This window comes from Silurus aristotelis, assembly GCF_946808225.1.
Source record: "Silurus aristotelis genome assembly, chromosome: 25".
NCBI classification, from domain to species: Eukaryota; Metazoa; Chordata; class Actinopteri; order Siluriformes; family Siluridae; genus Silurus; species Silurus aristotelis.
The window spans coordinates 10920479-11064657 of NC_139598.1; the positions used below are offsets into that span (position 1 = coordinate 10920479).

Here is a 144179-nt window from a genome sequence, read left to right on the forward strand (position 1 = left end):
GAAATTGTCTGGGAATGCAATGCTTAGTGATTAAATTGTCTTTTTCAGTTTAATTTTTTTTTTATATCTGAGTAAAGAAAGGACGTCATAAATAAATGTGTGTTGCGTTGAAGGTTTTAATTTTGCCTCTTTTATATTTATTTATATTTGTAATAAAAGCATTAACCTATATATATATATATATATATATATATATATATATATATATATATATATATATATATATATATATATATATATATGAGAGAGAGAAAATCTAAATTAATAAGTGTATTTGATTATTTCATATTTAAAATTTTCAGGTTTTAATATATTATATTACTATTTCAAGGTTTTGACAAAAAAAAAAAAAGCCTTGTTGTCACCTTTCCTGTGTATGCTTTAAATAATAATAATAATAATAATAATAATAATAATAATAATAATAATAATAATAATAATAATAATAATAATAATAATGCTGTTGGCTGTTTGTGAATTGTTAAATGTAAAACTTGCAACTGGCAAGCAACTTTGCCTCCTTACGACTACACTTAAGCACAATGCTAATATTAAACAGAGATTCAAACGGTGTCTCGAAGAGTATTTAAAAAAATCTGAAAAAGGAAGCAAATCACAAATGATAGGCACAAGCTCAGACTATACAATATATAGATCACACAATAGACTTTTAGCTAATATCAATTAAAAAAAACATTATTTAATGTTGGATTACTTTGTGTAAGATAGTCAGGCTAAGGTCAGTGTCAAAACCAACAGTAAGGATTTAATTTGCAAGCTCACTCTGGATCTGTAAGCTAATTTCTCTCCATGTAGTTTGCCCAGCTACTGCTACACCGCATAATGTCTGGTGCTCAATGAGCACGACACTCTAATTGTGCCCCCAAATTGTGTTTTATTTTGCTTCTGAGTTTTGAAATATAATCAGTTTGCCTAATTTTATTGCATTTCATAATGATGCTTGCCCTGAGCAATTGTACTGTGTAAGCCTTAGCAAACGGCGCGTGTCAGCTCGCAAGATTAATCTTGATTACTTTAGCCTTTGATGAAGTAATGTACGATAATACTCTAATTGGGGAATATTGCGGCATAAAAAGGTGATAGATAGACACTGCAATAGGTGTTTAGATTCCACTGATAATTGTTATAGTATTCAACTGATTAGCGTAAATATAGTTCAACAGCCTAAGAGTTTGAAACATAAAAGCACACAAGTAAACACTGATTAATTACCTCATCCTCTGATTACCTAGTTATGTTCATACATGGGCACGATTGGCATGGAGCCTGGAAATGGCTGGTTAGATTTATAAAGATGATACATATAAGTAGCTACCAGTCCCAAAGGGCACATGCTAAGATGCGATCCACAATTTACATTCTACAGCAGAGGCAATACAATGTGACTAATTTCAACCAGCCTTGTTTACATGTGTTCCCAGTTCCAAGTATGAGGCTCAAATATCTTCTACATTTTCTGCATGATACAAGTCTTTACACATTCTCATACAAATGTTTACCATTACTACAATAGATCACAGATCAATAACTAGGTTATTAGTTATGGAGGCATAATACAAAAGGTTTGAAGAGTTAAGTCGGAACACAGCTAAAAGTGGCATAATGCTTTTAGCTGTAACAGTAAAGATTTAACTAGACATTTGTCTTAATAGATATATGCTAAAGCTTAAATTTCATTAATGTTCACTTATTTCCGTGCCTCCAACTTGTTGCTGAATTAGTTTTCTGTACATGTGGGGAATCCTTTGTGTCTTAAAGGGCATGATATTCGCTCCAAAGATTATCTGCCACCTCAAATACAGGCCACATCCTCATGACTATAACAGTAAGGCTAAATATCCATATTTCCCTTGTCTTTGAGCTATGTGATTACATAAAAAAAGGTATCTTCCTATTATCCCACAAAGACACAAGGATAGCATGTAAAGTCATTCCTAAGGCCTGTGTATGCTGTGTGCTCATAACAATGATCTTTCAACATTAGCAAGGCTGTGATTAATGTGCCGTTAGCAGGGTAGATTTCCACTATAGGCTCAAGGCCAATTCTTGTTAAAAGACTTATGTTACTATTTACTACTACACCTATTTGGTGATTGTGACAGTCAAAGAACACCAGTATGTTTAATTGTTTTTCACATCCTTTACTGATGTTTACAAAAATCCCAGGAGATCAACAGTTATTAATTAAAGTGTCACTTTGGTCTGGTCATGTTCACAATCCATGCCATATCATTTATCTTATCTTTGTATCTGTTATTACAATTATTTATTTGTGTGATTTTATGCGTGGATGTACATTAACATATAGTATGAAAAGCATTCAATCAAAAATGTTAATAATCTTCATATTAAGTAAATAGCCTTTATATTGATGAAAATTCAGACACGTGTAAACAAACAGAACAGCATCAAACAGGCCAGAAAACCTTTTCATTGTTTCATCACAACTTGAAGTTTAGCACTTCATTCAAGGGTGAAATGATAGAGTGCAATCAATGGTGCATAGTGGAAGGGCAGGGATACCAGAACATGCACGACCCTAATAGATTATAATGGAGGTGATGCCATTTTTCATTGCGCCACTGATTAAAGGTTTGACCGTATACCAAATTTCCTGGAATTACTCACATTATTGCTATATCGCCATGATTCTTACCACTACAAGGAATGCAAGCAGAATCCTAAGAAAGACCTCAAAAAGTTAGTCATTTTCTTATATTCATAGTTCCACAATCCCAGCATAGTTTCTGAATACTACAACCCATTTGCTCTTGTGTTAATCTAGCTGTAGCCACTCTGAAATTGTGGCAGCATGTCATCTCAATGTTGTTGAGTTCGTGTCCATGGTATTGTGAGACTATTTCCCCATATTTAGAGCTCCAAAGTTGCTGTCAAGATGAATTTTATATCCTGGGTTTTTTGTGTCTTTCTGCAAAGCTATCAAATCATCTTAGTGCCACCAAACACACCAATACAACCTCTGGCATGAATTAGAATATTATTACAGAGCACATAGAAGAAAAAATCCAAAGATGGTGGTTAGTGAATGAATTGTAGCACTGCTCTGATGATAGCAAGCATTTTAATTAGTGATTTTTACAGCCTCGTCCTGTCACTAAATTAATAATTAATTAAGCAAAAATATAGGCATGTTTAATGCCTCAATTATCCAAATAGTGCTATGCATGTGAATTCTACAAAAGGAAGTATGGTGGGACTGACCCCTTTTTATCCCCTTTCTCCCTCTCTCTCTCTCTCTCTCTCTCTCTCTCTCTCTCTCTCTCTCTCTCTCTCTGTATATATATATATATATATATATATATATATATATATATATATATATATATATATATATATATATATATATATATATATATATATATATTTCATATATATATATATATATATATTTTTTCCCTTTCTTTCTATATTTCTCTTTTTATTCCAGCTGCTAGCAGAATACATTATAAACTCCATGCATGCATACTTCCAGGGTGACATTTACCTGAATTAAAGTGTTTTGGATCAACTGGACTGAAAGGTATTGCATATATAATGGTGAAGGTTACACTTATAGAGTAACATTTCTTTTAGCAAGTGAGCGGTATGCTGTGGCAGTAATCTAACATATTTGTGGACATGGCCTTTAAAATGAGGTTATTGTGCAACTGTCTGCCTGTACACTGCCTGGACTTGTAGACACTATTGGGTGTAGTGTTTTCCCAGTAGTGCTGTTATATAATTATATAACTGATATATCATAAAATAGTTATATAATAATGATCTTTTTTAACTACCAATAAAGTCATGTATATCAATATTCCGTTTGTCATTACCCGTCCTTTTTTGCTCAGCATAACACACTTCAAAGTACTGAAAAACCACAGAGCATGTAAAATCATTCACATGATGTCCTGAGCACTAAAGAAAGCGTGTTTAAGTTCAGGGCTTGTGCTGCAACTGTCTAACTTTAATTTTAACACATGGCACATTAACACACTGATTTTGCTATAAACATAATCTAGGTGAATGATGCCAGTGTGAACTGGAACGAGGAGACAAAGAGTTGATTATCTGTGAAAGCACATGGGAGTGAGACCATCTAATTATTTTCCTTTAATGAAGCCTGTGTTTTTATAGAGTTTTGGATTAGCTGTTTAATGCACTGTTTACAAAGAAGGATTTTCTATGCCTCAGTGTACTGGATGATACATAAATAATAAAAAAAGAAATAAGTAAAAACTCAGCTGACATGTTCCTCAAATACAAAGGATTCATTGATAAATATTCTCCACTATCACCTCATACATGAATGTGATGTATTTTATGCTTGCAAAATTTTGCCTGTAATTTCTTAGAATATTACCCCAAAATACTACAATATGTTGTAATCATCAATTTACATTAATAAGAATACCATGCAGCAGCAACATTTACACACAGTTAAAATTCTTATTTTTCCAGAGAATAGGGAGAGCACATACAGCACCTTGTCTAAACTTTACCCAGACATTCTCATTCACTCTTCTTCTTACTGGCACTTGTCCACACAGTGTGAGGTGGCAGAAATGCAAAACTATTTTCAATAATTGATTCTGTACTTTAATTGAGCAGCATGAGTGAATGACATAGCTCATTAGCTCACTCATTAGTTAATTATCGGAGAAGTAGGACAAGTCAATAAAAGTGAAGGCAGTAAATTTCAGTGCTAATTAGCAGCGTTCCCTTGGAGACATATTTAAAGGCAGATTAGTTACCTGAATGTCCCACGACGAAGAGGGTGTAAGGAACAGACAAGAGCACGCTAAGGTTAGCCTCTCATCATCATTAAAACTAGAATGACAATACTTACAGCCCTATTAAATAAGCCAGCCCAAGGACAATGCCTCTGAGAGCTTGTAAACAGTGCCAAGTAGATGGATGATAGACAAGCAAGGTGAATGAGTGCTCTCAATAGTAACAGTAGTGGCAAAGACCCAAAAATGAATACAATTAACATAGTTAATTAATTTGCCTTATATTATTATATGTTGGGTGAAGTTATTATTAAAGTTAGGTTTTGCCAGAACAAACTATAAAAAGTGTCATGAATTGCCTCCTTTATGCTGTTTCTGTTATTGTTCCAAAGATAAGTACGGCTGGACCAATAAGATGCAAACATGCAATTCATTACATTCATTTGTCTCACAAACTGTAATTTGTTTTCTGCTGGACTGTACGTGTTAATAACATATTTTTTATTAATGATGTTATACTAAAAACTAGTGAATGCAAATATAAAGTGAATATACCCTCCTCTCAGCCTTTCTCACACACACACACACACACACACACACACACACACACACACACACACACACACACACAGATGAAGTGATTGTCACAATCTTTTCTTTGACATGCAAATTGGCCAATGAGATACTTAACACCTGACATAGACCATGACTGTGTTATTCATCCTTTTTTAATCAACCCCCCTCTCTCTCTCTCTCTCTCTCTCTCTCTCTCTCTCTCTCTCTCTCTCTCTCTCTCTCTCTCTCTCTCTCTCTCTCTCTCTCTCTCTCTCTCTGTGTGTTTTTCTCTCTATGTCTTTCTCTCTGTCTTGCTCAGCTGTTGTGATCCACCAGAGCGAGAGCAGTCTGGCAGCTCTAGTCGAGGCCTCTTCCATGTGTCACAGTGCAGGAAGTAGCAGAAGGCTGCCTTTATTTACCTTGCATGGCCCCACCGTGTCATCTGCTTAATCATGTGGCTAATAGACAACACAGCCTCGCCTCTCGCACCGGGCCGCCCAATAGACTGCCATTCACAAGTAACACAATGGAACGTTTAAGTCATTGCATGCGTCTGAAGGCCTGATATTATGTCCCTTTTGTTAGAGCACTCCTCAGAGACTTAGCCCCTTCCTCTTGGAAAAAAAAAAAACAAGCATATGCTTCCTAGACAGTGGGTTAAGGAGACTTGTGCAGCTGGATGTGGTGCAAGACAGCCTGAATCAAAGTGACTGATTCCCATGATTAATTCAAACATTTTCACGGTTTCAGATATAAAATTACCAAGACAAATATGTACTCCACTGAATAATTAATCACCCTGTGAGCTGAATTATGCAAGGGGACTTACAACAGGAGGCTCCTCAATCTAACTAATCCTCTTTCCACTACCACTTACTGAGACGCTGTTGACCTCCACTCAACCGTTTATCCACTCTTTTCTCCCTATTAGTGAGAAAAAGGATTTAGTTAATAGAGTCTTTACCAGTCTGTATTCACAATCTTAGAAAAAGCTCAAATAGTTCCAGCTGCTGTTAAATCAGTTCACTCTGTGCTTTTTTTTATTCCATACTTTTTATTATTACATACATGTGAACCACCATCACATTTCCTTTTTTTAGGTCCTGCTTCTTTAAAAGATTAGATTAAGCAGGGTCTTTAAGGACATGCAGACATTTATTTCGCCATTACAAGGACTGAATTAATCAACAGGGATGCCATTTAATGACATACTTTGCGTGGCTGATTACTTGGGTTCTTGTTAATTACAACAGTTAACTACAGAGCACCTACAAGTTCTAAGTACTTGGCCGGAAATTTCAGTGCAGTAAAGGATGCAGACACTTTATTTTCTGCTGCAAGCAAATTTAAGGACTTGAAGGAAACAGCTGTGGACAATACAATGATGAGGACCATTAGAAACAGGCAAAGAAACTTGAAATGTCTCCTTGGGTTATGACAATTACAAATGGTGATCTCCAGAATTTATTCTGGATTATCGTATTTGCTATATATCCCATAAAATGTGTGATGGAATAAAATTGCTAATGCCTTTCAAAACAAACATCATTAAGTCACTTCCATTTCCTCAAAATAGGAGAAAGATAAGAGAACGAGGCCGAGGTCATAAGAGGAGGGAGGGGGATGTGTGGTCCTAACACATTCTGTATTAGGAGCAATATTGGGGCAGGGGAAGGTCAAGCAAGGTTTCTCCTTCTATTGTGGGGTGTCATTCGTCAGTCTAAGAGAGCCTGGGTGAGTGTTCGGCCAATAGCCTGAGGGAACAGATCCAGGGTGTGAAGACCTAGGCCTGATAATGGGGTTAGAGTCTGATGGTTATCAGCACAATGACTGAGAAGTTTAATTCCTCTCCCCCGTTTCTTAAATAGTAATTAAAATTAAGGTTCAAGCAGCAGCAAGAAGCTTCACAGATATACACAGAGCTGTGAATGTTTCTTACAAAATTCAGTAGAAATATAAATCATGAAATAGTTAAAAATAAATACAGATTTATCATCACTGTACTGATGATTAAAGTAAATTTTTAGGCTCAGCACGTGCAGATATCTCCAAATGAGACCACGTTCCTTATAGTTTTACATCTCAAAGATGAAAAGTGTCCTTTTGTTAAAAGAATAAAAAACACACTGTCTTTATTTTACACCACTTTGTAGCTATTAAAAATAGTTATATAGCTGTAATAGAATTATATTTTGCCTTTATAATTACATTTTCTTTATGTTGCATTTTAATCATATTAAAATTTTAGTTGGTGACACTTTAAAAACATTGCTTTTTAGACAATGAGTAATAAATTGCTATACATTGCTATAGATAGACAATGTTATATAGGACCTTAACATATTCACGTCCTTTTAAACCTTCTTGTGTCTGTGAAAATATATGAACATCAATATATTTAATATACCAAATTTACATTTTGTTTTATGGTCCTTGTATTTTTCTGTAGTTGAGTACCACTCAATATTTTTTTCTGTTTCTCTGTTTCTCTGTAGTTCAGAAACAGTAGTTATTTAGAAAAAATACAATGCAAAGTAATACAGAGAATTAAAACTTACTAAATAATAATTGGGTAAAGTTTATTATCATTCTGTAATATTTTTTATTACTATCATTTTATTATTAAAATAACACAAATAATTGTTATTATTATTATTATTATTATTATTATTATTATTATTATTATTATTATTATTATTATTATTATTATCATCAATATTATTAAAGCATTTAACAACATGTTTAATTAAAATATCTGCAGAACTGTTTCAAGTCAATTTAATTTATTTATACAGGCTTTCAGTGCAATCTGATAGACTGTTGCATAGGTTTACCACAGACATTGGCTTTATAAGTTTAAGATGACTACCAAAATTATATAATTATATTTATCCTTAGTGGTTTTAAATTAATTGTCAAGATTTGTCTTTACTTAGCTATTTTAATTGTGTATGGACATTGCTAAAACGACTACCAATTTTGCAGATTTTAGACTGAGATTTCAGTAGTAAATTAACAGCATTTCCTAGATTGCCAGCTATGTTTGGTACTTCTTTAGGAATTTAGATTTTTTTTTAAGTTCTTTTTGTGTGAAAAACTCTTACTTCATATCTTCTGTCCCCCTGACTCTTTTGGAGTGATGACAGTCCTTTGATTTTATTTTTTTTCACTCTCATACAGACTGGCTTAGAGCTGGTGGTGAAAGGCCTTTTTTTGGAAAAAAAAAAAGGAGCGGGCAGAGTACGGTTATTTGTGGCACTCCCATCCCCCAATACATTTGCCCCTGTTGTACCAATCTCATTAAAACAGCCCTTTGTTTTGCCACTTTCTAAGCTGTGATCACTGGATTAGTACGAGTCAAGAGGCCAAGACAGTTTGAAAAAGCCTGCATGCCACAAAGAGGGGACTTGTTCCCTCACCACTTTAACCCCAACCTCTTTTTTTCTAGGCGGTTTAGTAAGAGAGAACGAAAAAAGAACAAGGATCAGGAAAGGTCATATGCTGGAAAGATATCGTGAGAACTTAATGAAAGTTTTATAACTCTTGAAATGTTTATGACCTCTGCACTCGACAGTTTGTCCTCCAGACAAGAGGCACATGGCAGGAACCCACATGGCTCACAGCTGGAGGAGAGCCAGGTAAAGAGTACTACAACAGTGGCCCTGTAATCAACACCTGCAGAAAGCATCTCCCTTACAACTGCTATTTACCCCAGTGTTTCAGCAGAGAAACATTTGTCACGGTGTAGCATCCTGAGCTCATAGGGAATTTATAACAAATACAAACAGCAGGAATGAATAAATCTGTTTGCTATACATGTTCTTATTCAAACCGTAACCGTACTCTGCTTAAAGTTTTCCATATAATCCATCTTATAAATTGTTTACATTTTATTAGAATTTTTATTATTGGACTTTGTTGGATATTGTAATTGGAAATTAAGTACACATACAGAACATCCTGTTTGTTTAGCAGTACAAAAGGATTATACTTAGTGCATTAGGCTATTGACAGACAGTATGATTTTATTTTGAAAATATTCTAGATTCTTGAATTTACAATTTAGTTATTTAACCAGATAAAGTAGATAGTGTTTCCGTGTGTTTTCCTTCACAACTACTGTAAATCAGTGTAGGTATTAGGATAGCATGTGATAGGCTTTATTGAATTACCTTTACCAAGGAGACCACTGAGAATCCATCTTAGAAGAATGGACAGCCCACCATCAAGGCGTTAGCAGAAATCACAGCCTGTCTAAAACAAATGACACAATCTAACGCTTCAGGCCTATTCTCTCCGTCGCCTGCGCTCTCTTACCTTTTGCCTCTGTAAACGGCTACAAGGGGAAGCCATCACTGTCCACAAAATATGATCAAACCTATGGCATAATAGAATTCATAAACATGCCTAAATACAATTTGGTAAAATGTATTTCAGGATGAGACAATCATTTACAACTTCTGAGAGGGATTTAGAATAAGTATGTTTGTATGCAAATCCGCATCACATTTTTTATGTACTCTGCTCTTGCAGTTCATGAAGGAGCATTAGATTTATGGCATTGTGTGTGCATAATTAGGTGTGCGAGTGTATGAACATGTCCATGTGTGTGTGTCTGTGTGTGTGTGTGTGTGTGTGTGTGTGTGTGTGTGTGTGAAGGGGGGTCAGGCAGGAGAGTGAGGATTTATACTGAGACCTTTCAAAGCTTTAGCTGGAGAAGGAGCTGTGTTTTCACGCCTGTGACTCTCAAAAGCAATCCTATTGGGTTTAAGGACAGGGGCCAATGCCATTCGAGAGCAGCCACAGTAAGCCTTCGCCAGCTCCCGTGATCAAACATATTTTCTTGGCATTGAATTTTCCCTTAAAGGGCCAAAGAAACAAAAGAGCAAAGAAGACACCAAACCTCTCAAAAAAAAAAACCCAAGAGCCATATTTATTTAAAAGAAACTATATTTGTTTTATATTTAAACTTACAGATGAGGAAACAAAACATCTTAGATACCGCTATCAGATACTGACTGACACTGTTTTTTTTTTCTTTTTTTGTTATTTAGTTTTTTATTCTGCTACCCCAAATTCTTTAGACTCATTCATCATAAATATCAAATGATGTATTGTTCTTTTAATCTTATAAAAAGTGATATTAAATCATTTTCATAAGCTATTTATTCAGAATAGCACTAAGCAAACATATAGTCTATGCACAATTTTGGTTTAACATGCAGTTTTACAGACAAACAATGTTTTAGGGCCCAGTAAAGTGACAATGAAATCTGAACTGTGCTCCATAAAATATATAGTTCTTCTAAAAAACCAATGGGAAAAATGTAAAAGAACCGTATCAAAACATATTGTAGTGTAATAAAAAAACATTTACAAACTCACTTTTTATCAATAAAGGAAAGTACATATGCTTCATGCTCCTAGGCTTACTTTCTTTTCTCTGTGGAGCGATTTCCCTTCAATGTGGAGTGATTTTTAATGTCTGCGACAGTCTTTTTCCTGTGACCCTGCACTGGCAGCTTTGGAAGCAGAGTTCAAAGGCACTTCCAACAGTTCACATAAACCACACTCAATTGGCTCAGAGAGGAAACACAATTTGCAGGAGGCAGCGCCATAGACCTTTTATAAGGGGACGTTTAATCATTAGGGCAAGAGCACAGGCTAAGCTCAAAGAGTGGGGCAATGTCTGCAGGACATTGCCTAAAGTACTTTTGCCTAAACTCTCCTAATGAAAGAAAGAGAGAAGAGAAGTAGAGCTTTTGCATGCTTAAGACTGTCTTACACTCACCATGGCAAGTGGGCCACATTTTAACCCTTCATCCATGAAAACGTACTTAGGCACTGTAATCCTATCATGTTTTGCATATAGCCATCTTCAGGCGTGGCTGCGGTGGAAAAACAGCCAAACGATGCTGAATCAAATTAAACACAGTGTTCATCAAGTACTTAAAAACAGTAGAGCGCAGCAAGAGAGGAATGCATGCCTCCTCTATACATTTAGGAAATCTACTTTAAGCCTGTCAGAGATGGTTTATTTCAAATGGATTACTGGCATAAAGAGGAATCAATGGCACAAAAATTTTACACAAAGCCTCCTTCAAACATTTTAGGGAACCCGGGTGCTAAAAATCCATGGAACACAGCAAAGGACTGCATGCCTACTCATTTTAAATGTCATAGCGACCCCCTTTTTATACATAATTTTTTTTTTTATTTCTAATATTGTTTATTTTATTATTGAAATAAGGAAATCCAATACTAAGAAATTAAGCCATTATGGTCAATAAGATTCTAATTCCTTGAATACCCTTTAACATCAATGATGAACTTTGACCCACCCAGTGCCTTGCCTCTTCCCAAATACTCTATTGCTTTTCTTCCATCACTCTTTCATCCTGTTTTCCCTCATGCTTTCCCCTCTTCTCCCACCATACCTATTGCAGATTAATGACAGCTAATAATGTCTGATGTTTTTGGACATTGGCCGATAATGAGATGAATTCCCAATGGGTTGCCAGGTGTCACCACTAACAAATTCTTCTCTGCAATGCGCAATTAGCCTGGGAAAGAGAAAGGAGCTGTTCACTGCATCAGCACGGGGCCTGACAAATCTAAGGAAACAGAAGAAAAATAATCCTGCGTACAGAGTGAATGTGGCAGGAGAGGACGAAGGGAAAGAGGGGGATATGGATAGGTTACCTTTATGGTAATATTATTCCATAACGGGCTGCTGGCAGGATTTCATTATGTCTCCGCCAACATTGAAATATTTTCCGGAAAATGTCAGCATATGCAAATGAGATAGGGTTCTCATTCGCTTGTCATGTTTTGCTGAGAAGTTTTCCCAATTTCTCTCCTGCTTTCCATCCCCCTCTGTTCTTCTCTGAGTACGATTATTCACTCGAAGAAATAAAAGACCTATTATATTCAATCATTCCAAAGGCAATTAATCAATAAATCAATAAAGCCAGCTTAATTTAACGTAACTCTGTCCTCAGCAGAGATGACCGAGGCTGCATGACAATCACACACACACACGCACGCACGCACGCACGCACGCACACACACACACACACACACACACACACACACACACACACACACACACACACACACACACACACACACAAAATACTAAATCCCACTTTTTCAGAGGGATACAGTGATTTTCTGTGCATGCTGTTTGTAGCTCTGCAGTGTTGTGAGTGGAGACTCAGTGTCTCAGCTTTAAAGAGCGTACCAGTCAGCCAAACACTGGCAACATGACAGTTCAGACAACTGTGAACATCTGCCTATCATCATGATGCCACTAACTGCCCACTCATCTATTCCCCATTCTTCTCTCGCTCAGCTCGCACCAATACGTAGACAAAAAAAAATTCACTTCACATTCAGCCTGCATCTGTTTCTAATGCTAAAGAATGCTCTCTGTTTTGGGCCTGCACCACCTCTGTTCTTTGATGGTTTGAAAAATTCACAGCTGAATACCATGGGGGTTGAAACTGGCAGCAACACAACAGCACCTAGGCTATGATGCCCCAGAATGTCTCTCTCTCTCTCTCTCTCTCTCTCTCTCTCTCTCTCTCTCTCTCTCTCTCTCTCTCTCTCTCATTTATATTGCTGTTCAGTGCTGATGTCTATATTCTTTGCAATATGCAACACATGTGCATTGGGATATATATATATATATATATATATATCAGAAGGTTCCCCTGCTTAAACCAGCACATGTCCAGGCATGTCTTAAGTTTGCCAGTGACCATTTGGATGATCCAGAGGAGTCATGGGAGAAAGTCATGTGGTCAGATGAGACCAAAATAGAACTTTTGGGTCATAATTCCACTAAGCGTGTTTGGAGGAAGAAGAATGATGAGTACCATCCCAAGAACACCATCCCTACTGTGAAGCAAGGGGGTGGTAGCATCATGCTTTGGGGGTGTTTTTCTGCACATGGGACAGGGCGACTGCACTGTATTAAGGAGAGGATGACCGGGGCCATGTATTGCGAGATTTTGGGGAACAACCTCCTTTCCTCAGTTAGAGCATTGAAGATGGGTTGAGGCTGGGTCTTCCAACATGACAATGACCCGAAGCACACAGCCAGGATAACCAAGGAGTGGCTCTGTAAGAAGCATATCAAGGTTCTGGCATGGCCTAGCCAGTCTCCAGACCTAAACCCAGTAGAGAATCTTTGGAGGGAGCCCAAACTCCGTGTTTCTCAGCGACAGGCCAGAAACCTGACTGATCTAGAGAAGATCTGTGTGGAGGAGTGGGCCAAAATCCCTCCTGCAGTGTGTGCAAACCTGGTGAAAAACTACAGGAAACGTTTGACCTCTGTAATTGCAAACAAAGGCTACTGTACCAAATATTAACATTGACTTTCTCAGGTGTTCAAATACTTATTTGCAGCGGTATCATACAAATAAATAGTTTAAAAATCATACATTGTGATTTCTGGATTTTTTTTTTAGATTATGTCTCTCACAGTGGACATGCACCTACGATGACAATTTCAGACCCCTCCATGATTTCTAAGTGGGAGAACTTGCAAAATAGCGATCAAATACTTATTTTCCTCACTGTATATATATATATATATATATATATATATATATATATATATATATATATATTGCACATGCTCACCCCGATGATGCACGTGTTGCATTATGCAAATAATATAGACATCAGACATATAGATATATACATATACAGAGAGAAGTAACATTTTTTATATGCATCTTTCCATTCCCTCTCACTTTCCATCATTTTACATCATACCTTCAAGGCACATAGGGCACAGGCTGGATGTGCTCATGTGAAAAAACATTCCTGAATCTTCCTAAAAAAAAAACCAATCAGTTATAATAATTTACTTCATTCTCATAAGCATCAAACTCTGAGTCATTTATTATAGGGGAAATGTGTGCAATAATAGACAAAATCAAGTTAAGTGAGCTGGGATGTGTGATTACAATACATTTGCATGAAGATTTGGTGCCTTGCTGAAAATAAACTTCCATCTAGGATATTGCAGTGATACAGAAAAGAGAAAAAAAATTCAAACATGAATTCAATTACCATGAGGGTAAGAATAATCATAATGTTATTGGAAACTCAATTATGGAGGCAACCCATGTCTGAAAATTAGCTGAACTTAGCTAAGGCGAGTTAGCCTTGAATTCATCAGCAATGGATTATCACAATACTGCTTGTTCACTCTGATAGTGGCCAAAGACCAACCAACATCAGCAATAAGAACTCTGACTCCCAGAATGTGTATTATTCATGAACAGCTTTCTGATCTATTATAAATACAAAACTGAATTTGCTCTTACTGCCCAAGGCAAAAAGCCACAGACACAGAATTTATTTTATTACACACACATGCATGATACATCTAGTATCCAGTCAAAAGGTAAGGTATTTGTTGGCAATCTTCATGCATTCAATGTAATTAATATGATAAAAAACACATCATAATAATAATAAGTAATAATTATTAATTATTATTATAAATTGTTTTACTAATTAGTCATAATTATTTTATAGCAACAAAAACATTTACAATAATTGTAGGATTTTACTTGTACTGCATTCTTTTTTTTAAAGAATAAAAATCTAAAAAAAAAAATTAAAGTTTTGTGAGCAGGTTTGCCATGCTCCCTGTATTGCAAATATAGTGCAATCTATCTATCTATCTATCTATCTATCTATCTATCTATCTATCTATCTATCTATCTATCTATCTATCTATCTATCTATCTATCTATCTATCTATCTATCTATCTATCTATCTATCTATCTATCTATCTATCTATCTATCTATCTATCTATCTATCTATCTGACCACTAGCCTGTTGATGGAAGCTACTACAATTACCTAGCTTGCTGCAATGCACTTTTTTTTTACCAGAGAATATCTTCTACAGAGTCATGTCTAACGCAGCTAATGCCAAGCTAGGCAGCTCCCATCTTAACCACATGCATGCACAAATGCACTTGTAAACATGCATGTGTTTCACTGTGTTCTGGATATAGCTAACTTTTCAAGTAGCTTATTCCTTGTGTGCCTTGATTTCTTCTGCCCTCAGTGCAGCTGACGACTCTGAACACCCGGGAGAAGCTTCAATCCAGCATTATCAGGGCAGCACACATTGCCTCTCATAAGGCTTTAATTTATTTGTGCCTGTTTCAGCCCCAGATTAAAGTTTAATTGGCACAGACTGGCAGCTCCCAAGTTTTGACTAATTCTCCTTATCAAGAGTCCTTACTGAGTTGCTGAGGGCAATGTGGGGCCTGTGTGTGGTACTGTTGCCCACACACACACACACACACACACACACACACACACACACACACACACACACACACACACACACACACACACACACACACACACACACGCATGCAGCAAGTCAATGCTGTAATCCCCATTTTTTGCCCAATGTGTTGAATATCTGAGATTACTAAGTGTGTATGTGCATGGGTCTGTGTTTTTTTTTCTCCTCTGGCTTGCATAACCTAATTATATATGCAGCAAATTATTTACAGGTAGATTTAATTGATTTATACATAAGGAGCCTTCCTATGCCTGAACAACACATGGTTTTATATAGTAGTTTCAAATAATATTTGAGCCTTAATGTAGACTGTACACTGAATATCCACAGTGTATTATAAATGTCTTTCATGACAAGGACAAGCTTCACAGTGAACTTGTGCATTATGAAAAATAATGAGATCTGCAACTTGGTCTTTATGATCTACCTCACTGATTTGTTTTTGTGATGCATGTGTTTCTCATCTCATGCCTGCCATAAGTCATTCAGAAGTGCATTAATGCAGAAATCATGGTCTTTATTGATGCAAAATTGGGTGTAACTATAAATAATGAAAATAATAACATATATGTTGCTTCTGTTTCAACAAATGAGGACAAAAATATAAATCCAGATGCTATATAACAATATAGGTTTCATTATTGAATTTTTTATATTTTATGTGTGTGTGTGTGTGTGTGTGTGTATGTGTGTGTGTGTGTGTGTGTGTGTGTGTGTGTGTGTGTGTGTGTGTGTGTGTGTGTGTGTGTGTGTATCAGCTGATCTGAGAGAACACAGGGCTGAAATGGGATGTGTTGGATTAAACTGATTCTCTGGAGAATGACCGTAATTCCCGGACTATAAAGCGCACCCATATATAAGCTGCACCCACTGAATTTTACAAATATTTTTATTTTAAACATAAATAAGCTGCACCTGTCTACACTGAAACTAATGAACTTTACACAGGCTTTAACGAAAGACAGTGTCTGTTACACGGTGTAACGGGTGAAATATGTTGCGCTTCCTTTAAGAGCAGAGCGGTATTTTGGGAATAGCCTGGCACTGCATTTTTCCACTATTACTGCATGTGTGGAGACCGAGGAATATGTCCTTATTATTTTCTGATGTTCATTTCTAAGTTTCTTTGACTAAACCGTAACGCTGTTGCCAAGAAAAATAAAAAAGCATGAGTTTTGGAAACCTATCTGTGCTTATATGATTTCTGTTGCAACTGGAGTTAGCGAGCTCTCCCTTCACCCAGACTCCCTTATAGTCCAAAAAATACGGTAATAGCTTTGAGAAAATGTCTGGTATGAAATGAATATAGAATAAGAAATTTATTTCTATAGAAATAAACTTGACTTGACTTCAAAATACCCCAAAAACTATCATACTCTATTTTTTTTTACATCATATCATAATTTCTTCAAATTCCATACACACATATTTCCTATGTATTACAAAATGCTGTTGTATTTATGGCTTTAGTTGTGGCTTTAAATGTCAGGGTTTCATTAAATGATTAGCTCCCTGATTATAGCATACACCATCACAGTTGTGGAGCTGCACAATGTATATTACAATATTTGCATGTATACATGTATCTTATATTTAATATAAAAATAATGCATCTCTGCTTTCACTTGAATTCTGCAACAACTCTATTTGGTAAACAACTTGTTTCGTAAAATGTGTTATTACAAGTGTTTGTGTGTTTGTTGTTTCCATAAACAGCTTGGAAAAACTACCGGCAAGAAGAAAATTGTTTTGTAATACCTAGTGGTAGGTTCAGTTACACGATAGTATTTACACACACATACATTCACACGTGCCGTATCCTGTGCTTACAGTACCTGTGGGAGCTAAGTTTATGTGTAAGGATTTGTGAACCTTTACATACAGAGCAAATGCAATCACAAACATCTAAGCCTACAATCCACTTTATTTCACACCACTGCTGCTCCTGTGAGCATGTATGCTAATTCTCTCAGGAAATGGGATCATTTCCAACCCACTTTGATCAGCTCAGAATAACAGCAAAAAAAAATGCTAGGTATTTTATGCTCTTCCTCAACATTTATCCAACAAATGTTTATGAGCACTGAAGTGTTAACCTCCAGGACTGCAGGAATTGTGAATGTAAGGCCTAAAGTTTGAAGCTGCTGTCAATTTTGTTATGCTCTCTTAGTGTTAATGAAGAACACGCTCTCTGGAAGCTCATAGGAGGTTCTGCTAATCCTCTCTGACATGAGCGTGATGCAGCGCAAAACCTTCAGCCTGCATTAGAGTCAGTCACAACAACCGATTAAGGCAGACTGCCAGTGCCACCATGACTACCATCACAACTTCCAACCAAAACACACTTTATGACTGGCAAGAACAAGCTTATTTGTGCTGCAGCCTTCCATAAATGCCTCTGAAGCTCCAGGTGAGAAACAGGGCATTAGATTCCAGATCACCTCTGTCATTACTGAGGGCGAGCCGGTGACCTGCACCTGCCTCAGCTCAATAGCCCTCTCTTCTCTCTCTCTCTCTCTCACACACACACACACACACACACACACACACACACACACACACACACACACACACACACACACACACACACACACACACACTGACCTTAATTGTGATCTTTTGCACGCACAAGAACAGGCAGAGGGAAGTGGAGTCAGGTGACTGAACCACTGACTTTGCATGCTTCACATACACTTCCTTCTCTCACAGTAGCATGGCTGCCTGGGGACTTACTCCCTTGTTGTAATACACCTCACACAAACACACATGCATGCACACTTCTGTGGCCAAGGCTCGAGCAACAGATGGCACATTAGTCCGCTGACGGGCCCAAAATGCAGCCAACACTCTGAGTGTGCCAGTTATGGTTACGAATTGCTCCGCACACACGCACGCACGCACGCACGCACGCACGCACGCACACACACACACACACACACACACACACACACACACACACGTCACAATACATGTCCACTTTCATGACAAATACTGGCAGGAAACTAAGCTGGATGCTTTGCAAGACATAATTCCTTTTTAGAATGATGTTTGTAAATTCAGTTCACCAGTTTATTTTTTTGCATGTTGGTTTTGTTATACATGATGCATGATTCTTACCAGATGATTTACACAAGATACACTGCTTTGCCAGCTGCTATACTAAGAGAAATAACACAACACAATTAAATATAAATTGCTATGAAACAAATACATAAAGGCAGCATTTGGTCCCATTCACACTTAGCCATATCATGAATTCTGTGTATGAGACATATACTTTTTTAATATCTCGTGTTCAATATGTGCATCTACACTACTGATCAAATGCATCTGGTTTATTTAAAATAAAATAAAGAAAAAATATACAAAATAGAATAAAAAATATAAAATAACATTAAATTAAGCTAAATTAAATTGTATTAAATTCAATTAAATTCAATAATAACATAATTAAAATAAATGTCTACTTTTGCTTGACAAAGATTTGAAATAGTCATGAGCCAGTATGAATTGTATTAAATTTTAGAGAACATTAAACTGCAATTACAACCATGTACATATTTGGACTTGCATCAAATCAATAATCTGATGAATAAATTGTATTAAAGTAAAAGTTCTAAAACTAAAATCTTCTAAATGTTCTCATATTAAAATCTTAATGGAAAAATCAAGCCAAACATGAAAAACTAAATAAATAGAACTAAAATACTTTCAAATGAATTACAATATTAAAAAGTATAAATACAGGAAATAAATACTTATTATATATTATTAAAAATACAATTGCTTGTTCTACACATGGTGAATAGAGGTCAGTTTTACACATACAATGGCTTGAACATCAATTGTGGTCACGTGACATCATTTGGTGTAATTATATTTTCAATAATCTATTGGCATAACAGTAGTTCAAATGTGATCATAATATTTTACCCACACAACTATTTAACCTCAGTCACAACACACACTTCTAGTTAAAATCACTAATGACCGGTTTTTAGCTTCAAACCAAGGCTACATCTCTGTTAGTTTTGCTAGAATTTATGTGCTGCATTTGACACGATAGATTATAATCTTTTCCTAAATCGCTTACAAAATTAAATCGGCATTCAGGGAAAAGCATTAAGCTGGTTTAAATCCTACCTGTCTGATCGTTACAATTTTGTAGATTTAAATGGAGAGCTATCCAGGTTAATGCAAGTAAATTATGGGGTGCCACAAGGTTCAGTTCTAGTACCCCTGCTTTTCACAATATACATGTTTCCCTTGGTAAGTATTTTTAGAAGGCATGGGATTAGCTTCTTCTGTTATGCTGATGATACCCAACTATATATCTCATCAAAACCAGTACAGTACAGACAGTACAGCTCAATTGGCTCGGATAACTGAGTGAGTCAAAGAATTAAAAGATTGGATGACTCATAACTTTCTATTATTCATTTCTGATAAGACAGAGATTTTGCTCTTCGAACCAGTACACAGAAGCTCCAGCATTTCAGCCTGCATTAAGAAGGATGTTCTGTAACTACTAGTTCAACAGTAAAAGACCTGGGTTATTTTAGCAACCTGTCTTTAAAAAAATCATATCAACCATATTACAAAAACAGCTTTCTTCCACCTTAGAAATTTTGCTAAGCTAAGAAACCTGTTGTCTATATCTGATGCAGAGAAGCTCCATGACCTCCAGACTGGACTATTGTAATGCATTACTAGGTGGTTGTCCCACATCATTAATAAACAAGCTACAGTTAGTCCAGAATGGAGCAGCCAAAGTTCTCACAAGGTCGAGAAAATATGACCATATAACACCAATCTTATCATCCCTACACTGGCTTCCTGTTAAGTTTCGAATTAACTACAAACTACTGCTACTTTCTTACAAAGCCCTAAATGGTTTAGCTCCCATGTATCTTTCCAGTCTTCTAACATGCTACAATCCGTCACGCTCATTGAGATCTCAAAACTCCAAACTTCTAGTAGTTCCTAGAATAGCAAAGTCCACTAAAAGTGGTAGAGCATTCTTACATTTAGCTCTTGTACTTTGGAATAGTCTTCCTGACAGTGTTCGGGGCTCAGACACACTCTCCCAGTTTAAGTGCAGATTTAAGACGTATCTTTTTAGCGAGTCCTACACATAACACACAGCACATATCATAACCTTGTGCTCCAGTACATCTGATCACATGCACATTATCAACATGTGCTTGTTAATATTATAAACAGCAGCTATGTTTAATTCCCCTCTACTGCTTCTCTCTCTTCACCCATCCCAAGGCATCCTGAGGTTGGGCCAGCTCCAGTCACGTACCACTTCATGAAGATTATGGACCTTTAAAGAAGTAGATGACGACCCAGCAAACATCTAGAGATGTACCAGCGCCATTTGGAACCCACTTAATGTAGAGTTTGGACATTGGACCTCTTTGAATGTTTAAAGGTTCTGGCATGGAGAAGCTGGTGTTGGATCTGTGATGATCGCAAATGTTAATCTATTTTATGAGTTGCTCAGTAGCTCCTGGTTCCATAATCTCAATAGACTGTAGAAAGTACATTACTCATAATCTTACATTCCGGTGCTCATGTTATTTCTTACTCTCCAGTGTTCTGTATTGTTTAGACTATAATCACACTCTTGATATCACCCAAGTGAGGATGGGTTCCGCTTTTGAGTCTGGTTCCTCTCAAGGTTTCTTCCTCATAACATCTTAGGGAGTTTTTTCTTGCCACAGTCGCCATGACCATGGCATCAGGGATAAATATGTTCACCTTAACTGTTAAATTCTGTAAAGCTGCTTTGAGACAATGTCTGTTGTGAAAAGCACAATAGAAATCACCTTGACTTGACTTGACACTTATCAATGTTTTCTAGGAAGCTGCTGTATCTGCAGGATGACAGGTCACTTTACGACTATGCTATCTCAAAATTAACATAGATGTGGAGACTGCAAAACCATGTGTGTAGAGACACATTCATGTACACAAACCATAAAGCTGATCTGATCTGCACATCTTCATGACATGACCTATTATATTGTCTACACATATGCATAACAGGCACACCTACACAAAAATCTAGGCCCCTGCATGGACAGGCTATGACCAAGCAGCCTGGTGCATGTCAGTAGTTGTCATGTTACCATAAGCATGTGTAGGAGTAAAGGCTTGCGTTGGAGATAGTACAGTTGGCTATAGTGCATAGACAAAAGAGTGTAAGCGTATAAAAACAGAATAACAAAATGGGATCAGAGGTATGACCTGTAAAGAAGCAGACTCTTTTAAATTTCTTTTAAAATAAAGACATTCTAACCCAGATATCCAGTTAAAGAAACAAAAATACCAGCAAAGGCCTTGTGTCATATCAGGCTTAAATGATGGCATTACAGAAGAACTGTTTTTTCACTAAAAGAGAAGCACTGAGGCTCTTAAGAGGTCAGCAAATGCATTAAAGATGCCCCCTCCATTTTCATTCTCTCTCTATCTCTCGAAAGCTCTGCGATATGAAAGCGAAGGTCATGTTGAGGGTACAAAGACAAACGGCCTCCGTTGTTCAGCACCATCTCTTATATTCTCTGCATCGCTCTTTAGGAGCAGCAACACAAAGTGAAGCTGACATTGTGCACATGTATGCACAAAGAAATGTGGCTGGCACAACAAGAGCTCCATGGTCCTATTCTCTCTGCCATTAACACACAAGCTTTCACACAATGAGATAGGGATTGGCCTATTTTCTACAAATGCCTTCAGAAGCTTAAAAATGGAAAACTCTATGAAAACTAGCTTTTGAATATATGTCCTGCATGGCTATTGTGCTCTAATATGCGTCAGCTTAATCATGAGTAAGCGCCGGATGTCCCTGTATTGCCTCCATTTCTTCTCCTCTATTCTCTCTCTATAAGGGATTTCTCTACTTAGGAGTGCATTGTTTTAATGCAAATGATAACCATAAAACCCAATACCCCATTCTGTTAAATTAATAGAATTACGAAAAAATGTAATGATAGCAATTAAGTCTTGAAAATGCAAATTTTATAGTCAAGGACAATTACCTCATTTATAGGGTGAGCTGGAGAAATGCCAGAGGAGGGGGATTAGGATGCTAGTTGCTCACGGTTACATGATGACGGATATGTGCCGTGCAGGAGGATATGCACACTCTTAACACACTCGACTACAGATGCTTGAGACAGCAGACTACAGTCAATAAAGATTAAAAAAACTGAACAATATACATCTAAAGATTAAATGTACCACAGACCACAGACTCTGCAGACACTAAAAATATAAAATAAGAAGTGCATGAACATTAAACAATATATACTACTGGCTACAGAATCAGTAGGCAGCAGATATATACACTATGCAGATATAAGCCATATAGACTAGAAACAGCACTGACTATACTGCAATTACAGACAGAATTTGTTTATAGAAATATTTTATTAATGTACCAATTAAACTCTTTAAAAAACATTACAGTAAAAATTTTTATTTACAAATGTTATAAACAATGATGAAATGCTGAAATGGTTAATAGGTATATTTTTAATGCACATTGTACATCACCTACAGTATCTGTACAACAGTAATGTAAAAGTTGTGTGTTAAATGTATCTAATTGTTGTTTTATTTTATTATATTACTTTGCATTACTTCTTTGTGTAGCGTATAAAGTATAGCATAGTATAAAGTTTTTGTGTTTTATTTTATTTTATTTATTTATTTATTTTTACATAAATGATGGCTTGACATTTAAACAATGGGATGTCAGTGGGTGCACACAAGATAAAATACGCCTAGCATTTAATTATTGGAACAAGTGGGTAAAAGTAATGAAATGAATCTTTGATGACTCTGTCAGGGTTTTACATTTCCCTTCACGTCGCTGCTTAGCTAGAGCCACTAAAATACACAGCATGTTTCTCTGTGCAGCCAAGAGAGTCTGGGGGAAAAAATAGATTTTGGTTTTGGCATGTTCATTTATGTTTAGTTCAGACCCAGTCATAATCCAGGTTAGGGTTAGGTTTAAAGATGGAGGTCAGGTTCAAGGTTACAGAGATCTATTTAAAGTTGTTTAAGGATAGTGTTACTGCAGTTACAACTTGCATATCCTCAGGAATGGTTTCAGACTTTTTTTTTACAACAGCAGAAAATCTTTAAATGATCTTAGACCTGTGAAAAATAGTCCTTTTGTGTAGCCTAGTTCTTCACTTGTGCCCTCTGCCTTATGAGCCAGTGGAATAGTGGAAGTGTTTTCTTCAGTTAATGGCTAAGAATTGGATCTATAGGCCTTGTCCCAGAACAACAGCACAGTCCAGACTGCCACTAGATGATACAGAAACACTATTATAGTGGAGTTGTAAACCTCCACACGCTTAACACACTATCATAATAGAATATTGATCATATCACAGCTATGACCCTGCTGCCATGCACTTCAGAGCATAAAAGGTCATTTGGTGGGAGAAAGGAATAAGGGGTAAGTGAGGGGAATGGAAAATACTGTAGCTTCAATGTATGGTCTTTACACATTCATGATTTACAGGCAATGCCAGGAGAGTGCCGGTATGCTGTTTGTCGGTGTGTCACAGCTCAAATATACCTAATTAATTTTAGTCACTGCACTGTGCTATGCAACATATGTTTGCTTCTGTCCTGTTTTTTAGTAATGAATTTAGCCTTTCAAACACACAATAATGTAGCTTGCACAAATCCACATCTGCCTCATATAGCGTAAGAAACATAGGGGTAATTTGGAGTATTAAGCGCTGATCAGAGCATTTGGGAAATGTGCTACAGGAAAAAAACAATGACAAATAACTATACACCATGCATACAGAGCTACAAATTACACCACAAGCAAGAGACGGTTATGCTTGATTGAAGCAATTTAATGTTTCCTCAGAAAAAAATGAGGAAAAACAGGTCCTGGGAGGACAGTTAAGAAAATGACTTTTTAATTGTTCAAATGGTTTGACTCTCTTGGCACGGTGTAAATGCTTGCATCCAGTTAGTGGAGACGTCTTTAAGATGCCCAACTCTGACAGTTTTAGAAAAGAAAAAAAAGAAATACACCCAGCACCCACTCCAATATGAGAAGAATGTGTCAGGAACAACCTTGACACACACTATACACTAAAAAAGTGAGTAATCCCTAATGTGGCATTATCGAGCTGCATAACAATATATATTTTTTTGCAGCCTTTGGAAAATATATTCATTAAATCTCAATGTCCAAATGAAAACAAGCCATCTTTTAAGCAGGGTCCCCAACACTGACATTTCATTTCTCATGTCTTGTTAAAGCAATGTGTTAGTTTGCAAATAAATAGCCATTTGTCTTATTCAAGACCCTGTCGTCTGGGTCAGCTAATTGAACAGCAGTTATCACGCTGCCTTTTTTGTTACACAGCAAAAGAAACTGCCAGTTTAGCATGAAAATAATCAATTTGACGAGTATTGTGTATACTGCTACTCAAAGTAATGCAGTATTGATTACTGCCCTGATGTACTGCTAGTTGCTGAGAGAGGGAGAGAAAGAGAGAGAGATTATTGGCTTTTGATGGATTCCTTTGTGTTTTCCTTTTCACGTTAGTTTCACTGTAGTGGTGTGTATAGTGCTGTTACTGTAAGCTTCATTTTCATTCGTTTTTGATTTATCTTACATGTCTAGTCTATTCTTAGCAGATCTAATCACATTGCTCTTCATTAAAACTATCAACCAACTCATATAAATGCGACCGAGTCCAGGCAGTTGTTGTATGAATGGCAATAACAGCGTCCTTGCTCACACTTAGATCACCTCATTCCTATTGATTAGAGGCAGAGGGAAAGATAGATACACCCCGAACCAATATGGACATGCTTCACTGGCTGAGAGCACACAAAAAAGGCTGGCGGCTCCATTGTTGTGCTGGGAGTGTGTGTGTAAGCGCAAGAATAAAAAAAATAATTTATGTAAGAAAACCTGTAAAGGAATAAAAGATGTAAGGCATGTGGTGTCACCTATAAATGCGTATGCATGTGGGAGTGTGTGCATGTCTGCGTGTTTGAGATCTAAAAAGCACAAAATATGCTTATGCGTGCATTTCCTTATATCTGCAGGTATCTGCAGGCGTAAATAAATGAGGGTGCGTGTGTGTGCTGCAGGGCTGCTTTCCCTCTGTGGTGTCCACATGAAAACACCTCTTGCACATAAGGGCTTTACACATGAAAAAATCAATAGGCCAGTGATAGAACTATGCTGCAGTGGTTCCCCAGGTGAAAGATTGATCTGCGCTCCAGTGAGGCCTCTCTCTAAACCCCAAATAATGGTTAGAGGCCAGCGACCTCCAAGTCTCAGCAGAAAACATACACACCATTCCTCCAATAATTATAGAACTACATGAGTGAACAATGCTTTAAATAGACTGTGTAGTGAACATGGTGAAGTGTTTTAAGACATGACAGCATTAAAGCAGACCAGCCTTGATTCACACTGAATAAACCACATGACTGAAACAGAAATACAAATTGCTAATTTTTGTATTTACTTGTGTGAATGCTCATAGTATACATTAGAATATTTTTTTCTCTTACATCTGTGTTAAAAAAAAACATGTATATGTAGATACCAGCCATTATTTATTTTCACATCACCATTAATACTATTACTACTACTGCTACTACTACTACTACTACTACTACTACTACTACTACTACTACTACTACTACTACTACTACTACTAATAATAATAATAATAATAAACACATACACATCGCCATGATCAGTTTCACAGAATTGTCTATTTTGTTATCTTTTTTTAATAGAAATTTACTAATTATAGTGAAAACTGCCCTTATACACCTATTCATAGCTATTAACCGCATAGCATAAGGGCATTACAATAGTAATAGATTTATTTATTTATTTCCTTTTTATTTTTTATTGCAAAGCAGCATTACAGATATCTGGTAAATATTTAGAAGAAGAAGCAACTTTGAGTGGAAAGAAACTATTGCTAAATAGTGACACTGCATTTAAAACAATACAGTTGACAAGTCCTGAAGTGGAAAGACCAACTATTATTATAGAATTATAGAATTATAGAATGTGTGGCAAGCATATGAGTTTTCTTCCAAACAGCTACAAATCTACAAAGCTTTTATTTTCAACCCTTAAGAGTTATTCATTAGATAATCAATAAAAAAATCACGGTGTAGTAGACAATGCGCTTATAAAATATTTATATTGTGATGTATGTATCTCATAATACTTTTGTAAGTAGTTTTTTCAAGCATCAGGAATTTTCAAATGCCACTGTTTTGTATTATTATTTTTTGTATTTTATTTTACCGTAATTTGCCTTTCAATTTGTTCGTTCCCGATATGTAAATATTACTATATATATTGATGAGTATTATATGAATGAGTATGAAAATTGTGAGAAAAAGTGAGAAACCAATGGCTATGATGGGGTCATTTAAAAAAATCACAACACAGAAACATCTAAAAATCCAGGAAAGTGACAGTATTCAGCTAACAGTGATTTGACCTACAGGCACCTCATCAGTAAAAACGAGCCCACTTTGAGTGATTACTTTCCTACAGGAACTAACAGCTGTATGTGCAAATTCTGCATATAAATCAATTACCAGGCCCTATGTACTTTAACTGCACCCATTAATTAAGTAATGTCAGAAGCAATGAAGCGTGAAGTTCATTACATTTTTAGCATTCAAACACAGGATTATTTGAAGAGAAGATAGCTTTACCTAATGATTAGAGTTAGGCAGTAATGATTAGAGAGGTTGCCAGCAAATGAAGTTAGAAGAATAAAGAGCTGAGTATTTTTAAATGGACACACGCTAGACAACCTCTACTGACAAAGAAGTTACAGATGCATTGTGTTCAAATAGAAAATTCCTGTGAATATCTAACAATATAGCAATTGCAATTGTAATTATAATTATATTTTAAATAATATATTGTAACATAATAATGTTACAGGTGTTATAAAACAGACATGGATAAAGAAACATCAAATCAGTGTTTTGTACAGTTGTTTTTAATGCACAAAAGAATTAACTCCCTAACTTTACCCTGTATAAAATCGTAGCACTAATAAAAAATATAAGTTTATTTTCTGAACATTCTATGAAGGATTGCATCTTTCTATTGAGCAAAATTTGAGTATTTGTTTGATGAATATCAAATTTGGCACATTTTTTACTAACAATGTACCAATTAAAATGCTAATCAATTAATCAAAAAATCTAATTTCTATTTACCAGGGACCATGTGAAGTCCCTTTCTGCTTGAGTAATACCGAATTATAATATTTACAAGGATTTAAATAATAGAAACATTTTAATCTCATAGTGATTCTTAAAAGGTTATACCTGATACAACATCATAAGATTCACTCCTCTGATTTCTACAACATTTAAATAGACATTTGTGTTTTTTAATAACATCTAGCTCAACGAGGAACAGAACATATATTCTTAACACACAAAAGTGTTCTCTCACTAAATAAGCAGAGACAGCACAAACATGAAATTAGATGCATTTTTTCTTTGCTCTTTTGCCCTCTAACTAGCAAAGTTCTTGGTTTTGGACTATGTACATTCGAGTGTATACTTAAAAAAAGAAAAAAAATCATAGTTTGTATATTATGCTTAGAAGAAAGACTTTTCTGAAATCAGCAACTGTGGAACATGAGTGCCCAAGGGTGCGGCTTGCAGGAATCAATTTGAAATTTAAATCACTGTGAAATGGTGTTTGTCATTAGAAATCAAATATTTGAACCAGTGAAACACCCCAGTCCTTTGATAGAACAACTGCACTTTAAGCAATAACTTTCACAAAGGTAAAGAAAAGAAGCAGAGCTTTCATTGCCAACAGCAAAGAAACAGACAGACCTGGAGAAGAAACAATAAGACAAGATATGAGAAGCAGAAAGTAAATTTTTATTTTAGTTTTACTTGAGTGGTGTAACATTGTCTGCATAGCAGTGACAATGGCATAGCAGTCAGTATGATGCTGATATGGGTAAATATTAGGTGCTGCAGAAATGCTGAGATCTTTACACATAATTAAACTGGCCACTTTATTAGACATAGTTAAAGACTATAGCATTAATTCATTTCATTAAGAGAAAGAGGTGTTATTGTGCCTTATACACCCATATGAGCAACATACACATTACTGTGTCTTTAAAAAAATACAACACAAATAGTATATGGTCAGCAGTGGTTGCATAGCAACAGATGGTCTTTAGATATGAATAACATACATACGTAACATATTAATAACTGTAGGTAAAAGGTAAGATGCCTCTAACAGTTTTCATTGTGTATGTGTATGTGTGTGGCCATTGCATCTAAAAAATGATTTACAAAGGACAGAAAATCAATCATAACACAGGAGTATTTTGTCAAAACTGTCAAAATATTAAGAAAGAAAGAAAAACAGTATAACAAAGATGTCGAAAAAAAATAAAAATAAAAGTTCCTGAAAATTAAAATAGTTTAAATTGAGTAATAGTAGAGTAATAAACAAATTACATAAGAAACAGTAGAATGTATTGGTTTTAAATAAATTATAGCACCGCTGCGGCCCGGGTTCGATCCCCGGTCAGGGAACCAGCCACACTTAGTGCCGGGCCCCAAGCCTGGATAAATAAGGAGGGTTGCGTTAGGAAGGGCATCCAGCGTAAAAACATGTGCCAAATCAAACATGCGGATGATCCGCTGTGGCGACCCCTAACGGGAGAAGCCAAAAGAAAGTTTATAGCAAAAGAATTGATACAAACACTAACTATGCATCAAACCCTACCCTAACTTTTTTAACCAAATTTCTTTTAACAGTATATATAGATAGATAGATAGATAGATAGATAGATAGATAGATAGATAGATAGATAGATAGATAGATAGATAGATAGATAGATAGATAGATAGATAGATAGATAGATAGGTGGATGGACGGACGGACGGACGGACGGACGGACGGACGGACGGACGGACGGACAGACAGACAGACAGACAGACAGACAGACAGACAGACAGACAGACAGACAGACAGACAGACAGACAGACAGACAGATAGATAGATAGATAGATAGATAGATAGATAGATAGATAGATAGATAGATAGATAGATAGATAGATAGATAGATAGATTCTACCTTTTTTTTGTCTTATAATGATATGATTTCCTTAGCAGATAGAACAGAAAGTAAATGTGGAGTATTGGAGTATGGTGTAAAATGCTTCTTTAAAGATTCTTTTTTCATAGATTCATCATCACCATCATCATCATCATCATCATCATCATCATAACAGTGCCAATAAGATAATGGAATTCTATTAACATCTATAGTTAGGCCATGTCATGTACATAGTGACGGGATCAGCAAAATATTAATGTAAAAAACTGTTGTATTTATAATGCAAAGGTCAATAAGTCTTAAGGGTAAAATATATTTGGAGCATTAGCCTAATAAACAATGTTTTTAACTCCTCAGGAATCTAGGGTTAGGGTTAGGGTCTAATTCTCTATATAGAAGCACATGAGCTAAAGGCTGCAATGACCGTAAGAATGTAATGACTGCAGAGGAAACCAAAGTTCCTGATCACTATATACCTGTCCCACAAACACACACACACATACACACACACACACACACACACATTTACACACAATCCAATCGAAGTGCAACTTCGAGCCATAATGACTTGCCATAAAGAGAATCATCATCAGAATCATCATCAAAATGACAGGTTATTAAGATCCAATATTAAGCGATGGGCTTTAATAATGATAGGGTATCTATAAAACCTTTACAACCTGGCTGAGTGCAGGAGCAGGTCTCCATCTCTCAGACACATGTTAATAAGCCCACAACCTTTAATTAAGCTGTATGTATAAGTAGGCTCCCATTAAGTCCTGATTTGTGGGCCAGTTCATTTCATCAAAGCCGTGGCCAGCAGACACATACTCAATACAAATCAAGGCACCAGGAATATTATCCTGCCTAATGGGTTCCCAATATTGATATTTTATCACTGGCTGCTGATAAGTGACTTTTAGGATCCTCATTTCTCACAATGTGGAGGCAGCACTGACCTATCTAGTTATATGCTCTATTTATTTTAAGACTTTTCACTTAGATTTTCATGTGGTTGTAGCTCTGTGAAGCAACTTTAGTCTCCTTCACTGTTCAGTTGGTCTCATAGCCACTCCCACTGAGAGGTCCCACCCTGTTACAGCCTGTACACACATTCATGACACACAAACACAAAGCAATGATAAACACATGGCTTAAAAAAAAAAAAAAAAAAAAACTCAGTTCAGTTTGAATCAGAACAAACACTTACGCCATGCACGATTCTTTCTCTTCCTTTCTCTAAGAGCAAGTTTTGAGCCCTTCATCCTACTGTTGACTTCATCCTGCCCTGTCTTCTGACACTGGATGTTCAGATTAACAGAAACACTGTCCAAATCTTCGATGAGCTGAGTATGATAAACAAGATTGGAAACCAAAGACTTAAATCAGACACACATTTATTTCATATATATGACATTCTTATCAAATTAACACTGTAATAAACACTTATGGCAGTCATAGGCAAAATAGACACCTGTGCGTATTACGCCAAATCTGAAAACAAATAAGTTTGAGAATTTGCAAAAACTACATTTACCTTATTTGATCGTAAGTTGTATAAATGTGCGGTGGCACAAAAATTATTCTATTCATTCATCAACATGAAGAAAAACTGAGAATACATCACTGAAATGCACATGCATATGGATCTTCATAAGTGAAGCAATGGTTATAAAGATATATAAATGAAGCACATTGTAGTAACAAAGTCTACAAATCAATTTCCATGCATATAAATTATTAACAAGGTGTGCCAAAATTCACAGCATTTTACTGACACTATACACTACTGGAACTTGATGAGAATAAATAACTTCATTATGTTACATATAGTGGAGGATCTGTGATATGCAGCTTTTCTTCCTCCAGAGACCCTACAAATGTGGTTAAATAACCACAAAATAAATTTTTTTAAGTCAGATTTGGAACATAGAGAGATTGTTATTGTGCAGTCATCTCACCACGCATTACAGAAGAACACACTGGTTTTATGTTGCAAAGCAGAGGTTGCTCAAATACAACCTTCTCCCCTCCTTTCCCTAAAGAGATTTGCAACTTCTATTTTACCTCTCTTTATTAAGAGTGATAATGATTCCGGAGGTGACTGTATATCAGTAGTGAATCACAAATTGGCTCTTCCACACTGCACATATTGAAAAGCCTGTATTATTTCTGCAAATATTTTTTATGATATACTAAAATAATTTGACCAGCACAAACCTGCAAGATAATTGCACCATTCAGAAACCCAAGGTCTCCTAACACAAGAGATATGCCTTCCAGCTTGCAAAGGAACACACAAAGGCATACACTCGCTAACAGCCAAGGACATCATGTTACAGAAACAAAAAAATAATAAAATACAAATAACTTAACAAAAGGTGTGTGCTTAATAAATCACCTCTGTATTTTTTAAGTGATGCGTCAACCGCATAGCAAATGAAGCATAGTCCGCCCCTCGACAGCAGCAATCAAACACGTGCAGAAGTAATTATCAGAGCAGGCCAGGGAAGAGAAAGGATTGATGCAGCTTGTCAATTAATGTAGCTGCAAGGTTCTTTCTTAAAGGTTAACTTTTTCATATTCTGAGAACTGATCTGAGTCAGTCTGAGGGTAAGAAGTGTTTCACATGACTGCATACAAGGTTAGTCATGAGCATGTGGCACAGATAAAAGCGATTAATGGGAAATTTAATAGGGTAATATGTCAATGTGGACCAAACAATTTGCGTGCATGGCCTCTTTAGACTTTGCACAATGCAGATTTTACATATTCGTATATCGAAGCAGAATTTGGTCAAATAAAGCGGCATAGCTATGGTCTGGCATACACTATACATTGAGCTATTGAATAGAAATCTTGCTCTTTAGCATTCTCAAACTTTTTTATTTTTTTCGAAATCCTAATTCTTTAAATCTGGCCTATAGCACTGATGTCCATTAGTGCCTGTAATTCAGCAGCAGTTATGTTCACTGGTGGCAGGCAGCCAAACAAATAACAGATAAACTCTTAAATGTTCCAACAAAACATGAAAGAAAAAGTGTCAGTGCTTAGTGCATGCTGAATGTTCAGTGTGGTTTTGTTTTTCATTTTCTTTTCTCACAAAGGCATTAATAATCTGTTTGGAGGTAATATTCAAGCTGTTGGAGTTTTAGTTGTGCATTTTTAATGGAAATTTTACAGAAGTGATGCCAGGCTTCACATATGCTCCACTAGACATATGGGCAGGAGAGACGACACAACACAGTGGGCCATGGCAACGTTTTCTTAGGCCACAGACACTTAAACAGTAGCCTGAGAGAAAAGACATGCGCAGACGCACATAAAGCCACTGTCGTTCTACTGCAACCCATAATGAATTCACACACTTTTATGTCCAGCGGCAACTTGTTTCTACAGATGAAGCCACACTAAGCTCAATCAGGAGCTGAGTAGTTATGGTTGCACTCAGGTTTGAGCCGTTATAATGTGCAGTTTGGAGCCATTCAGAAGTTGGTAAACATCTGTTTAAATAATGGTTTGGTTTCATAAGCAATTTCTAACTTTGAGTTTAACATCACAGTGGTGTAATAAAGGTAGGCTGCAATCATTAAATGACTGTTTACATCAAATAAATGTTCTGTCCATATGGTGAGAAAATTTATTTGCTACCGCACTTTGTTTAAAACCAGCCTTTTAAATATTATGATAAGTAAAATTAGATTTATCCATCAGACACTAATGTCTCATGATAGAAGGTTGAACAATTGCAACACTGCATCATCATAATGTCCACAGTAAATAACACAATTATCAGAGATATATAAATTACCCATAAGACATAAAACCACCAAAACATAACTTTAAATGTTAAAATGTTTTTTTTTTTTTTTTTTTTATATATTGTAGCATATAATTTATTTTTAACAATATTCTCTTTTTGTAGTTAGAAGATGGTTGAAGGAGGTGAAGACGAGTGTGGCATGCCTTCCATTCTTCACACATTTGCACACACCTACCACTCTGAATGAGCTACAGGAATTTCTTCAACATTACATCAGACTCAAATCAAGAAAAACACAATCATCCTCAAAGTAGTAGTAGATCTCCTGGACCAGAATTAAGAGCCATTAATTTGGTCTGTCCCTCATACTCAGATAGTAGGGGTGATGTCAATCTCTTCATCAAATACACACCTGCCAGGGTGAATCTCTGAGTTGTCTTTAGGAACGATTGACCAGTTCAGATGTGCATTTTTTAAGTAATTTCCCTATAGCATCAAACCTGTGTTATTCTTAAAGGATCACTTCACACTCCTTTGTATTCTATGCATTTGTGAAACATCACTGAGACTGATAGATATGCCGCATGTTGGCATCGTTCTCATCTGTCAAAAGCAGACTTGTGATCCGCCATTAGCTGAGTGCAGTCCCTGGGAGCAAGCTGTTGACACACACGAAGCATAAATCTACTGCTTTTGACACGAAAGTTTTAAAATATTAATTTTGTTGGGCTGATCCAGGTTGTTCTTGGGGGGATGCACGTTAATTCATATGCTTGCAGTTGTTACCAAGTGGAATCTGCGGAACATTTAATTAGACAGCAATCTGGCCAGCAGTCTGCTCAGTGCTGCTCGAGTGGGTGCAGTAATGTGTAGCGTTGTGCAAAACCATACCAAAAATGCAGGCAGTGGGGAACGCATCACTGCTTTCCTCTTTAGTTCCTAGCTAAGAGTTAGAGCTAGGTCAGCAGGTGAAGAATACAATAATGCTTAACACTACTTTTAGCCCTCTTTGATCTGAAGTGAAGCCACTGTCCCAGGCCAAATAGGCCTAGAATATGTGTACATATCTGTCTTCCATTTCTTCTAGCAAAGTTTACACAAGGTAAAGAAAGGTAATTCTGCCCATTCTCAACAATGGCCATTTGTTAATTATTTGTCTTTATATTACACAGGAGCAAAAGGAATGTGAATACATATCTACTAAAATAGGTATTTCCAAAACAAGAACTTTCTTTTATAGAATATTTTTGTTTCCCAAAACTATCAATAGACAAATAGAGTAGGGAAGACCTGCCTGGTAGGTTCATTTATTGTTGTTATATATGAGTTTCAGAGAGAGTGCCTGAGAGAGAAACATGGCCCACCTCTATGATGGCTCCACTAGGCTGCCTAAGGAAGTGTCTGTAGAGGTGACGCTGGCCACTCAGGTACAGCGTGTAGATGGACACATGGCTGCTCGTCTCTCCTAATACAGTGGGTACAGCCCCAGGGGACTTGCACCCTGCAGACTCTTCCTGGGTCCAGATGTAATCATACACTGCCACCTAGTGAGACAATCCCCCATCCCCCAACTCATTAGAAATGATTTAATAACTGCAATGATCAAGCAGCACAAGATTGAAAGTTGAAAATGCAGAGCAGAGCGACAGAAGATAACACAACAGTGTATAGGTGCTTATAGGAAATCTGGCCCAGCTGAAAATGAATACCTAAGAAGTGAGAATATGCCTCTCTAGCATATACATTCAAGTAGGTATTAACACAATCAAGCATAGGGTGAAGGTAAGAAGGGTTTTAGTGCCACATACCTGCACAAATGCTCACTTTGACGCAATTACCTGCTCATACCTTTTGAGAACAACTTAGGATTTTAGGGATGAATCAAATCCCAAACCAGTTGACAGTAATCCTCTTTAATTTAAACACTCTTCATCAGCTTTACTGATGATCCGAGCTCACTGGGACAGGAATGTAGAGGATCAAGTTACCTGATTATTCAACCAATTCTGACCCTGGCACGGCACAAAGCACACCCACCGCCTCGAGAAATGTTATATTAATCCAAATTCTTAATAGTATAAAAAAATACATGATATGCTATATGCATGTATTAGTCCTGATCTCTAAACATGTACATGTACACTAAGGTCCAGATAAAATTATCATAAATTTGTAGATTTGCATAGTATCAGATATGGTGAAATCCATATCTGATAAAGTCCAGCCAGAGAGTCTAACATGTTTTTATACAGTATGGTCATGTTAGCTACTGGCCTCATGCTTGCTACCACTATCATGCATATTTTCGACTGAGCTATTCCTTTATCATTTGAGCAAGTATCAGGTTGCACACCTCTTATTTGGCTGTGAAAATACCTTGTTTGGTGTTTAAGTGCCACACAGCACCCATACTAACCATAACCACATATTTTTTTACATGAAACAATACACATGCAAGTTATTTAGAAATACAGTCCAAGCACATTGCTCCAAGCTTAAAGTCTGTTGCTCTGAGAAACGAGCAGAAATGCACAGATAGTTAGAAATTGGGAGGAAAACTGGAACTCCACTGATCAGGGGAATAGATTTAAGGGCCTTTGTCTCTGTGTTAGAGAAAGAAGCCAACATGCTAGGACAGGACTGAATAACTGCATGAATATTGTGTCTGTTTTTTTTTCCTTCTCCCTACTTGTTCCATTCTATCTATCATTCACCCATTCATACTATTTTCTGAAAGCTCTGTTCAACAACAACAATAAAAACAGCAGGAGAAAATTGGTGGAGTAATGAGGACAGGGTCACGCTACGAGAGAACCTTCATTTCAAGTCAGAATTTCGGTTACTTAAAGGTGTTGCCTAGACAGATTTCTTCTCTACAGCGGATCCTCTGTCTCCACACTACTCTGTTCTCTACATCTGTCTCTTTTAAACCAACTACCTACATGTCTTCCCTCACCACATTTATAAACCTTCTTCTTGGCCTCTTTTTCTCCATCCACAGTGTTCTCCTATTGATACCATTTCCCTTCTCTTCACATGTCCAAACCATCCCAATCGGCCTCTCTCACTTTGTCTCCAAAACGTCCTACATGCCCTGTCCCTCTAATAAACTTATTTCTAATCCTGTCCATCCTCGTCACTCCCAATGAAAATCTCAGCATCTTCAACATGTGTAGTCTGTAATGCCCTATATTGTGTACAGTTTCATAAGAAAATATCCCACCTTCAAAGTTGTATACTGTATTATGCAATACCTGCTAATGCCTCTGTAATCATGAGGAAATCTGGTAGCCTATTGAGTCGTTTTTTTCGATAAAAACTTGATATACATACATTGATATTTTCAATTATATTTTAAATATTTATATATGGTCTTGTTTGATCAAATATATTTCCTATCATAATTCATCTATTAAATATTTTAGTAAAATATAATGAGAACCAGTGGTGGCTATTTTGGTGTGTGTGCATGTGTGTGTTTGTATGGATAGAGGGGTTTCTGTGCCATTGTCCAACTGCTGGCACTAAGTGACTGATTTAAACTCAAAGCCTGGGTGTTCTCAGAGAGCCCATCTGTGGATTAAGCAGATAGCATTCAAGTGAGGTAACCTAATTCTAACCAATCTAGCCTGGATTTATAGTGGACGTCTGTACATGGAGATCTGATAGAGTCCCATATCAGTCCCTTTATTTGCATCAACAGAGACGGCAACTGCTTTTTTGAGGTCTATAAACATCAAACCATGTCTCCAAACCCTGACATAAATTCTGCATTTTACAGATGTTACAGCAAATGTACAGACAGGATCCAGGAAGTGGAAATAAAAACGGCAGCCGATGCTCAACTCTCCTCAAAATGAGCCTGCGCCTGCTCCCAGCCAAATAAGATTACATGTTTCCAGATTTGTAAAAATGGATATACGAAATTTGATAAGCGTCGCACTCAAGTGTAAGTGTCTCCTGTATTCAATACATTCTTAATGCACAAGCTAAAGAGTGTCTTATAAGGAAAAGCTGCTTCATAATACAGTTGTAGTCATGCTGATGGAGGGTGGGGTGAGAACGTTGTGACTTACACAATATGCTTGTAGAACCAAGAGAAAAGGTGACAATATGGAGACACCAGAAATTTTAAAATAAACACAATTTTAAAGACACATTAAATAATAAAACTATGAAGGTGCAGTCAGTGATCACAAACCAAGAAAATGCTGAATACAGGTAGCAAAACACTGGTGTCTTGCTTCGGCAGAATAGTTTGTTTTAAATTAATCTTTTAATAACATCACATATAATATAATTGTGAAAACCTTGATCTTCCAAATGAGTAGAACAAGGAAGAAAAGGGGCCTAAACAAAGCTTTGTATCATCTGACTCTCAGTGATCCAAATAAGATGGTGGCATCATTACAGAGTCTACTCATCTGCAGCGATCTCTTTTTAGCCTAATTTTACCTTCCATCTGCATACTCGTTGAGCTAATTAAATCTTTCCCCTTTCTCTCTCTCTCTCCCTCTCTCTCTCTCTCTCTCTCTCTCCCTCTCTCTCTCTCTCTCTCTCTCTCTCTCTCTCTCTCTCTCTCTCGCCATCTCTGTCTCTATAGTCTTCGTGATGACAAATAATGCAATGCAATTTTGGCACATTATTATGTATGAAATGTGAGGAATAATGTATTCCATTCGGCTGAATATCTCTACACTTGCATGTAATGAACAACAAAGTCAACTGTTTGTGTAAGCATGTGTGTCTGTGTATATGTGGGTAAGTGAAGTTTCTCACTTCATGCCTTCTTCACATTCTCACTCACCAATTAGCCGGTGGCCTTTATGATCACACAATCCACCTCAGCACTTGAATCTATATTGTATGTGTGTGTGTGTGTGTGTGTGTGTGTGTGTGTGTGTGTGTGTGTGTGTGTGTGTGTGTGTGTGTGTGTGTGTGTGTGTTTGTGTGCGTGCGTGCGTGCGTGCGTGCGTGTGTGTGTATGTGTGTGTGTGTCTATATATATATATATATATATATATATATATATATATATATGTACACCCAAATACAGACATACAGTACACACACATACATCCACGCACATCTTTGAGTGCATGTTTTTATTATTATTATTAAACCTGAAAACATACACACCAATACGAGGGGTATAAAAAAAGAGAGTTAGCACAGTGTCACTGTGGCTACTCACTCTGTACCGGAAAGCACTATTCAGGAAGTGGCTAGTGGCTAACGCTATGGATCCTTTATTGTTTTATGTCCAGCTTTAAGAATTTAAAAAAATCTAAAGCCTGACAATTCCACATATCGAGGGAATTAAGGATGTAAGAAATTAAGACATTTGTTAAAGTATTCTGAAATAAGTAGAACAGTTAAGTATATCATATATTTAGAAAAATAAATAATAAATGTAAAACAAACACACAAACATCTGTATTTCCCAAAAGGGGTCTAACAAATCTAAACTATAACTTTTTTTTTCATTTATTTTATTAATTTAATTTGTGCCAATTTTAAATGTAAACTCTTTAAATGCTGATTATCACAAATGTTAATATTAAACTGCGTTAATAGATAGATAGATAGATAGATAGATAGATAGATAGATAGATAGATAGATAGATAGATAGATAGATAGATAGATAGATAGATAGATAGATAGATAGATAGATAGATAGATAGATAGAGTAAAGAGTGAGAAAGTGATAAAGAGAGTGTAGTGTTGCACCTCCTGGATCCTTTGGGCTCCTGGTTCTGTCCCGCTTGGCTTTAATTTACAGTGGGGAGAAATAATTAGAATCTCACTTTTACGAAGAGTGGAGTGAAAATGTAAACAATGCTTCCCTGCAGGCGAGTGCTTTATCACAGTGACAGGTGCATTTGAATGAGTCTGTGTGTGAGTGTGTGTGGCGGACAGCCTGGGTTATTTATGTGGTAGTAACACATGGCAAGTCTGGTACAGTTTGATATGATAGACCACAGAGCGCACACAGGGATGGTTGCTCTATACAGAATGATGGACAGACAGACAGAACTGAAAGAAGCCAATACAGATCAGCATTTAAATAAAACTATGCATAAAGAAACTAACAGATAAATATATAAACACAGCGCTAAACACATTCCTGTATGGGAATACCCAGTTAATCTTTTTTACAATCTCTCAATTACAGAAATATAGTTTTTCTGTTTTTTGATTTGTTTTTTTTTTCACACATGCACACAGGCCCCAGGCATGCAGGCATGACCTAATCAACTCTCCAGTAGTTGAGCATTGTGTAGACAGTTGTTCACTCTGCTGAACACAGCTGAGTCACATGCAGATATTATCACACTTAAAATAGAGGCACGACAAGTGGGTTTTATTATTTCAAAGAAAAATTACCACAAATATAAATGCACTCATCCTTAGGAAAATGTTTTGCCTAACCAGAGTCTAGTAGACCCTAGATCACTGGGCAAGAGTCAGAAACACAGCTTGGGTGGGACACCAGTACGTCACAGTGCATAATGCACACACACTCAATCACACCTCTGGGTTTATTTTTAAAGCTGAATTAACAGCATGTTTCAAGGGGGTGGTAGAACCCAGAAGAAATACACATGGGCCAAAGCCAGGATCAAACCATGTGCAGAGCAGTAAATGAATCCTGTAAATTGTTATGTATTGTCTGTAAATTGAAAAACATATTGTATGTGTCATTTATTAATGAACTGTAATACATTCACTTACTAATACGCCAAAGTTTTTGGCAAGTAATGCATGTGTTCTTTCCAGTTCTGATTCAAAGTGCAAACATCTCATATGAGTAATGCCTACATTTTAGCTATAATGTTTACATAATAGCAATACAATTTCTGTCATTTCTGTAAATGCAAGGCATTATGACTGAGAGTACATGTTGTAAAGCAGCCATGCAGATGCATTGTAATTCTAATTCATATTCTAAACCAGCAGATGCAGAAGGCTCAGCTAATCAGAGCTCGGCCCCACGCATGGATAACCCACACATTGCCAGCCATTAGAATAGAATTGAAATAGGCTATTACTGTAGACTTGTGGAGGAAGGAGCAGCCAGTTTACGCATTTAATGCTGTTTATCTGCCATTTGTATCTGGAGAGGTCCAACTGTAAGCTGGTAAAAGCTTATACATGACAGGCAACTGAAAAGCAGCATGTTTCAATAAAGTGAGACCAAGTATCTCTCATTTATTTAGTAGTGCACACTCTGCACTAAAGTTTCCAAGCTGTGTTTCACTGTGACTAATAGAACGACACCTTGTAATAAAAATTTATAAATACTTAAACAAATAAAAATACTGTGAAGAAGATAACTGTCAATTTAGAAATAAAAAAGCTGAAAAGGTAATAGAAAGAAATACAAGGAGAGACACTGAGAGTGATAGCATCTCATCAGAGGATTATCTTTTTAATGAATCTGCATAATTCCCTGTTACTAATCGGCTTTTTACAAACGCTTTAAAATTCCTGTTTAATCTATAAACAATTCCTAAAGGTAATCTTTTACTTAGTAGAACAGACCAAGGATACCTGGGAAAGAAACTTTCTAAGTTTGTTGGGTTTCAGTGGTGTAGCATTTTCCAATCAATGTCCATGAATGTGCAGTTCACACTCAAATAACCTGCATATTTAAAATTTTGTTAGATTTTTATTCTATATCTGCAAAATGTATTAATACATAAATAATACAAAATAATACAACAATACATAAATGGTCATTTTACTTAAATTATTGTTTCTTTAAAGCCTATACTTCTTGGCATGGTAAATATATTTTACAATTAATAGTTTATTTCACCCTCTCAAGGCATTTTAAGTCACCCTTTGATATTGACCTGCATACTATTTATTTTATGATATATTGTTTAAAATGTCTATTTAATGCATTTTAAAAATGAAAGGGTAAATTATTATTGTAGCAATGAATATTTTAAGGTTATATTTTATTTCATTATATATGTTCATAAAGTCCATAAGAGTAACAAATACTGCATTTCATATATTGCTCCTAAAATATATATATACAGTACAGACCAAAAGTTTGGACACACCTTCTCATTCAAAGATTTTTCTTTATTTTCATGACTATGAAAATTGTAGATTCACACTGAAGGCATCAAAACTATGAATTAACACATGTGGAATTATATACATAACAAAAAATGTGAAACAACTGAAAATATGTCATATTGTAGGTTCTTCAAAGTAGCCACCTTTTGCTTAGATTACTGCTTTGCACACTCTTGGCATTCTCTTGATGCCTACTTTGAAGAACCTACAATATGATATATTTTCAGTTCAATTTTTTGTTATGTATATAATTCCACATGTGTTAATTCATAGTTTTGATGCCTTCAGTGCGACTCTACAATTTTCATAGTCATGAAAATAAAGAAAACTCTTTGAATGAGCAGGTGTGTCCACACTTTTGGTCTGTACTGTATATATATATATACATACACATCTATATAGAAAACTAACCTAATCCAGTGTGACACAAAGACATTAAATCCAGAGTGACATAAAAGTGGAGAGAAAAACCCACTAACAATTAAACAAATAAACATTTATAAAGGTAAACCGTATCACTATTAGACTGGACTAATATTATGAAAGGTGTTACAAATAAAAACTCCACTTAAAACAAAGATATTCTTTTTAAAAATTCCATTCATCCAGAACATCTCTAGAGAATGTTCCCTCATCTGTTGACAGTTCAAATAGTTTCCTCTGTTCTACGTTATGAGAGGAGGAGGGGTGATCTATGAGAGTCTGAACATGTGGACCTAATTCTGCAGTGTGCAGCTGCATTTGTTTTGACAGCTGACTTGGTGAGCAACATATTAGGATGAAATGAAATGAAAAACCTATCTCTGATGTGTTTGCTGAATGAATCCCCTATTTTTGTGGAAACAGTCAGCCTAGCTGTTTAGCTAGATGAAAGATCAGACTGTTGACATTCAAAATAAATCAGCAGCAATGAAATATGTATCAAGTAAAAAAGCTACAATTCTAAAATTAGTTTAGATATATCTAAAACAAATAGCCACTGAACCAAAACCAAACCCAGTATTACTTATTTCCACATCATCATGAGAATAAAGCATAGCCTGCTAAAAATATGTTGATAATTTTTTTAAGAAAGACAGGGAATTTCACAATTGTTTTAAATGTTTCTGCTCCCATATTAAGTCCATGCCAACCTATATGTATAGACTGATTTATAAAATCCACAAGAATTCCTAATCCTATGTTTTTCTTTGTATAATATTTAAAACAGTGTGTGAAATGATGTAGGTGTATGGCCACAAGATATAATGAACTCCCATCAAACAGAATATCATGAAACAAGATAAGATAAGATAAGATAAGATAAGATAAGATAAGATAAGATAAGATAAGATAAGATAAGATAGAAACAATATGATAACATTAATCATTACATCATTTAAAGTACATTTTACCATAATTTCAAATGTATATTTGCGTGGCTGACTAATGAATGTATACAATGTCCTTGTTCTTTTTTATTACATCCGCAATTAATACTGAATTACACTACATTTATAAAAATGTAAAAAAGTTAAATAAATGTGCACATACAAATAATATATATTACTCAAACATTGCCCAAACTTTTTTACAATCTTAAACCATTTGGGTGATTCTGTGTTCACTGTGACCTACATTTTTTGTTCTTGGCTGACAATAGTGGAACTGAATGTAGACTTCTGCTAGTGTAACCCAGATGTCTCAAGTTTGTCTGTGTTGTGTGTTCTGTATGTGCTGGGAGTTATTTCTCTGTTCAATGTGATGGTGAAGAGTTATTATTTGTTACCAGAGCCTTCATTTCAACTAAAATCAGTCTGGGTATTGTCCGCTGACCCCTCTAATCAACTAGATGTTTAGATGGGAAAACTATTTTATTTTTTATTTTTTGCACCATCCTATATAAACTATAAAAATTAAAAAGAATGTTTGTTTTTTCCCCGCCATTATGTATACAGTCATAATTCCTGGTTTGGAATTCGCGGCTCGGAAAATTTGCGGGTTCTTTTTTGGAACCTAACTAACAGCAAGTTGCGGATCATCTTAAAATTCGAAGGAATCCGCAGCAGGACCGAATGTTTAGGAAACAGTATGAATAACATTTTAACCTATGTTTTCACTAACAAATTTCATAATTTTTTTTAAAACACATTTTTGTATTAAAGTTATATAATGTTTAGATGAATTCACTAAGATACCATAGGGGCTGCTGTTGAAAGAATCCACCCGTGATGTGTCTGCTCAGAGATGGGTTCTGAGTTCCGACACTGTGTTCAATATTCACAGATTTTCAGAACTCGTGGGGGGTCTAAGAATGTAACCCTGCGAGTAGACAATAAAAACTTTTGTGTTTAATAAAAAAGAAATTTGACTTTGAAATACTTAAACCAGCCAATATAAGTACAAATATAAAGGGAAATTATTTCTCTACCTTACTCCTCCCTACTTCTTTTACCATTGTGCTGCTGCACAACTTTCACACATTGCTGCCCAGCAAAAGCTGTTGACCTTTTTCCATGGCAGGCCCACCCCTTCCTTAGTCACATCTCATATTGTGATGTGTGTGTGAGGGCTCTGTAGCCTCGGGCCTGCCAACCCATGCACAGCACTGTCCACTAATAGCATCCTGTAATTGAAGAAGCAGCTCTCAGACATAATGCAAGCAAACAGCTTTGTAAAAGGACATTGGTGTGCTTTCAGAGGGGTGCAGGTGCCTCTTTGTGACCCTAGCCATATCAGGTCAACCCCTCCCTTGTGTCATATTGTTATGTTTGTGTTCCTGTTTTAGGTTTGCTTTCAGGGAGCCCAGCTTCAGTTGGCCCACTGTGGAGCCAGAGCTACTGGTCATGGGCTGCTAGTCAGCAGGTAAAAATTTGCAAACAAATTCTATGACTAAAATACTTATGAGCTTAATAAACTTCTTTCTCATGTTACTGTATTTGTTGCTGATATGTAGTGCATGTGGGCGTCAGTAGAATAGAGTGATGTCGAGTGTTTTGGCTGCAAACACATTGGTCAGACTCATAATTTCATAACAATGTCTGTAGGCTAATACATTGAGATGCGACGTAACAAGTTGTTAATACATTGGTTCATGTTGTTATTAACTGTGCAGCAAGTACAACTTTGAGGCCACAGTTCACCATAGAGGTCTTGCCTGTCACTCACTTAATAGTACAGTATATGAGAAAAGTAGAAAGAGTGAGTGAGTGAGTGATTGAGTGAGTGAGTGAGTGAGTGAGAAGCAAAGTAAATGAGAGATGGAGAGAGAGAGAGAGAGAGAGAGAGAGAGAGAGAGAGAGAGAGAGAGAGAGAGAGAGAGAGAGAGAGAATGAGTTAAAGAAAAAACAACAAAGTCTGTTCATCATTAGGCCACTATTCTGCTGTGTGCCTCTCGTGACAGCCCCCAACACACCCACCGATCAGTTGTTTTGCAAAGCACCTTCGGTGTTTCCTAAATTCTGCCTGTGGAAACACATTAAGGAGAGATGGGGAGACAAACGCTGTGGCTTTGTTAGAATCTTGATGCAATTTTAGTTGCGAAAACATCTCGGGGGCTATCAGCGGCCATTAGCAAAATCAATGTCACCATGAAGTTTCTGGAGAATTATGGCAAGATTAGAGTTCTGGCTCATGGCTGCTCTGTCACTGTCAGACACTCAGTGACAAAACAGTTTGCATTACCTGCTAAAACGCGGCAGGCATTAGTACCTCCCTCCCAGGTACAGTAATCAAGAAGGCGACAGCAGACAATTAATGAGGTCCATCTGCACCAATGGCTATACATAATTAATGCCCTCATTACACACACGCTATGATTTTAGGCACCACTTCATTTTCTATCTCTCTCAGCTCCACGCAGTTGCCTTACAATGCAGCATACAAAAGCCGAAAAGAGATTAAATAAAGGGTGAGTTGCCTACATGGACAGATAACCTCCATCACCAAAAGCCCCTCTGCATAGTTTTGTATTGGAAATTGTTGTAATTTGTACTGAATATTAAATAATCACAAAAATAATTTGCAAAACTGCTAAACCTAGTGCCATTTATGTTATAATATTCAGTATTCAAATGTTAATAGCAGAGTGTAATATCTTAAACAGAAGCAATAATGATCATCACATGGCCTGAAAGAATATCAACCATAATATAAAGTTAATTAAAGAGTTAAAAATCTGATTATGTTTTATGATCAGCTGCTGAAAATTACAGGTTTGATGATAATAACGCTAGGCCATTTGTGGATATGTTATTGAATGTGCGTCTTGTTTTATTGTTTTAATGCTCTTGGGAAACAACCAGCATTAAGACTTTACTACTATTAGATCTAGCATCTTGTTTTTTGTGTATCTGAACAAAATAAATACTGAAATAAAATTGCAGTGTGTGTAGTAAGGTGGGTAAAGAGCATAACTTCAACTTCAACTTCCTCTTCACTGCAGAAGAAAAAAACACCAGATACAATGTGTGGTTTTGGTATTACAGTATAGTAGTTTTTGTGGTTATAATATGAAATAAAACTAAAACCTATACACCACACTGAAACCATGAAATGCTACAGACAGAGATCAAATAAGATCTATTTTTATCATCCTTCCCTAAATGACAAGCAGAAATACCATTTTACTAAAAAATGGCTGCATCAGTTTTCTCCATATATGTAAATGTAGCAATGTAATTACACTGATTTATGGTTTAATTATGCCTACTGCAAAAGTACTCAGCTGTATGCATGTGTCATGTAGTGAATCTTCAGCCATGAACGGCAACAGCTCCGATTCTAAGTAGAACAAGCTACGCCTCAGTTTAAGTAATATATAATAACATTAAAAGGATGGCTTAAATAAAAAAAAAGAAAATCTTTTTTTTGGGGGGGAAAAATTTATTTTTTAACAACACTGCTATTTATTTATTAATTGGAAAGACCTGAAACATTCTCTGAATAGAGTAGGAATACATTTACTCCTTAATATTTTGTAGTGCTACTTACAATTGAATTTTTAAAATTTTTGTGTAAATAAAAAAAATGACTCCAGCTAATCAGCACCAACTGTGTTACTAGAGCTGTGTTAGGTGGGAAAAACTGAAATGATGTAGTGCAGGAAAAGTCCTGCAGGAATGCAATCTGACTACCTTACTTCATTTTTTTAACAAGTTATTATTAACGGGTCAGTACACCCGCATTGTTTAACATGGCTAGTAATTCTTAACATAAAACTAAATTTTAAATTGTTTATGTTAATGATACCATTTTATAATTTTTAAACACTTTTTAAAGCAAATGTTTTATTAAATTCTGAATTTTGTTTAATAGAGCACACTATTTGTAGAGACTCACACAGACTTTATAAAACACCTATTTATTTGAATAAATGTTTGCTGTTTTAAGCTCTTGAACCTCAGTAAGATATTTTTGGTTACATTTTGGTTACAATTTAAGGTGTAGCTCTTATGACTTAAAATTCTTTCTGGTGCATGTTGTGAAATTATCCCAGCAAAACCCCAAACCCTTCCAACAGCTTGTTCCTGTCTAATCATTCTGTTTGTTCATACAGTATATGTCTGTTTGTCTCACTTGACTGGTATTTGAATCAGACTAGTTATTTTAACTATTTAATTAATATTCTTATTTTCTTTTTATCTTAATACAATCTAACCTTATTCTTCATAATCATGATAATCACAATTCACTGTGTTCTGATGTTGTTAAAACAAGATTATGTAGAATAATATTTAGAACAGATTTCTTTTTTGTAAATATATCCATTTAGTCCAATGTGTTGTAATTTGTTATATGATTTAAATATTTTTTCTTATATACATTTTCCTGATCTAATAATCACAATTCAATTTCGTTTATGGCCATTGTTATGAACTGAAATAGCAATCATAATAAACACTACATTCTTCAGAAATGTGTATGTGTAGGGATAGAGCCTGCTGAAAATAATCAACTTTAAAGTGCAGTGAACATCTGAAGCATCCTATAGCTCTGTTTAACTGTATTTTCCTTGTACATATTTTCCTTTTTCTTGTCTTTGCTAATGAAAGCCTTATGGCTTCTTGTTATTAAAATTGTGCCTCTCCTATATTAATTGGATTCATAATAAGGAACATGCAGGATTCACTATTTAATTGCTACGGCACATTTGGAATACAGTTTTGGAAATATATTTTTAATGAAAACCACTGCATCTTGACCTAATCATATCAACCTTCTCCTATCTAATTAAAGATGCAAAAATCATTAGAGTTGCAAAATATTAGTTTCACATTTGTCTCAATGTTCCCTTCCCTCTCTGCATATGTTTCTTTGATATGGTGATGATAAATAGTTAATGAGATACAAATGACAAAAATTTGCATGTAGGCAAATTAGTTTAATAAGAATATGTATTTGGAGAGTTGGGAAAGTCACCCTTTTTTGCAGGGAGTACTTGCTATAATAATTATGAAATAATGGCCCAGGCCGTCTTATTTAAATGAAAAATTGCCTTGCTGGATAATGTTAAAAATGGTGAAATGCAATAACCCTAAATTTTCATCATGCTGGCAAAGGAGTTTAATGTGTTATCATTTTATCATTTCAATAAGGGGGAATTAAGGGCAATATTAGGAAAGCTGTGATTGCTGTGATTCTGAAACAGAACTGTACAGCAACTGAAGGTTGAGATGGGGAGAGGAAATGGTGAAAAGTCATTGCCTTAATGAGAATGTTTGCAAATGCATTCCAATGTTCTCCAGATACAGAAAACTACTGAGGTCTTAACCCCGCATACCACTTACCAGCCATGAAGGTCAGAGAGTCAAAAGATTGAAAAAATTGAAAAAGATCAAGAAAGCAAAAGCAAAACAAAGATGTTGAACTGACAGCCAAATGTGTCTACTATTATGTACACTGTTAAGAAAAATGGCTGTGAATTTTATAGTAATTTACTTATGGATGGAACCTTCACTTTAACCTTTTAACTCCTGCATCATATCTCTTTCTCTGTGTTTTTAAAGCATCAGTCAATTGATTATATGTACTGGACTGTTTTGTTTTATACTATACAAGCTATTAAAGTACTGTAGTATAAGCACATGTAGTTATATACTTGTTCTCTGTATGTGTGTGTGTGTGTGTGTGTGTGTGTGTGTGTGTGTGTGTGTGTGTGTGTGTGTGTGTGTGTGTGTGTGTGTGTGTGTGTATGTGTTTGTGTTTGCTTTTGTTAAATTATTCTTTTTTTGTCTATACATACTTACTAAAATATGGAAAACTGGTTTCCATGGTCTAATCTAACAACTGCTAGCTGCGATTTTTTTGGTAATTATTTACAAGTAATTAACATGAAACTAAAAACCTTTGATATGAATTTCTTGCTTTTTGAAATGTAACTAAAAAACTATAATGATTTAGACTACTGTATCTTTAAACACAATGCATGGATAATCGATCACCCCTAATTCCCAAATTCATTTTTTTCAATGATCATTAGATGATCATTCATGAGAAGACTTTTTTGACCTTGCAGGAATGTAGCTGCAGAACCAGCATGTTAAAATGCCATTTAGCTTTGATAGACTCTTTAAATACCCAGAAATCCGAACTGTGTTGAAAATCCTTTACAAGAAAAAGTACATTTTCACAAATGGCTTTACTTTTTCACATAGTCTAGCAAGCATGACATGAGTTATCAGGCAGCAGTTGGGCAATTTAGCAGAAGCAATCTAATGGATTAATATTAAGTCTTTTTTATCATACATTAATCCAGCTAAGCATTAGGGCTAGATAAATGCTCTGAGACATTTGGCAGTCTTTTAATGGTTAGAATGGTGGTTAAAACAACAAAGCCAATAAATTAAAACAAACTATCTGCACAAACCTTTCGTCTCTCTCCACTGAAACCTCTCCACTGCTCCGCCTGTTTTACAATGTTACTAAGCTCCTGATTTGACACTTCAAAATCGTCTGGGATAAAAAATGCTTTCTCTGGACTGTGAAGACGAAGGTACACATCCAACATTCTGCCATCGTTATGGAACCTGAAAAAGAAGAAAGATGTGTTCATCAAATGTAATTAGAAAGATACTGTATATATATATATATAAAATGCAAAAGTATTCTGACAATCTTTCAAATAGATTTTTCTTTTTTCTCATCTACACACAGTTCCCCATAATGACAAAGAATTCTAAACATTTCATATATATATATAAAACAATGAAGAAATGTTTAGAATTCTTTGTCATTATGGGGAACTGTGTGTAGATGAGAAAAAAGAAAAAAATATATATATATATACAGTGCCTTGCGAAAGTATTCGGCCCTCTTGAACTTTGCGACCTTTTGCCACATTTCAGGCTTCAAACATAAAGATATAAAACTGTAATTTTTTGTGAAGAATCAACAACAAGTGGGACACAATCATGAAGTGGAACAAAATTTATTGGATATTTAAAACTTTTTTAACAAATAAAAAACTGAAAAATTGGGCGTGCAAAATTATTCAGCCCCCTTAAGAGTTGACGCTACTTGTAGCGCCACCTTTTGCTGCGATTACAGCTGTAAGTCGCTTGGGGTATGTCTCTATCAGTTTTGCACATCAAGAGACTGAAATCTTTGCCCATTCCTCCTTGCAAAACAGCTCGAGCTCAGTGAGGTTGGATGAAGAGCATTTGTGAACAGCAGTTTTCAGTTCTTTCCACAGATTCTCGATTGGATTCAGGTCTGGACTTTGACTTGGCCATTCTAACACCTGGATATGTTTATTTGTGAACCATTCCATTGTAGATTTTGCTTTATGTTTTGGATCATTGTCTTGTTGGAAGACAAATCTCCGTCCCAGTCTCAGGTCTTTTGCAGACTCCATCAGGTTTTCTTCCAGAATGGTCCTGTATTTGGCTCCATCCATCTTCCCACCAATTTTAACCATCTTCCCTGTCCCTGCTGAAGAAAAGCAGGCCCAAACCATGATGCTGCCACCACCATGTTTGACAGTGGGGATGGTGTGTTCAGGGTGATGAGCTGTGTTGCTTTTACGCCAAACATAACGTTTTGCATTGTTGCCAAAAAGTTAAATTTTGGTTCCATCTGACCAGAGCACCTTCTTCCACATGTTTGGTGTGTCTCCCAGGTGGCTTGTGGCAAACTTTAAACGACACTTTTTATGGATATCTTTAAATAATGGCTTTCTTCTTGCCACTCTTCCATAAAGGCCAGATTTGTGCAGTATACGACTGATTGTTGTCCTATGGACAGAGTCTCCCACCTCAGCTGTAGATCTCAGCTCATCCAGAGTGATCATGGGCCTTTTGGCTGCATCTCTGATCAGTCTTCTCCTTGTATGAGCTGAAAGTTTATAGGGACGGCCAGGTCTTGGTAGATTTGCAGTGGCCTGATACTCCTTCCATTTCAATATTATCGCTTGTACAGTGCTCCTTGGGATGTTTAAAGCTTGGGAAATCATCATTAGTCATTTAGGTCAATATTGGATCATTCAGAGATCCTCACTGAACATCTGGAGAGAGTTTGCTGCACTGAAAGTAAAGGGGCTGAATAATTTTGCACACACAATTTTTCAGTTTTTTATTTGTTAAAAAAGTTTGAAATATCCAATAAATTTCGTTCCACTTCATGATTGTGTCCCACTTATTGTTGATTCTTTACAAAAAAATACAGTTTCATATCTTTATGATTGGAGCCTGAAATGTGGCAAGAGGTTGCAAAGTTCGAGGGGGCTGAATACTTTCGCAAGGCACTGTATATATATATATATATATATATATATATATATATATATATATATATATATATATATATATATATATATATATATATATATATATATATATAAAAAATATATATATATATATATATATATATATATATATATATATATATATATATATATATATATATATATATATATATATATATATATATAAAATCACATGTACATACATACATACATACATATTCAGACCCTTTGCAATTTAACACATAAAAATTACCTCAGGTAATCTTAAAAATTACCTCAGGTGCCTTCTATTTCTCTTGAACATTGCTCAGATGTTTCTACACCTTGATTCAAGTTTATTTCTATAGCGCTTTTCACAACAGACATTGTCTCAAAGCAGTTTTACAGAAATCAACACCAGTGGACAAGTTTACTGATTGGACAGAAGGCCTCACGGCTGACAATGCATATCAGAGCAAAAACAAAGCCATGTGGCCAAAGGATCTGTTCCAGAAGCATAACCATTTCTGCAGCCCTCTACTGATCTGGGCTTCAATGCAGGGTGGCTAGATGGGAGCCTTTCCTCATTTTAAATGTTCTAAATGTTTTTTCCCAAAAAAAAAACCCAAAAAACGTTTTACTCCTATAATTGATGGGTCGGTCAAATTGGGTGCTTAGTGTTGGCCAGTACACAGCTAACTTTTTTGTAAAAAAAAAATAAAAAATACAATAAAAAAAAGTAATAATAATAATAATAATTGGAAAAACAAACTCACTTTGTTACATTCATTAAAGTGCAAGCTGAACAAAAACAAGATTTTCTGATGTATGATGTGGCTCAATATTTAACTAAAAGTGCTGAATTAATGAGCTAATGGATATGTAATGACAGGTAATGAAGTTAAATTCTAAAATAAAGTGACTTAAAAAATACAACTCAAAATGATCTCAAATTGCACTGTACACACCTAGTCTTATGGAACGATCCTTGGCACAAGTTCTGACACTTTCTGAAACACATTGAGCTGTGCTGTCTCTCTGGATAAACCGATAAAATAACTTGTCTGTTAAGGTGCATCTTATATCTTCACTCTTTCATACAGTAAATCCTAGCTCAGCCTCAAAGATCTGTTTGCAGGAAAAGGATGGATGCTTTGTCTGACGAGGAACTCTTGAGTAAAATGGAAAGAATGGAAAGGCTATTGATTGGAGTCTTAAGGTGGCAGTGCATCAGACATCTTCTCTTCTAACAACTTGGCTTCTGTTCAAAACTCTCTGATCTTCAACCCCAACAAAGGGATTTGGTTCAGTTAAAGGGTAATCGGGACTCAAATAAACCTCACATGACAAAAAAGACTAGCTCATGCAAGAGAAGAGCTCACTGTCTCAGTGGGAGAAAGAAGAGTGTGATGTCTGTTGGCTATCATATGTAAAATATGACCTCAACACATCTGAATAACTCACATGCACTGAAACAAAGATGGATTCAGTTCATTGACATGACCAAAGCTTTTATATCATGGACTGAATATCAGACTGTTTTAGATGTTTTAGACTGATATCTTTAGCAATTATTCAAAGAAAAAGCAACAATCAATGTCATTATCATATCAAAATAAATGAGCTGATATGAACTGAACAATTATATTGGCTTAAACTAGATTAGACATGAGGCCTTATTTAACTTATTGTTTTAATTTTATTTCATAATTTTAACATATGGGATATCCTGATTTCTTTACACACAGTGTTCAGAGATAGATGCTGTTTTATAAATGTACATTTACCCAACATTTGCCAACCCTGCTGTTTTGCCACATTACATAGATGGAAAGATAACTTTATTGTTCCAGATGAAAAATCAAAACATTATAGTTTTAATTATTTGTTATTTTTCAATTATTATGTTCTCTAGTTCTATATATAGTTTGTCAATTTTTTGTCTTTTTGTACATATTTAACATCTAGCTTATAGAGCCTAGAAAATACCATGTGGCCAGAATCATATAGTAAAATAAATATGTTAATTAATTATAGGGGAGGCCAACCCATGCCACACCAATCCACTCCAACACAAATGAAAGCTTTTTAATATATACATTGAAACCATGTTAATGTACAGAATTTAGTTGACATCAGTATCACACTTAATTTAATAATGAAAGTTCTGTTTTTCCCTTTTTTGCATAGAGTGATGCAGGGTATGTATAAATGTAATTATAAAAAGCTATTCTATCTATACATGCTGCCTTGGGAGGTATTACAGAAATAGGTCGGCTGGTGTGTCATTGTCTCTCTTAAGGCAGACCATAGGAACTTTTTATATCACAAAGCATGATGGGTCTTGAGCAGGCCAGCACTTAGATCCTATGATTTTATCCCAGCCCTAGGACAAACATGACAGACATGAAACTAATTTAAACACTGAAGTGCATTGACAAAGCACGGACTCTCTAGTGTTCCATTAACACCAAGAGAGAATTCATGAAGTTTTATGCCTTATGACTGGAAAATGAATCCAATTCCTAAAGCATCTTCTTTCTAACACAGAATGTACATAAATATTTATTAAAAACATTAAACAACAACAAAACAAAACTGTTTGACTAGCAAACCAACTACACTATCCCTAAAAAACCCTCACACCATTTTGCCGACTCCAATATAATTTTTTTTTATGTTGGCCATTGCTCATTAGTAATTATTTTTTAAATCAATTAACTTTATATCAACAGTGAGTTGTCAGATGAAGGCACCAGTAAAGCCTATTTGTGATGCTTATCATTTTGTGGACAAGATGCCACTGTTTCATTTTATGAGAACAATAACCCTGAAGGGTCCTACTTAAATCTCAGATTGTGGAAGTCTCGACACTGGCCTGGTACCATCCACCAGGAAGGTCAGACAAATAAAGGAGATACTGTCCGAAGAAGCACATGTGTGTCCAGTGGGGCATCTAGACTGTGATCCCACTCCCACAAAGTCCAACCACTCCATTCCACTTCTGAACAGAAACGCTGACAGAAAAGCTGACCAATTCCTTCCGATCCTAGTAAATGTCTGACCAAACCTGCTGGCAGAATGTCTGATGAATCCCATCTTCTCCTGCAGAAAGTCTGACTTATCCTGCCCACTTAAATAGCTATGCTGCTCTCAACTTATGGCCATATGCAGGTGTGAAGTTTTTTTTTTACTTGTCGCAATCGATACATAAATATACAGCACCTCATTTAAAGTTAAAAATGTGACTTTGTTTACTTCTGATGATTTGGAGAGTAATTCATAAGAATATTCCAAGTTGACATGTAGGAATTTCAGGGGACTTTTAAAACACTTTTCAAAAAAGTCTAAACAATTATGCCTACTTTCTAATAATCCCACCCAATTACATACAAAGTCTCATCTTGCCGAAGAAAAGAAAACAACATAGATGACATATCAAATGTTAAAACTGAAAAAAAAATTATAATTTTAAGGGAAAAATAAGTTGATTTTAAATTTCATGACATCAATACATCTCAAAGTTGGGACAAGGCCAGGTTTACCACTGTGTGGCATTCCCTCTTCTTTTTATAACAGTCTGCAAACGTCTGAGGACTGAGGAGACAAGTTGCTCAAGTTTAGGAATAATGTCTAATACAGGCTTCTAGTTGCTCAACTGTCTTAGGTCTTCCTCTTTTTTTTTAGGCATCTACCTCTTTATGATGCTCCAAATGTTTTCTATGGGTGAAAGATCTGGACTGCGACTGGCCATTTCAGTACCCGGATCCTTCTTCTACACAGCCATGATGTTGATACAGTATGTGGTCTGGCATTGTCATGTTGGAAAATGCAAGGTCTTCCCTGAAAAAGAGGACGTCTGGATGGGAGCATATGTTGTTCTAGAACTTTGATATACCTTTCAGCATTGATAGTGCCTATCCAGATATGTGTAAGCTGCCCATGCCACACGAACTCATGCAACCCCATACCATCAGAGATGCAGGCTTCTGAACTGAGCGCTGATAACTACTTAGGTTGTCCTTATCCTCTTTAGTCCAGATGATATGGCGTCCCAGTTTTCCAAAAATAACTTAAAATTTTGATTCGTCTGACCACAGAACAGTTTTTCACTTTGCCACAGTCCATTTTAAATGAGCCTTGGCCCAGAGAAAACGCCTGCGCTTCGGGATCATGTTTAGATATGGCTTCTTTTTTGACCTATAGCGTTTTAGTCGGCGACGGCAAATGGCACGGTGGATTGTGTTCACCGACAAAGTTTTCTGGAAGTATTCCTGAGCCCATGTTGTGATTTCCATTACAGTAGCATTCCTGTATGTGATGCCGTGCCGTCTAAGGGCCCGAGGATCACGGGCATCCAGTATGGTTTTCCGGCCTTGACCCTTACGGACAGAGATTGTTCCAGATTCTCTGAATCCTTAGATGATATTATGCACTGTAGATAATGATAACTTTAAACTCTTTGCAATTTTTCTTTGAAACTCCTTTCTAATATTTTTCCACAATTTTTCGCTGCAGCATTGGGGTAACTGGTGATCCTCTGCTCATCTTGACTTCTTAAAAAGACACTGCCACTCTGAGAGGCTCTTTTTATACCCAATCATGTTGCCAATTGACCTAATAAGTTGCAAATTGGTCTTCCAGCTGTTCCTTATGTACATTTAACTTTTCCGGCCTCTTATTGCTACCTGTTCCAACTTTATTGGAATGTGTAGCTCTCATAAAATCCAAAATGATCATGGCATTACATTTTAAAATGTCTCACTTTCAACATTTGATATATCTATATTCTATTGTGAATAAAATATAAGTTTATGAGATTTGTAAATTATTGCATTGCTTTTTTTATTCACAATTTGTACAGTGTCCCAACATTTTTGTACATTGGCTGGTCAGTTCCCATGTCCAGGAACAATGCAGTTTGCCAGACAATTGAGAGTTTAATATGTTCATTAATATTGCTACACAGAAAAAATACAAGTCAATTTAACGTTATATTAACATTTTTGCATCCAGCCAACCTGTAAAATAAAATACAATAAATAAAATAGGCAACATGTATATGAACACAACAAAACCCAAGAACATTACTGTATTACTTCATTTCATATATGTTTAATCTATCATAATTTTAACTACATTGTATTTACAGAAATTCATCACAGCTCCTCTTCTCAACTTTCCTGCTCCTTTGAAGCTGGACTATGATCATATGTCTCCAGACCTTAATAAGTTCTTCTCTGTCTCAATATCACTGATCAGAATCACATGCTTGTAGCAAAAGACATTTAAAAGTTGATTGTTTTGCCTTGTCTGTTTAGCCGCATGATTGTACAGTGACTATTTGCCGGAAGCACTCAGGATCATCCGCTTGAGTTCTGCAGGAACTAGGAAATATGAACTTTGGAACTGAGTAAAGTTTGTATGTTTTTATATTTCTGCTGTTTCTGTAGTGTCTGATTTTACTTTTTAAATGTATTAAGTATTTTCCTTGGGAAGCCCAGATATACAGCATACACATACACACACTTATACTAATACTGGATAGCCCCCACCCTTCCGGCTCTCAACTCAATTCTTCAATGCACAAATTCCACAAGATGTTGGTGACATTCCACTGAGCCTTTCATGAGCCGAATGTACCAAAAGCGTTCTAATGAATTCCAATCCGGTGACTACTAAGACCACTGCATAACATTGAACTCATTGTCATGTTTATGAAACCAGATTGGTGACTTTTGACTTTGCGACATGGTGCATTATCATGCTGGAAGTAGCCATTACATGATAGAATATCAGAAAATGGGTGAACTGTAACTATAAAGGTATGCACATGGTCAGCAACAATAGACTGTCACATTCAAGCAATGATTGGTGTTAACTGTGCCAAGAAAACACCAAACTGCATTGTTGGCACAATGTAGGTTTGGTCCATGGGTTCATGCTGTTGGTGCCAAACTACTATATGTACTACCCAGTAAAAACAGACATTTATTAGACTAGTTTTTCCCGCATTTAACTGTCCACGGCTTATGCGTCTGTGCAACCTCAGCTTTCTATTTTTGTTTGATAGATGAGGAACTCCATGTGGTCTTCTGCTGTTACCCATCCATCTCAATGTGATATGTCATGCATTTTGTGATGCAAAATAATAGTATAGAGTATCTATCAGTGTTACTACAGCCTTCCTGTCAGCTAAAAACACTCTGACCATCCTCTGTTAACCTTTCTTATCAACAAGGCATTTCTGTCTACCAAACTGTCACTTACTGAATGTTTTTTTTTATTGCACTGTTGTAAGTCAACTCGGAGAGTAAAGACTGAAGAATGCTCAAATCAGCCTGTCTGGCAATGATGCAACAATCAATATCACTGAGATCACATTTTCTCCCATTCAGAAGAAGCTGGCCCATATATGCATAAAGTTTATACTGTTTTACTTAGCTGTATTTTCTGTATATTATATTTACACATACAGTGTGAACAAGCTATCACATATTTATTTATATATTTGACATCACAAACAAAAGAACCTGTAATTTCAAAGAAAACACGAACCATGTAGGACTGGGAATATATGATTCTGGCTCACCTGAGTAAGTATATGTAGAACATGGTGGAGGACAGAATAAAGTGGACAGTATACAGAAAAACAGTGATGAGAATTCCTGCTGTGCCTGACTGTTCCAAACGATGGAAGTGCCAGTAAAGCTTAGCAGCATCGGCCACTGGCTTGTCTGCACTGTAGGACAGATGCTGGAAAAAAATTACACACACACAGGTAAAGATCAAATTACATGTATTTTATATATATATATATATATATATATATATATATATATATATATATATATATATATATATATATATATATATATATATATATATATATATATATATATATATGATAGTGCTTTCAATCTATTAAAATATTGAATTGTGATTTAAGTCGTAGTTAATCACACATTTTTATCTGTTATAAATTTACTTTAAAATAATACTTTTTAAGTTTTGAATACTCTTTTATGAAAATATAAATAGCATTATTTATTTACACATTCATTTTGACAATAATAAATAAATAAATAAATAAATAAATAAATAAATAAATAAATATAAAAGAGGCAAAAATGTAAACCTTTTTTATTCACAATACCCTTTTTTTACTCAGATATAAAAATAATAAAAAACTCCATCAAAAGATTATTTTTAATCACTAAACATTTGTTTTAAAGATACACCAAGTCTCAGATCAATCACCAAAATCCGCTATGATGCATACATCCGGCAATTAAAACCGTCCGTGTGGAAACAGCAAAAGTTGGGTGTCCTGAAGATTTATGTAATTTAAAACCCTATAATTTTAAACATTTACAAGAGTATTTTACGAGCTGCCCTAGCATCTAAAAATATAAACAGGCTTGTTCGCGCAAATTGCTCAGTGTCCTTTTTTCATGAGTCTAATAGACATAAACAAGTTCTTTTAAAAACATCTATGGCCTTTGAAACACTTCTAGTTTTCATGCTCTATGTTGAGTTTGGTTTAACTAATAATAAACATACATACATCCAAGTATTAAACATTTGAAAAGTATTAATATATGGTACATTTAAAACAGATTATTAATCATATTAATTTATGATTAAGTTGCAATTAATCACAAGTTACACATCATGCGATTAAACACAATAAAATATTTAAATCAATTAACAGCCCATATATATATATATATATATATATATATATATATATATATATATATATATATATATATATATATATATATATATATATATATATATATATATATATATATATATATATATATATATATATATATATATATATATACATATACATACACTTGTGTGTGTGTGTGTGTGTGTGTGTGTGTGTGTGTGTGTGTGTGTGTGTGTGTGTGTTCAACTGCTGCACACCGCTTATAACTAATTTAAAAAGCAACATTAATGAGGTAAGCAGCGCACCGTAGTAGTAACAGTGCAAAGGTAGTGCGTTTAGCACTTTGGTTTAAAATAAGGTTTACCATCCTTACATTTAACTACTTTCACACTGATGGCACTGTGTTGTAGACAGAATAATTAACCGGAGGCCTGTGTTTTATAGATGTGTATGTCTATGGTAACTGCTGTGAAATTGTGTCTATTAATCCAACTCCTTTTCTAATTACTGTTCTGTTCAACTCTTTCAAGCAGTAAAATACATTGCTACAGTAGGTACAACCATGAATCATCAACATTTTTACTCTTGCTTTTTGTAAATCCACCACAGCGAAAATAGATAAAACTGGAATGATACCAATGAAATAATTATATTAATAAATTGTCATTAATTGCTATTTAATAATGTATGTCATTAATGAATGACAATTCATTTCTAACTATAGTCAAATATATCACTTCTCTATCTGATGATGCTGGGTGTATTTCTGATTAAATGTTGTTAAAGTCAATAAGGTGCAGTCTGTTTTTTTTTTTTTTTACTGTGATCAGGGTAAAATATGTGTTAACTCTCCCATTACCAGGCAAAATCACTCAGATGAAATAAAATGACCTGCTCTGCTTAGTTTGTTTAGGGAGGGAGAATTAGTGGCATTTTTAGTGACAACTTTAGAAATATATTATACAAGCAATCATTTTTTAATTATATGTTTATAAGAAAAATGTTGTAAGAGTGATAAGTTGCTACTTTTGATTAAGAAAACTGGTTAAGAATTCATTAACTAGATGTAGGAATGTTTGGGTGTATACCATAAGCTTTGATTTATTTTAGAATTGCATCTTGGGAACCTGTTTTATTCAGGGTAATACATTTTAAAATATTGAATTAATTAAAATTGGTTATTAACAACTGGAAATGGTATAAGGTAATTAATAAAGATGCAGTTTTTTTTTTTAGTTCTTTTCATGCTGACAATAATAAATGAATTTCGAATTAACACAGCAGCTTCTGTGTGTTTGCACATACAGACACAGTAGCAGGGGTTAATTATGTAAGCCACAATGAAAATATGAGAAATTATGAAAATATGCCTGCAACAATTTTGCTGTACAGCAAATGAAGGATATAATTGTAAAAAAACACTGTTATACTCCTGTATATTCACAGCTTCACAGAAGCTTAGAACTTACTGAAAAATTATACTAATATTTCTAATCAAGCAATTTTTCTCTCCCTCTGTGGCAGACATAGAAATTAACCATCAAAATATTTAGAATTCCTAAAGTCACTTTGCTGCAATAATTTGGAAACTTCTATTTACAGTGTCGAAAAGCTCATATGATTTTATGTGACTTACCCCAAGGACAGCATCCACAGTGAAGACTGCCAGAGGGTCAAGCACTGTCCACACTCCCAGAGCCATGATCAGCTTTGACAGGAAGGAAGGAGTTGAGCCAAACACTAGCTGACAAAGCCATCTGATCAGAAGCAGCAGAAACATAGCTGCATTCAAGGTCAAGGGCCCCAACAACACCAGCAGCAGCTCCTCCAGGGTCCGCAGGAGAGAGCTCTGATATACCAAATCCACTGTGTGGGCATGGAAGTGAAACCTAGACAGGGGGATTTAGAATCAGACAGGGGGAGTGAAGGAAAAATAAGTGGACACTGCTACACTAGATAGAAAATAGATAGATAGTAGAAAATAAATAGATAATGACTGCCACTCAAAGTGATCTTTGTTGAACATATATAAACTTTTACATGATGGCCATCACAGTTATTGGTGTATTGCGTATATATTTACACTAAGATTTCAGCTTAGCGGTATATTAGAATGGTTAAAAATCAGTACAGATTAAAAATCAGTACAATGTCCATCTATTATCACAAGTGGACTGCACTGTTTCACTTAGTAGGAGGCCTCATAGCTCTCCTAAATTAGAATTTGGAGGCTGGCCGTTTTTGTGTCTGTTCATTGAGTCCCTTTAGCATGTGTGAGCGAGACAGCCCCACCCATCATTACACCTGCATCGGCCTATTTGAGTTCCTCTCACTAACCAAACAGGGGTATCGAAGCATAATCAAGTCTCACTGGGAGATTTATTGAATATACAGACAGGTGACAAAATAAAAAAAATTCTTAATAAGGTTCTTGGCCTCAAGAATCCACCAAAATAGCTTCAATGTGCTTTGGCACAGATTCCAGTCTCTTGAATTGCACTGGATTAAAGTTCTTTCAAATTGTATTACCAAATTATGATGGTATTGCTGTATAATGTAAATTGTTCAAATCTGTGCAAGTCATGTTTTGATTTACATCATTTTTGTCCCTATTAAACAATTTATTGATTTCTGAGAAATTATTTAGTCCTATATGTATTGTATTCTTATTTATACCACAATCCTGTTGATTGCTCAGTAACAAATGTTAATTCATTTTCTAAAACAGAACAACTCTGACAGAATTTTTTTGCATTTCTATTAACACAGATACTTAAATTTCAAATGCTTTATAAAAATAATTCTTAAAAAAATCTTTGTTTATATAGCATTAAAAATGTTGCTGCTTCATATATAAAGTATATAACAGTTGTAAAAGAGGGGGAATACAGTGTTTGCCAATAACCAATAAGGGTGTGTGTGTGTGTGTGTGTGTGTGTGTGTGTGTGTGTGTGTGTGTGTGTGTGTGTGTGTGTGTGTGTGTGTGTGTGTGTGTGTGTGTGAAAATGAATTTTCCATGTTCTTTTAGCCTAAGATTTAATGCTTGTGTTGATTTGGTTGTAATAGGAATTGGGTGTAAGCAGATACAGCACACCTCTCCAAGATAATAAATTAAATCAACACCACATGCACTGTGCAAACAGAGCATCTGACTTCAATATGTTTATGACAAATGCCTGTTGAAACAATAATGCATTATGAATTCTTTCCACATAGTGCATTCTAAAGGGACGTCATGAATGAATCTAAAATTGAACTTCTCCTATGTGGACCCATTAAAAGCTCAGAGTGAAATTTGAAAAAAGTTCCATTTGCCACAAAATATTCTGAAAGTTTGCAAAGAATTATTAAATAATTAATATTTATTCATTCAGCATATTATGTATGCATAAAACATAGCATTATGCATTCCAGACTCTGCAGTTTTAAATCTTTACAAATGCTAGAAATGCAGGCTTTCAGATTCTTTTTAATTTCTCTGTATGTCATTGCACACTTTTGCCATAGTGTCATGAATCCTGCTGCTCACGTGTTCATTATACATCCATCTCACCTGTTGACAGGTATATTTCGAGCATGAAGGTAGAGCCACTGGCTGCAGTAATGCAGGTAAAGGCGGGGAAACCAAGTGAGGAAGATGAGGGTGCTGAAAAGTGTGAGCTGCCTGAAACTAGGCCGGGGGTTCGCAGATAATCCCAGCTCTGCAGGAAGCATACGCCATACCATGTGCAACCGCTCTAGTGGACCACAGTGAACAACACTGTAGAGCGGAGCAGCTTGTTGAGATCTGAGGAAAACATATACACACATACACACAAACACATACTTCATATGAAATATACTGTATGTATACAGACACTATATACACAAACACAGTGCAAACACAGGATAAAATGTACACAATGGCTTCAGAATTATGTGCTGTCTATCAACTAGTGTTGATACATGGCTTATATGTAACTAAGGATCAAGTTGAAAGACACACACTTACTTTAGCTCTGTGTCCTGTTATGTAGCCCTGTGTTGTGTGATGTAGCTCTATGTTATTTTTATGTAGCACCCGGGTTCTGGAAAATGTCTCATTTCTCTGTGCACTGCATCAGCTAAATATGGTTAAAATGACAATAAAAGCTTCTTCACTTGACTGTACAATACACTAAAATCTAGACCCATATTCAAATTTATTCACAAGTCAGCATTTAATCACTTGCATACACATACCACAATACACTTACAGTCAGTCTTGAAGAGAATGGGCTAAAATGATGTCTTAATCAAATATTAAAATTTGCGCTAAATGAAGTGATGACAATATTTGAACATTCTGCTGGATGCTGATTTTCTTTTTTAATCATTTATCTGGATGCTGACTTTTTACAATACATCTCAGACATGTTTTACACTATGGTGACTAATATGGTGACCAAGCCACCTCAAGGATGACTGGACCTTATCTCATTGTAAATTACCTCCCTAAATGCTTGTCTCAGCATTTCTGCCAGCACCACTGTGGTAATCTCTGCCATCATCTTTCTCTTCTGAAGTGTATATAAGTATAACCTGTGAGAATGATTTTATCTTGAAAACATCAACAAGGCAACAGGCAACATCATGATCAGTGTTGTTTAAATAGCTTTCTGAGCCTCTAAAGAAAGACAAAAAAGCCTCTGTGTCAGAGACAAGCGTAAGATGGCTGTCTGTCAACAGGCATCATGCCAGAGCAGCAAATAAAAGATCACTTCCATCACGCGATAATGAAGATATTGATGATGCATGAACTGAAATATTTGTAGCTGTCTGTGAATAAAGGTCACTTCAACCGAGTATTTGTTATAGAATACGAAATCTTTCGCTACATTTAACAAGGCAGGACTTTCAGGAGTAAACGTGCATTAATTACGTTTTTGTTTAATATCAATAATAATAATAAAAAAAACATTTATTTAAAATGTAATTTTCAAATATGATGTATATATTTTATGTGAAATGTATTACATATTTTTATTTGACTTTGTTTAATTTGTTTTACAATTTAAATTCATAAGTTCCATGGAGGATATAATCTAACGATCATATACAGAGCATTTGGCAACCTTTCCTGCTACTGTCCTAGAAAAGCAAGATGGCAGTGTGTTTCTCTATAACATGAGCATAAGAGCTCTTTAAATCTAGAATTAGAACAGAGAGTAGTGACTAGCTCTGCCAGCTTTGAAAACTGATTTACATGTTCAAGCCTGTGGGCTAGAATTCTGGGAACTGTCTCTGCCTTTGGTTGAAGTTCTAAACCTGGGCCCACTTAAACACTGGACTTATCCTTTATTTGGTGGATTAAGCTATTTTCTAGCACTTTCCCCTCCTTCTTCTTTTAGGCCATAGGCAATTTTGTATTTGTGAATGAGCCAAACACACTTTGTAAACTCTTTATCAGAGAATGTGTTTTATATAATTGCAGATGATGGTAAAAGGAACTGGAAGAAAGAAAAAACTGATAGGGATAAGAATGAGAGGAAATTATGATTATGATCCTATTTGCATGACATCACCAAATCAGTACAGATTAGTACAGGTCAATGCAGATAAAAGTATACACAAAAGAGTAGAATCCATATCATAGAAATTTCTCTTATGTTTTTTTCTTTTCTCTATATGAATCCGATTAAATGACTAAGCAGTGTTTGCCTGTCTCTGGGTGAATGGTTTCTCCAGGTTCTCTATTAGTGCAGTTGTTACTCTAAACTATTATAAATAGGTGTTTGGATGAGTGTGCTCTGCAATAAACTGGTGTCCCAGACGAAGTAGACCTGTTTCCAATATGTCTCCAAAATGAAATTGTGTATTGTAAGACAAACATATTGTCTGTGGCATATTAGTGTATGAAAAAAATAAGTACACTTTTAGCTTAAATCATGAGAGTACCTGAACATTAAGCTCAAAGGTAAATCTTTAAAGCAACAAGTTCCTCCAAGACCACGTCTTTGAAAGAAGCGAGAGATGCGTTATAGATGCGCAATAACTGCAATATGAGTAAATGTTAATCAGAGCAAAGAACTAATACTGTGTAAAAAACTTTAGAGTGGCTGTAACATGCATGCAGCCTCTTTGAAGTGAAAAACAAGCACCACATTGAGACTGATCACTGAAAACAATGTCACTGTTCATTTCCACTTTTACAAATTGTACATAAGCCCAAGCGCACTTACTCACATGCTTTATCTCTTTCACTCTCTGTCTCCCACAATAAAACACACACACACACACACACACACACACACACACACACACACACACACACACACACACACACACACACACACACACACACAGCTTGATTAAGGCAAAATTTATGTTAGTGCTATGTTAGTATATTAGTGTGACTGGTTACTGAGTAGAATGTAATTGTATTCATGCCAAAAACACACAGACACACACACCCAACCACCCACCCACCCACCCACACACACACACACACACACACACACACACACACACACACACACACACACACACTCACACACACACCCACACACACACACACACACACACACACACACACACACACACACACACACACACACACACACTCACACACACACACACACACACACACACACACACACACACACACACACACACACACACACACACACACACACACTATGATTACACTGAAACTTAATATAATGTCATCAGAAAAAAATACCTGTTTTAAAGCTTGGAGTTTCACATAGCATCATAATTTTATTGAACCACACACAAGACCAAAATTAAAAAAAGACACATATACATACACACTATTATTTTGCATGGCAAAAAGATCATTTGCATGACAGATTTTTACATTACACTATAGTATGCAACAAAACAATCTATTGTATTTACTATGCTAAATAAAAAAAAATGGAATAGTAATCTAATGTTTTTTTTTAGTTAATATTACATCATATATTCATCTCCAGAAAGCTCATTATCCTGGTCATAGTTGGTGTCAGAGCCTTTCGAGAATAGTGGGTGCCAGTTCTAGGTTTGGGAGGAAACCAGAGAACCGCGATAGGCACAAGCAGGACATGTGAGACTAATCAATATAACAGTTTCCTTTTAAGCACTATAAAAATCATAAACCAATTCAAAATAATTAGTAATAAGGTGTGCACTCAGAGAGAGATGGAAAAAAGATGTGAACTTTTCAACATCTACATTTTAAATAATTCCCCCTGTCACACTTATGCATATATTAAAAACTAATCATAGAATAATGTAGTATATATCTAATGTAAAATGCACCCTAAGAAAGCAACATTGAGGAAGGGAGTGAGTTAGATTATTTGGACATTATTTGTTCTGCCAGAATGTGGACTTTTTTCTCAGGCGTTCATTGATTTAAATTTTTGTTTAGTGTTTTTAAAGCCTTCAATATCAGGCCCCTTTACAGGCATTTTCCATAGCACTGGCATTGTAAAGATGCATGTAAATTTATTTCATTGAGAAAAAGAGAGAGGTGGGATTTGGGGAGCAGTAAAAGCGAGTTATTGCTCTCTGACGCAGCTGCAGGACTGGACTACATCCGATAATTAGAACAGGACTTCGGCCACTGGCAAATTATCAGAATTATTTGCAGCTGAAACACAAGAAAAGATGGCAAATATGGCACTCTGACCTAATCTTCAATATGAGACTTAATTCTCAGTTGAGCATTATGAGATAAGTACTTCTGAGGTAAATTTATTAGACAAGTGCTGGGGTCTCTATCAAAACACTATAATGCCAACATGGGTTTGGATAGGCAGCAAAATGTGTGTAGCACCCTACCGTGAGCACACAGTTTTTTTTCCTTAGAGTGTTTTTGGCTTCTTAGTTCACACACACACACACACACACACACACACACACACACACACACACACACACACACACACACACACACACACACACACACACACTTTACAGGCCAGCAGTGAGTGAATGAGTATGATGGTAGTTGATTAAAGCACAGTACAACATGTGGTCGTTTATGTGCTGTCTGTGTGTCTCTGCAGAGACTATAATGTTGAAACGGCCGGATCCGCCAAGCTTCGTAAACCCAGTGGAAACATCGGCATCTTCATACACCTGGGGTCCATGCTGAGACGTAAAGGACTGGGTTACAAGCAGGTTGCTCTCCAGAACCACTAAATAAATCCTCACTGTGACCTTTAACAGGCTGATGGTGGATGGCTCCCAGCATGGGAGCACTGGGTTTTATCAGTGTCTTTATTAGCTAAAGGAAACAAGTCATCATCTAATACAGGCTTGTATGGTCTATGGAGCAAAACACACCAGCACAACACACAGATACCATGCAATATAAGTCCATGAAAATGTTTTGTTTTTCCTTAAATCAAAATTGTCATGCAAAGTTTTCCAGACATTTAGTATACAGCATGGCTTGTTGATTTGACATAAAATATAATTAAAAAAGATTATTTGCCTCTTGCCATGCATGTCAGATAATGTAGCAGAGTAATAACATAGTACTACAAACACATACATACTGACAATAGTGTGGAGAGACAACAGCAATCCAGATCAGAATGAAATTATTTATTTTACTTATACACTGCAGACAATACACAAATAAACAAAAAGAGAGAAAAAAGGGGAAAGTGTTGTAACGCTGGGAAGGAGCAGCACTGAAATGTACTTTGTCAAGGATATTTATTAATTAGTCAACAACACTGAAATAAAAAAAAAAAAAAAGAACTTTCTTTTGGCTTCTCCCATTCGGGGTCACCACAGCAGATCATCCGTATTCATGATGCACATGTTCGATTTGGCACATGTTTTTATGCTGGATGCCCTTCCTAACACAACCCTCCCCATTTATCCAGCCTTGGTTCCCTGACCGTGGATCGAACCCGGGCCACAGCGGTAAGAGCACCGCATCCTAACCACTAGACCACCAGGGAACCTCTGTCAACAACACTGAAATGGACTCTGGCAAAAAACACTTGCTAAATAATATACTAAATAACCAAGCATGTAGAACAAAATAAATAATTGAATACAAATATAAATAACAAGCATGTTGTAAACTGAGATTTTAATTGCATAATTGTAAATGCAATCATGGAAAAAACTATTTTTCCCAAAATTTTTAAGAATTCAAAATAAGAAATACATCATCACTTATTATCAGCATCATTCACATGAGTCTGATACAACACCTGATGTAAAAAACACTTGCGGCATTTAAACACAGCATCATCGACTGCCCGCTCTGGTGGAAAAAATGCTGATTAAATTCAGACTGTTCTGTTCTGCTGACTTCTTCTTAATATTTTATTAGGTCATTTGAACGTTTTAAAACTTTGTCCCCCATCCTGTGTACAGCGTGTGTAATTTAGTGACGGTGCAAGATCATTAAATATATTTTGACAGTTGGTATCTAATAAACTGAATTGATTAAGCTCATGTCCATTTCACTTTTAAGCTTTAGACATCTTAAGCAAACAGTGAAGGCAAAGTTAAAATATAAACTTCCATGTAATTTTAATAAAATATATTGATTTTCTTGTAATAGACTACATTATCGCCAGAAAACAGTAGTTTTCCCACTTTCACAAATGTTTTTTGTTGCAATCCAAAAAGAAAATTTTTATAATCCATACCGCCTAAGAAACTTGGGGTTAAATACATATTGCTAGGTACGCCTGACCTTCAGACTCATAAGTGCTTGTTGAACATGCCATTCAAATGTAGTCCCCCTTTGCTGTTATAATAACCTTCTCTTTTCTGGGAAAGCTTTCCACTAGATATAGTGTGGATTTGCTCATTCAGCCATAAGGATGTTAGTGAAGCGAGACACTGACGTTGTGCAAAGAGATCTGGAGCACAGTAAGCATTCCAGTTCATGTTCAGTGGGCTTTAGTCCATGGGAATCCAGGGATAGTTCCAGTGTAGGGCAATATTAATGCTTCAACATAGAAAACCATTCTAAACAATTATGTGCCTTTAATGTTCCATTTGTGTGAATCGGGTGTCTACATACTTTTGGGCAAATAGTGCATCAGGGTTTATATTTAATTTAGAAGGCAAAAAAGTTAAGAAAATGTTTACTGACATTTAAAAAACAAGTCTCCACAATATCTGTTTTTAATAAAGCTAATGAGAGAGCAAAAAAATGTATTCCAGACTCACCGAAATCACAGTTTATAAGAGGTTTAACAGTCTGTGATGAGTGTTCTGAAATAAGACTTTTCACTGTTTCTGATAAACCTTAAAACCAAACAGTGTTTATATTGTTTTAAAATTTTTCCACAAACTAGTACATCAAACATTAATTTAATATTTTTGTTGGTGTCATTGTTCTGTGAAACTAATTTATGTGTGTGTAAATCTCTATCATAGCTATATTATAATTATGTCATGATCTATTATATAGTTTTTTTTTTTTTACATGAGGCCTAGTCACCTGTCACCTTAATCATAGTCATATACTGTATTTATATGAAAAGTACATACATATTTAATTCCTTTTATTTATTTAAATGACTCAAATATGCATTTCTACATTGTACAATTAAATCTTAATTTTCTTCCCCCAAGAAAGCAATGAAAACATCTAAAATTATGTCTGTTTATATATGGGGAAATTGTGTTTAAACCCTTTCACTTTTAACAGTTTATCACTATTGAGGTCTGCTGAGATTAATGTGTCATATTAAAGCAGCTCATGTCTCCTCAAGTGGAGAAAAAAAAGTATTTTATTTCCTTTTTGGTGCATGACCATGACCTTCTACTGCACTGCATTGAGCACCTGAGTGTCTCAAAGCACTTTAACAAAGAGGCTGTGAGACAACTGTCACATTCATGTGTGTCTCTCTCTCACAGACACACACACACACACACACACACACACACACACACACACACACACACACACACAGAGAATACCACAGCACAGCACAGCACAGCACAGCACAGCACAGCACAGCACACCCCCATGAGGGCTTTTATGTTGCACTGTGACCAAAAACTCATCAGATCTGACAATTCTGATTTTGGAAATGTCAGAGGCTACCTACACTGACAAAGGGAAAAACCAACAGATGTGCATGTGTTTGTGTGTGTGTATATATACGTGCACATGTCTCGCTGCCTTGAAGCACTTGACTGTGCTTCTCTGTCTTTTTCTCGGCACAGGAAAGGGCCTTGAGGTGGTTTCAGCCACTTAGTCACAATAACCCCATGCATGACGTCAATACTGATTACTTTCTGACCATTTAAAATGGGGCATCTATTTACCCAATAAGGAGGTATTTATTAATAATGTATCTTTCATAGAATGGATAGGAGTTAATATACTGTAGGCTTAATGTGTTTCCAGATAAAAAAAAACAAATTCAGGAAAATATACAGCATATTTGGTAAGAATAAGAACCAACCACATCTTTTTAAACTGCTGTTTATGCTACTCACACTGCAACATAACACACTTGGAGGGAAATGTCATCTGGCCTCTTCCACACATATGATCTCACAGGTGAGACTGATTGACTGGAAAATCTATTTTGTTTAATAACATAAACAGGTCTCTGGGCATAAAATCATTCCCATTTTTGTAGTGAAGAATTTTTTTTTAGCAAAACTCAAAAACAATTCTCAACAATCACTCAAAAAAGAAAAGAAAAACTCTAGACATGTCGATTTATTCCTGACATTCAAATGCAAAAATGTTCAACAGAAGAACATGCACTCTTAGAGTCTATTGGAGAACCCGTGGTAGATTGTAGAGTCTAATCAAAGCGACTGCAATAAAAGAACAATGCAATAAAAAACTAGCCCATTTGAATTTCAAACATGTATTAAAAAGAAACCATATTTCATGAAGTAAATTATTCTAAAAGGTAAAAGGCAATTTTATGTAAAAATAGATCTGGGAAAACAATGTGAAATTTTCATATGGGGGTGAATTAGCGTAGCCTCTTTAAAAGAGCAATAAGTGGAGCATGTGTCTTAATATGTCAGAGTTTTTTCCTTTAGCAGAGTGAAAGGAGGAGAATAAATGTGGAGAATCGTAACAACATCACCAGTTCTCTGGAGGCAACAAGGCCTCTCCATCACATCTTATCATTCCCTTTCTCCTTTTTTATAACAGGAAAAGTCACAGATATAATTGATATGAGATTTAGGGGGTATATTTCAGTGTAATTAGAGTCTTGATAATTGGGCTAATTAGATATAATTGTTATGTGAGTCTGAGTTTGATTAAAGCAGGTTTCCCCAAAACGAGAAAAGGGGGGGAAATATTTAGTTGGCAGGCTAACAATGCAGCGGATGCACATGCACGTTGATTAATTAAAGAACAAACATGTGAAGAGGGGACAGGCGTCAGCTCTGTTTCACACACCCACACTTAAATGCCCAAGCAACCCACTGACACACAAACACCCATAAACACACTATTTTTAGACTTGTGATCCTCATACACCCAACACATTTTTCCAATACAAAAACAAAACATTCAAAACATTTCTGACAGTTACTTATGTATAAAACGAGAAGTGTTTTCATCTTATAAGCAAACTCTCACACCGTATAAAAGGCAACTTAAATACAAACAACGCCTGCAGATACAACACAACCTGCCTCTCTCAGTTCTTAACAGTGGTACAAAAATGAACTCGTTTTTGTTAACAGATATTTGGGGGAAATGAAACACCAGCTGGAAAAAATAAAATAAAATAAAAAAGGGACTAGTAAATGTACTGGAATTCCACGTGGCTTAAGAAACAACTGCTTGCTATAATTCCTTCAGTTATTGTGGAGATGGTAGCTAAATCTCTCCCCCCCTTTCTCTCTCTCTCTCTCTCTCTCTCTCTCTCGCTCTCTCTCTCGCTCTCTTTTTCTCTCTCACATAGTTACATACACACACACACACACACACACACACACACACACACACACACACACACACACACACACACACACACACACACACATACAATACACAACACACCCAGTAAGGTGTAAGGGTCATAATGTGGCTTTCATGTTCTCTTCAAACAGATATCAACTGTACCGGCGTGGCCCGTAACATCATTCCTGCCATGTTTTTTCCCTCTTTTTTCAAGCAGTCTTTTCATTTCTCTCTTCATTGAATTCGATGTCAATACTTGCACTTCAGTGCTTTGTGTTTGTTCTTTGAAATTGTAATTTATGGTTTACGGATATTAGCCCAGCATGGATGTTTTAGGAAAGTCGCATATGAGGTTAGCAAACAACAGCTCACTTTTTGATATGTAAATCTGAGCGGGGATAAAAATGAGGAGGAGGATAATGAAGCTCAAAGCTGGAGAGAGTGAGAAAGAGAAAGAACCGCCTCTGCCCCGTATAGATAAACTTGAAATATAAAGCAGTATTCATGCGATCCTCTCTTGGAGCAATAGGCAGTGTTCAATGTCTTTTAAGAGAATGCCAGGAGCTTGCACTAACTGCTGCATGGTGTTAAGCACAGGTTTGGGATGAGTTTTTTATGCGGGTGGAGATCGAGAATTGAAATAACATGGATTTTTGCACTTTATAAATACAATATATATTTTTTTAGCCTTAACTAATTTTCTTACTCGGCTATTTATAAAGATATTACTTGGAATAAAATGATGCCATTTTACAAAAACTGTACATTGTTCACACTGCTAAACTATGTATTTAAAATTATGAATTTGTCAGTCATATGTTTATGTTTAATTTGTGTATCCAAATACTTATAATCATGCATATTAAATTAAATTGATAACAAACAGAAAAAAACCTAAATACAATACCATAAGTGAATATATTTGTCACATTTGTGCACATTCTTGAAACTTAATAAACAGCATGTAGAGGTATTGCTCATTCACTGTGGGGTCTCCTGTGATTCTCTAGATGGCAGTAATATGCCTCAGTCATCAGAATATCGAAGTTAAATTCAGCAAAACCTTTCCTCCCTGACACTTTCTCATTCTTACTTTCTTTTAGTAGTTAGTTTGAGAAGACAGGCAGAGCCGTGAGCGTGTTTCCGTGCTGCATTTGCCTTCCTGTATTTGCCTGTATGTGTGGCCTGCACCTCTAATCATTTTATTTACTTTCAAGAGCTACAACTGTAGAGTCTCTCATCATGCTTTAATTTCAGTCCAGCAGCAACAAATTACTGATCCTCTGAAATTAGGAAAGTTTCAAATCCTTGGGAAAAAACGCCCTCCTTTTTTCCTTTCAAATAAATGCATAATGTTTGACTATAGTATAATTCAAAATGAATATAAATATTCTCTCCATTTTAACCCCATGGACTAATCATTGGCAAACCTTTTCCACACATTTCTTTTTTTTTTTACGGAAAATGTAGAAAGCAGTTTCACAAAAGGCAATTTGACCAGGGCCATTTATGAGATTTGTTTGGTTATGTGACATGTCTTGGTGAGTTTCCGTTTCTGTTTTCTCATTAATATCAAATGCTGAGAGACACAATAAAAAGGAGAAAACATTTATCCAGGAAGCCTTCTTCTGCACTCTGCATCACCAGAGAAAAAGCAATTATCCACACTGGGAGGTTTTATGTGTTGTCAGTATCAGTATTACCCAGGTTTCTTCAATAAAAAACAAACACTGGCACTGACAGAAAAGAAACATTCACATCATTGTACTAAAGGAATGAAATGAACTTGAGCAGGTAACTGCATGCAGATATGTGCACTCGCAGTATTCAGAAGGTGCAAAATAACAGACTGGAGCTTAAAAATATGCTAACAGCATTAACGCTTCTGTTCGAGACATTCTATATCTAGCTATTACTCTTATTACTGGAGGGCAAGAAAACTGCCTCAAAATATACTCTCTCTTACTCTTTCTATCTATCTATCTATCTTTCTTTCTTTCTCTCTCTCTCTCTCTCTCTCTCTCTCTCTCTCTCTCTCTCTCTCTCTCTCTTTCACACACACACACACACACACACACACACACACACACACACACACACACAAACACACACACTCACACAGACACACAGAAACACACACACTCACACAGACACACAGAAACACACACACTCACACAGAAACACAAAAACACACAGACACACTCACTGTAGGGAGAAGGAGAAGTGACGAAGTTCTTCTATGATGATACTCGCCCGTACCTCTCTCTCTCGGTCACAGCCACTTCGGCTGGTTATCTTGCTGAATGGCTGGTTCTTTTTGCCAATTTAACACATAGACACACACACACACACACACACACACACACACACACACACACACACACACACACACACACACACACACACACACAAGGACCAAATGACATTCAAATCACACACATCTAATCAATACTTAAGTGAGAAACAGATAAAGACGGAAAAGCAGGGAAAAAAGCAGTAGTTTTTTTTTTTATATTAAAAAGTGAGACATGAGTTTTTCTTAAAGTTTATGATACATAGAGCAACTCCTACTTCTAACTTAATTCATAATTATTATTCACCAACTTCCTAACAGTAGATAGTGTTTAAAAGTGTTCTGTTATCTAGTTGAAAGTGTTGTGCCTCTGGCTGGGCTTAAGAGACAACACACAACTTAATGCCAATGAGACTCACACAATTTATTTGTGGTATTCATGGATTAAGAACACAGCAGCAATCATATAGGTTTACTAATGTGTGCTGTGTGGGACTATATAAACCTGACATTTTATTTCATGCAATTGAATACAAAAATGTTTCATTTAATATTTAAAAAATGTTCTAATGTGATTTCTGTCCTGCCTCAGGAACAAGGTGAAAATACATTTTAATTAGGCAGCAGTGCAGGACCAGGGGCGAGAAGCTGATCCCATGGCCTCCAGGTTCGGGCAGGTTTGAGATCAACTCACTTCATCATTAGACAACTGGCTGAAACTAGCTGACATTTGAGTGAATCTGAAAACAACTGCAGCCCTGAGCAGAAAAGCAGGGCAGAAAAAAGTGAACAAAAGAGAGTGAGAGTGAGAGTGTGTGTGTGTGTGTGTGTGTGTGTGTGTGTGTGTGTGTGTGAGAGTGAGAGAGCGAGAGATAGAGCGAGAGAGAGAGAGAGAGCGAGAGAGAGAGAGAGAGAGAGAGAGAGAGAGAGAGAGAGAGAGAGAGAATGCAGCTAATTATGATAAGATTCATTTTCATAAAAAAAAAAAAAAAAAGGAAAAATTTTAATATTTCAATGTATTAAATATAAAGCCTGAATATACCTTAATATATCTTAGGAGCTTTACTACTAGGAAGTGGAAATCAGTTGATACTTAAAATGTAATCATTCAAATTCACAATTTTAAAATATTCTCTGTTGGTGAAAAAAACATTCCAACGTCATTACCCCAATATCATTAGCATGAGGGGGAAAGACAGTGCCTGCCTGTGGTGAATGAGGCATCAGCAGCAGGTCAGCAGGAAAATGTCATTCTGCAATTATCACTTCAAAAGCAGGTCAGGCAGTGCAAGCACTTTGATTTATTTAGTTTAAGATCTGTGCAGGGCAGAAGACGCATGAGTTCAGAGAGTCTGTCAATGCTGAGCTCACAGAAATGGTGCTGTTTTGGCTTGTCAAGCACATAGCGGCCTGCTTTGAACAATGTAGTGTTTACATCACCGTCTAACCTGCTAGTATCTGCATGTGTGGAAATGTATTTTGACAAATGTCAGATATGAGAGAGAAGCATTAAGGTGCATTATGGATGCTGGGTGCTTATTAGAAAGACGCACCTTGGTTTGTGTTCCACCTTTAGCTTTCTCTGTTGCTGGCTGTAAGACGGGCAGAATTCCAACAGGACTCTTACCTGCCATAAATAGAAATCGATTAAAGACAAGATCAGGAGTCTTGCCCTGTGAAGAATTCAGGATTTTGTTAGAAATTAGTTGATCACTGACGTTTGAAAAGTATGGCATCTGTATTTCTTTCATTTCTTTTTAGTGCTTAATAAAATAACATGTTATTTAAACATGCTGAAAATCAACATCTCACTATCACACAATAGTGCAAAAAAACATGTTCACATAAGAAAAAAGATTAAGTAGAAAGCTTATATTTCTCCCTGTAGCTGTGTTCTAACTGATGTAACTTCAGCAAGATGCAGGTAAATGTGCTGCACAATACTGTCTAGAGACTTCATACAGACAACAAAGACAGTGAGGCAAGATAAAGTGTGATGAAACTTTCCTGCCTCGCTCGCTCTCTCTCTATCTCTCTCTCTCACACACACATGCACACACAAACATACACACATCTACTTTTTTTCCCACCATCGCTCCAATGCACGCAATTAGACATGATGAAAAATCTGAAAAGAAATTGAATTTAGTTGTAATACATATCACCATTCTTTTTTCCTTTGGAAAATTACTTTTGAAATGTTCTCTCTCTCTCTCTCTCTCTCTCTCTCTCTCTCTCTCTCTCTCTCTCTCTCTCTCTCTCTCTCTCTCTCGCTCTCTCTCTCTCTCTCTCTCTCTTTCTTTCTCTCCCTCTCTTCCCCTTTCCTCTTTTTTCTTTTTTGCGTGTGTAATTTAAATGGTAAGCTGCCAGATGTGTGTCTCATGCTTGGAAGTGCAGGAGCTTTGCATTATTTAGCATATTAACATTCACAGAATTTAAAAAAGGGTTCCTGCATTGCCTGGAGGTTCCAATTAAGTAAACCTTAGCTTGATACATGTAAAAAATTTCACCATAAGAAACTTTTTTTCATTGCTTTTTTTCCCCCTCTTTGCCTCTCTTCCTGTCCCATCTATATAATAAATATGGAAACTTCCCAGATGATATAATTTTTCTCTTGCTGCAGGATTAAATATATCAGTAATAATAACTTTTAAACATAGGCTACATTTCAGAAAAGGTTCTGAAGGCTAAAAGGGGTTTAATAGCAGTCGTTCTCAGCCTCGCAGGGGAGCAGACACATCTTCCTTCCCATTTTGGAAACTGACAGATCTGATTGAATTTGAGCCCAGATGTAGTTTTTAATTACCACTGCTGGTAAACACTCAAGCTGCCTACAGTTACAAGGTAATAGTGTTAAGTCTGTCCAATCTTTAAGGCAAGGAAATAATGTGTTTATTGGATTTATAGTGATTTCATAATAATTTTTGCTTTTGTAGGATTTGACTGTCATACCTGTGCTATCACATTGATGACATACAAAATGCATGCAGAAAATGCTTCCACTGTTGTCAACAGAAAAAAGAATAAATAAATTTGGTATATGCCGAGGTTAGCAATGTGTCTCTTTGCCTGGGCGAATTTATAAAAATATAACTTTTGCAAGCTTAAATTTTACCATCCAACAGCATATAGTAAATTTTGAAATGTTTCCTTACATTTTTACTTCCTTACATTTTTACTACATTTCATTACTATTTACATAAAGGTTTCTACCAGTTCATTCCTTATGAAAATAACCTAGTGTTAATTAGCTCTGATAACACAGTCACCTGTACATTATACTGTATTATTATAAGTCTAATATAACTCACACATATAACTTGCAAATAAACCTACTACAAAATGCATGCTGTGTAAAAGAAAGGCCCGGAGACAGAGGTGTATGTAGCAAAATAATTAGCAGTTTCTTTCATTCCTGCTTCTGTCCATCAGTCCATCCTCCTTACAGCCAACAGAATCAAAGCCTGGCCTACACCTCTGTGTTCTGTCAGAGACTATAACCCCTGTCAGCTGTGTCTTCACCCAGTGCTACAGTTTTGCCTTTAATTACGTTTACTTCTGCCTGATGCTTACATGCTGTTTCACAAGAATTAGCACAGTGCTGACAGCTATAGGTTACGTCCATGAACTTGGAGCAGTGCAGTCACAACCCTAGGTCTCCTGGGGCCGACAATGGTTCCTTGTTATCCACAGCTTTCTCACTGCTCTTTGTGTGCGTTTGGTGCGTAAGGCCTCAGGCTGCTAGGAAGGTAGGAAGAGGTAGGAAGAGACGACTGAGACCTCATCACTTGCCTAGGCTCTAAATTGCCCCTTTCCTTGTTTCAGGATTTGGAGCAAATCGAAGGTCAAGGAATTGCTGATTTCCCGAGAGCAGTGGTCTTTTTTTTACAAATAAAGCCGGATAAGTGACCTTTGTTAGTGCAGAACTAACATTTTTAAGTCTGTAATTGGATTAAACTATTTGTAGAATCTTGGTAATAATTATGTATTAATGTTTGATTTTGTGTTTTGAGTTTTTGAGTTTGAGTTTGTTATTTGTTATATATCTAACATGAAATAATATACTTCAACTTCAGAGATGTATTTTATTGTGAAATTAAATCTAAGACAGTTGAAAATTTGCTTCCAAATGTAAGTTTACGCAACCTTCAATCACAAAGACACTACGTTTTTTCTGCTCTGCAGGTTTATCTTTCTCTCTCTGTGTTCTAGTATTCATGAAACTATGCCTTTACATAAAATTACATACATTACATAAATAGCTTTAGAGCTAACCAAACAAAGTTTATTTATTTCTAACTGTTAAAGGTGGTCCATCAATGCAAGATAAAATAGCAAAAATTATATATATTGCCATGTGGTTTAAGGTCTCAGTAGTATCAACTAGTCCAAAAAAGCTGGTTTCACCAGCTCAATTAATGCACATAAAAAAATACTGAAGGTAGGCAGAACAATTTAAATACTCATTTGGATTTAACCAAATGATTCAGTGTAACTGAATCCTTCTTCTAATGTCAGAGTATCCCATATCGCCTGCAGCCAGTTCATATCTTTCAGACATGCATAATAATTACAATATTGCTTAAATTCTTCCATGTGAAAGTTACTTTAGATTTTGTTCCTTCACATGCCAATGTATTTTAACCAAAAATTGTTTGTGGAGTTAAAATGGTGGCTAAAAGTATGAATTAACCACTATTTATGTATCTAAAATAATATACAAATACAACTGAATTAAATGTAATTAATGCAAAACAGAAGCTTTGTATGTACTAAAGCATTTTGGTAATCAATACATAATATTACAACAACCTGGAAAGAATGTTGAAAATACAAACAGTGTAAAAGCTGACGGACTTCTGTTGTGAATAGGATTGTCTTTGGGGAGTAGATTGGGGCTGCCAGTTCACTCTGCGCTCACGGGCTTGATAAGATTTTTCTCCATCTCCATCTAAAGGCAACGCAACCTGAACCGATCCATATGCAAATCATCCACTAATGTCAGTTCCATTTACCCAAGCAACACTCTGATGTCCCATGAGAGCCATCCTTTGATCCACCATTCAAGTGACCCTAGAGTTCTCTTTACCTGGACACCCTTCCTTGTTCGTATAGCACCTGGTCCTCCTTTTCCACTCACTTTTCCTTTCTGCTCTGTACTGTACTTTTCTTTCTTTCTATCTTGTGTGTAACATAATGCAGAACATAAATCTCTGAAGAATAAAGACTGGGTGCAGAGAGGAAGGGAGGGTTGACACTCTCCCCCCACCAGAGGGGTGTTAGGAGCAGGGTGGGAGGTCAAAGTTTGTGGCGGAGAGGAAGTGACAAGCTGTGAAATGTAAAAGACCAATTTCTTCCACATGTTTCAGCGCTCAGAGATCAGCACTAAGCTGTCAGCCGGCATCACACTTAAAATGGGACAGTTTGCTACCCAGCAGACCTGTCACAACTCATTTGTAATTAAAAAGTCTGTGCAATGTTTAAAGCAACACAAGCCTGAATCTTTTTTCATATTCCAATCTTTTAAATAAAGATCAGGGGTAAAAAGAAAAAACTTATTATTAGCTAGGCAACCTTCCTCCCTGCTAGATCAATACCAGACAAGCCTGTTTGATTTGTTTGATGATGTAACCTCACAGAGGTGGCAAGGGTTTTCATGCAGCTTTTTGTTTTGCGAGTGTGGGAGGAGATAGGTGAGCTAAATGTGCTGCTTTATCATAATCTATATCACATCCAATTTTTCCTCTGTCCTCTTTCTCACACAGCTTCTGCACCAACTGAATATACAAAACTTATCTAGTCAATGTAATTGCTAGCTCAGAACTTTTCAATTCAATAACTTCATTTAATAAAGCATGTTAAATAATAAATATATCTCTTGTTCAACAGGGCAAAATAATTTATTCTGTAACCCAGCAATGTGCTTTTGAATGTGACACATGAATCAGTCTTGTCTGATTTTCTTTGATTTTCTCAGTATTTACTGGTGCTTTAGACAATATCTGTGTGCAGCTTAAGATTTGCAGAACAAATCTTTGAACTTAATGCTATATACTTATTTGTTGTTTCATAATCAACCTGCATCAACCTTCACACACTCAAAATATCAACATGACATCAGTGTAAGATGGGAATGAATTAGTTCTTATAGAATTTATTTTGTAGCCTTTTCTCAGGAGGAGACATTATACAGGAACATCATTATTTTCTCTGCATGACACCACATCACATCCAGCCTGGCACCTGTCACTCTGTCACTCTGTCCACTGTGTGTGTGTGTGTGTGTGTGTGTGTGTGTGTGTGTGTGTGTGTGTGTGTGTGTGTGTGTGTGTGTGTGTGTGTGTGTGTGTGTGTGTCGGTGTGTCGGTGTGTGTGTGTGTGTGTGTGTGTTTATAGGTATTTGCTGACACTTCTTAGCAGAGGGAACGGGATTTACCTGCTAGCGAGGTCAAGGAGCAGGTAGAAGTAGATATATCAGGAGGAGGCTCCTCAATGGTGACTTCATTTGCATTGCATTTGCAAACATCTTGATCTCTTTGCTGAATTTTCCTCACCTACAGAGACACACTTTTATCACTGTAAATTTAAAACCTATTGAGAATAGAATGAAAATAACTGTTATACAGTTTGTTGTTACATTATACAACACCATCTATATAATATTATCTGTTTAGTTAAACTATTATTATATTTTTGGCTGTTGTATTGCCTAATTTGTCACAGTAACTTCACTTCCATTACCTTTAAATAGTGCTTAGTTGATATAAATCAATTATTTAGTAGTGATGTATAGCTACAGAAAAAACCTTATGTAGGAATGGCCATTGCTCCAACTTATATTTAAATAAAGATGTTGTGTAACCGGATCAATGGTTAATTGTGTCCAGATAGGTTTAGTAAAGGTGTGGTTTGCTCCCAACTAGCTCTAATTTTCTATTTCCTCCTAAGGGCCATCACAAACACAATTCTTATAGTTTGCTATCATGAACTCTCATAGATATACAAATTCAAATACTTTTAATAATGATCTAAATTAAATAGTAAAATAATGATTGTATTTTACATAAGTGAGTGGAATGTTTTTATAATAAATCAGAATAATAAAAGTTTACACAAAATAATAAATTAGCTAAAAATATTTTGAGAAATTATCCACAATATGGTAAATTCTATCTGTATTTAAAAATAAATATTCAGTATTTGTGTTCCTATTTTTTTCTTCAATAAATTGTACTGTTTTAGGATAAACCATTCAGAGTGTTAAACATAATATGAATTGCCTGAGCAGGCACTAGGTCCTAGACTTAATAATAGTATTTAATAATGTAAAATATAAAATAAATTAAACATAAAAAAAAAAAAAAAATGAATACTAAGATGATTTAATAGTCTGATATAACTGGCTAGAAGAATAGTCCTTTATTGTGGAAAATATTGCCCTATTACTCAGTTATTCCTATAATGACTATGTAATATATATTGCCCAGGTTTTATCTTCTGTTCACTGCTGTTTAGAATTAGTACCTGGAAGTAAAGGTTGCAGAGCCAGTTGTCCAAGTCAGCAGAGAGCAGCTGCTCTATTTTACTGAACTGGTCTATCGCTGAGCTGGGACAACCCCGAAGCAGTGGAGTGCGAAATCTACCTTGGATAAGGGTTAGAGAGCAGTCACACACAGGGAATGCCCCCCAGGCCACCACTGCACTCACAGCACATTGCTTACTGGGCATGCTCAGAATCCTGAACATCAGCACAGTGGAGGGCAAGAGGTCACATGATGCAGGCAGGACCTGAGACAGAGAAACAGAAGCAGCAATTTGTATCATGTGCTGCAAAAGACACAGCGTAACCCTCAGCCCAAAAGTCTTCAATCTTACCTTAAAATGTTCCTTAATAGTTTCTATTATTCCAGTAAATCTCTGTCATAAAATAAAATAATATAGATATATAATATATATAATATAAAAAAAATATATATATAGAAAACAACTATTAAATGCTCTGAAAAATTATTATAAGGTTGAGAATGTTGATAGTTTTCAAAATGTGACAAAAATTGATCGGAAATAAGTGGTTAGAAAGACTGCACAGTTTTATTTTAATCCTGCTTTCTGGGTTAGGGAGAAAAGCCAAGGTATAGAGATCACAAGAATTCATTCCACATAATCATAATGTTGTCAGGCCATGTTTAGTAAACAAATGCACATACCAGACTACATGTTAAAAAGGAAATTCCAAAGGATTTACCCATGATTTATTGTATCTTGTGTGAAATATACATCAGTTGACAGCCATGCTCGGGCTTCATGCACATAACACACATGGATTCCTATTTACTGCAAACGTGTGAGACAGGCCTGTATCGCAGTATTAAAAATGGAGTGACAGACACAGTCTGAGCACTTGATCAATCATGCCGGGGAATATTTTAACCTACTATTATTCGGAATGGGAAATGGAGGAGACTTATCTTATCCCATCCATCATGTTATTTCTCCTCACTGCATCTACATCACACCTGAGAAATGGTAATGATTATCTGACTAAAGCCTGAAAATTGTTTAATAATCTTCTGCATTTTACATATTGAGAAACAAACAGATTTCATATAATATAAATATCAAGCAAAATAAAGGGGGAAAAGAGAGAAATGGAGAGGAAATAATAAAATAAAATAGAAAAAAACACTTGTTCTCAGCTTTAGATGTGACCAATAAAATAAACCCTTTTCATTTAAAACATATGTGTGTGTGTAACGGTACACAAAATTCACTGCTTGGTTCAATTTCAGTACGGTTAGAAGAATGAAATGCAAAACATAAAATTCCTGGTCATTTTTTATTAATGCAAATTTTTTTTTATTAACATTTGTGGACATTAACAGTTTACATTTTTAAAACAATTTGAAATAAAATGCCTGTTTCATTTAATAATATTTTAAATATATTTTATAATATTTTATAAAAATAAAATGTAATAAATCTAATTAATGTAATATACCTTTTTATTATATTAATTAAGCTGAGTAATCAATTAAATTGCCACAAAGTTAATTTGTAAATTCATTCATTTTCACCCGCTTATCCGTAATTCGGGTCGCGGGGGCAGCAGTCTAAGCAGGCCCCCGCCTTCGACTGCTGCCCAATCCTTACAGCACCGTCCCTTACGGTCCCTCCTGCAGGTGGTGAGCCCACGGGAAGGCGGCCCCACGTCACTCCGACGTCACAGACCTTGATATTTCCCTCGTAAGGGACCCCCGGAGCATAGAGGGTTAAGGGCCTTGCTCAAGGGCCCAAGAGTGGCAGCTTGGCGATACCGGGGCTTGAACCCCAGACCTTCCGATCGGCAACCCAGCGCCTTAACCGATGGAGCCACCACTCCCCCATTAATTTGTAAATTTGTTATTTAAAATGCTAAGCAACTCATGCTGAACTTTGAGGACTGTTTCAGACTGTAATTAATATCAACGGTCTACTACAAACTTACACATTCTTTTATAAAACTTTATTACCTCTGTGTGAAGCTGTTATGGGACAATTTCCATTGAAAAAAGCACTATACAAAAATTTTATTGACTAAATAAAATTAAATAAATTGAAAATTTAATTAAACTGTTAACATTTGTTAGACCCTATTTGGGTAATACAGATGTGTATGTAAGTGTGCGTTTTACATTTAATGTTTAATTTTTTAAAGATATGTTCTACTAAACTGTTTGTTAAAGCCTACTTTAACAAATGCCATTCATTCCTTCCACCCTTCATTCATTCACTCCCTCAATATGTTGAATTGTCAGGATTTTCTCCTTTTAAGAGAAATTCTTGAAGCGTTTTAAAACAAAAAAAAAATGCTTTTAATGCAAAAACAATATTATTTCCGGTACGAATTGAACAGCCACAGTGACACGCTGCTAACTTGTTTCTTTTTTTTTTTATTTAATTTTTTTTACAGCCCTGCTTTTTGTTGTGTAAGTTTGTTTTTAAGTTTAATAATAATAAAAAAGGGCCACTTAATATGCTCCTGATGGACGCTCCTTGTGTTCGACACATAAAAAGTTTTGCATTCGGTACACATGTGTACCAAACTGAAAACCCTATACAGAAACATTTCAGTATGAATACGTGTACCATTACACCCACAATATATACGTCAATTGATTCAAATATTCAATCGCAATTAATCGCATGATTGTCATGAGTAAACTAGTGATTAATCGCAACTTAATCGCACATCTTTTATCTGTTTTTTAATGTTCCTTAAATGAATGCTTTTCAAGTTTTTAATACTCTAATCAACATGGGCGTGGACAAATATGGATGTTTAATATTAATGAAAGCAAACAACATAGAGCATGAAAACAAAATATTATTGCAAATGTTTTGAAGTAATTATGTTTTTTAAATGTAATTTTTAAGTAATTATGTTTATGTAAATCATCAGGTAAATCAACCAAACGGAATGTTTATGTAAATCAACCAAACGGAATTTTTGCTATGTTTCCACACGGACGTTTTTAATTGCCGGATGTTTTCTTCATGGAGGATGTTGGTGCTTGATTTGAGACTTGGCACATCAGTAAAGATTTATTTTGTTGTTATTATATATAAGTAAAGAAAGGAAGTCATGAATAAATGTCTGCTGCATCGAACTTATTAATTTTGCCACTTCTATATATTTATTTATTTATTTATTTATATTTTTTAAATAAAAAATTATCAAACAGAAATGCACGCATTAATAAAGGCTTAATTAAATTTGTGCAATTAAAAAGAATTTGCGTTATTGCCTTAACGTAGGCAAACAAACAGAATGGCCAGGTAGCATTTAAAACAAGGGATATACTAAAGGTCAGGCAATTGGCAAGCTGATTTAAACTAGACAAGGCAAATGGGATAACAATGCTCATACAAAGGTCAAAACATGGAGACAAACAGGTAGAAAGCAAAGGCTTTGAAATCATCACAGTCTTTAAGCTTGTCAGGGTTGTTTACAGTTTGGTTCATGAAGAGGTGAGTAGTCTGAAGATGATCAGGGATAGAAGTTTGGTTTTGTGACTGATGTAATGAATGCAAATAGCTGAAGATCATGGACATTTTTGGCTAAGGAAAAGAGTTAAAGATTGAAATGTAGAAATGTAGTAGTTCAGTAAAAATGTAAAAGGCCTAAATACAAATGTCAAAGCAAACAAGACCTGAGAATGTCAACACTCAATAATGGAAGTGTGTTTTTACATTGTGACCCATCACGATTATGAGAAATACACAGCTAGGAAAAGAAAGATTTAACAAAAAAAGGAAGAATTTGAGTGCCAGTATGGGCATTTTAGCCAAACACACAAATAGAGGGAGAGAGAGAGATATCATTGCATTACAGATGAGTTTTTCCCCTGTATAGGATTTCTTTGTGACTTATCAGGATTTATAGTTTTTTAAAGTTGGGAATATGTTTGCTTTTATTTTTTAATTAAAGCCCTGAATAAAAAGCTGTTATTAATTGTACAAGTTTTTATTTTAGTATCAGTCTGCTATATTATATCATTAGAATTTATAATAAAATAGTCTTAAAATAGCATTTATAAGTTTGATAACAAGCTCTTTTTTCATCATAAAAAATACTATTTCCTTAAAATATCCAAATGTTGGTTGGCTTAAGAGGAACTCATAGGAAAAGCTATTTGTTTTATTATTTTTAAGGATTTCTGATAAAATTCTGTATCATTGTCATTTTCCTGACACAAAATATGCATTAGGATTTTCATTACAGCTATACCTGGATTGTTTAGCTCTCTTTTATTCTCTCTGCTCTTTTTAAATTAGTCGAGTTCTTACTGAACTTACTCCCATCTTCAGCATCACTATGCATAGAAATGAACACTAAATATACAGCTTCACAATTCAGAACATATTTAATAGGCTTTGGAAGATAACATATAGCAGGAGGTGTCAAAGGAGTATTAAGTGTTTAGAGAAGCAAGCTTAAACTTGAGAGCTGATTGCCACCAGATGGTCAGATTTTAGGCCATCCAAAACAATAGCCCACTGCCAGAGGTGGAGTAATCATTTCATAACTGATGAAACAAGATTAATCATGTCCCTTTTACCACATATTCTCCTCTTCATCTAACATATTTTTATTAAACAGTAGGGTTCAAGAGTTTTTAGAGTATTTAGAGCAGATATTTTTATTCATGTAACAAATACTAAGTATTCATGTATTAAGTGTAAAACTTGGAATTAGTTAAAATAGTTCATTGTCAAGTCATAGCTTTTTTCCTGTGATTTTTGTAGACCCTTCACAAAAACTGGGTTTACTGATTTTTTTCTCACCACATGGAGGTTCTGGTTAATAAGTAGCTCCATATCACAGACTCTGCCTCTATGTTCAATGGCCTTTGTGACTCTCATCCACTGCTGCTCTTTCAGGCGGGACCAGTGCAGTGCTGGGCCACCCAACCCACTGTGCAGGGACACACACACGCTGTACATCCCCCTGCTGAGTTTCTCCCTCACAGCCCGTAAACACACCACACACACCTCCATTTGCTGTGGAGTTCGTGTCCACTCCACCTACACAAAAACAGAAGAAAGACACATATAGAAAAACAATGTAAAGACAAAAGCACATGTGTGGTATATTCTGAAAGAGTCTGGTATAGCGACCAGCAACTCCATGAGATTGATTTATTTTTATCTTACAAACACTCTACTTTCTCATGGGCCTTGAAAATACAGTGTTATGATTAATACAGCTGGATTATTTTGTAACAATAAAGCCACTACACTTCCAGGAACATCACAGTACTGCTATTCGGAGGTTGCAGTCAGTAAGCAATATTTTGAAGGCACAGAGGGGAAAAAGAGGTACATTGATAGTAAGGGATTACTTTAAGTGGGCGGCAGTTAAATATAAGTTTCTTTGAGGGAGGGGTTTAGGCCTCTGTGGAGTAGATGTGGGAAGGAAAACACAAATATACAGACTGGTGGGCGATTCCTGTCCGAAAGCCAGGACTGTGCTGACCTGTAGCATACGTCTTGTCTGGATTCAGGAAAATGACTGGTGTTTCACGCAGACAAGAATCAGACTTGGAATCCCTTCTTCCGTCTTGCACATGCACACACACACACTCAGCATATTTTATAGTCTGGAGAAATTTGTATCTTATGATGAATATTTAGCTGCCTGTAGCAGATAGGAAGAAAATACGTGTTGACTATGCTTTTTTAGTAGCTGATAAAATCCTACAAATTAATGAAAATTCATTCAAATGATTCATGAACAATAAAAAATATTATCTGAAATGTTATTCAAAGCTCGATTCCCGATTCCAATAGTTTTAGAATTGCTGAACACTGAGTGCTCCAAACAGATATTTGTGTATAAACCTTATGAACCTTTATTGGTGTCCACAAAACATTTGCGGGTAAGAGTTCATTTTATTTTAACCCACTAACACTACTTAACCTGACATCTCATTTATTAGTACATATCACTTTTAATTTATGTTCATAATATCAATTCTAAATAATCTGTAAACCTAGCTGTAGGAATTGTTTTTTAAACCATTTTTAAATGTGATATTTAAAAAAAAAAAAAATGTAAATGTGATTTCTGGTATAGAATTTTTGGAAGCATACAATTCAAGAAAGCAAACATTCAAGAAATCTTTTGTGTATCTCATTTTAAATGCCAAACTTGTGACACCATATGAGTTAAATTTAAAGCAGACAAGTCTAAATAGCACTTCATACCTTTAGATTGTTTTGTTTATAATACTGGATGGGTGTATTTGGAGCCACATCATCATATATCATATCTGCATACAAACACTTTTCAAGGGGCTTAAATGAAGTGAGACAGTTTTGAATACGTTGACAGTGTTTTCCCAAAGTGCCATAACACAGCTTTTCCAGATGAGATAAAAACATCAGGATTCTTTACATTCTCTTGCTCTTTTTATTTGATCCATCTCTCTCTCTCTCTCTCTCTCTCTCTCTCTCTCTCTCTCTCTTGGCATATAGGACATCTTTCGTAGAAACCTCTTTTCAGGCATACACACTGACAGATAACAAAAACACACTTTAAATATACACAAAAACTTCTTTTCTCTCTAAGTATAGACTAATATTCTGAGATTACGCTTTCTTGTTAATTATTTTCATTTTAATTAGTAAATCTTAATTAACAATGAACATGTACCCTTAGAATTTTTGGCTCCATATGTGGGGGGAGGGGGTGAATAAATATGACAATCTTTTTGGAACCCGAAGGCAGGATTACTGATGCAGGCAGAGCTTAGTTATTAAACACATTCTAAATTAAATGCCTCCATGAATTTTGCACAAAAATATATTTTCATAGTTTTGCATGCCAAATGTGACATTTTATATTTAAGATACATCTGCTGCAGTAAATTTGGAAATGTCATGCAAACAAAGATTTTGTCGTTTACCAATGAAATTACTATGCATGGCAGGTTAGCCATTGCTTTTCAGGCTGCACTGGTTGTTTCAAGTCAGCAAGCCATAAAAAATCTTTATCTCTCTGAAACACAGCAATTTGGGAGATAATGGAATGGTGACTTGGGGGCAGAGATGCCAGTGTGAGGAATTATACCACAATCTCGCACCATTTACAGCCTTCCTCAAATCCGGATCTCTCTCTCTCTCTCTCTCTCTCTCTCTCTCTCTCTCTCTCTCTCTTTTTCTCAACCATAGCCTAGACAGAAATCATTACAACTCTAAGCTTGCACCAAGATGGAACAGCAACATCTTAAACTGTAACACACACACACACACACACACACACACACACACACACACACACACACACACACACACACACACACACACACACACACACACAAACAGACACACACAGACTGTTAAATACACTCAAAAAAAAAAAATGTATCATGATACTATATTTTGTTTTCATCTTTCTATAATTTAATATCTGTCATCTAATTCTATTTAAATGCTCACTTGAAAACATTATCATCGACACCCAGTTTATAACTGCTATAAAAGATACCAAAACAATACTATGGCAAAGCATTAAAAAAAAAAAAACACATTTCTGAATGTCTGACATTTATCATACTGCGTTTAACACAAATGGACTGTTAGATTTTGTGTCCTATATGTTTTTTTACAGGCCCACATGTGGACACATCATTAGTGAGGAGAGCTAGAATCAGCAGATGAAGCTGGCAATATGGCACTGGTAACATGGCTATATGAAGCTGAAATTATTTTGTCCCTTCATCATTCCGTTCTGATTCTCACCACCTTCTGAAAAACACACACCACCAAGGAATTTGTTAGAAACTATTTTACTCAGTAAATAAATTAGTCTGTAGTGATGTTTTTTTTTTATTTATATATATATATATATATATATATATATATATATATATATATATATATATATATATATATATATATATATATATATATATATATATATATATATGTATGTATATATATATATATATATATATATATATATATATATATATATATATATATATATATATATATATATATATAATCAACAGTCTAAAGACATATAGAAATAGTGACAAAACTAAGATCTATACATAGCTGCTTATAGCAAATGGAGCAAAACTAGGGGCCATATAATGAAAATAATTATTTCAAAGCCAATGTTTGCCAAAGTTACTTCCATTCCAAATACAGAAAACAAAGTGTAATCATCTTCCTTAATAACTATTGTATGCACTCATTTCTGTAAGTCTGCATGAATGCACCTAGCTGAGGGGTTCTCAACCCTTTAGCAGGCAGGAAATATTTTCACAATAAAATAAATAACACTGACCCCATCAGAACACATTTATGACCATCACCTAATACTTAACTCACTCAAGAAATGTGTACAATAATATTCTGGCTAATTATTAGAAACATAGAGCTTTTTACTTTTCACTTTCAATTAAAATAACCTATTGAAGGTGAGTGTTTTTTTGAAGATGATGTTTGGATTAAACCAATTCAAGTCAAATATTCAGTCACATATGCAAAAAAATTTATTAATATAAGTAAATATAAAAACATTGATAAAAATGGCTGTGATTCCACTTTAACTAAATTTATCACAGACCTTCAAGCTGATCCATTAGAGTCCTCAGAACGTACTCTCATTCAATGATCAAACTAAATTGAATAAATGGATGCATGTATGAATATATGTATCTATGTATCCATAAACTGTATGTGTATGTGTAAAGATGGATGGATGGATGGAGGTGTACGTATAGCTGGAAGGATAGATCGGAATTTTCAACTGTACCATTACAGCCTCCATGCTTAAAAACACATGGTATGAAACATTAAATAAATACACTTATTTTACTGCACATAGGTATACACATTCACAGTACACAGAAACATTGCATCAACTAATTATTTCATAATTGTTGTGTGTAGACTATGAGGTATTGAAAATATAATAAAGAATCCTGCATCTGTGGGTGAAATTATCACACTTTTAAAGTGTGTTATTAGTGCAACATTAAGTAACATTCAGTTTGTCTATTCTGACAAGTGGACATCTTATTTGTAGATTTAAAACATTGAGTTATCACCTGTATTAAAAATATACTTCCAAAAAATTTGCTGTTGAATACTGTTCAACATAAAGAGAAAACACTTAGATAGTGAACCAAACACTGATAACAGTTCACTATTTTTTTTTTTATTGTGTGTGTGTTTGTGTGTGTGTGTGTGTGTGTGTGTGTGTGTGTGTGTGTGTGTGTGTCTGTGTGTGTCTGTGTGTGTCTGTGTGTGTTTGTGTGTTTACCTGCCAGGGAAAATCAGATCCAATGGCCAGTGGTTCACTGATTTCAGTGAATTCCCCATACTGGGCAATGACTTTAGCCTGACGCTGACGCAGTGAATTCAGCAGACGTCTCTCTGAACTGATCTTACACACACACACACACACACACACACACACACACACACACACACACACACACACACACACACACACCTGAGTATTATAGACAAAACAACACATCCAGTAATCATGTTACTAGCCACCCTCACATTGCCCCAAATGTAATCTAATAACCTGCAATAGACCTAACATTTTCAAACGCTTTCCCTCTCTTTCTGTTCCTCTTTTTTTTTCTTTTTCTCCAACATTCAGCCTCTTCGTCTTATTGGGGCCAAAGCAATAAAATCCTCCTTTGTTCCATCTCCTCACCTAACCTCTTAATTCCTCAGAACAGCAATACCACAGTACCTGTCTCTGGGAAATCTAGGGAAAAAAAGCTGTAAAGCACATAATTGAACAAATACACTACAAACATCTCTAGAACAGGAACGTTTTGTATTTTTGCTTTTGTCACTGTCGGCTAAAAAAATGTTTCATCACTAGAAACACTATAGTATTTTGATAATGATTACAATGTAGAGATTTTAGGACAAAACACAAAAATTGTTTAAAACGAAACCACTGTGTAAAATGGGAAAAACTGTTTCTGGCATGTATTTCTGCTGAATCTCTAGCAATTTGTGGTTGAATCTGGGCAAAGTAGCTTTGGGCTAATTCATGATGAGTCTCTCCTGTATGTTTGCTGCCCACCAATAACATGAGGAAAAACTTACAGGGCCAAGGATGCTTGCATAAGGTCAAGGACCAAAACTCCATTTTCCAGCTAGCTACCAACTTCAGTTTCTAACTAACACCCACAGCTTAGCCGCTTCGACGCAGCGCATATTCCCCTGATTTTATTATGTCAGTGTAGATGGGGCTGAACAATTCTTAAAAACTTTAAACACACACTCATGCCCACAGGGCTGTGTGTGTGAGGGGGATAGAGAGAAAGGGAAAGAGTGATGTGCATGGAACAAAATTGATGCTCTTTTTGCATCCAGTGACACAAACAGATTTTTCTAGCCTCTGGCAACTTACCCACAATGCACCAGAATAGACAATGCATTGTGAAGTATATAATGGAGTATATTACGTATTGTCACAAAAACTGTCAACAAAATGTAAATGCCGTTCCGTACATAGATTAATGATTATTTCTTGTAACAGCAGATGAAAACTTGCATGTAAAGAAATGTGTGTACCGCTGGAAAGCCGCATAAAGTCGATCCTGCAGAGCAGCTTCCTCCTGTTCCATGACTCTAATGGAATATGACTCCTTTCAGGAGGAACAATGTAATTAAAAACAGAGAAATGTTGCAGTCACACAACAAATACATAAATGCATAATAGTAAAACATAAGTGGCATTGAAAATACATATGTACATATACGATAGATAGATAGATAGATAGATAGATAGATAGATAGATAGATAGATAGATAGATAGATAGATAGATAGATAGATAGATAGATAGATAGATAGATAGATAGATAGATAGATAGATAGATAGATAGATAGGTTAAGTTATCTCAGGTTTATTTATCTAATAACATTTTCCTATTTTTTAAATTACAGAGAAATAGAGACGGGCATAGAAATGTGTCCCGTTTGGCAGAACTACTGTCTTTCCATTTTTCTGAACCCACATCAGTACCTTTGTATTCCCCCTTAAGACAGCCATCACTCTCCGTTTTCTCGCCCACTCCTTCTCCTCTGCCGTGCATTCATCCTGTCAAAGAGAAGCATTCGTTCACTGAGGTTCTGCCAAACAGCATACAAGATTTAGTCCTATCACAGTAATAATCTTCTGCTGATTTTTGTGAGCCACTGCTATACAGACAGAACACATGCAGCAGAATTCATTTGATGAATTTCAAGGGATGGCATTTACTAAGCACACATGTAACCTTTTGTAAATAATATAGTAACTCTGTGACAACACCATGCCTTCAATAAACTGCTAGAAAATCTTTAGCTGTGCTTAAAACCCTAAATATAAAGCAACTTGCAATGCAATGTAAGAAGCATGATGTGCTTATTTTATACTGTAGAAGGCATAGCTTTCATTTACCAATGCAAGGGAGGATTATCCACAAACAGAGATGAGAAAAGAGCCATCTTCATTGTGTCATCATGGAGGATTTTTCAAATTAACCAGAAATTATCTACTGCACAACACTTTTGCTTATGAAGGAATATGGAATTTTGCTTAGCTGCCAAGATTGAATATAGACAAAAACCTAATGTGTTTGCATTTATGTCTTTCCTCATCAGAATTTTGATACAAAACATATGTGTGCATTTTAGATCTAACAACTTTATTGTTATTTAAAAATTATATTCATTATATACAATTGATACAATTATACATTGTATCATACAATTTTACATCTTTGTATAAATATAAATTATTCAGAGACATTTTTACTTCATTATCGATAAAATAATTGAAGTAAACAACATTATCTGGCACTGGAAAAAGACTATATCAAGTTTAAGATTATGAAATATATCTAGAAATAAATTAAATATATAAGATTGACAAATGACAAATTTGCCTGAATTTGCTTAAATCAAAAAATATTTTATATATTAAAATGTCTTTTCTGTGAAACATTTGAAACATTTCTTTGTGTATATATTAGGGGTTTAATGGTACTTATATTAATACTAAGATTTTTCAGTACAGGGCTTTTGGAACAGCACACGTGTACCGAACTCAATCCCTTTACATGCGGAACATAATTAAAAGTTATATTAGGATTTTAATATAAGTTTGTTTAATAATAATAACAAGTTTGTATAATTGTAATCTATTATTATTATTATTATTATTATTATTATTATTATTATTATTATTATTATTATTATTATTATTATTAAACTTGAATCCAGGAAGTGGCTAGCGTTTTATATCCAGCTTCAAGAATTTCTCTTTGCAGGAGAAAATCCTAAAAATTCCACATATGAAGGAATTGAATGAATGAAGGATGAAAAGAATGAAGACATAAAAAATGTGTAAAAGTGTGCTGAAATAAGTAGAACAGTTAATGAGATCATATTTTTAGAAAATGAAATATTAAATGTAAAATAACACACACACACACACACACACACACACACACACACACACACACACACACACACACACACACACACACATCTGAATTAACCAAATGGGTCTAACAAATTTAAACTATTTAATTACAATTTGCTATTTATTTAATTTTATTTAATCAATTAAATGTGTGCAAATGTAATTGATAACTCAATTTAATCAATATAAGAAAAAGTTTATTTAATTAGTTAAATTTACTCTATTTATTTTCCTAAAATATTATAAAATATCATTTTATATAAATGCATTATATGTTTATATAAACAGGCATTTTATTTTTAAATTGTTTTAAAAATGAAAACTGTTGATGTCCACCAATGTTAATAATAATAATCTGCGTTAATAAAAAAACAACAAGCATTTTTATGTTTTTCATTTCTTATCTCCTAATTAAAACAAACTGAGCTAACTTAAAAAGCGAGGTATGTACCGAACTGTGAATTTTGTGAACGGTTGGACCCCTTTCACAGTCAAGGGCTAAAGACACATTGACTCAAGCATGGTAATATGCACACGGGAGGTTGCACAGTATATAAGTATTGACTCTGTGTTTACCTGTAAGTATGCATGTGTGTGTGTGTGTGTGTGTGTGTGTGTGTGTGTGTGTGTGTGTGTGTGTGTGTGTGTGTGTGTGTGAGAGAGAGAGAGAGAGAGAGAGAGAGAGAGAGAGAGAGAGAGCGAGAGAGAGAGAGAGAGCGAGAGCGAGAGAGAGCGAGAGAGAGCGAGAGAGAGCGAGAGAGAGAGAGAGAGAGAGAGAGAGAGAGAGAGAGAGAGAGAGAGAGAGAGAGAGAGAGACTTTCACCTGCTCCATTGCAGCCCTGCCCACTGGGATCATGTCATCCTGCACATGTTCTTTCAGTTGTTCCACATAGTGGGGGATAAGCTCTTCTCTCTTCTCCAACTTCTCCCTTAACTGATCTCTCCATTGAGCCTGCAGGACTCTAGCAGCCACAGCTTCTGGTCTTTCTTCCTCAAAACTGCCTAAAATGAGAGGGCAAGAGAGGAGTGGTGGGGTGATGGGAGGGGGCAGAGATAGAATAGAAGGTGAAACAATGAAACTATTGAAAATTTGATGTATGCCAAATAAAAATATACACAAACATACAGCTGAGTCTGTAAGAGATCTCCATGATGATCTACTGCAGAATGCAAAATTGAAAAGAGTTATGTTTGCGGTGCCAAATTGTATAGTTTTTTTTGGTAAATCTAATATTAGCTAAATTACATTGACATAGTACTGAATGCTTATATCCAATATAATGACTATTTCGATTAACAATATCCACTATATTCGATATGCAGTGGAACCTCAATACTCGCAACCTTGACACTCGCGACCTCAAAAAATCTGTCAGTTCGCGAGAAGTCGCAAGTGGCTCAAAAGTTCGGAGTACCATTTCAAAACAAAGTTTGAACTAATAAATTACATAAAAGTGTTTGAAAAGCTATTTTATTATTGTATTATTCATTTAAAGTAGTAAATAAAACATTTATGAGTGAGTCAAAACCTTTTTTCTTACTCGTGAGTATAGCGGTTGCACTGTGTGTGTGTGTGTGTGTGTGTGTGTGTGTGTGTGTGTGTGTGTGTGTGTGTGTGTGTGTGTGTGTGTGTGTGTGTGTGTGTATATATATATATATATATATATTTATATATGTGTATTGATCTGACCAAAACTAGCTATCAAATAATACAATTGCCTGAAAAAAATCCTTATGAAATTACATATTGAATATATCAAAGTAACAATTATAAGATAGTCACTAGAGTATAATATAGTAGAATTTATGTTTAGATAAAACATTTAAAAAATTGTATGAATAGCCATTTAACTAACTTGCATAAATTCATTACAAAACAAAACTCAGTTGTATAAATGCTGGATTCGTTCTTGCAGTAGGCTTTGCTACTGCCCACAGTCTTTGTTGTTCCTACTCACAGTCCTGCTCCATTAACAGGAAGAAGGTTAAGACAAGTCTTTGGAAATATGCCAGACTGTTTTCTGTCTTTGATTTAGTAGGAAGCCACTAACATATTTGGTTGAGGTGGTGCACAGCAGTTGTAATCCGTTGGCAGGATCAGCAGTGGGTTTAGGTCCGTCAGAATTCACACATGTAACGTTAGCCGGCTAACACTGTATTCATTTGTTTTGGATTTTTGCTGGAGCCGTGAGATTAGTCAATGAGCTATTGTCCCAGAATGTTCATGAAATTCTACAATGAAACACTAGTAAAGAGGATAGTGGGATTAACGCACTTCCACCACAGGAGGAGGAGGAGGCTCATCACTGCTTCTTTTCCTTTACCATCCATCCAACCAGCCATTCAGGCTTCAAAGCATTACCAAAAGGCCTGAGACAATCGTCTTGGTGTGTTCTCATAATCCTGCCTCCCACTGGTGCATTCCCAGATTTTCTCATTCGTCCTTTAGCACCCCGAGAGCTTTGCAGATTCTTCCTCACTATCACACTCTGCTACAAGCACATTAATGAACATGCAAAACATCATTAGCCAAATAGACATAGTCCAGTGTGCAAGGAATCCTGAAGAAATCCCTCTTGGGAGAAGTCACTTGTGCACAACTGGTTTACTTTAGGTGGCGAACTGCACATTTTGACTGTATTCAGACATGCTTACGGGAGAAACTAAAGGTCCATTAAGCACAATGCGTTTGTTCTGAAGAATAAATCAAAGTTAAATTCTTTATGTATACATGACGGATAACTATCTTGGGATAAATATTAGCTATGGACTAGTGCTTCCCACATTCAAAACATGTGCATATATAGATGAATTTGTGTGTGCTGTGTAGTAATGTTCTGCATTAGCAAGGCCTGATTAAATAAATAGTTAATGAAATCACCAAAGTTCTACTTCTTTTTACAGGCATAAGTTAAGCATTTGTTCTTTCTTTAACCAATATAAATGTGTGTACATTTAAATACATTTCAGACATTTAAATGCATGTTTCTTACCAGGCAAATCTATGACTGTTGATGCTTCTTCATTCAGCATCCGAGATATTTTCTCATATAGACCTTTTTCGTCCTCATGCATGAATTCTGACACATAATGTAAAATATGAATAAATGAATAACAATTTCATTGTATTGCCACACATATCAATCAACATCACCTGTGCTGCAGAGCCAAAATGAAAACTATGCAACGATTTTCTAACAAAGTGACACTAATTCTTGACCTTAATTTACATTCATTCATTATACCTCAAAGCTAATAGTAACAGACATGTAGGTCGTTCTGTAAGGCTTTTTAAGGCAAGAAAATATGTGCAGAATTTTACATTACACTGTACCCACCTAAGGAACAAGATTGTCAAAGGTGATACTGTTTGGTAGGATTCAAGGATATTACAGAAAAGTGGTGTCCAAAAAGATACAGTCAGAATGGCTTTTCTGTTAATAGGCAGATTTCATTATAACATGCATATTACTTCAATCCCAAGAGCATGTCTTTAATAGGCAAATGGGGGAGATCTATCACTGTACCAAGGAGGTTCCCCACTGTCATTTAGAGTATGTTAAAGTAAATGGTGAAGCACTGAAAATGGAAGCAACCAATGATACGTGACCTTCAGCAATGACGGCCACTGCATTGGACTATCTTGCTGGTCTTTGGTTAAAAAGTATTTACATAGACCATTCCACCAAGTACAGCGGCTGGCCAAGAGTGAACTTGCTCACCCTGCTTTAATGAACTGAGGCAGCCCATTACAAGCAAAAATGGCATACTTAATTCCAGCTCATCTCCCACTCCAACCATGGACATCCCACGCTGCCTCGGGTCAGCCCCCACTGTCGCCCATGGGTCAAAGTAATTTCGAGCACCTTCAGTTCCTGTGGAAAGTACAGATGGACGTCAAAAGAGAAAAGAGAGCAAAAGTGAGTGAGTGAGAGCTACAATAAGAGAGAGTGAGTGAGAGAGAAAGAGAGAGTGTGAGTGAGAGAGAAATGTGGTGTGTGTGTGTGTGTGTGTGTGTGTGTGTGTGTGTGTGTGTGTGTGTGTGTGTGTGTGTGTAAAAGGGGTTGATAGGTGGCAGGTTGGTTGAGGTTAGTGATTATTAGAAGCATATGAAGCGAAGATGTTAATTTTTAAAAGCCCACACCAGCCAGCCTGATAGGGCTTCTCTTAGCCTCTGTTTCCCAGAAGTGAATGCCACCAGGGTCCACCGCTGCTCTGGGGCCTAATTAGCATGCTAGGAAAAGGTCAGCCCAGGCAATCTCTTAAACACAACCTGCCATATGTTACCTGTGTTCAAACGAACTAATGAGAAACGTGTAAGAGCAAAGAGGCTATAATTTCAAAGACAATATCCTAACTCTAAGGGTCATCGGCCAGAGCTTGAGAGGAAGAGAGAGAAGGGAGAAAGTGGGCAAAGAGTAAGCAAAGTAAGAGCAAGAGAGCAAAATCCATGTCCCATTACATTTTTATTAGCAATCAGTGACCTATGAGCATCAAAGCTGTGTTAATGGGAATCCAGCAGCTGGAGGGAGTATTCTCTTAACCAAGTACACCCAGCCACACTACTTAAATTCATAGGGTTCGACTGCGATATTTAGACGAGTTACTATTTGCTGTTTGTTTACTGAATAGCCATTGTTACGGTATCATAAAGATAACTTTCTGTGGACAGAAAAAAGTTTTCTTTGTTAATTCTGGGGTTATTATTTTTGTGTAAGATGTTAAAGATGTTTACATAATGCTGTCTTTAAGGAAATGTCATAAATTGTAATTTTGATTTCCACATTTGATACAATTCTTAAATGTTTTCTATGGGCACCATTTGGTTAAATGGAACACCTTAATTAAAGACACTGGCAATGTAACACGACATCTAAAAACCCTTATTTTTTATTTTTTTTTGCACTCAGTGCCGTATGTGTGTAAAATGTTATCTATTATTTACAGTTGGCAGATGAAAGAATAAATAACTTAAATATTAAAAATTTATATTAAATATTGAATAACTTAACTGCAGCTAAATAACTTGAATATTAATAACTTAACCACATTTAAAAATTTGCGTGTTAGTCAAAAATACTTTATAAAAATCAGTATGGCTGACATCTTTATAGATATGTATAAAATATCTTCATTTACCACACTGATCAGGCACAACATTATGACTGGTTAAGTGAGTACATGGTGATTATCTATTTACCATGGCACATGTTAGTTTGTGGAATGTATTAGGCTGCAGAAAAAATGGGCAAGAGTAAGGATTTCAGCGAGTTTGACAAGGATCAAATTGTGATCACCAGGCGACTGGGTCAGAGCATCTCCAAAACTGCAGCTCTTGTGGTGTGTTCCACTCAGTATCTATCCAAAGTGGTTCAAAGAAGGAACAGTGGTGAACCGGGGACAGGGTCATGGGCTACATGTTAAAAGGGCTAATGTACATGGGGAGTGAAGGCTGGTCTGTGTGGTTCAATCTAACAGACTAGCTCCTGTAGCTCAAACTGCTGAAGTTAATACTGCTAATGCTCGACGGGTCCTGACTCTTTCAGCAACTAAAAGGAAGACCAAAACAATATTAGACAGGTGGTCATGATGTTATGCCTGACCGGTGACCATAATGTTATGCCTGTTAGTGTATATTAGAAATAAGAGTTTGTATAGCATGAAGTGTACAACAGTGCATGTGTATTTTAAAAAGTAAAACAAATCAGACTGCGTCAGATATATATGGTTGAAATTACAATAAAAGCTTCTTGACTTCTTGATTTAGTGAGTTCCACTTGCATGATCTATTATGTCTTGCTCTTTGAATGCACTATGTGCTCTCAATAACAAACTGAAATTGCTGAAATTCACAAGTATAATTACACTATTGTAAATTGACATTTCTTAACAGACTAGCATTTAGCAGCACTAGTTTAGTTACCAGTAAACAGTAAAAGTAAACAAAAACCTCAATAATTCAACTGCAAAGCCAAAATGCATAGCCTTTGAGTAATGCTGCTTTCAACTAAATTAACTAGCGAAATCTTTGGCCTCACTTCTAAAGTTAACTTGCTAGATACAACAGGTCAAGTTACTTGCTGGTGAGCTTGAACATTACGAATATTAAGATAATAATTTTAAGAAATTAATTTTAAAATGATTGTCTGAAATGTGGCTTGGTGCTACATTCTCCCCCTCTGCTAACTCCCTGACAATCCAATTAATTACTTAAGTATTGTTATGTTTGCAAGAATGTTCAATAGGAAGTAAAGCAGAAAATCAACATCTTTCAGATCCTGAAACAGAGAGATATACATTTGATGGTAAAATATATGTCATGCTAATATAGCTAGCTATCACTGCATTGAATTGCAATTCCTGCATGTAATACTGTATGGCTAGATGTAATAAATGTGCTTATATGGAGAACAACTTTAAAACATTTAGCAGGGGATTAACTATGGGATGTTGATATTATTGATAGTTTTGTATTAAGGCTTATATCATAAATAGTGCTCACCACTGACTATGCTGTTTTGTCAACGCAAGAATGTTAATTTTGCTGCAGTACTGAAATACAATTTTCACAGTTAAAGCTTTTTGTTGAGGCTACAGAGAAAACTGTCACAGCAAAGAGGATCTTATGTGTGTGAATCTCTGGCTTTGACACACAACACATTGCCAAAAAACAGCAATAATATTCACTGTATCTATATTATAGAATTTAAAACGTATAAGCAAATTCCTGCATTTCACTAATTTAACTACACTATTTCCACACAATTTTTTGTGACTTAAAGATTTTCTTTCAATAATGATGAAGGTTAGGGTTAAAAAAGTTTCCATTGAAGTCATGTTGCCAGGTTCCTGGTATAATAGCCACATGTAAACTGCGATTTAGAAATGGACAGTACAGTTAACCCGTTCTCTTCAGAAGAATGGAGAAAAAAAATGTTTTTATACACAACCATGTCTCTTGCGCAGTTTTTTACGTATAGTTGGAATGGAAACTTTATTTGAATCTTCAACAAATGTTACCATTAAAATGTAAAAAATAAAAAAAGAAATTTTAAGTTTAGAATGACTAATTTGGTATTTTTATTTAATAAAATTTGTTTAATATTAATTCATCGATTTGAATAACGTATCACATAAAATTGCACCTAGTGTATACACATGCAAGAAAAAAGACAAGTTTATCCCAACTTATATCTGCTTTTAGAAATGGAACTACTTGTTGAGGCAGGCTAGCTGAGGAATGTGGGCTTGTGGACGTAAGGAAGGGAGGCAGGGCAAGTCTTTGTCACTGTCTTTGAATGTAATGAAGAGTGAAGCTTCACCTCTTGTAGTGGCAAGGGCTTCCAGCTTCATTTGCTGTTGGTGAGCGGCAAGAGTGCTATCCTGCCCGTCATCTCCTATTTCTCTCCCCCCATCCCTCTGTCTGCCACAGCTCTGTTCATCCTCCTCCTCTCCACTCAGGAACACAGGATTTACAATGCCCTTCATCATCCCCTTCTCCTCTTCCTCCTGCTTCTTTTCTTTAGCTGGGGAGGTAAAAAGAAAAAGAGAGGAGGTCAAGACAGTGCATTTCTACCCCAAAGTGCATTCAATATAGTGGAGCTTCTTTCCCAGCTGAAACATTCATGTGCAGCCTCGAGACTGTAACTGAAGAACAATTAGGTTAAAATTGACCCCAAAATCATGCAGGGAATGAGTGGTAGGGGAAAAAGAGAAAAAGAAAAGCAGAAGAAAATGAAGATGGGGATGAAGGAGAAAAAGAAGAGGAAATGATTAAAATAATTACAAATTGTGCCCTGACAAGCAAGAGCAAAATTTAGCCCAGAGCCATTTGTCTTTAATTAGTTAATTAATCCTTACACAAATTATGAGCAATAACTCATCATACGGAGCTCACCCATCAGAAATTCAGCCGACTTAGATTTCTTCTGCTTAGCTTGCTTCAGAGCCTTCTGCTCCAACTTCTGGAGGGAAATTGTTAAATGAATAAATTAGTTGCAGAATGAAGATCATCATTTATGATCCGCAACTAACACAGTATTTTAAATATGGAACGACACTGAAATGACATTTAATTTACATCGCTGCTAAAGGGGTCAAGCACTAATTGAACAACAGGGGTGGAAAAAATTTAATCATAAACAGATAAGAAAAGTTGACACGAATGCCTAATGAAGGTCACATTAAAATACTTCCTCCTTTTACAACCACAGCCCCCACTAAAACTCAATGCCACATTTTCCCTCCCATAAAATAAGCTTTTCATACTATGCAAAAATGCTGATATGTTTTGTGAATATGAATATGCAAATCAGCACAAACACATTGCACATAGCATGTAAGGTGAGCACACATATCCCTCTACCACTCACACACACACACACACACACACACACACACACACACACACACACACACACACACACACACATGCATGTACATTAAAAAATGAAAATGAAAATATCACAAATGACGAATTATTTTAATTAGATAAATAACAATTTGTTAAAAAGCATAACAACACTGATATGGTATCAGTGCAGTAGTTAAAGCCTTTTATGTGTAACAGCAACCCAACTGCATAGATCAGAGTGAAAAACAGTTGTTGCAGGAGCAGGCTGCTTGCATGTACACAATATAAAACATGATTTCAAAAATGAAGGATCAGGCTGGGTAAGAGGAAGATGTTTTTCATTCTAGATGACAGTGCAATTAAAGCAGCGAGAAGACACATTCCAATCTGGAGAGAAGAGTTTAGCGAATCTGTTTTTACATCCAACAAGCCCTAAAGCCAGACATTCATTTGCACCACTGAGATTAATGCTCATCTAATTGTAACTTATTTAAAAACCATTTTCTTTTTTTCATTTTCTCACCACTGCCTTCAAATCAATTTCTCCAGATTGTTACACTGACCAAAAAAAGAATCTCAATTGTGTCAATTATGCGTTAAGAAAATTATTATTATTACTGTTATTATATTATTAATATTATTATTATTATGGTCATTGTTATTAATAACAATAATAAAAATAATCTATATTTAAAATGAACCATACCTAGAACACAATTCTAATTGTTGCTGCCAAGTCAGAACTGTAAATTAAAGCTAACAGCTGATATAATAATAGTAAATACATAAACATAAATAACATAATAAAATACTTATTAAATAAGTGTAAATATAAATTTTTGTTGTTGTTTTTTGATACCTTTTTGAGGATTTTTCCAAATAATAGTGCACCCTGTATAAGAAAATGAATGGACTTGTCTTTGTCACATTCAGTTTTGGCAGGAAATGAAATTGCACAGTGTGTTTCCTCTATATTTCTGTAACTTTCTGCTTTATGCACACACACACACACGGTCTTCATACACCGATGTAATTAAGTTTAAATTAGCTCAATGTGGGCAGATAACCTTTTACATCTCAAATCAGTATATTTTGCCCTTAAAACTCAAAAGAGGGTGACAAAATATAACAGAAATCAAGATTAATTATTGTACAAAATATTTTATTGTCATCCAACATAGGCATTATACATGAGATACTATACTGACCACAATTTGCATTGCAACAATTCAACTGAATAATTATACTAGCAGGTTTATTTTATGACCACTGTTCACATTTTATCACATTTCAAATTTATCTTGCTTCATGAATGGCACTTCAGAGAAAAAAATATCTCTGACTGAAATGTAGTCAGGAAAAAGTCATTTTAGGCTTTCTAGCTGGAAAATCTGGAATGCTGCACATAATCTTTTAATTTGACTTCCTAAATAAGCATTGTCTTTTTTCCCCTTTAGGTATGGTGTGTCAAAACAGAAATCATTCAAGGACAAAGAATACATCTGTGTGATATCTGAATAAACACACTAGACTATGATCAAAAACCGTAATAATCAGTATTCAAGTGGTTGGGCATGCTGCCAAACTTTGGTTCCGAATCACTGCTTAACTGTTACAATATTCTAAATATCATAACAGCCCAGATCCTTTTTGACACACTATTCCAACAGAGATAAATAGATTTAAATTCCTGCATTGGTCTAGTGACTTCTGCCAAGCAAATGCTACATAACAACACAATGCTAAAGTACAGGCCTCCAACCAACTTTGGGAAAAAAAACTTGGCTAGATTAAGATGACGTCCGCAGACATTCAGTATGTGGTTTAAAGCCCTTTGAAAAGCATGCCCTTTTCCCTAGAGCACTAAACATGAAGCTGCTAGTTCAGTTTAGAATAAGGAGGATATAGGGAAGGAAAAACATTCTGTAACTAAGTGGTGACAAGTAAAATGTATGCAGTTTTTAAAGGAATTTGATCGTTGTCAAGAGAATTTGGGCACAACAGCAGCTTGTTCAGTTCAGGTTGTAATCAAATAGGTGGTGGTGCTGGGATAGGTACAGATAGACAGGCACAGGGCTGGTGGGCATAGACCAGCTCCGCAGTGAATTTTGCATACTGTACGGATCAGCGCCCAGTTCAGATGAGTCACATTGAATCTGCCATCAACCAACTGTGCTTCATGAAACCGTCGAATCTCATTTATGTCTGAGTATTTGCCTCGGCCCAGCTGCAATAAACAAGCTCTGCACTCCCAAGCTCTGTTTGAACCTCTCCTTCTTTCTCTGTTTATCTCTCATTGATCTACTAATGCATAGAATAGTGGGCACTTTCTATGAAATCACCCCAACCTAAAACATAATTGTTGTAAGCCTGTTTCTCTCATGTATTAAAATAAGACCAAACATGCCTACTCAATTATCATACACACAAACTCTCTCTCTCTCTCTCTCTCTCTCTCTCTCTCTCTCTCTCTCTCTCTCTCTCTCTCTCTCTCTCTCTCTCTCTCTGTCTGTCTGTCTGTCTGTCTGTCTGTCTGTTTCTCTCTCTCTCTCTCTCTCTCTCTCTCTCTCTCTCTCTCTCTGTCTGTCTGTCTGTCTGTCTGTCTGTCTGTCTGTCTGTCTGTCTCTCTGTCTTTCTCTCTCTCGCTCCCTTTTGCCTCACACACACACACACACACACACACACACACACACACACACACACACACACATGCATAGGATAAGACATTGGTTGTGCTGCTGCCATATTCTTTAATTTATGATACAATTAGAATATTATTAATTACAAAAAATAAACAGTAATAACAGTTTATAATTTTAAGTGGTTACTATCATTTCTGGCATTCCTTATTAGCGAGATTAATATTAGGTGTAATTCAGCAAAAAGCAGTAATAGAATAGAATAGAATAGAATAGAATAGAATAGAATAGAATAGAATAGAATAGAATAGAATAGAATAGAGTTTTTTAGGGTTTCAACGTGATTTTAGAGATTACTTTTTTATGCAACCAATTACTACTGGTTTATTCAATATATTTTTTAGGACATCCATCTTTCAAATAAGACCAACTAATTGCTATGAAGCTAGCAGCTCTTTGCTGAACAACAGCAGTGTGAGTTGCCAAAGACAGGAAAACATAATTAGTATTCAGGCTTAATTAATCTACATTAGCCCTTTTAAGAGAATTAGTCAATTATTTGTGCATGTGTGCCACTTTGATGCAAACAGATTAAAGTGTCAACAAAAAAATTGGCACTTTTTATGTTTTAATGTACAATTTTCACTATTTTACTGAAGTATAAATAATAAACTTCATATGCAAATTCTGTTCCTTTGATATGAGCCTTGTTATCTAGAAAACATAACAAAATGGTCAATTAAAGTATACAAAAAGGTGCTCTAGAAACATCATGTGTGGAAAATATATTGCCAGTGGGATTGGTGTACAATGAAGAACATAATTATGATGTTCTTTTGTGCTTAAATCAAACACATGAAATATCTATCTAAGCTTTGCTGGATCATGAGAAATGTGCCAAAATATTGAAAAGGCTTTTTGTTCTACTAAAGGGCGTCACAGTACTTCTGTTCTCTTCCATTCCCCATTGACCTCTCACAGGCCACCACTTTAGACGATAAATGTCATTGGTGATCCTGCCTCACTACTATAACATAAAAATATGAGGTAGAGGTCTGACCTCAGCTGAGAAAAGGGATACATACAGCACCAAATCTATCCATTGTTTCAGACTTTGAGACCTCTTCACCAAGGTCACTGACATTCTTGATCTTGGATGTGGGAGAGGGGTGATTGCAGCAAGTTCTTGCCTGAATCTTTCTTGTTGAGCTTCACTTATCAGGACTGTAATTCAAATTCAGCAAGGATTGCAAAATCCCGCAGAGGTTGTACCCTGTAAGTCCAACTATACTATTTTACACAAGCACACACTATTACAATTGTGAATCAGATTCACACCAATGGGTCATATGCTTTCTGAGGTTAAGGGTCCCTAAGAATGCCAGTGGCCAGATTGTTATTGGCAGAGTTGGGCAGAAGACCCCTCGCAATTTTGCACCCTCTCCCACCATAGTTCATGTACTGATCTCAGTTCAGCAAGAACAGAATTTGACTGCTGTTCATGAATAATGAACTCCTTCACATAAAGAAGAAGCATGCAGTGTTTTACTCTGATAGTGCTTTTTCATCTGATCGAGATTCAAAGATGTTTTGAGTTTATGATTTTATATGTATATGTATATATACACACACACACACACACACACACACACACACACACAGTTCTGTACAAAGGTTTCTTTTTTTTATTAACAAAATAAAAGAGAAATTCTAACAAAACTAACATTTGATGTGACAACCCTTTGCCTGCAAAACACCATTAATTCTTCTAGTTACATTTGCAATTATAGGTACAGTTTTGATTAGGCAGCTAGGTTGTTACAAACATCTTGGAGGATCTTTGGTGCTAATACTTCCAGGATTCCTTGTTCTTCTCTAGGCTAAAGATAGTTATTAATGACTTTGACTGTTTGTTTGGGGTTGTTGTCCTTCTGCAGAATAAATGTGTGGCCAATCAGATGCATCCTTTGATGGTATTGCATCCATTCATACAAATGCAGTGGTGGACAAAGTAAACGTAATTACTGTATTTAAGTAGTTTTTTCACGTATATGTACTTTACTGAAGTATTTCCATTTGGAAAGACTTTAACTTTAACTTTACTGTAAACCAAATAACATTTTACAAAATCAGTCGTTACTTTTTCTTCTATTTTTAGCTGCTCCGATTAGGAACCCTGGTAGCCAGGGAGACAGCGTCATGCCACAGACCTGTCTCTCTGGGCCATCAAGGAGACCACCAGAGAGCGGTCTATGCACCACTGGTGACCATCGAGAGGCACTTGTGGCTGACCCTTTCTGATCTCAATGACAGACACAGGGTTTATCTCCTGGATGCCCCATTTGTGCCAACTGGCCTGTTTGACGATAGGTTCCAGGAGACCAAGAGGCAGGACGGTGTACACTCAGGAGATCATCATGTTAACCATGCCACTCTCGGTGTTTCAGGGCACAGTGACTGCCTCCCTCAGCTTTGTAGAGACCATTCTCCAGTCCAGAGCTCCCTCCATGAGGAGGTTGTATACCTCAAAATGGAACCTGTTCACTATATGGTGTGAGAACCAACAGTAAGATCCAGTTAACTGCCTTGGCTCAGTGCTGGAATTCCTTCAGAAACAGTTCGCCAACGGGTTGTATCCTTCCACCCTACAGGCTTATGTGTCTGCTATTGTGGCACATCATGCTCCGCTTGCTGAGCAGTCGCTAGGGAAAAACCCGTTAGTGAAAGGTTTCCTCCGTGGTACCTGGAGCCTGAGGCCTTAGGTGTGACCAAAAGTGCCTTTGTGAGATCTGGCTGTAGTTTTGGAGGCCCTGTCCTAGCCTCCCTTCGAGCCTTTGCATGAGGCACCCTTAAGGTGCCCTTTGTTGACCCACGACCAGTCCAGGCATTTTTTCCATCTCTCTTTTGTGCCATCGACCAGGAGAAGCCTAATCGGGCACTGGACACATAAACATCCACAGCTGTTCATCTATTATGGTTCGCGGTGTGCGGACAAGCAGATCCTAAGCAGGTGAATTGTGTATGCTATCTCAAAAATATGTAACATTTAAAGAAAATAAGTTTAGTCTTGCACAAACTTGTGTAAGTGCTGGTACTCACTCCGTACCATTAATACGATTTGTAGTCCATTGGAAAACTCATATCTTGTTCTCCGCATGCGCGAAATCTCACTACTTCTGTTTTTACAACAGTCTCGCTACATGGATTCTTTAGCGTTCGCTTCAAGAATTTCTTTTAAAGGAGAAAAACCTGACAATTCCTTATATCGAGGGAGTGAATTAATGGAATGAAGAAATTAAGATATTTGTAAAAGTATGCTGAAATAAGTAAAACAGTTAAGTATAACATTCTTTAGACAATTATCTGTAATACTCAAATGAAGTCTAATAAATGTAAACTGTTTTTCATTTATTTTTATATGTTTTATTTAAAGCAATTTATTTAGCCATTTTGACTATGTCTGATTATTGGGGGGCAGTTTGGCTATGTCTGATTATTAGGGGGGCAGTTCGGCTATGTCTGATTATAGGGGGAGATATACTTGTTCCACTCAGTGTTTATTGTGATTACGGCCCTGGTTTGATGTAGTTTTTAAAAGCTGTTAGGTCAGTCTCTGAGAAAACACTGCTTACACGCATAATAAAGCTGTTGCCTTTCTTGCACTTGAGGCCAAAGTGGACACTTAAATATGGCCAGGGAAAAATATTTTCTTCAAATTCAACTTTAGAAGAATGTGGCAGGTATGGCTTTCAGCTGCAACACTGCTGTCTGGCCTGTCTGTCTTCACTTTCCTGTGATTTAGTGCAGTAGTTTCCGGAGAGCAATTTTTATCCTTGCATTTATTTGTTTATTTTTTTATAAAAAAGGGATTTTTTTTTTACAAAAAATTACTTAAATAATTTTTAGGTTATAATTTTACTTACATTTTTTTTAAGTAAAATGTTTTAATTTAGTTCATAATTTTTACTTAAATGTAAAATTACAGATGTAAATAAATAAAAGTACACAAAAATTATTCTTAATGTCCACCTCTTTTCATGACAAACAATTTAAGGTATTGGTTTTGCCTCCTCTCTATTCAATAAAGCATCCGTGTGATGTCCAGTGAGGTCTCACCTCACAACTTATAGGACTTGAAGGATCTGCTCCTAACTTCTTAGTGACTTACCACAACACACCATCTGAGGTCTTGTAAAGTTCATGCCACGATTGTTCAGAACTCTTTTGTTGGGACAAAGGTGACCAACACGATATTTTAGGCATAAAGGCATATGATTTTGATATTAAATTTAAACACCAGAGGTGCCAATCTGCAGCAGAATCCACAGATAGTATGTCATGAAAATTACATGACAGTATATGAGTGTATTTAACTGAGTAACAAAAATTCTAATTCAATAATTTAATGTAACTGGCTTTTCATCAACTGTGCATATCAGCTGAAAGATCTGTCTAAAAGACCAACTATACAGTTTGTCCCTCAAACAAACCACAATAAAGCTACTTTATTCAACCCAATTCAAAATAGAGTCGACCTGTTTGCAAACTGTCATGCAACATATACTGTACAGACATGTTCCTGAAAAAATCCAAAGGTTTTTGGAGAACACACATATACAATCAACATCAGAGAGGCCAAGGAGCTATCAAGAAGCTCTGGAACCTTTTCAGAAAACTGGTGATTTTGTTTAGATTTATGATGTTCAGTCTCAGGAAGTACATTTCAGAGAGATAACAATACAAAATTGTTTTAAAAAATGTTTACATTGGTAAATACTTATTCATGGTAATGTATGTATATGTGTGTGAACCCAGCCATTATGGATGCACAAGCCAGTGCACTCTTAGTGCCAGTCCCAAGCCCGGGTAAATGGGGAGGGTTGCGTTAGGAAGGGCATCCAGCGTAAAACATGTGACAAATCAAATATGCGGATCACAAATATGAATTTCATACCGGATCGGTCGAGGCCCAGGTTAACAACGACCGCCACAGGTATCGTTAGCCGACAGGGTAAAAAATTGGGCTACTGTTGGCCGAAGGAGGAGAAGGAGAGGAGGAAGACGTCTACAGAGACGGCAGGGAAAGGAGCAGTGCAGGAGAGTGGAGGTTCGGGTTGGTACTTTAAATGTTGGTACTATGACGGGTAAAGGGAGAGAGGTAGCTGATATGATGGAGAGGAGAAAGGTAGATATGCTGTGTGTTCAGGAGACCAAGTGGAAAGGGAGTAAGGCCAGGAACATTGGAGGTGTATTTAAACTGTTTTATCATGGTGTGGATGGAAAGAGAAATGGTGTAGGGGTGATTCTGAAGGAAGAGTACAGTAAAAGTGTAGTGGAGGTGAAGAGAGTTTCTGATAGGGTGATGAATGTGAAGGTGGAAGTTGAAGGGATGATGGTAAATGTCAACAGTGCCTATGCTCCACAAGTGGGCTGTGAGAAGGAGGAGAAGGAAATATTCTGGTGTGAATTAGATGAAGTGGTAGATGGTGTACCTAGGAAAGAACGATTGGTGATTGGGGCAGACTTTAATGGGCATGTAGGTGAAGGGAACAGAGGTGATGAGGAGGTGATGGATAGGTATGGTTTTTAGGAGAGGAATGTGGAAGGGCAGATGGTGGTAGATTTTGCTAAAAGGATGGAAATGGCAGTGGTGAACACATTTTAGGAAGAAGGAGGATCATAGGGTGACGTATAAGAGTGGAGGAAAGTGCACACAGGTGGACTATGTGCTATGCAGGAGATGCAACCTGAAGGAGATTGGAGACTGTAAGGTGTTGGCAGGGGACAGTGTAGCTAGACAGCATCGGATGGTGGTCTGTAGGATGGTTTTGGAGGCAAAGAAGAAGAGGAGGAGAGTGAGGACTGAAAGAAGAATAAGATGGTGGAAACTGAAGGAGGAAGAGTGTAGTGTGAGGTTCAGGGAAGAGGTCAGACAGGAGCTCGGTGGTGTTAAAGAGGTGTTGGATGATTGGGCAACTACTGCAGGAGTGATGAGGGAGGCAGCTAGACAAGTACTTGGTGTGACATCTGAAAATAGAAAGCAAGACAAGGAGACGTGGTGGGGGAATGAGGAAGTGCAGGAGAGCATAAGGAGAAAGAGGTTGGCAAAACAGAAGTGGGATAGACAGAGTGATGAGAAAAGTAGGCAGGAGTACAAGGAGATGCGGCAGCAGGTTAAGAGGGATGTGGCGAAAGCCAAGGAAAAGGCATATGAGGAGCTGTATGAGAGGTTGGACACTAAGGAAGGAGAAAAGGATTTATACCGATTGGCCAGACAGAGGGACCGAGCTGGGAAGGATGTACTGCAAGTTAGAGCAGTAAAGAATGGAGAGGGAAATGTGTTGACTAGTGAGGAGAGTGTGTTGAGAAGGTGGAGGGAGTATTTTGAGCAGCTGATGAACAAGGAAAATGACAGAGAGAGAAGGTTGGATGGTGTGGAGATGGTGAAGCAGGAAGTGGATAGAATTAGTAAGGAGGAAGTGAGAGCAGCGATTAAGAGGATGAAGAGTGGAAAGTTGGTTGGACCAGATGACATACCGGTAGAAGCGTGGAGATGTTTAGGAGAGTTGGCAGTGGAGTTTTTGACCAGATTGTTTAACAGGATTTTGGAAGGTGAGAAGATGCCTGAGGAATGGAGAAGAAGTGTGCTGGTACCGATCTTTAAACATAAGGGAGATGTGCAGTCTTGCAGTAACTACAGGGGAATTAAATTGATCATTCACACCATGAAGTTATGGGAAAGAGTAGTGGAAGCCAGGCTGAGAGAAGAGGTGGCCATCTGTGAGCAACAGTATGGTTTCATGCCGAGGAAGAGCACCACAGATGCCTTATTTGCTTTGAGAATGTTGATGGAGAAGTATAGAGAAGGACAGAAGGAATTGCATTGTGTATTTGTGGATTTAGAGAAGGCATACGACAGGGTGCCGAGAGAGGAGTTGTGGTATTGTATGAGGAAGTCAGGTGTGTCAGAGAAGTATGTGAGGGTGGTGCAGGACATGTATGAGGACAGTGTGACGGCAGTGAAGTGTGCAGTAGGTACGACAGACTGGTTCAGGGTGAAGGTTGGACTGCATCAAGGATCGGCCCTGAGCCCCTTCCTGTTTGCAGTGGTGATGGACAGGTTGATGGACGAGGTCAGACAGTAGTCTCCCTGGACTATGATGTTTGCGGATGATATTGTGATTTGTTGTGAGAGTAGGGAGCAGGTTGAAAAGAGCCTGGAGAGGTGGAGATATGTGCTGGAGAGAAGGGGAATGAAACTCAGTAGGAGTAAGACCGAATACATGTGTGTGAATGAGAGGGAGGGCAGTGAAGTGGTGCGGTTGCAGGGAGAAGAGCTGGAGAAGGTGGAGGAATTCAGGTACCTGGGGTCAACAGTGCAAAGTAATGGAGAGTGTGTTAGAGAAGTGAAGAAAAGAGTGCAGGCAGGGTGGAGTGGGTGGAGAAGAGTGACAGGAGTGATTTGTGATAGAAGGGTTTCTGCAACAATGAAAGGGAAGTTTATAGGTCTGTGGTGAGACCTGCGATGTTGTATGGATTAGAAACAGTGGCATTGAGTAAAAGACAGGAGGTGGAGCTGGAGGTAGCAGAGCTGAACATGTTGAGGTTTTCGTTGGGAGTGACATGGATGGATAAGATTAAAATGAGTTTATTAGAGGGACAGCGCATGTAGGATGTTTTGGTGACAAGGTGAGGGAGGTGAGATTGAGATGGTTTGGACATGTGCAGAGGAGGGACATGAATTATATTGGTAGAAGAATGCTGAGGATGGAGCCACCAGGTAGGAGGAAAAGAGGAAGGCCAAGGAGGAGGTTCATGGATGTGGTGAGGGAAGACATGCAGGTAGTTGGTGTAAAAGAGGCAGATGTAGAGGATAGGGTGGTATGGAGACGGATGATCCGCTGTGGCGACCTCTAATGGGAGCAGCCGAAAGAAGAAGAAGAAGAAGAAGTATGTATATGTGTGTGAGTCAGAAGGGTTTAAAGCTAAAAAAAATAAAATAAAATAAACTATTTATACTTTTTTCTCAAAGAAAACAACAAAAAATTGAATACTACCAAGAAGGGGTGAGAGTACCACAAACAAATGTAGCTCTAAAACAATAATGTAGTGGAGACTTGGAAATGATGTACTGTCAATAAAATGCATAATGCTATATTTCACACTGGCACTGTTAAGTAAGCTCTTTCTCTTAACCTTTATGAGCTTCGCTATGTTTATAGTAGCATTATCTTGACAACAAATCTTGATGAGGAACAATGAAAGAGGCATTCATTTATTATCTAGGATAATAGATTATTTCCTGTCTATTCATTTCCGTCAAATTACGTTGCTCTATTGTAACTTCCTTAAGTTCCTGCTGAAACAGCAAAACAAACCCCAGGCTAAATGTGAAAGATTATCCCTTACCATGCAAGTTAGGGTGAAACTCTACACTTTTTCACACTAAACAGTTCTCCATTGGGTGTGATTGTAAAACATGTTAAGCTACTGAATCAACATTTTTCATTGATGGGGTGGAGAGTTGAGGATGGTAATGTGTGTTGCAACATGTTTTGGCCATTGTTTTTGATTAAATTCTGTAGTCACCAATCCACTGCCTCACAATAACAAACAATAAAACCACCAAATATCACTCTGCCACATATCACATGGACATCACAGCTATTCTAAGGAATTTCACTTAATTTCACAAAAAGGTTTAGTGCTAATAATACCAAAGGTAATGTGCATCTTATTGATCTAAAAGCTAACGGTTTGCTGATTCCTTTTTGCTCAGGTAAAAAGCAATAGGGCATAGATGATTTATATGTTTTCTCTATCCCAAAATATCTTAAGAAAATAAAGTGACAATGATTGGTACAGGGGCTTAAGGGACTGACTTCAACAAATGCAATTGCCTGTGCACAGCACTCAAACAGTCAGAATGTCTGAGACAGAATGTCAAGCCTGCCAAGCTTCAGCTTATAACTCTTATTCCACAATGCTTTATATGATGGCCTAATAGCGTTAACTAAAAACAGTAATATTTTTTGTGTTAAGTGTAAATGTTAGTGTCCCCTTGGGACAAAATGAAGAACAACATTTGTACAACAATAAACTTATTTTCGGTCTATGTTTCTTCATTATCACCTCGAACAGTGTACATTAAAATATTCACCAAAGTAACAAAATGGTTTGCATGTATATCCCTTGTTTATCTAATAATGTTTCATACAATTTATATACCCACTTTAAACCTGCCTTAAATTAAATTTGCATCCTCTTAACAGCTAAACAATTTTTTTTTCCTTTTGTAAATATTTCAAGGTAAATAGAAGTATATTTTCTTATTTTCTTCACTCAGAAACAATGTTGTGAAGTAATTTAACTGCATTACTTTATTATGTATGCAATTGGTATGGTAACCCAAACAGTAGTATAAATAATAATGCATAAGTAATAAAAATATGTTAAAAGTTGCTAAAGGGCAAAAAAGGCACACACACACACACACACACACACACACACACACACACACACACACACACACACACACACACACACATTTTAGCCATCACACAATTTCAATATAAAAAAAGACTACCAATTGAGTCAGGTTTGCTCAGCTGTTAATCCTGGCCGAGAGGGAGTTCTGTTTTCGTTCTCCATAAAAGATCTGCTCGCTGTTGTGGCAACTAAAATATTTGGCTGACATATTTGCCTTTTGTTACCTCTGCAGCAGAGCTGAAGGATGGAATTTCATAGCCACCACTACGGAGATCAGTTCACCTCGTTGCCTAAGCGAATATCCCCAGGCCTGCGAGTCCTGTGGCCGTTATTTCCGCAAGCAATTCCTGGATGTGAAGGATCCTAAACTTTTTTCCCTATATTTTCTAAAAACAATAAACAAACCGAGTAGCTATGACAACAGTCTGGAAAGATATCTATCATGCACACGCGCAAAGAAACTTAATGCGTGTGTGAGGGCTCATATGCCTGCATCTGCAATTCGAGCTGTAGGCATCCATTACACTTTCACATAAACTGCATTGTAGACTCGATAAACATAATGTTGGCTGCTGTGGTTATCTCATTTGCACCTTTGCAACTGTGTGCAGGTAAATGTTTGATCATCACGTTTTACTCATCACATTTACTCGTGTTACTGCAACGAGTAGTTTTTTGTGTATTTTTTTAAAGAAGTTTTTAAAATCTATAATTGTACTTTTAATCAAGAATGTTTTTTTTTACATATGCTTTGCTATATTTTAAATTATATTTGTAACTGAGTACAATAAATAAAGAAAAATAATGCAAGTTGAAAAAAATCGTGCACCAGATCTACTGCAGTTGCACAGTGCTTCAGACTGGGGAGTTCTGAGTTCTGAGTCATCGTACATCAGGCAGAAATGCAAGAACAGAGCAGAGAAAATCAAGATGTCAAATTGGGAGAAGAAAAACTTGAAATAGAGGAGGGAGCAAGACAGGGAAGTCAACTAATCACTCAGTTTTTCCAAAAAAAGATGATTTATGTTCCCTGTTTTGTGTTATGGTTCTAAAGCTAGCCTGAATAAAGCTATCTTAATGAACATAAAAAAGAAATTTTATCAGTTACTCACCCAGTGTTTATCCACTGGACGTTGAAACAGTATTTCCAATAATCTATATTTCCATGCAAACAAGATATGGTAATGGAACAGGATTAAGCTCCAGAAACGCTTATTATATTGATTTAATAATGAATCATTGGAGATGGTTCATTTCAATGAATTGGAGAAACTCTTTGATAAAATGATTTGTTCTCAAGTTCAAAACACTGATTTAATGATTGGGATTCTGTTTAAACTAATATCTGCATTTCTTTCTTGAGCTGCTGTTGTGTGAAACTTATTATTCCCTCTTATTATCTCATTATAACTTTGATTATAATAATCCAGACAGTGTTTCAGTTTTCTGTGTGTGAGAGAGACCATACAATGGTGTCAATTGCTTTACTGTACACAGTATGCATAATTTCAGTTAATTTAATAAACTGTTTAAATGTAGTTCCTTATTGTCTCTTACTACACATACAATAATTGTTATGTTTATCGATAATGATTGTTGTTACATGTAGCAAAAAGATCAGATAATTGGGGAAAAAGGGCCTTGGGGCCCTGAGTACATTAGCCATTAGCCAGGGCAGCCAGAAACCCTAGTGGTGTCCCTAAACGCTGAACCAGCTAAAAGCAAAATACCGTTGAATTCTTATGAAACAAACCATATTTAAGAGACCACTTTGACTTTAAGTGCAATAAAGGCAGATTTATTATGCAGTGTAAGCTGTGTTTCCCAAAGGTGACTGAACTGGCAGCTTAATAAAACTCATCATAAAACCTGCACAAGCATGTTGAGTTCAGTTAATTACAAATTATATCCTTATATTACATAATTGTTGTACTGTTGCATGCACTTTGTGACACTGCTAATGTTGGTTAGCACTGGAGTTGGAAATGAACAGGGACTGTAGATTGTCAATGCACAATTAAGCTAGCTCTATTACCAGTCACAAATTAATTATCATATGAAATGAATGAAAAGTGTTATGTTTTAGAGTAGATCTGCTAACGTTGCATTAGATTTGAGCATTAATGTATAAACAATCATAAACTTTTGTTGAGAATAATTAGAGAGAATAATTTTATTTTTTGCGAATAAATCAAAATGCTTTGATTTGTCACTGCGGAAAATGAGAGAGGAAAAAACAAGAAAAAACAAAAGACATCAGCCCTTTTACAGAGAAATTATATGAGTAAAGTTAAGTTGAATAAAAATAATAATAATAATAATAATAATAATAATAATAATAATAATAATAATAATAAAAAGAAAAAAAAAAACCATAATTTAGTGATTGTCAAAAATGCAAAAATGTGGAATGATGTAACAGGTCTCTGAAATAGTGGAAATAGATAGTAGTAAAAATGTTTGTCATGAAAAATACATGAAAATGCATGTTTCACTTCATGTACATAATTTATTTTAACCTGAAATCAAACCTTTAAATGTAGTAGCTTTCAAAAGTACAGTTAACTGGGTTTGTTCAACGTTTTGGCATATTTGCAAAGGATATTTCCAGCAAAATAAAATGAACATCGAGATAAGAAATCACACAATTTGCTTAAATATGATGCATGAAGGTGACCATATATCTTACCATGTTTCCAGCTACAAATATTTGCTGAGATGAGAAATTCTATAAACATTTACATTTAAAGAACATTCATGTTCATTTAATGACAAAATTGTTTAAAAAAACGAACAAACACATAATCTGTAAAATTAATCTAAACATTTATTAATTTCTTTTATAGAAGGCAGGAAATTCGCCCATAACTGCATTAATGACAAATCTATATATAATCGATATTTATTAAATCAAGAATTTATTTAAATCATAAAAATAGATGGTGTTTAAGTGTAAATCATTTATAAATATAGAAAATATCTTACTATATAAAAATCTCCACATATTTTTATCCAAATCTTCCTTGGTGCTGAGTCTGTATTGCATAAAGTATTCCGCCGACTTTCTGCCATCAGAGGTTTTACGCCTTACGGCATCAAATCAGGTATAGTGTATGTAAAATTATCAGGTTGGTTTCGGATCCATTACAGCCATTACTTTCATGCTATAAAAAAAAATTATTTGGAACAATAATCATCATTTTATAGTATTTTAAATATATCTTATTTGAATTGTTTGCTTCTGTTTAAAGAAGTGCTTGAATAGTTTCAATTCCCTGCATTTGCATTTGGCAGATCTACATCAACAGCAGAGATGCCTAAAATAAGCACAAGCCTGACTTCTCAAATTACTCTCTGGGAGTGTATTAATGTTCAATAGTCCCATTAGCAAATTTTACATTAACATCAATGTGACACTATTTTCACATAGTAACTAATTGCATAACTCAACATCAGGTATGACAGGTATGATATATTATGTCCTTTAATGTACCATAAATTGTGTTACACAATATATTATATCATATTTTAATCAGGGTGTTGTCTCTTTACTTGTTTTGCTCGACCTTAGTGCAGCTTTTGACACCATTGATCATACTATACTGCTTGCTAGACTTGAGAACATTGGGTGTTCGAGTAAGTGCATAAATAAGCTTCAGTTAGTTCAGAATGCAGCAGCAAAAGTCCTCACTAGATCTAGAAAATATGACCACATCACCCCTGTTTTAATCAGTCTACACTGGCTCCAATTTAAATATCGCATTGATTATAAAATACTACTACTGACGTATAAAGCTGACGTATATGCACTTAACGTACATACTTCTGTACCAATATGATCCTCCACGCCTACTTAGATCAAAAGGTGCAGGCTATTTGTTGGTACCTCAAATAATAAAGACAACAGCAGGGGGGAGATCTTTCTCTTATAAAGACCCACAGTTATGGAACAGCTTTTCAATCAGTGTTCGGGACTTAGACACAGTCTCAGTGTTCAAGTCAAGGTTGAAAACGTATTTATTTAGTCAAGTCTTTTATCAGTAGTTCCCTTTCAGGAACTCGAGCGTTCAAATCAAGTCCGAGGATTGGTTTATCACAATAGATCTAAGGCAAACTCAAGGCCTGCGGGCCACATCTGGCCCAATGTACAATTATATCTGTCCCGCAAGATAATTTTATATAGATCTATTATAATTGTTATTAATGGCCCGGCAATATAAAGGGATCTGATTACACACAATCTTCAGATCCCATAATGCAGTGCTTCAGCTGCCTTGCCGAACTCTAGGCTACCTGGGAACATTACCGCGTCAATTAGGTCAAGCTACTATTCATGTATACAAACCTATTGTAAAGTTATTTCGAAGCCACTCACAATGGCGAAGAGAAAAGTTCATTCTGAAAACAGAGCCTTTCAAAACCTAAGGGAGACTGAGTATATGTTTACTGACATTGCCGGTAAACACGTTTGTCTTATTTGTGGAGCTAATGTGGCTGTAATTAAGGAATTTAATCTAAAATGGCACTGCGAGACAAAACATCAGGAAAACCTGAATGCCATTTTTCCCATAGTGAATCTTTGCATAATCTTTTTTGCCCAGATAAGTGATGCACATGGCCAACCATGTGATGTAAATGAAAATGTGATTCAGCAGACAAAATGTGATTCAGCAGACCAGACCAACTTCTTCCATTGCTCCATGCACTAATTCTAACGTTCACAAACTGAATATAAGCACTTTTGGTGGTGGCCAGGGGTCAGCATGAGTACTGCACAACAGTTTTGTTTAGGCTTATTCAGCAGGAGTGCTGATATGAGGTTATAATTCTTGAATAATCTTGAATTTTAAAAGATGATGTTCTAGCCAAAGAATGTGTATATTTGCAATGTTGATAATGTTTTATTCATAAACTACACACATTTTCAATAAGAGCAAACCATAGTTTGTAATGCTTAAAGCTTTAAATTATTTTTAAATGAAACTAACATCTTAGGAAACCAAGTTTATCAAGTGCATGTGTCTCACTTATTTTATATGTACACAATTGTAATCATCATTAACATTTAGTGGTAGCTGTTTTATCAGCTAGATTCGATGTCAGAGCTTCTGTTCATATTATAGTGCTCTGCATCTACCATATGGCCTACCCAGTTTCGATCTATTCTTTTGATTATTGATATGAATCTCCTGGTATTGAGACAGAAGTTAAAAGAGACTCTTGCCAGTGTTAGTAGATCTACTCAATGTGTGAAAAAAGGCTTTGTTACTTATCATTTAGTATAATGAGGTCTATTCAAGGTAACCCATCATGTAGGTTTGTAAACATTCATTATGCAGCATGACAATTTATACAAAGGTTTCTCATTCATAATTTACAGGTCTAGTACAAACATATTTCAGCACAAAGGCAGTCAAAGGAATCAAACAGCTGGTATGAAGGATAGATGCAAAACAAAGCATTTTGCTTGCAAACAGTCACAGGACATAAAGTCTGCTTAAATACACAACCGCACGCACACATGCGCATTTACATTGTCTCATCATCTCTCTCTCTCTCTCTCTCTCTCTCTCTCTCTCTCTCTCTCTCTCTCTCTCTCTCTCTCTCTCTCTCTCTCTCCACCCCTTCTCTTTGCTTTGTTATTGACTGCCATGCAACTAAGCCATTCACATCCTTTTTGTAGGTGACATTAAATACAATATGTCATGTGTTGTATGGAAATTGTTTGCAAACAGTAAATGAATGAGTGCTAAAAATGATATGCATTATTACAGCTCTTTCCCCACCACACACCAATAATGTTTAGAGAATGTCAATTGAAGCATTTATTTTATTATTTAAATCAAGTAATGATCATTTTGACTGATATGCCTTTATTTGACTATATTTCATCATGGCTTTATGTTTGACTAATGACTTGGATATGATGATAAGCAGCCCATGGGATACAGTGGCCCATGATGTCTTTTTTCAAAGATGCTAGCTCTGCTTAAGTGCTACCATTTCACTTTCCTGTTTCATTATCCATATCACAAAGCATGTCATTAGAATCTATGTGCTTAATAGGCCAGTTGTAAAGACAATCTAAATAAGACATCTCCTTGTGGTCCTCCACCTCTCCTCTAAGACTGTCCTTGATCGGTGATATGATTAAATATAGACTTGAATCTGTGTTTCCGGCTTCAGCTTATCCAATTAATTGCATGTGTAGGCATGAGAGTGGTTAATGATGTTATCTTACCTAATTAACCTGCATAAAGCTCCAACCGGCAGACAGTTTTGTTCATCCCTCATCTAAGTGCTCATTACTATCATTAATGTAAAGGGGCTAATCCCGCACTACTGATGTCGGGCTGCTCAGGCACCATTAATTTAGAACGAGCTCTATTTTGGCTGTGCGCTGCAGTCATTTGTTAAAACCGAAATTATAGAGCTATCTGCAGCTGACTGCTGGTTGGGAAAAATGGCTGCCAAGCATGCTTATTTATTTAAACTGGCAAGAAGCGAAGGTTTATTTAGTGCCTGGGAAGTGTTTTGTGAATGGACATTTTATGGAGTTTTTTAACAGGACTGAGTGAGGCCTGTATTTCAGAAATAACCTTTGTGTAGCAGACATGCTGTTCCTGTAGCAATATTACATCTTGATTTACAGGATCCAGAACAAAACACATTAGTGCACTTTCATTCGACTGCACTAACAGTGATGTAATACTAAAATAAAAAACTACTAAGCTGATAGAATACTAACCATAAAATATTTGATTTCTGTCATATCTCCCTTAATATCCATAAGCATTTGATTCATTTACAGTTAATTTAGTCAGACTTTTTGCTATAATTTCATCAAGCTGTTACAAGTTTACAAGAATAGCTTTTTCTCTCACTTGGTTTCATTCAATGTCTCTCGGCCTGTCTCTTTTTTGCTGGCATTCTCAATTTTGCAAAGCAGCTTCAATGCATTAACGTTTCAGAATGCCAGTGGATCAATAGCATTCATTGGGCAATGTGTCATTTGTTAATCAGGTATTGATGAGAGTATCGACATGAGGCTAAATAATCACAGAGCCAGCACCAGCTTTCATATGTTTCTTTAATTATGTTCTTCATCTTAGTCTACTCACTTTAGCACTCACCCTGTTGTCCACAGAACTACCAGGCTTCAACAACTGCACTTAGCAACACATCCATATTGGTTACAATTGAAGGTCACAAATTTATGTTTGAAATGCAGATCATGTTTCAGTAGCAGTGGTACATTTTTGACAATGAAAATCTAGTTGTATTTTGTAATTATGAAATATGCTTAAGTTTTATTTTTTCAGCAAAAGTATAATTAGGTAATTTTACTTATCCACTGTTTGATAAAAAAGACTAGTTAGTTTTGTGAGCACGGTGGATCAAGCTAATTCAGCACGTATTTAAACATTCAGAAATGTCATGACAGTGCCTACTGTAATTGCTACTCTCAGCCAAACAGGAACAGCATCCAAGCCAGGCGCTAACCGCTAATGCATTCGAAACACATGTGGCTCAATTACACAAAATCCAAACGCCGGCTGTGCATCTTGGTTGGGGTTTCTCATTTGAGCTGCAGCACAAAAGAGTGTATCATCTGAACAATTAAAACAAAACCATGTGGGGTCTGAGTGCAAACCCAATCATTAGCAAATTTTCCAGGATGCCACTGTGCTACAGCTTTGTTGCTATAAGCATACTAGCTCAGTCCTGGCAGTGTGAAGCACCAGGGCTGTTTAGGCCATGTTGTCACTCCACCAGGCTCCCAGGCTTTAGAGGCATGCACACCGCCAATATATTTGAAGTGAAGGAAGAAAGAGACACAGTCAGAGTGGGTTTAGCTGTGCTTTCATTTAATCAATAGCACTATATTAGGTGGTCTCTTTGATGGCATTGCACTCCTAAAGGTCAATTATGCCATGAACATCACTATAGGAATGGGTTTGGGAAGATTGTCTCCTAAACCACAGCCCAGCATCAGACAAAACGACAACACGACCCTCAAGTTTTGCCATGTGGGTTATAGATATAGAGGGGAATTAAATCATGGCCTAGAGCAATGTCATTGTCATAACTCCTGTCACTGTCAGCATGATATTAATTGGCAGAAGAAACACCAACATTAACAGATGTATTGTGCTTCTATTAGATACAAGTATCCAGTGTATGCACTGATATTTCATATTTTATAAAATTGTTCAACCATACCAGTGGGGTTTTCATAATCAATTAACTTTAATTTACTTATTTTTATCATTTTGTTACCATCTTTTTTTGTGCTAAAAATCCTGTACTGAGGTCTTAGTAGCTGCTGTTGCTGCTCTTCTAAGAAAGCAAAAAAAAAGTCTTTAAGAGCTAACAGCTGACGCCAAATTCTTTTGATTGATTAAGCAAATGTTTATTTGGCCTGCACCCAGCTCCCTCTGCCATCAAAATGTCAAAATATTTTGCCATATATTTAAGCCTGTAAGAAAGATGAAGCTATAAATAACACAGCTCCTGGAGGAGGGAAAAATACATAAACGTTAAGACTAATTTATTATTCATGCCTAGATTATTCAAGTTTGAGAGCTATGGTGTTGTACAGGGCTTGACTGATATTAAAACTCATATTTTTATGAATTGCAAAAACGTCAGATCTGGAGTTGTGTACACTGGTCTGAGGGACTGCTTGTACAAAAGCAGTTTATACATTTGACATAATATGGTGATTATTGTTATTAAAGTGAAGACTGTTAATGACATTTGAATGTGTATAATAAGACTTAAAAGTTTAAAGGAAATAAGAAAAAAAAAGAAAAAAAAACATACAGATATGAAGGCAAGGTTATAAGATTTTAATAAATAAATGCAATAATAGTAATAAATTGTATCTATATTTATATAGTTGACCTAAAGTATTCCTTATTTAGTGGCAAAATTTCTGTGCGTACAGACTTGTGAAGTATTGACAAAATAAACCAATTTTTATTTATAGAGTGACTGCACATAAGCATCTCTAATAATCATTTTATATATATATATATATATATATATATATATATATATATATATATATATATATATATATATATATATATATATATATATATATATATATATATATATATATTATGAACTGTTGCCTTTTGGAAGACGGTACATCTTTCCAATGTGTAAGTAGGTATAATAGTTTTAAAAAGTATTTTATACCTATGTCTATGTTTTTTGTAGTTTATGAATCTAATGCTTTTGTTCATGTTTTTGTTGTTTGTTGAGCCAATGGTTTTGTTAATGTGAAAAAAGCACGTTAAGTTCAACATACATTTCCAAATAAAAACAATTTATTGCAATTCATATATATATAAAATATATTCCCCCCCCCCCCCCCCAAAAAAAAAAAAATACCAATGATGAAATTGTGGCTGTAGTAAACTATTAATAATTACAATAAATGATATTCCTCATATTTAGTCAAATTACATAGACATCTTTGAATTAATTAAAATAAACGTTAAACTACAATCCACTATAACATTTGTTCAGATTTAATGCAGAATTTTTTTAACAAATATTACATACAATACAGATAATAACATTGTGTTATACCCATATTCTAGAGTTAGCATAGTTTTGTGGTTGCACTCAAATACATTTTTGCATGTATCCTGCCTAGACAGATCAGAATAGTAAGAGTTCACAGTGAAGAACTTTATGACATTATTATGAATATAATGTAAATAACTGTCAGAAATTCTGTCAGGTTAGCTCATGTTACTCATAATACTCTGAAGTTATTCTCAAAGAGGATTTCTGAGAGAAACAATCACGATAGTGCAAATCTTCTAGTTGGCAGCAAATATTATAAAATGTGTGATAACCCATAATCCTACAATACATTTTGTATGGCTTTCCTCGTGCTGGCTATCTAACTATCCAGTTCAATTTTCAATTAAATTTTATTTGTATATCGCTTTTTTTACAATGGACATTGTCTCAAAGCAGCTTTACACAGCAACAAAGGTAATAAGGTTATGTAAAATAATGTTAAGTTTATTGCATATAAGGTAGTTCCTTATAATTGTTTATACATGATGAGCAAGCCTCTGTGGCAAATGAAAAACTCAATGAGATTGTATGAGGAAGAAACCTTAAGTGGAACCAGGGTCAAAAGGAAACCCATCATCTTCATATGGGGGGCACAGAATGTCCATTCATTGTAGTTACATTGTTGAGGTGTTATGTGCCTATATATTGTAAAATGTCAAATTTAGGTCTTATTTGGAATTCTTTTTTTTTCCACTGTTAACTATGATAACTCTAAGAACAAAGTACAGATCACCACTACAAAGCAGATACATAGGAAGCTATAGCTGACTTCAGCAACTGAAGTGGAATGATTGCTGAAAGGCCAGGCCGTTTAATTGTTTGAAATGGGCCTTGAGTCATCATTAGATCTTCATTCCAGCCAAATGAGGAGCATTTAGGGATAATCTCATTCCCTATACTGCACTGCTGCTCTCATACTACAGAAAGAAATAAAAAAAATATTAAAACATGCTATTATTTCTTTGCATTACTCAGATCTGGGCCTTTTGATGCCTTACTGTTGTCACACTGCCTGTAGGGGCTGATGCCCTAAACCAGAGTGTGTCAGAGTGGGAGAGAGTGAAATAAACATAAGCAATACATTGGATTTTTCTGCTCCTGCACTGACTGAATCATTTTGACTTTCTCATAAGCCAGACACTGTGGTACACACTGCTACAGGCAGTATAGTATTACACTGTTATATACTTGCTAGTAAATAATGTTTGTTTAGTAAGATAACTTGCTTAAATCTGATGTAAAAGCATATATGTTTTTGTGGGTGCTACTTTAGAATTAACTAACCAGCCTGTGCAAAAAATTTCCCATTTCTTCTTAATATAAAATTTGTCATAGATGCTTAACCTTCTGCAGTACGCAGTGGGAAAAAGCACAATTTAACATATAAAAAAACCGATGTAGAAGTAAATGTAGAAAAGTTTGAGATGTTTACGTTTAAAAATTTTTACCTTTGCATAAGAAACAGTGCAGTGTGTGTGTGTGTGTGTGTGTGTGTGTGTGTGTGTGTGTGTGTGTGTGTGTGTGTGTGTGTGTTAGCACTTAACAGTAAACCAGCATATGTAACTGCGGTTTTGATCAGCTGAGCACAACAGTAAACCAGACCACACTTATGCTGAGGTTGAGGAGACGCTGCATGGAAAGTGTTAACCAGTAGCACTGTCTCTCCGCCTGTATTACCTGCACTGTGCTTTTGAACTTTTAATCATCACTCTCTTAGAGTTAATGATTTAGCCTTTAGTGCACCATGGTCAGTGAAACATGCATGAGCGTGTATATATATATGAGACTGACTGGAAGTCTGTGTGTGTGTGTGTGTGTGTGTGTGTGTGTGTGTGTGTGTGTGTGTGTGTGTGTGTGTGTGTGTGTACATGAGGCAAGCTATGTAACCCCCAGCCCAGAATCAAGAAACATTTCATTTCACACCCTGTCTCTCCTCTGTTTGAACTGTGCAATAGAGGATTTCAGTTTGCAAACTGAGCCACCTTGTTTGCTCTCTGTTGGGCAGCGATGAGTTATTACAGGCAGAGTGTTTAACTATGAAGGAGAAGTGCATCATGAAGAAAGAGAGGACTATTGACACACTTCTCTAAGCAAAGTAGTTCAGCCATTTTAAAAACAGAATCTCTCCCATATGACCCCAAACGTCCAACAGAATAGATCCCAGATTTACTAGGCGGTAATTTGTATTTATTCAGAATATATAAGAATATAAATTCATAATTTTTTATCTTTCTTTCTAACTTTTCTTTTCTTTTTTTTTTTTTAACATGACAGTACCCTTTCCAGGCCAGAATTAGCTCTGAACTCAAACCTACAGTGAGGTTGAAAAACTACAAATAAAAATGATTCTATTTTCGTTTCGTTTTCTCCCGCTTATCCGTATTTCGGGTCGCGGGGGCAGCAGTCTAAGCAGTAACCCCCGCCTTCGACTGCTGCCCAATCCTCACAGCACCGTCCCTTACGGTCCCTCCTGCAGGTGGTGAGCCCACGGGAAGGCGGCCCTACGTCACTTCGACGTTACGGACCTTGATGTTTCCCTCGCAAGGGACCCCCGGAGCATAGAGGGTTAAGGGCCTTGCTCAAGGGCCCAAGGGTGGCAGCTTGGCGATACCGGGGCTTGAACCCCAGACCTTCCGATTGGCAACCCAGCGCCTTAACCGCTGGAGCCACCACTCCCTCTGTTTCTATTTTTTCTAATTTAATTTATGTAATTGAATGTATATTGATAGATTTAATTAGCTAGCATGGACTTCACAAGTTTGTAAAACCTAATGACCCATATTATATCAAATCCTTTTAGTGTCATCTAAACACATGCTTTAATGGAATAGATAGAATCTAAGAAAATCCTGAATTTCTGTGCAAAACACAAGACATGGTCAGTGGCAGGCATAAAATAAAAATTTTAAACGGGACATACTGTAGACACAGTGCAGATAAATAAAAGGGCACTTTGAATAATATAAATCACTCATATATTATTCATTATTATATTTTATATTATTCAACATATTGCTATTTACTTGCTTTAAATATTTTAAATTTGTGTTTATTTCCATAAAACATTTATATTTCCATACATTTATAGTGTAGACTAAGATTTTTATACCTTAATTACAGTGAGGAAAATAAGTATTTGAACACCCTGCTATTTTGCAAGTTCTCCCACTTAAAAATCATGCAGGGGTCTGAAATTGTCATCGTAGGTGCATGTCCACTGTGAGAGACATAATCTAAAAAAAAAAAATCCAGAAATCACAATATATGATTTTTTTTACTATTTATTTGTATGATACAGCTGCAAATAAGTATTTAAACACCTGAGAAAGTCAATGTTAATATTTGTTTGTTTGCAATTACAGAGGTCAAACGTTTCCTGTAGTTTTTCACCAGGTTTGCACACACTGCAGGAGGGATTTTGGCCCACTCCTCCACACAGATCTTCTCTAGATCAGTCAGGTTTCTGGCCTGTCGCTGAGAAACACGGAGTTTGAGCTCCCTCCAAAGATTCTCTATTGGGTTTAGGTCTGGAGACTGGCTAGGCCACGCCAGAACCTTGATATGCTTCTTACAGAGCCACTCCTTGGTTATCCAGGCTGTGTGCTTCGGGTCATTGTCATGTTGGAAGACCCAGCCTCGACCCATCTTCAATACTCTAAGGGAAGGAGGTTGTTCCCCAAAATCTCGCAATACATGGCCCCGGTCATCCTCTCCTTAATACAGTGCAGTCGCCCTGTCTCATGTGCAGAAAAACACCCCCAAAGCATGATGCTACCACCCCCATGCTTTACAGTAGGGATGGTGTTCTTGGGATGGTACTCATCAGTCTTCTTTAGTGGAATTATGACCAAAAGTTCTATTTTGACCACATGACTTTCTCCCATGACTCCTCTGGATCATCCAAATGGTCATTGGCAAACTTAAGACGTGCCTGGACATGTGCTGGTTTAAGCAGGGGAACCTTCCGTGCCATGCATGATTTCAAACCATGACGTCTTAGTGTATTACCAACAGTAACCTTGGAAACGGTGGTCCCAGCTCTTTTCAGGTCATTGACCAGCTCCTACTGTGTAGTTCTGGGCTGATTTCTCACCTTCCTTAGGATCATTGAGACCCCACGAGGTGAGATCTTGCATGGAGCCCTAGTCCGAGGGAGATTGACAGTCATGTTTAGCTTCTTCCATTTTCTAATGATTGCTCCAAAAGTGGACCTTTTTTCACCAAGCTGCTTGGCAATTTCCCCGTAGCCCTTTCCAGCCTTGTGGAGGTATACAATTTTGTCTCTAGTGTCTTTGGACAGTTTTTTGGTCTTGGCCATGTTAGTAGTTGGATTCTTACTGATTGTATGGTGTGGACAGGTGTCTTTATGCAGCTAACGACCTCAAACAGGTGCATCTAATTTAGGATAATAAATGTAAAAGGCAGACTGACAGGTCTTTGAGGGTCAGAATTCTAGCTGATAGACAGGTGTTTAAATACTTATTAGCAGCTGTATCATACAAATAAATAGTTTAAAAATCATATATTGTGATTTCTGGATTTTTTTTTTTTAGATTATGTCTCTCACAGTGGACATGCACCTACGATGACAATTTCAGACCCCTCCATGATTTCTAAGTGGGAGAACTTGCAAAAAAGCAGGGTGTTCAAATACTTATTTTCCTCACTGTATATACTTAAACAGGTATTAAAACCTCATTGATGATTATTGAGAAAGGGGCAAAGGGATGTTTCAACTGCAAACCTGTGACTTTGTTTGTTAAAATATATTCTTCATTCACTAATGCATACAGCCAATCATAAAAACTCTGCTTGATAGCACCGTGAAATTGTAGCAGCTGCAGATGTCACTTTGAGCTCAAATTGGCTGCGTACTTTAAGATTAGGCCAGGCCTAGCGAGGTTGGTCCCACATTTAGAATGATTCAACACTGTATTTATAGCTCCTTCCTATAGCTGACTTCATTCTTACAACTCTAGTTAAGCCACAGGCAAGATAGACAGTGTTCTGGGAGATGACTGTGGACACCATAATTACACTTCTGATTGCAGTTTCTTGGGACCTGATAGTGTGTATATGTGTGTGCGTGTGTGTGTATGTGTGTATGTGTGCGTGTGTATGTGAACACTCTCAGAAACATTAACGAATGCCTATGTGCTAGCTGTAGCTGGAAAGGTGTCCTGGTGTGTGTTTGTGCAGGTAGTACAGGGGATCCTTAAAATATTAAAATGTTTGGAAAATTCATTTTGATGCATTACCATGCATGCTGAATGATAAACACTTGACATTGCAAAAGGTTTCGATGGTGGTCGGGGATTAGCATTGCTACTCTTATCTGTTAGTGGCTATGTCACCCCACATTGCAGCCTATGCTGCCATTAACCAGAGTGTGGTTTATTCCTCTTTGGACTATTGTTGTTAAATTTTCACTGCTGTTGGCCAGGAAACCCTACAATCCGTGCTGTTTAAAATTATAATATTTTGGCATATTGAGCAAATTTTATAATTAGGATAAAATCTGAGAAGGGATTACATTTATTATTTAGTATTTAAAATACTGGGGAGATTCTGAGTTCCATAAAAAATTGTGCTATAAAATGTAGAGCTACAGCAACAGATGACCACATCGTTTTCTCTCTCTCTCTCTCTCTTTCTCTCTTTCTCTCTCTCTCTCTCTCTCTCTCTCTCTCTCTCTCTCTCTCTCTCTCTCTCTCTCTCTCTTTTTCTCTCTCTATCTCACTCTCTTTCTCTTTCTTCAAAAATTTGGTCACTTCTTAATACTGGAGCTTTACCCTCCGGTTGCACTCCATGGCATAATGACAGTCTGCTGCACCCATTAGCTCGCAATGCAACAGGAGACACAAGTTCCCAAATTAATTTACAGTTAGCCACCTTACAGGTAGCATGGATTGAAGTAATTATTATGTGGAACCTAAATGAATGTAATTGAGAAAAGGCCTACAGCATCTTCAATAATGAACACTGAGCTATTGAGAGAGTTAAAGCATCATCAATGTGATGATGCTAGCGGCTCATTGAGCTTACAAGCCGAGTTCCACTGTGGCACCCTTCTTTCCTGCTCAATGACCCCCTCCACCATTTAACCTTTTGTCAAGGGCTTTTAGGATAAATATGCCTCTATCAAGATTTCTAAATTATGATTTTGCCATTTGAATTTTTAGGTTTTGTTGGTGATATGTCATTCTAAATTAATCTGGGTTGTTGATACAGTCGAGAGGCTTGGGGGGGCCTGGCTATACCATGGTCTCTGGAGTTGATTTTTACTTTACTACAGTCATATACCACATGCAGGACTAAAAATACCTTATCTATTAACACTATACAGGTTGTTCTTGTGGCACTTCACAATTCAGTAAATGCATCATTCATGAATTTCAGTAACTGCTTTTCCCTGGTCAGGTTAATTATTCATTTGTTTATATTTTTGGTTAAATAAAACCAATTAACTGTGCTTGTATAAAATTTATTAGTGTAAGTTTGTCCCAGATGAGCAAGCCGTTGGTGACTGTGGCAAGGAAAATCTCCTAAAAGATGGCATAAGGAAGAAACCTTGAGAGGAACCAGACAAATTTTTCACATTTTCTGGTGGATTTTAAGGGAACTAAACAAAAGTCACAAACACTTTGTTTATATCAAAGCCCAAGGCATGTTTTAGAAGTGACCACCAAAGTGCACAACACTTTCATTTACAATTAAGAAGGCATTTCCATGCTACAGTATTATCCAGAGTGACCTTGAAAAGTGCTTTGAAGTATTTATCAATAAATACAATCTGATACTGATATCCAAAGACAGAGACAAGAATACCACCTGTCTAAAACTCTTGGGAGAGAAAACATTAGAAAACAGGTTTTTTAAAGTGGAAGAAGTGCAGCTGCATTCTGAATCAGGGTGAATGTCCCTCAGAGGCGACATGCCAGGAACAAGTTGCAGTAGTCTTGAGATGACAAGAGACTAAACAAACACCTGTGTGGCCTGTGTGAAAAGTATTGGATAAATTATTTTGATTGAAAAGCAGAGATTCACTTAAGCATGGCAAAATAGTTGTGTGTGAGGAAAAGGGCAATTGATTGTCCATGGCTACCCAAGGTAACCATGCATGGACTGAAAATAAGATCAGAGAGTTGTGCACAGAGATCACAAGATTTTGACGAATCACCTGGGATAAAAAAGGTTTAGAACAGTTTAATCTTTAACCATAACATAATTATTAATAGTTCAGCATTTATGTTGTTTGTTAATGCAATCCAAAGTAAGGCAGAAATTTTATACATCTTTTGGTCAAATTGCCCTACTCTAAATGCATGGATACCAACATGAAATCTGTTCAAAAGTGTTGAGATATATCTTAAATGTTTCCATTCACTCATAATTAATTGGCACAATCAGTGAAGAGCTTTACATACAAATGGTAGAGACAAGAATAATGATTACACTTCACTGTGAGACATAACGTGCATGACTCTGTGTTCTTTTGTGTCGTAGTTTGTATGTCACTAATGTTAAAATGAAGACACAAATGAATGAAATGTCTGAAGGAAAAGGACTGTGGCTATGGGTTTGTTGTAGGGGTTTCTGACTTGGGAAAAAAAGCAGGAGGACTAAAAAATCAATACATACACAGATCAGACTAAAATGACCCAGACACAGGCTTAGTTTTACACCCTTTTCTGTGTGTGTGTGTGTGTGTGTGTGTGTGTGTGTGTGTGTGTGTGTGTGTGTGTGTGTGTGTGTGTGCGTGTGTGTGTGTGTGTGTGTGTGTGTGTGTGTGTGTGTGTGTGTGCACAAATGCAAAACGAGAGGGTGCGAGTTCACACACACGCCCTGCCCTACTCTTGCCACCCGATTTCACAGTGACTGATTCTAAGTGACGCAGAGAGCATAAAAGAGCAAAGCTGCTTGTCAGCCTTGATTAGAGCGGCCAACCAGACGAGACTATGCAGCTCAGCCCCCAACATTAGTCCAGCTGATCACACACGCCAGCAGTGACTGACCTCATCACTCACAACTGCACCACACAATCCAACCCCCCAGTTAGGAAAAAGAAAGCTGACGAGTTTGGTCGTGCTAACAAAAAAAACACCATTGTTAACTGTCTTGGGAGTCTTAAAAAAAAATTTGCAGTATGCTCAGTGATCAGGGTGCTGCAAGAACATCAATGCAGCTGGCAACTTTCTCACGCAAAGGTTCCAGCACAGAGGGCTTTGTAGGGTCAAGATGATACTCCAAGGATCAGGACTGCAGCTTTGCTGGAGCTACACAGGCTTCAGAGGAAGACTGAAGTGTGCAGAAAAAAATATCTTAATAAAAGTCAGATGGAGGTTTGAACTCTGGAGAGATTCATTTTAAGAATTCTCTATCAGTGTGGATTAGTATGAAAGAAAAGAAGGCTGAAAAACAGGTTTTCAGTGGTGGAAAAAACAGGTCTTATATTTTTGTACTTATTTAGCATGTATATTCTGAGGACAATTTGATTCTGACCCATCTTTAAAAGCCTTCATTGAATTTTGAGTGAGGTTATGTTGACTTCTCCCCAACCCACACATTTTTGGGGGATTTAACATAATTATTATTTGGTTTGGCTGTTACAGTTTACTTTGGTTTAAAACCATAGTTTACAAACTGTGGTTAGTTTCACAGTGATTCTACATGGAACCCTCTTTAATAACATAATGCTCTGTGATTTGGTTCTTCAACTGTCTTTTAAAAATCATAAAAGATGTTACTAAAGAATGTGAGACTTTATCGCTCACTATCAAGCTTTATCATTCATGCTTGAATATAGAGTAAAAGGGTTGTTTTTTTAAAAAATATTAATTTTTTAAATAAGGTAGGTTTTTTTGGTTAGTTAAATTCTATTAGTTTATAAAAAAAATGTAAATTCTTTGTATATAATGTATGTAATCTAATTTGTTTCTGTGCTTAAGAAGCTTTTTTACGTATCTGTATTTTAGTCAGGTTTATCCATTTGGGAAAACTTTTACTTTAACTTTACTACAATTCAAAGTAAAATATCTTTTTACTCAAGCACATTTTGCTAAATCCTTTTCGTCGTTCTTTTTTATTTATGAGTGGATAAAAACATATCTGGTCAAGCATGCAACAAGCCACCAATCAGGGGAGAGCGCGCTCTGTTCTGAAATTGTTTTGCTTGTCATTTGGTGATATTTACTTAGCACAAACATGCAGTTTAGCGTCAGTTCAACATCAAGTTTAACATTCTGAGAGTAATAAATGATGGAACAAACTACTGAGTCTAATTGCCACAACACTCGTGTCCTTGTTTGCACGATATTTGTAAAAAGGTTTTGGGCTCATGATCATTTTAATAGATATCAATCAGTATTTAACTAATAATATAATTCTATTAATAGATTGATGTGTTAAGAGTAACATAGTCTTTTCACATAAACTGAGTTGATTAAGCAAAAAAGTATAATGAGACATTGTCCCCATAATAAATCATAGTACTTTGGATACTAAGGTCCATTTAAAAGGAAATACTTTTGTACTTTTAATTAAGTGAATATTTTCTTTACTGGAGTAATATTTTACCTACTATATAATTACTTTAACTCAAGAACATGTTTGTTTGTCCACCACTGTCTTTAACTATAAAACACAATTTATTAGAATTTGTATACTATTTTCTGCGATCTAGGGGTCTATATCATCATAACATTCATATATTTTTTCATCTAACTTTAGTAACCTCCTGGTTAGGTGAATCCAGAGACTTTCCTGTGAACACTGGGCATAAGGAAAGAATATGCCCTGAATTGCACCCTTGTCTAAATTGCAGAGCACTACACAGACACACACACATGCACATCTAGAGATAATTTAGAATACCCTGTCCATTTACTGTCAAGTTTTTGGGAGGTGTTGGTATTCATGTGAACATAGGGAAAACTCCACACAGAGAGCTAGTAATTTACAGACGATATTAATTAGGGACACTGGATGTGTAAAGTGACAAAAAGCACCATGCCATGTTACCCATAAACAATTATAAACACATTATTATTTGTTTATAAACAAATTATAAAGTATTGGTGTCTGCGTTGGATTTTTCTTTTCAATTTCTGTAACCTTTTTACCATTTTTTCTTCCTCCTTTCATCCTTGCATGATGTCCTAACACCAACACAGCACCTGCATAATGGAAAATTCTGTGTTTATGCTGCCTAGTCAATATAGTTGTCTGTCAGAAAAGTCAGATCAATAAAGCAGCTGCTGACTGCTGCCAGTACCCAAAATCCAACCAGCCACTCTTTCTGTCATTCTTCTGCTTACAATTCTGACCCAGAGCCATAAGCAAAGTGTTTTATGTGTTGTGCAGCAAGAATGAGAGCCCATATGCTGTTTGATTGTGAGATGAAATCATCTTGGCTTCCCAACTTTGAAATTCCTGAAATATCTGAAATTCCAGTAGCCATGTTAGTAAGCAAACTTGCCTTTTGAAAAATACATTTAAATAGCAAAATTCTTCTTACAGCTATTTGTTTACTATTATTAAAAAATAATTTTAAAAAGATCTTAATGTCTAAATTACAACCCACACCAAGCGATGACATTTCTTTGTAAAATATTAGCAGGAAGGTTTCTTATTGCTTTTCTGTATTCCTTCTTTATTTTTCTAAAACATGCCGAAAGTTAAGTCTGTACTTCTCTACTCTAAATATTTATATACATTTGTTTTACTTTGGATGGCTAAATTTTTTATGTTATGTACAATAACTGAACACATATTTGCTTCGGTATTGGAAATATCTTTTCTTGGTCACAGAATCAGTAAAAAATCCACGGAAACAGTTAAAACCTAAATAAAGTCCATGCTGATTTTGTTTTATTATTTCAATTGACCAGTTTAGATTGAGATAACCCAGCTTCAACACTATAGCTATGAAATGTGGTTATTTCACAATTTTTTATTCCAGTCAGCTGAACTATTCTGGGTGCGATTTCTAATTATTCTTTGTCATTAGTAAATAATAAACAACTTAATTAAGTGTATGTATTTGAATGGCAGTACCAATTAGTACATTCCACTACTACAGCTTTTTCTATGTACTAGTAGAATATACCCACTAGTCATCTAGATCTGTTAAACAACTTGGAACTTCAAAATACGTGTAATCCCGCACTTGCAATCATCTGGACTGACTCTTGAAAAGCGTTACTGTTGTATGGTAGACATATTAACCAAAACACCACTGTATACCACTGTATAACACCACTATGTAACTATGGATTTTGTATAGAAATTTCCGGCCTTTCTTTTTAGATAGAACTGCATAAAACCTTTAAAATACAAGTAGTTAGTGAATTTAAAATGTTATGTTATGTTATGTTATAATGAACAGGATAAAGGAGTATTTAGTGTTACCAATATTTAAAGAAACTCACCGTTGGCCATTCTTTTGTGAAATGTCTCGTTAACAAGGCACTTAACACCACAAAATGACACTCTCTGAATGTTTATTGTTTTTTGAACTATTCTGAAAAGTTAATAATCAGGTTAAAATTGTTTCTATTCACTTCGCTACTTAGTGTATTTAAAAGTTAAAGGAGAGTCATATGAACAATGGGTAGAAAACCACAAAAAAAAATTCTGCAATTCTGCAATCCAAATATTGAAGAATACACATCTAGCTTATTTGCTGTGTCAATGAGAGCTAGAAATTTTAAAGAAAAATTGACTTAAGAATATTACATTTCTTATCCTGTAAGCCTTGGGGAAGTATGAATCTTCCTTGTTAGACAGTATTTATTATTGTATTTTTCATCTGTGGTGCATTCTTTAGTTGAGCCCAGTGTTTCCAGAATTATTGTAATGGAGACTATTCTAGAAACTATGAATCCATGGAGTGAACAAAGCCTACTGTATCCATGTAAGGTCATCCACTGAAGTAAGTGTCAGGGGGAAAAATATTTGTATTTTGGAATGGAGACAATGCCCAGATTTAAATCCATTGCAAAATCTGTAGCAATGATAGCAGCACCAGAGGTGGAGAATTTTTTATTGAACAATGGAAAGAAATTACAAAATAAAATTGTGCAAAGCTCATATCTGAGACAACACTTAGCAGTAATTGCTGCATAAAGATAATTTTTACTGAAAACTTTTTGATTAATACATTTTTTTATCATTTGTTAATTATTCAGAAGTGTTTTATACAATTTTATTTTTGTTTCTAAAAAAATCACATTCTCATAAGCTTCAATTTGTGAACCACAGTGAAAACCACAGTGTTACCCCTAACCTTGAATGGTTATTTGAATAACTAGGAGTTACTGGTTACTTTTGCAAGGTGTTCTAAACCTTTATTAGTTCTCTCAGTCCACCCAGAAAACCAATGAACCACTGGATATAGTATGTGTGTGTGTGTGTGTGTGTGTGTGTGTGTGTGTGTGTGTGTGTGTGTGTGTGTGTGTGTGTGTGTGTGTGTGTGTGTGTGTGTGTGTGTGTGTGTGGATGCCAGACTCTCTGCCAGCTGGTGTGGATGCCAGATTTTTCAGATTTGAAATTTCCCTTGAGGTGCAGTAATTTATGCCAACACACACCCTTATTCCTTAGAATCACCTGGTTGGAATACAGATCAGTCCTTAAGTGATATTTTACCACCAAAATCCATCCACTCCTGCACCTAATAAACATATGCATACTGTATATACATTGTACCCCAAAGACATATTTTCATTTCACATGCAAACCAACACAGATTCAGTCTAAAGTAATTTCATGAAGTCCCCAGCTTTTTTGATGTCCTTATGACTGATAGAGATTTGACCCTGAACGATAACCATTAAAGGGTGTCGTGTATTTTTTTTGTTTGTTTCTTTCCTCCCATCAACCTCATTCTACATTTTAGAGTATAGGAGATTTTCATTTATATGACAAAATGACAGGTGAGTACATTGCTCCTTCATTCAGAAAATCAATAGAGTTATGTTCGTTTATTTAGTCCCTTATGCACATTTGTGGAAGTTACTGTCCAATGATAGTATACTGTCTGGGGAGAAAACAGATTCAACAAGGCTATTTCTGCTCCTGAGGAGAGTGTATTTGGGGCGATGGGTTTCTTGCTTTCTCAACAAAGACCCAGAGGACCATTTTCCTTATTTTCTACTTTTTTATGGATAAATTGAATCTCTCTCTCTCTCTCTCTCTCTCTCTCTTTCTCCTCTTCTCTCTCTCTCTCACGCTCTCTTTTTCAAACCCACTGTCTGGTCTGTTTAGTAAGTGAAATTGGGTCTGCTGCCCTAAATAGAAAAACAATTTCTCTCTTCTGTGTTGTATGTATATTTCATGTTGCTTTAATAGACCACTGAGTCCTCAATTTATATTTATTTCTTAATTTGTGTGTGTGTGTGTGTGTGTGTGTGTGTGTGTGTGTGTGTGTGTGTGTGTGTGTGTGTGTGCGTGCGTGCATGCACATGCCTGTGTGGGTGTATCTGAGCACATTTATGTCAGTCCTATAGCTTAAGGCTGTGCTTAAGTTGGTAGGGAAAGATGATTGAATGATTAAAATGTGAATTAGAGTTGGCCATTCTGACAGATTTGTATGATCGAGTGAACTGCCATTCTGTTACCCATAAAGTGATGAATATGGGTTAGTCAAAAGTCTGTGTGTGTGTGTGTGTGTGTGTGTGTGTGTGTGTGTGTGTGTGTGTGTGTGTGTGTGTGTGTGTGTTTTCTTTTCTATATGTTTACTATAGCACTTGTGTCTGCTTATTGTCACTGTTTCCTGTCTGTATCCATGGTAATGAGCATTTCACAACTGAAGTTCTGTCACTCATTTCTTCTACTGAACTGCCATATGAATCACAGGGAAAGTTTATTTGTAAGACAATGTTCAAGGTGAGGCAAAAGTGGGTGCAAGGCAGATGTGCCTACAAATTCTGATATGGTAATGCGATTAGGGACAGGATTAGGTTTAGGGATAAGTGTCTGATGTTTCTTCCTGTCTGTGTCTTTTCCTATGCACACATATTTTATATATTAACCTATACCCACTTATTGTTTTCAATGTCATTTGTTTTATACAATATGTGATGTAAGATATGTATAGATATTTAATTTTTTTTTCAAATCAGACTCCTTCTTACACATGAACCCATTTCTGACTATACCATAATTATACCAAATAGTTCAATTTTCTAAACTATTTTTACTAATAGTTTAAAAATAATGTGGTTTATGGCTGATTAATTAATTCGAATGTCTTTACCAATCATCTTTCGCTTTTACTCATGTTCACACGAGTCTTCCTGATTCTTTCCTGTGAATGAAAAAGATAAATGGATGAAAGGGTTAGAAGGTTAGTGAGCTTTTTTATCTCTGGTTTGATATCTTCTATTTGTAAGAGTTCATTATTTTAATGGCAGTTCAATTTAATCGTAAATAATAATAATTATTATTATTATTATTTTTTTAATATGTTTGAAAGATATATAATATTCAAGGTAATTTTGAAAAGGACCTCAGTAAACACTATTCAATTTGTAGTACTGAAGTAAAAGTTTCTGTTTACTGTGCTGATTATTTAAATTGAATGCTTAAAATTTTGTAATACAATAATTAGTAATCACTACTACATACTGTTGATATTTGTTCATTGATTGTGGTTTTCTTCCTATCAAATCTTGTTATTGTATTAAATACAAATTATTAATAGTATATTGGAAAAATTTGATGTTTGTTGTCTGTTATTAAGGAAAAATAAATACTTACCTTACCAAAGTTTAAACATTACTTGATTAAGAATATACAAGGTGGTATCAAAAAGGTTTGAAAAAAAAGTTTTGCTTACAAAAAAGTTATTTTAAGTTTATTTATCTATGTTTGCACACTTTCACCTTAAACATAGTCCCTTGCATAGCAATACAGCCCATCCAGAATACCTGCCACTTCTGAAATATGGCCTTCATTTCGAAAAAGCAAGAACCTACTGAGATTCGCACTGGATCTCAGCAATGGTGTCAAAATAGCGATCTTTGAGCTGGATCTTCATCTTCGGGAAGATGATAAGAGCGATAAATTGAAGAAAATCTGGTGAGTAGGGTGGATGGGGACATGAGATCATGTGGATTGTTCTCCGACAAACATTATGCGCAAGTTTTTGAATTGTTTAAAAAATTTTGGGGGTTGATCTTGTCTTCATGATTTTCAAGTGATGTTCTTCAGCTTTTGAAGTGCACATGCCACTCAAAACACGTCAAACGACTTGCTGAATTACCATATGTAATGTCATACATCTCTGTGGTAGATTTTCCCAGTTTCATGGAGAATTTCACATTTGCTATTTGTTCTATCTTGTTGTTCATGATGAAATCACAGACATGGTAACGTACATAGACACAATAGCACCAGTTAGCCCTATTAGTCTCTAAACTTTTTGATACCACTTCAAAGTCCATTCAGCAGTCTGTTTCCTGTCTGTTTTCATACATTATGTATTTTATTATATGCACTTTATTGTGTTCTGTGGGGACGGAGGGTAAAGAAATGTAAATCAATAAGTGATAGACAGAATGGCAATACAATTGTATGAGACAGTAGACAATATGCCTAGACTTGCTATAATATTGTAAAATATTTTTGAAAATATTTTTCTCTTCTTGGCACTTGCCCTGAATTCTCCTCGCTGAACAATTATCCTTTTACATTATCTCCTCTGGGTATTCCACTTCTTGTGCATTTAGCTGAACAGCAGGCCTGTGGCTATGTGCCACAAGTGTGGTTAAATAGCAAACCATGCACTCCTTATTGCTAAATGTATCACACTTAATTGCCTTTGTCTTTGTCTGCTAAGTTTCCATCTACACAAAAATTAGTTTTCCCTTTACTTGGGTTGGATTATCACAAGTTCTGTATATTATGCTGGGTATGCAATGTCATGTAACCATCTGAATGCTGACACAATAAATTAATAATATTGGCACATTGTTTGGTATTCACTAGTAACACTTGTGTTTTACTGTTTGTAATGGCAAGGAGGGAGAATCATACCCTCAATCTGCCAACAGGTGTTTAAGTGCCCCTGTCCATCTTATGGAATGAGCTCTGAACAGTTTAAAACAAGGTATTCTAATAACATTCAGCAGCATTCGACACAATCAACCACAAGAATCTCCTGTCTACCTTCAGGAGCCTCAGTATCTGTGGAGCAGCATGGGAATGGTTTTCTTCCTACCTGGAAGTTCGCTCATACCAGGTAACATGGAGGGGGGTCCACATCTGCCCCATGCAGACTCTCCACTGGTGTCCCACAAGGCTTGGCACTTGGTCCCCTCCTTTTCTCCCTTTATAGCACCTTCTCTCAGGATGAGAGGTAAGTATACTTCACAGCTCTTCTCTGTTTCAGCATCAAGGTGGTGGAATGAACTTGCCCTAGATGTCTGAACAGCGGAGTCCCTGGCTATCTTTAAGTGACAGTTGAAGACCTCCCTCTTCCTGAAACACTTAAACTAACACTTATCAAGTTTGCTTTGTTTAAAAAAAAAAAACACTCAACAGAGTTGTATTTATCTTAAGTTGTAATCTAGCATACAATTTATTAATTGCTAGAGATTCAAGACCCTTTTTTTTATGTTGATCTGGACATAGGCGTCTGCTAAATGCCACAAATGTAAATGAAAATGTAACCATACTCTGTTCAGAAAAAAGCATGACAGTCTAAGCAGTTACTGTATAAGGATATTACTTTTTAAGACAAAAATAATAATATATTTTTTTAATTAAAACATGTTTCTGTTGTCACTGTTTCATAAGTATTTCACTGTGAGATTCCAAAGCCCTCATCATTGCTGCTTTAAAGAATAAAATATATGACTGCTTATGAATTGTAACTAACCTTTGGTCAGTGCATAGTTGCACATGAGCTATTTAAAGCTATCGCTTTAACGCTAAAATGTGGATAATTGTGAAAAAAACTTTTAACTAATATATAGAATTATATATGTTATAAATAAGTTAACGATTGGATCCAGTGAATCATTCAGCTTGCTTCTTTTCTCACATTCCCACATGTAAATGTATCTCATACCTATAAAAGTGACAGCACAGGAGGTTTATTGTAACAGGATTCCATGAGAGAGCGGATGTGTATGAGTTCAGTGGGGTTTAAAGACAGTATCTGTACCCCAGTAGTGATATTTAATCTACAGTGTTGCTGCAGATTAGTACACAGGAGGGCAGAGGAGGTTTTACAGCCTGTCAGCACCTGTCAGGTGAGGTTTAACTTTTTAACACACTGGGTGTGTGTGTGTGTGTGTGTGTGTGTGTGTGTGTGTGTGTGTGTGTGTGTGTGTGTGTGTGTGTGTGTGTTTGTGTGTGTGTGTGTGTGTGTGTGTGTGTGTGTGTGTGTGTGTGTGTGTGTGTGTGTGTGTTTGTGTGTGTGTGTGTGTGTGTGTGAGTGTGAGTGTGAGTGTCTGTGTGTCTGTGTAGGAATTGGAGAGAGTTTTAATAAAATTGGGCATCTGAGGAATCTTCCCACAGTGTTTGTAACTGTGTAACACCCACAGACATGCCTACATACCTTACAGAACACAAACACACACAGTCCCTTTGAAATTCCTTTTATACCTCTGCCTTATATTTCTCTTTCTACTATATACACTTATATATTCTACTATATACACTATACACTTTTGTTCTACATGTCTGTTCTGTGCATGATATTTATCTCTGTTGTGATTTCTCCTGTTTAGTGTATTCAAAATTAAGAACCAATTCTGTCTTTTTTCACCTTTCCTTTGAGCTATTACTTGGACAGTAACTCTCAAAGTCCCATTTTTTTTTTTTATCTATACACAACATGTCTTTAACGCCATCAGCCATGAAATGTTGTGCTGCCAAATGATTGAAAGCCTGCTTAAAATTAGATGAAATAAAGGCACAATAAAGGACAGCTACCTAATCCTTTTAACTTCCTCACACCAAGCTGGGCACTTGGAGTTTCTGCGACCAAAAAACAATGTTAGAAAAAGCTCAATGTCCCGAAGTAATCAAATCCTATGAGGCGAGTCCCTAAATCTCTGTCTGGGGAATGTGATTGTTGTAATGTGTTTATTGAAACGCGGGTAAGGTTTTATTTAATCCTCCTCGCTGTAACTGCAAAGGTGTGATGAGAAAAGCACACAGTCTTTCATCATACTACTATCCAACACTATTACATTTTATTGTGTTTTGTGTTACACTTTGTGAATGTACCTGGGTTTAATTTGGAGTTGATGCAGAATAAAGTTCACCCTGCCAATAATTTGAGTGTTACTGCTATCATATTATTGCCATTTGCAATACATTTTTAGTGTGCTTCACATTGCAGTTTTTAAGTAATTTATCTAACCATCTTAAATGCATCAACTAAGGATATAAAAAGTGTTAAGCAGTATCACGGAGCTCCAATTTAGCTAAAAGCCAAAACTTTCGAATGAAAGATTATCTTTTAAATGATTACAAGAAAATGCACACTACCTGTAAATTTTTAGAAATTACTAATGCGATAATTAACTTAATTTGTCTAGAATGTACAATGCATTTGCTTTTTATCCTATTAGATTTGCTACATACTACAAGAATTACTTCCAAAATTATTCTGAGATTATAAATGTCTTAAGACGTTAGTAATGTCTAAATGTCTAATGTTTAAACCCTTAATTCAAATGGAAATTTTTTACCACAAAAATATTCATAATCAAACTCAGATTTTAGGCTCGAACTGCACATATGTGTTAATCCTGTAAAGTACAGCTTCATCTAACCTGCTGCTAGGGCTGCTGTGAGAGCTGCTGTGAGAGCTGTTGTGAGAGCTGCTGTGAGTTCAGGACAAAGTCATCGGCATAGATGTCATAGATGAATGTCATAGATGTAGGTATGCCGGGTAAAGTCACAAAATAATATTGAAAGATATTGAAAGACGTTTTGTGGATGTAATAATAATAATAATAATAATAATAATAATAATATTAATAATAATAATAATAATAATAATAATATAATAATAATAATAATAATAATAATAATAATAATAATAATAATAAAAGTAATAATAATAATTATAATAATAATAACAATAATAGCATCAGCAAAAACAACAAGAAATGTAGCTGCAAGTAGCATTCTGCAGGATACAAGCATTCTTCACAAACACTGGTTTTGTGTTCACAAACTACAATAGCTTGATTGTAGAAAATATTTAAAAGATTGTAGTAGATGCCTGAATAAATCTATTTCCATTACTAATGTTCATTGTTAACTGTGTCAAATGCCTGCTAAAATCCAATTGGCCAATGGCCACAGTGTTTTTTAAGTAATTACAATGTTATGAAAGCCCACATCACATTAGCACTTGATTAGATTTTAGGCTACTGAGAAACACTTCTCCCCTTATGACCACCACTGACTTGTAACATTAGAATCTTATGCTGGATCTTTTCATTTTCATGCAAATCTTTTTAAACAATCATGAGTTATAGCTGTTTGGTTAAATTTGGCTCCAGCTGTTAGATCTGATTGAAATTTAGTACCATATTGTTTACATATTGAGTTTTATTGTCTGTTGAGCTGTTAGACACTAAATATCTAAAGCTAGGCCCCAAATCCTGGGATCAGTTTGCAAAATATGTTTCTTAGGCAAAATGTCCTTGTGATCTTTCCGATAGAATTGTATAAAGATTTGTTATGGTTTCAACCTTAATTTGTGTATAGGTTCCCTGGTGGTGTAGTAGTTAGGATGCGGCGCTCTCACCGATGCGTCCCAGGTTCGATCCCCGGCCAGGGAACCAACCCCAGCCATTAGGGTTGCACAAGCCTTAGTGCCGGTCCCAAGCCCAGATAAA

At 36.0% G+C, this 144179-nt stretch overlaps 2 protein-coding genes across 2 annotated transcripts; both read right to left on the minus strand.

Moving 5' to 3' along the window:
• Positions 1-29687: 29687 nt before the first annotated feature.
• On the minus strand, positions 29688-74261 carry LOC310719849 (uncharacterized protein). The gene is made up of 8 exons (XM_083530017.1): positions 74149-74261; positions 62601-62834; positions 60684-60936; positions 57959-58122; positions 49513-49672; positions 34936-35115; positions 31019-31154; positions 29688-30911 (listed from the first exon to the last, which is right to left on the minus strand). The coding sequence occupies exons 2-8, from the start codon at positions 62771-62773 to the stop codon at positions 30862-30864; spliced, it is 1116 nt and encodes a 371-aa protein (XP_083386143.1). The 5' UTR covers positions 62774-62834; positions 74149-74261; the 3' UTR covers positions 29688-30861.
• A 323-nt stretch (positions 74262-74584) lies between these two features.
• LOC310720115 (uncharacterized protein) lies at positions 74585-115042 on the minus strand (the record flags this gene model as incomplete). The annotated part of the gene is made up of 14 exons (XM_083530460.1): positions 114809-115042; positions 102128-102194; positions 101553-101756; positions 98001-98105; positions 97224-97310; positions 95054-95232; positions 92788-92862; positions 92335-92408; positions 91052-91169; positions 86560-86799; positions 81760-82023; positions 80672-80789; positions 75789-75862; positions 74585-74614 (listed from the first exon to the last, which is right to left on the minus strand). Exons 2-14 carry the CDS (start codon positions 102129-102131, stop codon positions 74585-74587), a joined length of 1572 nt encoding a protein of 523 aa, XP_083386586.1. The 5' UTR covers positions 102132-102194; positions 114809-115042.
• Between the last annotated feature and the right edge of the window lie 29137 nt (positions 115043-144179).

Excerpts from the sequence above, each read along its gene's own strand:
- LOC310719849 (XM_083530017.1), bottom strand. The coding sequence starts at position 62,773 with ATGGTATGGCGTATGCTTCCTGCAGAGCTGGGATTATCTGCGAACCCC. Across the intron at positions 35,116-49,512 it reads TCAGTGGAGAGAGACGAAAG|GTGGCAGTGTATGATTACAT; the intron begins GTTTGTGCAGAT and ends TTGTCTCACTAG. Across the intron at positions 31,155-34,935 it reads CTAGTGGAGCCATCATAGAG|CTCATCGAAGATTTGGACAG; the intron begins GTGGGCCATGTT and ends TATCATACTCAG.